This window comes from Martes martes (assembly GCF_963455335.1).
Source record: "Martes martes genome assembly, chromosome: 2".
NCBI classification, from domain to species: domain Eukaryota; kingdom Metazoa; phylum Chordata; class Mammalia; order Carnivora; family Mustelidae; genus Martes; species Martes martes.
Window position 1 is genome coordinate 145,656,599 of NC_137889.1, and position 144,179 is coordinate 145,800,777.

Sequence of the window (144,179 nt, forward strand, 5' to 3'; positions counted from 1 at the left end):
CCAGAGGTGCCGGGCCCTTCCCTGGGGCTTCTCTCCCCGCACTGGGTGGATCCAGCAATCCAGTTCGGGAACATATCCCTCTGAGGCTGCAAGCCAGGGAGAAGCCATGAGGGTCCCGCACAGCTTCCCACACTCCCCACAGCCCCCCACCACACAAAGTCAGCCATCCACAGTGAAGAGAAAGACATTTAATCACTTCTTGGTCTTATCTCTTAAAGCGCTCAAAGTGTTTTCACAAGTGCAAAGGGAGCGATTGCTCTCAGCCAATAGTTACCAGTAATTCCAACACACGCAAAAAAACTACAAATCACCGTGCTTTATACTTACTTTTAATTTCTGCACTGAAAAAAAAAGTGAAAACCATGACAGGTTAGTTTACAGTGATGTCACCTCTGCCTTTAAATTAACTTTTGCTCTTGGGGGCAGAAGGGGGAAAGAAAGACAGAAACACATCAAAGCGGGAGAGCAAAACAGTGGCCGAGACACCTGGGTCTGGCTAATCGGGCTCTCAACGCCCAGAGGCGGTGGCACCCTTGGCGCGCGAGCCTGTAAACACGGACAGGCAACAGTTAAGATACATTAAAAAAAAAATTCCCACAATTCCATTCTTAGAATCAAGCACAAAAACAGACAGTGACTCCAAGATTCATGTGAGTGCACCCCGTCAGCCGTGGGGGCAGCCACACAGCAGGGTGCACAACCCAGGCCTCCCAGTGGACCTGCTCTGCAGAACTCCGCAGGGCTGAGCTGTCCCAGGGTCCCTTGCTGGGCTGGGCGCAGGGTACTCTGCGGGGAGGTGGTCTGCGGGGAAGGGATTCCCAGAGAGGGGTGCGGCCCACAGCCGCAGCCTCCCCCACCAGACAGCAGGAGCCGCGGGGGCGGGTCTGTGTGCTTTCGAGGCTCTGCCTCTGGAATGTTCTGCACTCTGGCTGGGTGGGTGGTGGGTTTGAGTTACGCTCCACACGTTGTTTAAGTGCTTGCTTTATTTTTCATGTGCAAACTGTCACTGTCTAAAGCTTTCGGAAGGACGTGTACAGGTACAGACACCCTGCGGAGAGCCGAGGGTACGCGCGGTAAGGCCCCCGCTCCTGAGCGGGCGGGGACGTGGGGGCGCATGGCAGAGAGACTGGGAGAAATGACGTGTTCGGCTGCGTAAGCTCTAGTCCCTGATTCGGTCCGTTCAACGGAGGGGATCCTCAGTAGGTGATTGTCCACTCTTTGACAGAGGCGTCGTGAGACGTCGTGACCAGCGTGTGCTCGTCCAGCCAGGCCAGACTGCTGACGTGGTGGAGTCGGTGTGCATCTGGGGAGAGAGAAGGCATGCTGAGGGTGAGCTCCGTGTCTCTGCCCCTGCAACACCACAGACTAGGAGCAGGGGACAGGCTGTGGTGACACCAACAGCAGGCCCTGAGGACCTGACTTCAGACTGCTGTTCATCCAATCCTGCCCCTCTTCCCGGAAGGGTGAGCATCTGGGTGGACGGTGGGTGCAGGCATTCTCAAGCCGGTCCCTCCCAGACACAGGGACTGTCCCAACAACCAACAAGGTCCCCTGGGGGACAGAACTGCTCCTCCCACCGGGAGTTGGGGGTGAAAAGTCTTGTTTCTTTTCATGCATAAGCAACACTACACAGAGAATACACAGCCTCCTGGCATATCTGCAGTGGGAGGGAGATGAATAAAGGCCAAGAAACCTCTGTAATTAGTGGACTCGTGACCAGAAGACCCCGAGAGTCACCCCCTGTGTGAGGTGCACCAGGGGTGATCCCATTCCCCTCCCCAGTCTCCTGCCTCCACCCCGCTGACTTGGTGGATCTTACTACAAACAGAGCAGGGGGCCCAGGCAAATCCCCTCTGCCTGGGGGGTGACACCGGGACAGACACGGTCCCCACGAACCACTTGTGACTACAGAGTCCTTGAAGTGAGCTATTGCCAGATGGAGAAAAAAATATGTAGGGCTAAATAAAACTTACTATTAAGAATAGTTTTACTTGTTTTTTGCTGTTGTTTTGTTTTTTAACAAGGCTGCTAAAAAATAGCAAGACATTACACTCCTACTGAACGCTGCCCACTGTGGGGAGAACCTGCTCAGCAGTTTAATTAAGGGGGTGGGGTAGGGGAAGGGGAAGTGCTGTGGTCTGAATGTTTGCATCTGTCGCCCACGTTGTATGCCAGAAACCTAATGTCCAAGGCTGGGGGGATCAGTGCCTAATTAAACAGACCCCCAGAGCACTGCCCCTCCCTATAAGTCTCTGACTTGGAAGAGCTCCCCCACACCCCAGCCCTGCGGACCCCCCATCTGGGACTTTAGCCTCCTGAACTGTGAGCAATAGTTCTGTGGTTTCTGAGCCACCTAGTCTGTGGTACTTTGCCATGGAAGCCCAGCGGGATAAGGAAGAGATGTCAAGAGGAACCCCCACATGTGAAGGCGAGTGTCCAGTGAATGGACACCACCTCCTCTCCCTCAGGGAACACATGCATCGACCCTCCCTCTGCGTGTCAAGCAGGGGCCAGCAGAATGAGGGCCATGCTTCTCAGGGCTAACTTCCCCATAAGCACAAACAGGACACTCGGGCTTGGGGACAGCCTCTCTGGGGTTGTCTGGGGAGCCGAGGTAGGAGTCAGAGTCACCTTGGATCTTGACCCTGGTCTCGGGGTCACTCAGGGTCCAGACGTACACCATCATGTCCATGCCACCAGAGGCAAAGTGCTCGTTGTCTGGTGACCAGGCCAGGCAGACGATCTTCGCGTGGTGTCCATAAAAAACATTGTTCTCCTAGTTTCGGGTTAAAAACAGAGGAGGTATGTCAGAGTTCAGGCCAGAGGGGCACGTGTCATCTCACCTGCCCTCTGTGACCACAATGAGGGCCAATGCTGATGTAGTGCTCTCTGCCAGGATCCGTGTACACCTCCTGAGGTGCCTGCTGCTCCGTGATGAGGCCCAGGAGGACACAGCCCAGCACTGGGCAGCAGCCACCGTGTCCCCGGGACCAGACGGCCTCTACCACAGCACCTACCCTGAGGTGCTAGGTGTGTGCGCGCTCCTTCACAGGGCCCTCGGCCCAGCCAGGGTTATCACGATGCTGACACGAAGGCTCAAGGGACCCGCTTTGGGCAGGGGGTGCGCAGGGAAGGTTCGGGCAGCAGAGGGAGGTGGCCGGCCCCTCCCTACACACACCTGCCTGCTACTTGCTACTCTGTGGGGCGAGGGCTGGATGGGGCCTGCAAGCTGGAGGAGGACTAGCACTTTCCTGACGCTGTAGGGATGCTTTTTCTTCAGGGCATTCCATTTCCTTAATCCCTAGATGAGGTCAACTTCACGGGGATTTTCTTTTTCAAGTTTGCCTGTTCTGTACTGTGCTGATCCCACCCTGCGTACTTAGCATAACGTCAACAAGACTTCTGTTGCACATACACGAAATCACTAAAAATGAGATAAACACAAAAGATGAGAAATGTGGCAAGGAGGCAGAAAGAAATCCCCCGGGAGGCAGGGTGTATATCCATGGAGGTGCAGGTTACAAGCTCTCTGTCCAACACAGGCGTACACTTGCCTTCACCCACTTCTCTTGTCAGAAGCGACATTATAGCATCAGACTAAAAAATTATGCAAGCCTACTTACTACGTAAGTGCACGTATTTATGGGGAAGTGTACAGATGCCTGTAATTTACTTTAAGTGCACCCAGAGTTAAGATCATTGGATGGATAATGTAACACAGGGAGATGTTAATGGCAAAACCTCAGTGGTAAATTCTTTCATCTTTGCTGCATTCCAAAACGTTCAAGGGCTGGGGGCTGGCATGGTGCAGGGCCCAGAGACCGGAGACCTGCTAGCTTGTGCCCCCTGCTCTGGCCACACCCAGCAAGTCACCGACCCCCTAACCAAGCTCAGTCTCCTGTATGTGAACCGGGGTGAATGGACCACTCTTGGCCCTCAGGCTGTTGTCCCGTCGTGCCTGTGCGCTCTGGTCCGCCCTCACCAGGCCACTGCCCCAAACCCCCCTGGAGGCAGTGCTGAGAGGATGTGCGCTGATCTTCGTGAGACTCAAACGGTAATGAGACTCAAGAAGAAAATCTAGTCTCAGCCCTTGAACAGAGAAGAAACCAGGAAATCACTCAGCCAGGCAGCCCAGGTGAACCGATCGGCCTGTCTTCATGGCAAGTCTCACCGCCGCCCGGGGCCCTCACTTTCTGGCAAGTGCTCTACCTCACTCATTCATAAAACCCCAAGACCCTGGACAGCAGCATGTCTCGTCTCACATCACTGAGCCCTGAGAGCAAGGAAGTTGCGTGGTCTCATGCAACCACCGGGCTGATGACAAGGGAGAGAAGCCACAGCCCCTCACCCGCCCACTCACCGAGTAGCCATCAGCAACGCTGAAGACTGTGACCACTTTGCTGGCATCGCACACGGCAAGGAAGGCGCCATCATGGGAATACGCCACATCGGTCACGGGGCCCTTGGCCTCCAGGAGCTTGCCCTCGTCCTTCAGCGTGGTGCCCAGGATGGAGTACAAGCGGACATTCCCGTCCTGCAGGAGGACAGAGGGGCAGTGAGTCACTTCCCGGAGTGCACGCTATGGGAGAGCATACGTACGTGCACACACATGCTCCTGAAACCTCCTCCCCAAAACCTGTCAGCAGTTCCCATGGCACACCAGCAGTGTGGGAAGAACTACTCAGGGAAGTAATTAAGAGGCCGAATGCTGGGCACCCCCAATTCTGATTCCATGTGTGTGGGTGTCCAGGACTCTGACTTTTTCCATCAACGCTCCAGTAAGTCCTGACGCAGGTGTTCACAGGGCAAACTGTGAGGGCCGCCTATACACGTTAGTGCTGCACTGGGAGCCCTAGTATGGCTCTGTCCTCCGGCCACACTGCCTGCCCCCTGTGCTCTGGATCCACACCACCCTTCCCAGTGCCCTGGAGGTTCCTTCAGGCATCGACTCGCTCTCTGACCACGCCCCGCTCCGTCCAACCTGCTGGCTTCTGGTGAGCTCCCCATCCTTGTCGTGACCCAGGCACTTCTTCACAGGGGGAGCACACCTGCTCTCTGAGGGCGGGTGCCACCTAGCCCATGGGCTGACCAACTGCCACAGGGGTCCCTGAGGTTGGGATGCCCAAGCACCTGGCTCTACCCAGCTCTCCTCGGCTGGAAGCCTCTGAGGGGTGTCTGGACATCTCTGCTAACAGTTCTGCCCATGCCGGGGGAGCCCAGCCAGGTGGACATACCTTGGGCACCTGTCCTCCAGGCCAGGGACTGCCTTTCCCCAATTTCATGACCCCTCATACTTGTCCAGGGCCTGGCCTAATAAGTGTCACACATGGTGGAATGAATCCGTGAAGGGCACAGATGGACAGACAGAAGGAACCGGGACAGGTAGTGTCCTTGTGACTGTCCAAGGCTGCCCTGGAAGGAGTCAGATCAAGGACCAGGACACCCTCTTGGGGCAGCTGAGCTGTCCGAGGGGCCAAGATAATCCAAGGTCTCCTAGCTCTGGCCACAACACAGCCCTGGTTCTGCCCCTAATGTAGAAGGGAGAGCCATGTCCAGACGCTGCAGGTTGCTGAGGACAAAAGTCTTTGAGCTAACGTGATAAGCTTGCCTAATGTCTACCTGCAGTGGGAACCTGGGCTCCAGGGTTCTGTGAGTACACGGCCCACAGGAGGCATTGCAAAAAAGAAGGCGGCTATGCTCTCAGACTGCACACAGAGGACTCATAGGAGGCACATAGCACCAATGTCCACCACTGGGCTAACGATGTGATGGGAATGCCACTTGCTGGAAAGTCATTAAAATAAACGGAGACTACTGGTGTGTAGGCGACAATGGGGAAACCTGGGATAAACAGAGATGTGCCCTGTATGATCACGGAGATTCACAGGCCCCGGGCTGGCAGACAACCAGGAAAGACCAAAGTTGGCAAGACCTTGAAGTCGGAGCTGAGGAAACATGGGAATAGCCATCTCTCTTCTTTTTAAAAAGGTAAAGGTCTAGTAAGCAGGGCATAGTGCAAGAGGGAAGACCAGATTTAAACCCCATGTCTGACTCTGACCTCCTGCCCCAGGACCATGGCTGTGAACTTCTCCCTAAAAAAGGGAAGACAGCTTCTCAAAACATGCCAGAGAGCGGGGATTTAGGAAAGAAGGGGTGACAGGCCCAGAAGGGACTGCCAGCACTGTGGGGGTGTGGGCCTACAGGGACGGTAGCCCAGGGAGAGCACCGTAGGAGAGCAGGGCTGCCGGGAACCCTGTGGGAGGCAGTGGGGCTGCTTGGCAGGAGGGGATGCAGTGCCCCACGGAGGGGCAGCCACACACGGGACACATCTGACTCATCTGAAAACCAGGTAAGTCCACGTGCCTTACAGCCACGACGACGGAAGCACAGAGGAAGGGCTCGAGTGCAGGGGCTGAGGGCCGACAAGCCCTGCTCCTCTGTGTCTGGGCAGCAGTGGCTCGACACTGTGCCCATGGGCTCCTGGGGGAGGGAAGAGCTTGTGGATGTGGCTGGGGGCTTCCTCACCTGCTTGGGCAGGTACCCTGACCCACTGGCAAAGCACCCAGGGGCCCCTCTGGCTGGTCCTCCTCCAGGCTGGAAGGGTGGGCAGCAAGGACATTTCGGAGGCTGAAGGTGAGACCGCCTGGGGGGCAAAGCCCCGCCCACAGACCAGCCTTCCCTCAGCCCTCACACCGGCTGCACGAGATCTGCCCCAGGCTCCTCCAGCAGCTGGGGAGCAGGCGGTTTCACAGTGGACACCAGCAAGTGACCCCTGGGCTGGCTTTTGGCATGTTGGGCACTGCCCAGCACTGACTTCCTTCCCTGGGGCATGAAGGTCTGCCATCCCAGCTGCTGAGCTCCTTCGTCAGGGCACCCGAGCCTCCCGGGGCCAGAAGGGACAAAGGGAGTCAGGTTGTAAAGCACTTTAGGACTTGGCCTGGCAGGCAGGGACCACAGGGTCCCTGCGCTCTAGGTTTAGAGGAGCAAGAACACCACACTGGGTCAGACAGATGCCAACACTAAAGGAAAACCCTGAGCCCATCGGGTTAGTGCTGCTAAACAAGGGTTAGGAATCTTCTTGTCACGTTCCTACCTCCAACCTGCCAGCCCAGCTCACCCACGCTGGTCCTCTCTCAACACGCTAAATCACATGTGCCCTACACACTTACGTGGTTGATGGCCCAGCGGTCCCCCTGCCCTGTGCTCCCAAGCCCAGCCCCTGCTCACTGCCCAGGCCCTTGGTCTCCCACCACCTCCCTCCCCTTCTGCCTCAGGACCCTCTGCACATAGCCTGTGTCACCCCCAAACCACCCCCACAGCTGCGGTCAGAGGACATGAGGGACAGGAGACTCACCGTGCCCCCGACGGCCACTGTGTCACCACTGGGGTGCACTGCCACCACTTCCGGCTCGTAGCCAGGGCTGTCGATGCTGAAGCACTTTTTCTGGTCCTTGAGCAGGACAATCTGAAAATCACAGGCAGCAGTCAAGGCGCAGAGGCCAGGGACAGATCGCTGGGCCCGAAGCTCACTGGGGGCGGGCGCCCTGTGACCCTGCGTTGTGCTTCCTCCCTCAACAGCCGCTGGGGACCGTGACTTCTCCTAGTCACAGCGTCGTAATAAGAACCGGCTGCCGTCATTGTCACCGTGAGCACTGATTTCTTGGGAAGCCATCTGACCTCTGAACTTTTCATTCTCTTGTCACATAATGAATGAGCTCTCCCAAACGGCCTTCTTGTGAGATTCAAGGGATGCAAGCGTTTGGAAGAGCAAGGCTCTAAGGCAATAATGGGAACGAACAGGACAGGCCGGATTCTAAGTTCTGGTATCCCAGGTGCGAAAAAGTCCCTTCACAGCTCCAACCGGCAGCACGTGAAGCATCCTACATGTGCCAGCCAGAGCGTCTCCCACAGCTGGGAGACAATGCTGGTATCTGTCTTCCGGACAAAAACTGGGCCCCAGGCATGGGCTCCAGGTCCACAGAGTCTCTCTGCTCCCCACTGGCCTCCCACCAGGGCACAACTCATTCCATGGGAGGGCAGGACGGATGGTGCAGGCCAAGTCAGCCGGAGGCACCGGAGGGCACCTGGGAGGGGCTCCACCCTAGCCAGCCCCTGCCTCACCTCCCTCCAACAGAGGTGGGGGCAGGACGGAGTCCCTAGCCTATCCTCAGGGCCCTGCGGACACACAAACAGGGACCTGATCCTGGCTCAGTCGCCTACTGCTTGTGGGGACAGCTCTGTCCTGAGTCTCAGCTTCCCAGGGCAGAAGAACCAGCCAGTGCCTACACAACACAAAGCCGGAATTCTACATTCAGGGTAAATAAAGTCCCTAATAAAGGCAAACAAAAGTATCAGCTCAAGTTCACCAAGCGTGAGACACACGCATTGCTAACAGTGGGGCACACGCCTGGAGACAGCAGGATCACTACCCCCCCCAACCACCTGGAGGCACTCACAGAAGAGGCCCTCTGTGCACGGAAACCCTCTGTACCCTCCACCCCCACTCTTGCTGTCCCTCCTGCTTCTCGCTCACTGGACTGCTCCCAGATAGCATGGCCTAGATTTGTGACAACTCTGGCTTCATCCCACGGTACCCCTGCCCAGGCTACCAGCTGTCCCACAAAGGGCGGGCCAGCCCCTGCCCCCACTCTCCAGTGGCCTCTGCTTCTGTGTGTATTGTAAGGTCGGGGGGCGAGAAAAGGGAACAGGTAGACAGGTGGCAGAACCCTCACTCAGATCTACTATGAAAATGCAGCCTGAGGAACATTCACCCACCACCTGCCTGACTCGGGAAGTGGATTCACCTGACAGGTAAGCAGTAGGGGACCAAGCATTTGCCAAAACTTGTCTAACAGGTGAGACTTAAACCTAGCTATTTCCCGAACTAAAATCACAGGCCCCTTCCAGCATATTCTACACAAGCATCCCACCTGGAGCAGGACAGGAAGCCCGGGTAGCAGAGGCATATCACAGAACAACCTTGCACACCCCACCCCCGCCGCGTGGCGCCAGGTTGCCCCTCTCTGACCCTCCTTGTGCAAGCCTCGCTCTGAGCCTGAGGAGGGCTTGTCAGGACTGCCCTCCACCGACAGGAAAGTGAGGCCTGGAGACACGGAGCAGCAGCCCAGGCCCACCTGTGCTTCTAGAAGGCTGCCTTTCGGCGCCCCCAACCCTGACTCTGCTCTGGCTCTCCATGCAGTTCATCACTACTGTTCCCCCACTGACTGCCCAGGCTGCTGACGGTAACTGCTTGGCAGAAGCTTCTGCTATCTAGGACATGCAGAAAACCATTCTCCCCGAAGCACGTAAGTGCACAGGACGCAGGAGGGGTGTGGGCTCCCGAAGAGCAGCTGTCTTTACCAGGGTTGTCACTCCTGCCATGGGGGGCTTAGTCACACCTGCCCGCCCTGATCTCCTGGATGCCCTGGTCTACTGACAGACACCACCCGCATCAGAGCAAAACCTTGTAGAAAATGGGCCACACCAGGGTCTGGGTCAAGAGCATTTTGTTCCCAAAATTCCAAAAGAAAAGGTCTGTAAGTGACCTGTCTTCAATGAGAGGCCAGGCCACAGAGCTAGGACACCAGATGCCATCCTGGCCCTGGTGCCCCTAGCCACCATGTGGCCTCGGGGGAAGTCGGGAAAGGAACGGGCAATGCTGAGAGGAGCCTCCCAAGTCCCCCAGGAGCTGTTAGGGAGCTCACAGATGGTGAGGAACATGTGTGGAGTCACATGGCTCCAGGGCTCAGAGCTGAGACAACCGTGTTGCTGCTGCTGGGCCCCCAGCAGGCTCCCGGGCTGATGGACACACGGGGAGGCTGATGCCTGACAGCCGTGCCCTCTGGCAGCTGCGGACTGGGGCAAGCAACTTGCCCTCCCTCTGCCTCCGTGTCTGTAGGATGGGGAGGATGCCGTGCTACCGGAGAACTGCTAACCAAGTGACTCAATGTGTGTGCACACAGGTCTTGGACAGACACGCAGCAGAGCTCCCGCTGCACTGGAGGCAAGAGGTCAGATGCCGCACCCGCCAGCTCCGCTCAGCTGCCCGGCTGGTGCTCCCTGCCACTCTGAAGCAAGCCATACCTGCCCGATGCACACGACCACGGCATAGCCTCCAGGGCCCACAGCCACGCACTTGGGTTGGACGTCCATCTTCACAACTCCCTGCCCGCTGGTGGAGACGAGGGAAAACACGTTACGTCGACCTCACAGGGCTCAGCATGTGTGTTAAGCCCACACTCACTGCACACCCACAGCAGCTCTGGGATCAAGAAGCAGAGATGCCAATCCACCTGCACTGAGGGAGTCATGAGCCTAAACCCAGGACCAGCGAGAGAGAGAAAGAGATCCCCATATCTAGGGAAAGAGATCGGAAATTAAGCGGGGGCAGGGAGTGGGGCGGGGGGGGGGGGTGGTGCTCTAGTCGCTATGACCTGTGGAATAGCTGTGACACCCCCAGGGGACTCCACCCCACTCTCGTCCTGAGTCCACTGGCCACAGACCCTGGCAATCCACGGCTACAGATGGAACTGAGCCCACCTCCCGCTCCCACGGTCACAGCCACTCTGCTCAGCAGGGTGACTCGTCTGAAGAATCAGATACTTTCACGGATGAAAATCATGTCTTTGTTTTTGTTTAATGCTGTGAAAACAAGCCCTGGAAATCTTGCACACACACAAAAACTTCTTGAAAATAGTAAATGAAGGAAAAAAATCCCATGTGACCAGGCCAAGCATGGGGTCCTTGTGGCTCAGGTCACCAGCTGTGGCTCTGTCCCGGGGGTCTCTCTCTGAGGAGGCCGAGGGTGCAGCAGCACACGCAACGGGAAAGCTCTACTGTAGGCTGTGCTAATTCAGGGTCACCACAGGGCAGCAGTAGAGAGAGGATGGCTGGGGCTTGGACACGAGGCTGTGGGGCACTTTTGCACGCATCACAAAGCTCAACCAATTCCCAGTGCTCAGTCCCGCCAGGCAGGTGAGGCCTGTCAACACTTCCTCCTGGAGCCCCCTGCCTCAGTGAGGGGAGGGGGTGTGTGGCTGCAGGTGTCCAGTCTGTCCTTTCACGAAGCAGACCCTGCTCACCCCCCTCCTCACTCTGCACAGGAAACCGCAGTTGGGTAACAGCTACTCTCCTGGTGCCAAGGACAGCCAATTCAAGGCACTGGAGCCAAACCAAACAACACAGCCGCTTCCTCAAAGCGCCTGGGTGCCTACGTATCCTTTTGAGCACCTGCCACGTGCCAGGAGCCCGTGAGGGCCTTGCTGGGCCTTCCCAACAGCCTGCAAGGCCGGCCCCACTGTCACCCTCCTTTGCAGTAGAGGAACAGAACGAGGAGGGCATCTGGGCTGAGAGGTTTCCCAGGCAGAGTCTACACAGGTCACTGTCCACGCGGGCCACCTGGACTCTCATGCAGCCCCTGGCTGAGGGCCTGGCCACAGGAGGAGCAGCTGGGGGAGCAGTGAGGAGAGCAAAGTGCCATTGAGCCAGAAGCCATGTGGGCAGAGGGCCCCTCTTCTGGGGTGCACTGCAGACCGGGCCCTGGGCAGCCCTCACCTGTAGTCCCTCAGCATGAGGCTGGTGTAGCGCACTGTGTCGTCCATACTGCAGCTCACCAACTGCCCAGACTCGTCCACCGTCATCCTGGACACCTGGTTCGTGTGGCCCTTTCCGGCGAAGGAGTCGTTCTCCCCTGTCTCTGAATCCCAGTAATGTGGGGCGGGGGTTAAGGAAAAGCGCCTCCAGGACACGGCGCAGGCCCCACTAGGGAGGACTGGCTGCCGCTCACTCGGGATGAAACTGTGAGCACGGGGCCTGAGGGGAAGTCCACGGCAAGTCTGAATCCAAATTCCAGAACAGATGTTCTGGTGATGGTCAGTCAGACCACTGAGGACACGCTGAGTGAGGAGCAGTCCGGCCAGACCCCCTGCAGGGGACCCCCTGCAGCAGCCGGGCACAGAAGTGTGCGGGTCCCCACTGGCTAACGGTGCCCATGGACCGCAGCCCATCCACGCTGGAAGCTCGTGACCATAAGCAGGAGGCTGGCTGCACCTCCCTGCTCAGAGGACGACCAGCTGGGAACCGCCCAGGGCCGCCCAACCTTGGCAGGGATGGTCTACACGCTGTGAGTCGGAGGTGCTCATGGGGGAGGGGTGCTGTGAGTGGATTGTTCTCATTTCAAGTTGAGGATTATCTTTGCCTCTGGAGCTTCACAGGTATCCTCCACGGCTGACAGGCTCTTGTGATGGAGACCCCAGTGCCTGATACCTGAGGAAACCTAGATACCTGAGCATTGGAGTACACACCAGGCTGCCCCGGTGCTGGGCTCAGGGAAGATCTGGAAGAGGAGGTGTCACACCAGGAGGGGAGCAATGCAGGGCAGCTGAAGACGGCCTGACTGCAGACCAGCACCCTGCTCCAGGAGGGGCACAGATCATACACTCCCCTCCTCACATTTAATGGGGTAGAGGGTGACTTCTCCGCCCTCCTACCCCAGGGCCGTAGGGACAGCTCCCTAGCTGGAGCTCTCTCGTGAAAACAGGGGTGTGTCAGCCGGCACCCCAGCACCCCAGAGGGTGCTGTGGGAGGAGGGGGAACCCCAGGCCTCAGACACGGGAGTGGGGGTGGCCTATAAGGGCTGCTTCACATGCCTCCAGGGAAAGTCTTGCGGGACCGCAAGGAAACTCAGAAGGGAGGTTCCAGTTCCAGTTCCAGTTGCTACCAACCAATGGGGTGACTTTGGGGAAAGCACTGGAGCATGCTGGGCTTCTGTTCTCTATTTTTAAAACAATGGGAAAAATACTGAGAGGTTCTAGGTCCTACTGAATCCTCATACTCCTGACTCCTGGCCTGTGAGAGGGATTGGGCGGCACTAGGGGCCCAGGTGGGAGCAGCAGCTCGATGCAGTTATTAGCCACTTAGAGCTGCAAAGAAGAGACCCATCGGGTCAAGGCTGCAGCCCGGAGCCAGAACACTCCCACGTGTCCTGCCAGTGGCCCCAGAGCCAGCTCTGTGAGTCAAAGGATATTAATGTGTCCGTCGTGACTCCCGGAGTAGATATAGGACTTGCCACCGTTTTTGTGCACCGTCAGACACTGGATGGATTTGCTGTGACCCTGCACAGGAGAGGACGGAGCAGGTGAGCGGAGAACATGCCATCCTGCCTCTGCCACCTGCCAGCCGCCCTCCACTGACTGCCCCCCTGGAGGACAACGAGGCACAAGGCCCTCCACACCTCGGCGCCTGTCTGTGCCAACACCCTGAAGCCCTGTGTGCCCAAAAACCCCCTATGTGAGCTGCGGCCAGCTCTTCCCCAGCTGACGGCCCATCTGGCAAAACCTCGTCACGCAGCCCTTCCCTCCTGGGACCCAACCTCAACCCCGGCCAAGAACAGGATCTAATAAATTCCTAGGAGCCAAGTGCCTGGTCCGTGCAATGCCCCTGGCAGCGCCCTTGACTGGGGGGACTGCTGCTCACACCTGGCAGATGCCGTTTGAGCCCCAATCCCGATCTGAGCCCCCGTGGACGGGAAGCAGCAGAGAGCAGGATCAGCCCCAGGGGGGATCCATTGCTCACAGAGGCAGGTGGGCACACATCCGGGCCCTGCAGGGACCCAGACAGTCCCAGGACCCAGGGAGGCCTCCTAGCCACTCAGAGACCCAGACAGTCCCAGGTTCTACTGTCTGTTCTCTCCCCAAACCGGAACATACAACCCTAGCTTTGACTCCTGGCTTGTGAGGCAGCTGCTTCTCTTCCAACACGCCCCTCCCCACCCAAGCTGTTCGCGGGCCCTGACCCCCAAAACCTCCCTCACTGGCAACGTGGGGGGCACAGACAACTCCTCTGTAGCCAGTCCCTCGCTACTAGGGGACACATAACCTCACTATAACCGCTCCTGGGGGCCGGGGTGGGCAGGTCTCTGTCTGGTATTTCTCAGCAATGCTCTGCGGCCGGGTGGCATAATTCTGCACAGGCCTCACCCCAGGAGCTTCCCAAGCATTCTGCAGATTCCGCCTGTTGCCACACTGTGGCAAAAAGCTTCCAAGAAAGGTACACACGTTCTCAGGGGACACAGTGGGTCCTTTCCACCTCTTGTCTCCTTCTAGGACAGAGTCCTGCCAGCCCTGATACTTAAAGCATGGTCCTCAGACCAGATCAGCCCCACTGGGCATCCCCCCTGCACATCCTGACTAGGACCTGCACCTGTCCTGCCTGGGGCCACAGCACCCCCCTAGGCACTTGTGAGGGACCTGAGTTCACACGTGCCCCACAGGTGTCTAGACGGACCCAGCCACCATGTTTGAACAAGGGGCCTCTCACAGACCTTCTAGCTTGAGAACCGCTGCTCCAGCTACACAGCAAAATGCCTGCGGGTGTGAGGGGTACCAACAGAGAGAGCCATCCCTACAGGTTCTGACCAAATCCCTCTGGGGCAAGTCCAGTTCCAAGGCCTCCTGGTCCTCCTTCAGGGTCTCCAGGGATCCAGCCCTCTTTCAATCTCTGCGTGCGGGAGGGCTGAGAACTGCTATTCCAACTCTGGCTTTCTCTGGGGCGCCCACGTGAGGCTCAGATGCCTCTACAGGGCGAGATCAGCACCAAGGACCCCCTGGGATTCACGCACACTGCTGTGGCGGGAACGGGAACGGGAACAGGACTTTCTGACCACTGACTGTAAAAGTCTGCAAGATTCCACGACCTGGCCTGGGAGGAACAGAAGCCCAGCTTGTAGTTTCATGCTTTCAGTGGCCAGTGGGAAACTGCTCTTCTGGGCCCAAGTGGACTGACAACAACGCCTGAACCTCTCAAGGGATCTCTCTCCATCCCATCTGGAGGCCCAGCCAAGTGACTGTGTCGTGCGTGCCCCCCGGCTCTTTACCAGGCTGTACACACCTGCACAATACAGGTACCGCACCAGCTAGGGGCCCATCAAGGAGGAGGCCCCAATGCCCCATGCTTAGGTCCAAGCCAGGGAAGCATCATGACAGCAAGCGTGGAACCCGAAGTGAGGACAGATCCTGCCATGTTACCACATCAATCCTCTTCAATCTCATCAAGCCACATCCCCTTCTGAATGAGACACAGCAGTTCCCACCTCGGGCAACTGTCTCCATCAACTCCAGGCAGAAGCAGTGTCTACAGGGACTGGCACGAGCGCCAGCCCCGTCCTCAGGGACATCCTAGGTCCTCGCTGGGCTGCTGACTTCCTGAGGTATCAAGACCACTAGGGCTGATGCAGGGAGAAGGCATGCTCCCCTACCCCCAAAGCAGGAGTCCCCACGGCAGACCCTGGGCACCAGCTGCCCTGAGGAAGCCCTCCAGGTGACAGGACGGCAGCTGGGCTGGGGTCTGACCACCTCTCATCACTCGAGGCTGCACAATCTCCTGGCCCACCACTCAAGGCCTCTGAACCTCAGGATCTGCCTGTTTCTCCAAACTTGTTCCTTCCCATGTGCCTTCCCTCCTCGAACCACATAACACTCCAGGCCTCACACTCCATCCCACGTTCAAATGAGACACAGTGCCCAGGTTCAGTCCCCAGGCCTCCCGGTCGTCCCTCAGGCTCTCTGCTGGTCCTCTGTGTCTGTGGTGATGCTCTTGGAGCTCCATGCGTTCCAGCTGTCAGCTCCTACCTGAAGGAGGCTATTCACCCAGGACACAGGGACTCCTGACGGCAGGGGGAGGGGCACTGTCTGCAGACCCAAGGCCCTGAGCTCCCGGTGCTTCTAGAAGCTTAAGGGGAGCTCGGCACCAGCCTTCCACTTCTGCTAAACACACACCCCAGAGAAACTAGCCTCCTGCCATTGACCAAACCCCCAAGGTAGGTCCCCAACTCGGCTGCCCACAGGTTCTCCCTTTTCCTCGCTGGGCGCACAGCCCTTTCTACCACCCCACAGGCTGTCGGCGCAGCCTTACCTTGATGACCCGCAGGGGTTTGCTGGGGTTGTTTTTGTCCAGGTAGTTGATGTACCCAGACAGGGAGATGCTGAGGAGGTGGTCCTTCTGCCACAAGCAGCCCAGCTGCTGGTCCAGAACAGTGGAGCCCATCGTGAACGTATTGACGACAGAGTTCACACTGACGTCCCAAATCTTCGAGGTTTTGTCTCCAGAAGCAGAAAGCAAATGGGTGCTATCGGGGCTCCAACTGATCTACTCAAATCAAACAGTGGGCCAGGTATCAGAGAACACAGAGTGGGAAGGGGCCTCAGAAAGCAGCCTGCCCAAAGCCCCCATTTCTGAGCAGGGAGAAGCCACGTCTGGGGGGACCCGGTGTCCAGGCCCCTGCTCCAGCCACTGGCTTCTCCAAGCTACGACACCCCTTCTGAGTGATCCTGAAGCTCTCCACTTCAGCCCCCTCACACTTCATGGTTCTAACTTCAAGTTGTGTACTGACCACTGCACTCATGGACACGGCTCCACAACAGTCGCTGACACGGTCACACACCACGAATCCATACTCACAGCATAAATGCCTCCGTCATGAGCCTTGCCGCCTCCCAGGGCACACACTTTCTCTCCCGTCTTTCCATCATAGATGTAGATCTTTCAAAGAATAACACACACGTGGGTCACAGGTGGGAGGACACGCTCACCAGCTGGCACGCAAGATGAGCTCTTCCCCATCCCTGCTCTACCGTCAAGAGCTTGCTACTGTGACTCTTAAAATAGGAATCTGAAAAAATGTGCTAAACGGGGGAGTTTCCAACTCCATTTAAAAGGAGAGAGATGGGAACGGGGGGTGAGGGGGTGCACACCAAGTTATGACGCAGCCTGGGAACCGAGCATCTTCCAGGAACGGGATGGAGGGAGAGAGCTAGTTACCCTGGCAAGACCGGCTTTGGGAGGCTAGCCTGCCCTGAAGAGCTGGGAGGTGATCAAATGAGCCCCCACCGCCCCCAGGCCCCGGCCCTCACCTGCCCATCAGCGCTGGCCGTAGCAAATCTGTTCCCATCAGGAGAGAATCGCACACAGTTGACAAAGCGGCTGTGGTCCTGTAGGAAAGAGCACAGTTATCTACCTGATGACAGGAGGTTCTGGAAAGTTCTCTATGAAACACACAGTCTGCTTCAAACCTCTGCTCCAGCTGCCAATGTGAACGGTCAGTCCACAGGAAGACCTCGGCCCTTTAATAGAATAGTCCCGAAGTAGCTCCTGACTCACCAGGAGGTCTGCTTCAGCCCGCCTGCCTTGGCCCAGGCCCATCTATGCTTGGAAGGCCGTCCCCTGCTAGGCCTCCCAACCCATGCTCGGTGGGATGAGTTCCCCTCACCCTCAATCTGCAGAGCAGACAGAGCCCAGACAGGGCCGGCTCTCTTCCCTCAGGGCCCCAGAGGTAGCTCAAGTCCAGAACCCTAGGCCTCTTCCCCGAGTCTCCAGGGCTAAGCACACAGCAGGTACTGGGAAGGGTCCACACAGTAGGTACTGGGAAGGGTCCGGATGGAGCCAAGTTAACAACTGAGCTTTTAAAGAAATTAAACAATGGTCTTACACTTCCGGGGACTAAGACTCCAGACGACCTCCAGGGATGATTTCCTTTCCTAAAGATTCATTCTCTCCTCCATAGAGGGTCTGCATAAGAAAACATCCTCTAAACGCCCCACACCCCCTCCCCTACCTTTAAGAAACACCCCTTCAGTGAACTTAATATTAGCTCTCCTCAAAGCAGGAAGGGTTAAGGGCTCCTGGGGCATAAACACCTAACCACCCATCACCTGCCCCACAGCATCCCCCGAGGCCAAGCACAAGTTCACTTAAGTCAGGAGCCGCTCATGCGAAGGCTCCATGTGTGTCTATGTCATGCAAGGGGCTGAATCGGGCTGAAAATGTGCCACCTGTGAATGGAAACCTCAGGAAAGAGGGTCTATGCGGACACAGTCGAGGTATGATGAGGTCCTTAGGGCAGCCCCATTACAGTGACTGGTGCACTCTGATGAGGGAGACTGGGACAGTCAGACAGCGGGTGGGGGAAGAGCCCATGAAGACGGAGGCAGATTGGGAGGGTGCCCCTCGGGCCAACGGAGTCAGGGGAACACCAGTCTGCTGACATGGGGAGCTAAGGCTCCGGCTTCCGGAAACGAGAATAAACCCATGCTGAACCGCTGGCTTGTCGTCCCTTGTTATGGCAGCCCAGGAACAGGCACGGGGCACACCGTCTGTGACGCTCCCAGAAGAAGAGCCCTTCAAGGACACCGTGCTTACTGCACTGGTGAAGCAGCTCAGGCCAGGAAGGAGAAATCGGGGCCAGGATCCCGAGGAGGGGAGCCACGGGCCAGGACCAGAGGAATCCACGTGTCTGCCAAGTCCACCTGGGAGGCTGATCAGAGGAGTCGCCCCTCAGTGGGGTTTCCCTGCTGCATGCAGCTCCATCCCTCGGAGCCAGGAGACTGCGATCTCTGCCCGAGGACACTTCCAGGCCAGGCCCCTTGGGCCCCACGGGCCTCGGTCCACAGCTGAAGCACAGAGCCAGCCCGGCATGCTGCTCTTCAGCGATCCCACCGCTCCCCTCAGCTGACAAGGCCAGAAGCAGCCAGCACTTCTTCTCCCTCAGGGGGTTTCCCCCGCAGGGCTGGGAACAGGAAAGCCTGAGCCTTCTGAGTGCAGTGACACTGGTGAGCCACACAAATTGGCTTGCCTTCCTATCTCTTTTCGGCAAGCACCATCATGGGGCTGCAACTTGGCTCTGACTCAAGAGCCTGTCCTCTGGGGCATCATCACTGGTGCCCGTGACGGAGGTATGATGGGCTCACGGCTACCGCCTGAACTTGGCCCTGGTTCTGGGACCGCCGGGAGGCAGTTCCCACTACTAACAGGCCACCCACCTCACTCCTGGGGCCCAGCCTCAGCCAGGTCAGGCCTGCAGGGTGACAACAAGGCCGTGGCCAGGTTTACAGTGTGTACTCATCTGGGTGAGGGCTGACCTTCCCTGCTCCCAGGTCTGGCCTCTGTGTTTTAGAGCAAGTGCAATCCGCCAAGCCGAACCACAGTGGAAGGAGTCTGCTTCCCAAGCCGGGATCTCTCATGCCCTCCTGGGTGCTTCTGTCTCCCTCACAGCCACCTGTCACTCACCACCTTATCACCTCAAGGGCCCCAGGGAACCTCCAGACCCCTCCGAGGAGACAACCAGGCCCAGAGAGAACCTGGGGCTCTGGTTTCTCTTCCAGATCTCCAGGCTTGGCTGCACTGGCTCTGGGGAGCACCTGGATCAGATCTTCCCTCCCCAGGCCAAATGCCACCAAGGTGCCATCCACCCAGGGCTTCGAGGGAGCCAGCTGGGCTCCCCAAGAACTTGGATGCCAAAAGAGCGCATAAGAAATGGAATGAACCCCGGCTACAGGGGTCGCTACAGCGCAATGCTGGCCCCCTTCACCAGGCATAAGGAATATGCCAAGAGATAGGCGGCCGGCCACCACTCAGTTCCACCGCACAACGAACTCCAGTTTCGCTGCTTCCCTGAGAGAACAGGAACGTCCCTGGATCCCAAACCCAGCTCACAGAAGTCAGGATGCCCTCCTGAAGGGCGGCACCAAACACTCAGCTGCGCACCTGTGCATGTCCACCCAGCAGCCCAAGCGATCCCATTATGAGGCCGCTGCCTCTCCTCAGAAGGGCCCTCTGCCCTGGCCACCATCTCTCGGGAATCCGACTCCTTATAGCACTCAGCATCTCTGATGGGAAGGGGACATCACACACGATGGGCTCATGGCCCTCCTCCCCGAAAGAATGCTGCACATCACTCCTCAGGCCCTGGAACAAGGCAGGCTTGTGGGAAAGCCTGGGTTTAGTGAGGGCCAGAAAAAGCGGATGCCCCCAGAGAACCAGGCACCGTGTTTGTTTCTATAGCCAAAGGCTTTAGAAACTCCTCCCTGTCAGCTTTTCCTGCAGCTTGAGCCAAGAGTCCAAATGAGTAGGAAACTAATGTCTGCTCCTGAAATAGCCCACTTAAAGGAAAACAGCAGTGAACGGCCCATTAACCAAAAAAGTGAGGGTTAAAAATAGCCTGTTCCACAGGGAGGTGAGGCCTGAGTACAAAGAAGGAAGGGGTCTGGGGAAACATCTAGGCGGGGAGGGGTACAGAGAGGGTTCACACACCTGCGGGGCTTCCTCCTTCCCCTGGCTGCTCAACCCAGCCACCACCTATTGGGCTGGGGCTCACAGCCCCTGGCCCTCCCCTCCCCCACGCTCCCTGGAGGAGACACAGCACCATCCTGCAGGCCTAGCTCCCTCATGCCGTTCCCTGATGTGGAAGGCCCTCGGTGTCCAATCGACACCTGTCCGCCCATTAGTCACAGCAGACTCTCCTTGGAGCCCTGTGTCAGCAGATCCTCCCAAGAACCCCCACTGTCATTATCCCTCCCCCATCATCACCCCCTCTTGACACTGAGAAGAGCTGTGAAGCCATTAGGTAATAAGTAACATACCTGAGCCCCTGTCACCGACAGGGTCAGAGCACCACAGGGCTCTGTGGCTTGACTCCAGCGAGCACAGGCAGACGAGCTGGTCAGCTCAGGTGTCCCCTCTGGGAGCCCTCCCTGGTTTCACTGGCCCCAGCTGTCCCCAGAACATACAACTGCTACTAACCCTCACAGCGCAGTGCCCTGCCCCCCTGTCCTGCTCCCTGTGATGAACTCATGGAGGGAGAAACAGCTTCAGATACCTGGGCCCACCTCCTCATCCTCCCTGAGCACACAGCATGCACCTTTAGTCAGTGCTCTCAAAGTGGGTTTCTGTCCTCAACTGCAACACTGCCTCACTCCTTCAGTTGACCGCCCCCTCCACACCTGGCCTCCTCTCCCTCTGGGAAGTCTCCCCTGTCAGCTGCTTGGAGGGGGAACACCATACCCTCTGCCTGCTTCAGCGTGGCTGAGACACAAAAGTGACCCCCATCCTCTGCCTGCCTCTCCTGCCACCTGGACAGACTGGCTCAGTGACCACTTTCCTCTGCAGAAAGAGGACCAGAGGAAGGGGCAGAAGGCGTGTCTGGCCACCACCCCACCATCAGCCAGAGCCCGTGCAGGAGCAGACCAGGAAGGAAATGGGGGGAAGGAGACCTATCCCGCTGACCCCCAACGTGACCAGGACTAAAGCACCCACAGCTCTCTGAACAGCGAGACCGGCAGATATGAGGACAGAAGGCAGAACGGCTAAGGACAAGGCGGAGTGTTCTGCAGGCCCAGCCCAGAGCCTGTCCAAAGCAGGCACCCAACACACGCTGAAGGCCTGACACCGGGCATTCTGCCCTGCTTAGAGTCAGGAAACAGGAAAAACACCCCCCAGAAAATCCTGCATAGCAGAGGTCCAATTTTACTTAACTGCCTTGAAAAGTAATGCCTCTAATAATAGCCAAGACACATTTCTAGCTCAACTCACCTCCATTGTGCCAAAGGAAGCGGGACACCCCATCCCCCCAGTTCGGCGCCGCCCGTGATAGGTGAGACCACAGGTGGCTAGAGAAAGCTGCTTCCAGAGCAGCTGATCATGCTGCACAGCACACCCGGCTGGAGAGGAGACCAGGTGTCCCCTCTGCCACAGGTGGGCTCTGTCTGCACTCAGAAACTCAGGCAGGAAGTTTCCACTTCCAGATCACACAACCACAGCCTGGACAAGCAGGCTTGGGCCTCATGAGTGCCACCTAAGCAATCACTGAGTTAGACAAAGTAACCTACAGACCACCACACCTGGCTGCGGGATAGGCTGTGGGCGTAGTCCTCCCAGGTGCCTGCTCTGGAAGGGGAGTCTATGGTTGTCCCCGGTGGAAAAGGGCAAGGCCAGAAAGGTGCTGAACCTTGCCCAACGTGCCCGTGGGTTGCTAGCCACGCCTTGGTCACAGGGACGTGCTCGGCAGGAAGAAATTCCTGCTGCAGAAGCAGGAGGAGGCGAGGGCACACTTGCCCTTTCTTTCTTGGGTCCTCCAAGGGAACCTCAACCTTTGCCACAGAATGCCAGCACGAGGCAGAAACAGAGATGCCGCAAGCCTCCGTCCCACAGCCGGTCCCCTACAATCCTGGGATGTCATCTGCCCAAGGTGGCCCATGGCCTATGAAATGAGGGGGGGCCAGAGCCTATTCCAGTGCTGGTTCCTTCACCTCATCTTTTTGCAGCTTCTGGAGCCCATCGCAGGTCCAGGCAAAGGAAAACTCACGCTGACCTGACAGCCCGAGGGCCTGGCTGGCTCCGGATGAAGTGGGTCCTTACTCAACTCCCCAGGAGCCAGGAGTCTACACTTACTATACGACATGAGTGGCTGGTTTACACAGATGAGCTCAAGAACCAAAGAGAAAAGCTACCTGGCACCCCCATGTAGGGCAGGAGGATGGCCGGGGAGGGCTGACCTAAGCACGTTCAGGCACTCTGGCTTATCCGAAACCCTGCCCTCACCTCCCCTTGGGTACACGCACCACCAGCATTTTATTCTAGCACTTACTGAAATGGAGACACAACTTGGTCTTTCTCAGGGCAGCAACTTGAGCTCAACCCCTCTGTGCTCCTGACATGCTCAGTCCTCATCCCACAGCCTCAGACAGGGTGCAGAGGGAGAGATGGGGAGAAGCTGGAGCTTAAGGGGGCAGGCAGCCAGCCACCCATGGCAGGTGCACTCTGGGGCTCTGAGGTTCCAGGGGAGATGCACATGCCTAAGTCAGACTGATCTACACAGTTGTCAACACTTGACGGGCCATTTTGGGTGGGTGTAGGGCCCCAAACATTTTTCTCCCCATCCTTCATTTGCTGGCCACCTGAGCCTGTCTGGAGCACCCAAAGATCTCCTCGTGGACACTCCGATCTGATGTTCACCAGCATCTTACATCCTCCCATAGGAGAACGGCCATCACCATCCTGTCTCCCAAGGGGACTGAACCACACCACTGGCCCATCCAACTGTCACAGAGCCAGCCAGCTGTGGTGCTGGGCTGCCATCCAATGTCCTCCATTCCTGATCTGCAGCCAGGTCCAGAAGCAGAACCCATGGGTGACAGGCTCCACAGGCAGACCTGACGACAAGCTGCATGCCCACCCTGGACACAAGTGCCAGGGGGCAAATGTTCGTACCTGATAGCCCTGGGCTGGGGTGTTGGGGTGAGGGCCATGTTCTCAGGTTAGAAAGGAAAACGGAAAGAGAAAGATTATTTCAGCCAAGTCCCCAGGTGAGCAGAGGGAAGGCTGGCAGAGTGCTGAAGTCACAGGCGAGGGCTGCCTGGGTGCAAACCCGGCTCTGCGGACTGGCCGCTGCGCTGCTCCTGGCTGGGTTTAATCTACATCTGCAAAGGGGAAGCGACCCTTCCTGGGGCAGGGAGAGAAGCCTCACTGGCCCACAGCCCAGATCACATCCAAGTGACATCAAACAGTAGGGGGGAGGAGGGGGACTTGGAGATAGGGACAGCTTCACTGAGATAGGCAAAGACAGCCTCCTGTTGCCACAGAAACCCATCCCCTCCTCCTTCCTCTCCTGGGTGCAAGGCATGAAGTTTAGCTATCCGACCCATCCCTCGGAACCTCGATCTGCACTTAGTGAACACTGACCTTGAACACAGCCTTCGAAAAAACCCCCACCACCTACCAACTGGGCAGCAGCCACAGGAGATGGCCACAAGAACCGCTGCAAAAGCTCTGAACTGCACACCCCGTGGGGCTTCCCACGCAGCCGCCTGGCCCCACTCAGGGGCCCTGGGGACAGAACGGAGTCCGTTTCACCAGCAGGGAAGCCCTTCAGAGCTCTTCCATCCCTGAGCCAAGATCTGCACTAGACATTCTGCCCACTGCCTGAGTACTACCCCACGGGGACCCGCTGAGGAAGTGGCATCGTCCTTTCCAGCCACACCCTGCCTGGTTTATGAGTCACTGTGTTCAGTCATCAAAGTAAACAGTGGTCCCCGCGGAGCCTCTTGAAGGACATTCTCTCATTTAATCCTCGATGAGGTAGGACCGAGAACTGCTCTGGACCCGTGGGCAGCTGTGCAGTTAAGTTCATGGTTAAAATGCACTATTATTGATACCCCCATACCCATCTTGCATATAGGAAAAGTGAGGCTGAGGTTCAGACCCTTGTCCCAATCAGGGAGCAGGAGCAGAGCTGGGACACTCTGCTAAGGTGTTTAGACATGTGTCTTCCACAGGCAAAGCATCTAACTCTCATCACGTGTCACATTCCAGCTGTGACTCTGCCCTCATCATCTCACCAGAGGAGACGAATCTGGTATCCCTGGAAGTTCACCAGCAGGTCTTGAGTTGGCAGAACCAGAGCCAAGGCTGGGCCACCCCTTTCTGACAAAGCTCCTCTAGGCCAGGATGCTCCCCTGGTCACAGGCCATCAGAGATCCGCTCATTCACCCCACAACCCCAGAAACACACACATCTCCCAGGGCAGGTCCCTCCTTGCTGGAAGCAGCCCTTCTGGCCTGAGGGCAGGGCCATGTCGGCCTGGGGCTAGTGTGCTGTCCCACCATCACAGGACGTTCCCCTGCAAACCCCACTTCTGTCTATACACCACAGCATAAATGGCATGTGCTCACAACCCCGCAGGTCTAGACTGCTGGTTTCATGTGCAAACCACCCCCAGGGGGACGTCCACTTACGCCAATTGTGAACTTGAACTTGAATGGTGGCCCCTCAAAGAATGCGGCACAGTTATCGTCACTGCCCGTGGCCAGCCGGTAGGGTCTGCTCTGCTTGATGTCCACACTGTTGATGACTTTGTTGTGTCCCGTGATCTCACCCACGGAAGAGCCACTGTCCCACAGGAAGACAGCTCCAAACCTTCACCCAGAGAGTCACAGGAAGAAAACAATCAACCCTGGGGATGGTTGATGAGATGTGGGCAGCTGCGAGGCCAGTACGTGGGGTGGTACAGTGCGGGGATGCTCACAGCCACACTTCACACACATTCGCTAAAGGAGACAACACCAGAGACACCATGGTTTGGGCTCTGTGCGGTGCTGGTCAAAGAATCCGAGAATAAGTGGTTTTGGGAAGGGACTGGATGTCCGCGTCTGTATGGCCCAGGGCCAACAAGTCTCCCATGTGGAAGGTCCCTTAGAAACATCTGCTGGGGAACAGCCCTGTGGCTTCTCGGTTTCCTAGTGGCTGTACTGGGCAGGACCAAGGTAATCAGCAGCCACCACCCCCTACCAGATAGGAGACGATGCCCTACTCTCAGTTGGCATCTGGTAAGTACGTACTGCAGGGGGCTCCTCCTTGTGTCTGGAGGCAAACTGAATTCTTAAGACCAACAGGATGACCTGAAAAACTGGCAGAACTAACCCCTGCCAGAACATGCATTAAAAATAGCCTCCGAGTAAGCGAGACGAGATGCGTGCCTGCCAAGTCCGAGTGCCTGAAGCTGCCGTGGTGCCCTGGAGGGAAGCCTGCGCTGCGGCACACCTACCCCGTCTCCACCGGGCCCCTCTTCCTTCGGAAGGTCACCACCTTCGGTGACGTGCCCAGCTCCCCTGCAGCCAGGTATGGCTGCTGGCATGAAGGGAGGGACCCCAACAGAGATCGGAGCTCCCTTTCTCCTCCTCATCTCCTGCTGCCTGGAGTGTGGGCACGACAGCTGGCGCTCCAGGTGAGGGGCTGAGGATGTCAGAGACAGAAAGAGAAGGGCCCGGCCCCATGGGGCCTCAATACACACTGGTCCAAGCTGGCCCAGAGGTCACCGCTCCCCTCCCAGCTGGAGCACCCACAGAGAGCAAAGCCAAGACACACGGGCAGGGAGGCGCCAAGGCCAGAGACTCACTTCTCCCTTCCTTCCCCGACCACTGCGATCCTCTTACTGTCTTCTGTCCAAGCAATGTCCTTGATCTTCCCAGCGAAAGGCTGATACTCATACTTTAAGAGGTGCTCCTTCTGCGTGGTATCCCAGATCCTCAGCTTTCCAGATACATCTGTGGGCACAAAGGGTGGCAACAGCTGTGATCATCCCTGGGCCTGGGTGATGTGGGCACCAGGTGTGCCCATCCAGCAGGGCCTGGGGGCTCCACTGCCCCAGGCGGCATTTCAAGTGAGCACAATGGGCCACTGCAGCTCACCAGCCACTCCCTGGACAATAAGCTCTGTGTGGGCACCAGAGCACTGAGGCACACAGAGACACAGCCCAAGGCGTCAGGCAGCTCTCTGGGTCTAATTCTAGTCTCCTCGAAGGGGGGTCTAAATGGCCTACAGGGATCGGGCACCTTTCTGAACGCTTGATACTCAGTTTCTTCATTTGCAAAATGGGCCAAGACTAGTGACAGCCGCCTCTCCCAAGCAGTGGCTGTGCTAACGGAGTGGAGCTGTGTGCGGCTGGTGCATGCCGGGACCTCCTTGCGGCCCCCGCCTGGGCTCCCTTCCAGCTACTCGCCTGCATCCCCCGCATCTACGATGACGCACCCCCCGACGGCCCAGACGAGTGAGGTGAGCACAGGAGCCTTGTGGGAGGCATGCAAGGTGGGTGCAGGCAGGCAGAAGTGGTGCTCTAGACAGAAAGCCACACCTCTCCTTAGGGATGAGTAACCAAGTGACACGGCAGCCGAGGGAGACGCACACCCCTCCCTTCCAGGCAGGATCCTGTCACCAAGATCTGAGACTGATCCCCACACAGCCCTTTCCAAAAGAGCACTGAATTCCCAAATTAGCACGAAGATGGAGGATTTTACACTAACTCCTCAGGCTTAAATCCTCGGCCCAGATTGGGCTGGGTGGGCACTCTTCCCAGGAGGGAGGCTCTGGGGCTTCCTAGGGTCCCCAGGCCCCTTTAGAACATCACAGAGACCCTCCCGCTGCTCTGTGAGCACAGGTCCTGTCCTCTAGCTCAGGGCACAGGGCTGAGGTAGGCGAAGGCTTCCTGGGGCTCTGAGGGCATCAAACAACACCCTACACCTACAGCTGTGCCAACCAGAGAGGGAGGACAGGGCCACCTCGGGGGAGCTACTGAGAAGTGACACGAGTCAGCACGTGGAAAATGTCAGACAAGCGCTGGATACACAGCAGGCGCCCGCTGCAAGCTGGTCATCACTTGCCAGCAAAGGAACTAAGGGCCACCAGAGACCCTGCCTCATGAGCAAACAGCTGCGCCCACAGTCCGCAGGGCAGACAAGGGAAGACTCGTTGCCATGTGAAGAGCACGACCTGAGGGGCCCTGGGGGTGCTGGGCCTCTCTGGGTGAGGTCCAGGAAGGCGGCCTGGCCGAGGGGAGTTGCAAAGATGACCTGGAACTAGTTCAGTCTCTAGTGAACAGGCGAGCAGGAAAGGAAAGAGACAGAGGCTGGAGTTCCAGGAGCGGAGCAGTGTGTGTGCAGGAAGGACACGTGTGCACGCAGTATCACGCGCACGCTCACGCACACACCAAGCCATATTGTCAGCTGGGCTCAGGCCGGTCCAGGTGGCTCTAAAGTCCAGCCCCATCAGCGTCCATAGCTCAGGCTGACCGTGTCCCACCTTCTTGGCCAGGACGGAGCCGGCCAGCCCCTTCCTGCTCCGGGATGGGTACGGGACTCGGGCTCCTCTCTGGGCTGGGAACCAGCTATTTTTCCCACGGCCTCCCCACCAGACACTCTACCTCCTGCATGGGCCCTGCTCGTCCATTTAATCCTCCTTTTGTTTCTCCTGAGGAGAGCTGACAACGTCACATTACTTTCAGGTGTACAACCCAGTGACCTGACAAGTTTCTAAGTTACACTCTGCGCAGCACAGGGGTAACCACCATCTGTCCTGACATCACTACATGACATCTGAGACTGTGTTCCCTGGACAGTGCCCTTCCTTCCCCCGACTCGCTCATTCCACACCTGGGAGCCTGTGTATCCCACTGCCCCCACCCCCGCCCCTCCCCTCTGGCAACCATCGTGTGTTCTCTGTATTTATAGAGTCTGATTCTGCTTTTGTTTATCCTTTTTTTCCCCTAGATTCCACTCTTAAGTGGAATCATACGGCCTTTGTCTCTCTCAGGCTATCTGACTTACTCTAACATCCTCTTGGGCCCCGTGGGGTCTCAGATGGCATGCTTTCATCCTTTTTTACGACTGCATCGTGATTCAGGAAGAGAAAGTGGGGCTTGGGGACCAGGCGCTTGGGCCCCACTGACAAGGGCAGCCCCTGTGCAGCCAGGAGATCTGATCAAGTGCCCATGGGTGTCAAGCCCTGTGCTGAGTGCTGGGGACACAACAAAGATACCTGCTCAGGGGCAGAGGACACCTGCAAGAAGCCAGAGATGATGGGGAGAGAGTTCCTTCTGTCCCCTCACTGGGAAGGCATCTCCCCCTCCAGATAACACGCTACACCAAGGGGAGCAGTCTGAACCTGCACTCTGCCCCCACTCCCCAGCAGCTTAGCAACGTGGGCGGCAACAGGGAGTGAGGTGGGCCTTCCAGTGCCCACGGAGGCCTCTGCTTGCCAGCTCCGCAGCCTGGCCTCTCTTCCTACATTCCTCACCTGAGCAACCCTCCTGTTCTCCTCTCCTCTGGGCAGGGGCCCCTCTCCTAGGAAGCCTGACTCTCTGCGGCCTAGGTGCACTGCTCTGAGGGCAGCCTGGGATCCAGAGCCCTGGTGGGTACCCAAGGGATGGAGCACAGAGCATAGACCAGTGGCATCAAAATTACCCAAGGAAGACACAGCTAGAAAAAGGGAACTGGGTTTGCTCTGGAAATGGTTCTGAACAAGAGAACATGACACCATGGGCCATGTCAACCCAAGGGCAGACTGACCATTTTGCTCAGGGCTCGAGATCCAGCCTCTGGCATGAGCTCCTTACATAGTAGGCTTTCCAGAAGGTTCATTCAGTGGACACAGACCATTCAGACTCACAGAAATCTATAGGTCCCACAGAGGGCTGGAACCCCATCTGGGAGCAAGCCACAGGCCTCCTGAGGTACTGGGATCCCCACCCTAATGTGGGGAACTCCAGGTACCAGGTAACCCACTTAGCCAGAGAGCAAAGCCCTTTCTCCCTCTCTCTCTCCCTCCCAACTCTGTACAACCATACTATTTTTACCTTAGCACCTAATCTCTGCAATGAAGGTTTCCTTCTCTTCACTCGATTCAAGGGACCAGCTTGCTAGAAAAGTAAATGTGATCTCTGCCCAAGAGCACCTAGATCTGCATGCAGCCCAGACCTCCCTCAGTTCCTCCACCAAATCAGGGCGCCTTTATGAGAGCAGAACGTCCAACTGACCCTTTATTTATGTGGACTGTCCTTCGCAGCGGTCTCTGTGCCGGGCTTCCTCATTGATTTAGCACTAGGATCTGAAGAGCCCAGACTTCTGGCTGGTGGAGGGCCCTGCCCCGGAACGTGGACTGCAGGCCTGGGCTCCCACGTGCTTCAGCAGCCGGGCCTGCAGCTCCACGCGCCAGGGTGGGGAAGCCGCGCCAAGCAGGCAGCGGGGCCCTCGCCAACCACACTCCTCTCCTGAGAAGACATGATTTTAAAAGGCACCAGGGTCACATCTTGGGGCTTTCAAAGAAAAGGTATTTTGCTGGCAAGCAGGGCTGGCCAAAAAAAAAAAAAAAAAAAAAAAAGGAAGAAAGAAAGAAAAAAATCACACGGCTAAAATAAACCAAGGCATATAAATTAGAGCAAGTTTTATAGATCGAGTTGGAGTGAGTCTAAACACCAACATCGATAAGTGCCTACGTTGGGCCACACTCGTGGCCAAGCCCTTCACACACTAGCCTGACTGCCGGCTTTAGCCATCAGCCAAGCGTGCCTATCTCTCTGGCGTGTCCCAGGTTTAGTGGCAGACACTTCGGTCACAGGCTATCAGGAGGCCACCAGCATAAGACGGTCCTTGGCATTGCACACACACTGCGGCTCAGGATTCTGTCCGGCTTCTCAGAGAGCAAACCAAGGCCCAGGAAGGTGAGCTATTCCAGGCAGGCTGCACAGTGAGTAAGGGACGAACCCTGAAGGGACAAGTCCCCACACGCCTCCCACGCAGGGGTAGAGGGCAGCGCAGACCAGCCATGGGGCATGTAAACCCCAGCCCTCCTCTTTTGCCCAGCAATTCGTTCCTCTCTGCTGCTCTCTGGGGAGGTTCACCAGGCCCAGGCCCACAGCAGGTAGCTCACTTGGCTTTCCCTGAGGCTGGAGATAGGGTGGGGCACTGGTAAAGCACCAGTCACTATCTGCTGAGCGTGCAAACGAGGGAATGAGTGAGTTAAGGGGGGGGGGCACACCCACTGCCTCCCCTTCTCATCTGTAAATGGTGAAAGACCTGCCTCAAAGAAGTGGGTGAACAAAGCATCCACCATGGTAAAGACCCTTCTGTCCCTCCTCCCAGCCAGCCTCCTGCAGAGCCACACAAAAGCCTGGCTGGAGAGAGCAGAGGGCCTGAGCAAGCCAAGGGAAATGGAGCCTTTGCCTGAGGCAGGCAGTGGCAGAGACTGGGAAAGGAGCAGCTAAAGAATAAAGGTGACACAAGACAACGCTGCAACTCAGGAAACACACACACACACACACACACACACACACGCACAAATGAGCTCCTAAACATCATGATACAGCTATCTGCAAAGGCCTCTGCCAAATCTCACATGAGCATTTCTGCTGACCTCTAAGCTGGAACTAGCTGAAACACCGCCAGCCATGAAGTTCTGCAACGGGGCTTTTTGGTGGCTTGTACTTTCCCTGTCAGCCCCAAATGAAATTAATCAGACTGGCACCACCTGCTGCACCCCTTCCTGCACCCCTTCCTTTATACCTCCCCTGCCCCTCCTCCCACCACCCTGCAGCCAGGAATCCAGTTGGGTTGGGGAACTCCTGGGCCACACCCCCGCACCCCAGCCAGGCGCACACACAGGTACCTCCAGAGGCGATGTAGAACCCGCTGGGTGCATACTTGGCCACCACGACCTGATGGGCGTGCTCCGTGTAGATGTCAGCAAGGGCTGGGTTCTGCGGGGAGGAGACCAGAATGAACACAAGGAACCCAGCAGCAGTCAACTGCTTTTCCCTCTCCCGATGAGCAGATTCAGGGGCTAAAAATAACACACGCACGAACATCTAAGTCAAAACCTCCATAAAGAAAAATCCCAGCAGTATGACTCCCACACACCCAGTGCCTGCTTGCCTGTCTTCGGGTGATAGAAATTGAAGTAGTTTTAACTCTTTCTCTTTAGTCTGCAGCTGTGGAAGTGGAGATGCTTGTCTTTGCTTTTCTGCACCTGACACGGTACAAATATGTACTTGTAAGATACACTCAAGACAAGTTTCACGGGAGAAAAGTCTACCATTCTCTCTTCCTGGTGGGGAGCCTCCCAGTGTCAGTTATGTGCTGGTCTCCCTGTTCAGAATCAGCTCTGCCCCAGACACCAAGCAGTGGATGGCCCGAAACGGAGCCCTGGCTCTGAGCTCCAGCAGCCTGGCGGGGCGCAGCACTGGGAGCCTACCCCTGTCACAACCTTCGCCGGGAAGTGTGGACTTTACCACCTGCTTTGTAGCCCAGATGGAAGGCTGGCTGGACTCACAGCTAGAACAGGGCTGGCGTCCGGGACCACTACCCAGCAAGAAGGTTCTAATGTCTGATTTACCAGAAGAAGATTGGGGCACCCCCACTTCCACACACACTCAAGTGGCCTCAGCAAACTGGAAACACATACACTGAGATGCTCTCGATCTGTCTCTCTATGGCTGGGCTTTCTTTCTGGAGGGAATAAAGACTCGGTCATCTACTCCCCATTCCTGCTGTCAGGTTTCTATGACCCAGGCGCTCTTCAAAGAGGTCACATCCCCCTGGCTGGAGGCTGAGGACACATCAGGCTCCAGTGTGGACACCCTGCTTTCTAGAGGTGGCTGCTGCAGGAACATCTGGCCTGATGCCCAGCTGCCCCCACTGCTCTCCAACCTGACCGCAAGGTCAGAGGCCTGCAATTCTCTCAGCCTTCTGGCTACAGGATCCCTGGCCCCTGACTCTACCAGACTGAGACCAGAGAAGCTGACCCTAAAGTCTAGCCCTGCCCACCACCAGCCACCTCTGGCATTCCTGTTGGTGTTCCCCTGGCAGGCTGGGACCATCCCACCTGCCCTCTGACCCCTACTTACAAGGCTTAACTGCAGGGCCACTTCCTGCATGAAACCTCCTATGCCCCTTAAATCATTTACCTTGTTCCCTAAGGTACTCAGGACACACGATACAGGTATCCCCTGCTTTTACAAAGTTTGTACTATGCCACTTTGTTTTTCCACAAGATCTACATTAATACTGGTTTTCACTAACCGAAAGCAAGCCACACAGGATTTTCACTTTCATGAAAAAAAGGCAAAAAGCCAAAATAGCATTTAGCCCTGTTTCTGTGGTAGCAGGCACCCCGGAGCAGCGAGGGGTGACCCCCAGCTCCTTCCCTGGGAGCCACGCTCAGCATCTCAGTATCAAACAGCCAGAGCTCCAAGCCGTGTCTGGGAGCACCTGGGCTCTCCATTAATTTCATGCATCTGTTAGCAAGACATGTCCTAAGGTATCAGAAAAGCCAGGAGAGGTGATGGGGGGGGGTTCTAGGAACACTCTGTACTCTTTTTCATATAAAGTAATGGTAACTGCCTCTTTGCTTTAGGCCATTTTGGCTCAAGGCAAGTTTCAAAGAACGCTCTGGTTTTGGATAGTGGGGAAACCTGAACTCCCAAACCTTCTTGTCATCGCTTCCAATTAGTTTTTCTGTGACCTACTTCAAATGCATTTATCTCTTCGGCCATCAAAGCAGTTCACAGATAGCCAGTGGTCAATAAATGTTTTTTGGGGGGGTGGTTTACAAAGTCCTTTTCACCCTAAGACTTAACACTCAGCATTAATGTGATGTAGTGAGAACTTAATATACATGCTTCATAAACTGATCCATCTCGGAATAAACATTTACTAATGAAATTAGAAAGGTATCAGGTACTCAAAACAAGATATCATAAGTGGCAGACAGGCATATGCAAAGGTGCTCGAGGTCTTTAGCCTTTTGGGAAAAGTAAATGGAAACTACAGAAAGACTGCTCCATACCCACTAGAATCAGGAAGATCAAAAGACTGATGTCACCAAATGCTGGTAAGGACGGGGGCGCAGTGTACTGGGAAGTTTCCATGTAGCTGGTGGGAATGCAAAATGACGGAGCTGGAAAACAGTCTGGCTGGTGATTCATGAGATTAAGCATATACTTACCACACACCAAACATGCAATCCCGCCCTTCGGTATTTACCCAAGAAACCAAAGCACACGTCCACAAAAAGACACACATACGTTAAGGTTTATAGTTGCTTTACTCATTAACAGCCCAAACTAGAAAACAACTCCAATGTCTACCAACAGACACTGGAAGAACCACCACCCTATATCCACAGTGGAACACGCCCAGGCAACCAAGGGGGCATACACTAACACGCCCAGCAACACCAGTGAACCTCAAAGGCATTACGAAAAAGTCAGACACAAAAGACAACACTGGGTTGCAGGACTCCTTTCTTATGACATTCTAGATAAGGCAAACGTAAAGGGACAGAAAGCAGATTGGTCCTTTCCAGGTGTTAGGTATGGAAGGAGCCCACCGACGGCAACGGGTTAAGAGAGCGCTTCTGGAAATCACTGTGGTGGTGCTTATGGGGCTTGTGAGTATCTGTCACGTTGAGCAGCAGATAAATCTTGCTGTATCTAAACTATGCCTCAATAAAATTAAGATGCCTGGTATCCATTAACATCTGCCAAATCCAACTCATTCCAGCCCAGATTAGTGCTTCTTATCCTAACACCCCAACACGGACAAATTCCCTTGCAAAGAAGTGGGCCAAAAGTGGTCTGTGGACAGGCCACCCCCCACCCCCCGAGATCCTTTCCAGGTATGTTTCAAGGCTGACTGAGGGGTCTTACATTCTACACGGGGGGCACCACGAGCCCATTTTACAGATGAGAAACCATCCCATGGGCAACTGACCACCCATGCTAGCACTCAGCCCCACTGGGCTCTGCTTTTAAAAGGGTGGGCATGTGAGATGAGTAGGCACTGGCCCTGGGAGAAGTTCTGCCCCTAAACATTCCTTCCCCTAAATGGTCAGGGTGGCGAGTCCAGGGGGCGTGAAACACCCAAGGTCATCCCCAGCAGGCTCAGCTCCAGAATCCTGGGCTGGATGAGACATCTCCCTTGTCTGCACTGCAAATACAACTAAGCCAGCGAGGGAGGGGGCCAAATTCTCCAAACTGAGCATAATGACTTCATCTGGGTCCGTTGCAAATTCCCCACCTCGGCTTAGTACACACAAGGAGGCTGGCTACTAGAGGCAGAAATGATAGCTTTGCCATTCCCACTGTCGTCCTGCCAGTTCAGGCTCATTCCAGATCAGCTAAGGCGACAAGGCACCAGGATTTATACCCAACACCCCAACCCCCATTGCTGGCGGCAGCTCCCCTCACTTGCCCTCCCTCTCCTGCTGCCTCAGGCAAGGAGAATAGGACTTGGGTGAGCAATTTATTTGGGGCAGGGCTAGGCAACAGGGGAAATGAGCCAGTGACGGGAAGAAAGCCAATTCCGGGTGCACCAAGGAATATTCCTGCTAGTGCAGGGGCTTCCCCTCCCTGGCGGCCTTGGGAGATGGTTCAGGACAGGCCTAACCCCACTGCCTCCACTCTTCTCAGACCCCCACCCCCCACACAGGACCCCCACAGGTCTGCCCCTTCCAGGCTAAGGAGCCGCTCCCTGGGCTGATGCCCTTATGGGGCCAAGGCCCCTTTACTCCCCAGGCCAACCTAGGGCTATAACAGGAGCATCCCCTCCCCCCACCACCTGCAGCTCAGGGTTTGGCAGGGGGCACTCAGCAACACTGCGAGGTGAGGGGCAGAGCTCAGGGCTGCTAAGGCCCTGGCATAAGCCCCGGAAGGCTGCCCCCACACCTGGGAGGTCAGGGAGTCTCACAGAAGACATGAAAGGACACAGAGGCACAGATCTGAGGAAAGACATGGGCACGGAGGGCCTACCATGTGCCTTGCAGACCCTGCAAACACCTGGGGGACAGCAAGGTGGGGGCACTCTGGCCACAGTGGGAGCCAGATGACAGGAGGCACCTCGGCTCAACCTGAGGAGGCCCTCTCCCCTGCAGACTACATACCACCCATCCTCCCACCTGCGCAGACACCCGTCCTCAAGACCAGACTTTTCTTCTGCCAATCCTGTCAAACAGGAAACAAATCCAAACCCCCATGCCCTCCCAGTCTCCACCCTGCCCAAGGAGACTCCCTCCATCAAGGGAGGATTCCCAAAACTCACTTCATCCGGGCAGTGTCTAACTGAGCCACCAACTCCCCAAAGCTCTTTCAGGTCCTATGTCTTCTCAGCCTCAGGGCTGAGGGGGGTTCAGAGGTCACCACATCATCCACAGTGAGGTCAGTGACTGGCCCAGGTCACAGGGTGTGGCAGCTCTGACCTCAGCTCCTGAAACACAGGGAGCCTGGTGGACATATCAGGAGGTCAGGAAGGCCTCCCCGAGCAACCAGTGTAGAAGCTGTTGGACCTGGCACAGCAAGAGGGGCCTCTGTGCTCTCCTGGAGCAGCTCATGGCCCCTAGAGCCTCCAGAGAAAGCCCTGGGCTCCTCTGAACCCAGCCCAGGCATTGTGAGTGTGACCTTCCCGGAGGATTGTGTTTCAGAGCATGGGCTTTCTAACGACTTCTAGTTCCTAAAAGCAGCCCTGGTAGCTGGACCTGTGCATCCAATACAATGTGCAGGGACCTCTGTTGATGACTAAGGACAAACTTGAATTACTGCACAACAGTCCAGTGAGAAGCAGCCACACAGATATGTGTGCTTCCAGAGCGCAAGCTGGGGCCCAGAAGCTGAGCCCCGACCTCGCTGCCTCAGAAGACAGAACACGTAAGCGTGGCTCATTTACTTCTTCCAAGAACTCTCTGCACCCACCAGGGTCTGGCCCTGTGGATCCAGCAGTGAGCGAATGCTCTGTACTCTGAACGAGTCCAACCTGCCACCAAGGTAGCTGGCCCGGAGGAACGGCACCCCCACTGACAATCCAAAGTCCATCTTCCATTATGCCTGCTCCTTCCGTCAGGAAATCACTGAGTGACTTTTTGTTTTTTTCACTCTATCTGCCTCTGCCCGGAACTCCTTCCCTCCTCCCTGGTCCTCAATGACATCTCCTAATTAGCTTCTACCACGCAGGTAAAGGCCACCTCCGAGAATCCTTCCCTGCTGCCCCAACTGAAAATCATCTCATCCAGCCCTGAATGCCCACCCCACCACCCTCACCACTTACCGCCTTGTACCACACGCCACACTTACACCCATGTGCCTTCTCCCTAAGCGGGCCCCACAGGCACAGGGCCTGGATGTGACCCAACTCGGCTGCCTCCAAAGGCCCAGGCTGGCTAGACCCCGAGAACCGGTTCTGAACCATCGTGCCCGGATGGTTCACTCTCAGCCCTGAGGGTGGACCCTTCTGTTGACTTCTCTGAAACCTCATAGGAAGGTAACCATATAACCCACTTCACAGGCAAAGAAGTTGCACACAAAGAACGGGATGTGCGTAAGGCTACCCCGCTGGTAAGTGGTGCACGTGGGGACCTGAAGTCAGGTAAGGGCATTTGTTCCTCAGTTCTATTCTTACCTGTGGTTGGTACCATCGTTAGCCTGATTCTCTGACTCAGAGGAGCACTTTAGTCTGGCCGACAGGTAAGGATTCTAGGAACTGCGTGGGGCCATTCAGCAGTCCTGCATGGTCTGCCACTCCCTGAGGGCCTGTCCCTCTTGCCTCCCGGCTCAATTCCTTCCCAGTGCAGCAAATCAAGCTGTAACACAGGGACCTCTGCACACAGGACAGTGGCACCTTCCTTCCTGCCCTCCCTCTTCTCCTCTTGTCTGCCCAAAGCCTTACTGAGCAGTCCTGCAGGGAGTCTGGGGGAGGCTGCCCGGGGTCAGATGCCAGCACCTCCTGGGGTCTGGTGTCCACATCTTTAAAAAGAGCAAGTCTCTAGGCAACACAACCGCCGTGTTGCCTAGAGACTTGTGAGGAAGGCACTGTGGACCGTCACAGTCCAGGCAACCTTCTAGGGATACTTGTGAATGAACTCATCTAAAGCCCACGATGACCACATGACTATTCTCCCTGCTCTTTCAGATCAGAAAACCAAACTGGTAAAAGTACAGTAAGTGCTCAGCCACTGCCCAGCACAACATGTACTCAAGCACAAGGAGCTCCTCTGCCAGAGGCAGGGCTCAGGGCTGCCTGCTGAATCGGCACACGTCTGTGTTCCCTGAAGAACAGCTGAACATGGGCAGGGCTGGTGGGGAAGCGGGGAGAGGACTGGAGTGCCCGTGATGGGATGGTATGTAGTGGAGTAATTGCTTCTGGGTAAGATCCCAGGTAGCAGAGATAAAATCAGTGGGTAGAAGCTACTAGTAAGCTGACCAGAGCTTGAGGTCCAGGTCCTTCTACAGGGGCTATCACCACAACCAAAAGTGGGCAGGTTCCATCACTGGGACTTTTAGAAGAGAAGCAATAAGAGCCCTCTTCACTCCAGCGTCTACATGTGATCTATAATGAGGCCCTATGGGGAAGATGGGTTGGTGGGGGAACAGTCCAGGGGTCAGGACTGCACAGGGACCCAAATGTGCATCTCCAGCCATTTTAGGGCAGGGTTGACTTCCACAACCCAAGCAGAACCAGTACCACCTCTCTGCTGGCCTCAGGGATGAGGCTATAGCCTTGTTTTCTTTGTAACCTTGAAGGCCTTGATATCCCTCTCTATACCTCCAGGAACAGAAACACGTTAAGAAATGTATCAAAACCACAGACCCCCCTGCAGGAGCCCCTAACTGTGTGAGAGCACACAAGTCTAACTTCAAACCTTGATGCACACTTGGCTTCCTGTCTAGATTCTCCTCCATCTCTACTTTCTCACTCCTCTTCCTGGAAAACTCTTACTCATCCTCCAAAACTCAACTCAAATGTTCCCCTTCTCCAAAAACCTTCCCTGCTGCTCTGTGGCACAACTGGTTCTTCTTTCTTGTTGCCAAATCACCCAGGACATTCTTTTAAAGTGCTTAACCAGATTATTAGAATGTTATCCACCAAGAGTAACATTCTATCTCAACACTACTGATACTGTGGGCCAGATAACTTGTAGCACAGCCCTGTGAATCCTGGGATGCCTGGCGACATGCCTGGCTTCTACCAACTAGACAGACACCCGTAGCACACAAAACATCTTCAGACGTTGCCAAATATCTTAGGGGATGGGGCTGGGGGCAAAATCTCACATCACTGATTTGAATTTTGGACACTGGTCACAGGCAGGGCTAGCAAGACAAGCTTTGTGAATGTAGGAAACATTAAGAACCAAAGAACGGTTTTACCAAGTGCTGATAAGCATTTGCTGGGTGTTTTCATCTTGAACCTGAAATCTTAGGTACAGAACAATCTCAACTACAGATTCAATCATATCACTAGTCTGCCTAACCTCTTAATGGTTCTGGCAGCCTCTAACACAGGGCTGCCTGATCGCCTACAGCTAGAGCCCCCCACACCCAGGCTCCGGCCCTGGAACTCTACAACCCTGTAGAGGCCCTCTTGCCTAAACCTGCCTCATCTGTCTGGCAGCACAGCACCTGTGCTTCCTCTCAGGGTCAGCCCCATCCAGTTCCCAGAGTTGGTTTTCCCCGCTAGACTGCGAGTTCTGTGAGGACAGGCCCATGGGCTCTGCTACAAAGCAGATGCTTGTAAGTACTTACAACAAGGTTCACTGGGGCTCGAGGTACAGGAGGTGGGGGGGGCAGGGCAGTGGGGCAGGGATGGAAAGGAAATGCCTGTCCTGGGCCAGGCAACACTCAGGGAACCCCATGAGACTAGATGTGGGACAGCCAAAGCACCCAAGAATCACTGGCCCACGAAGTAAGTCGCCACCATATCACTTTGGCTTCAGGCAGCTCCGTAGCCTGGTCTGAGCCTGTCTCCTCACTTCTTAAAGATCCAACCCCCAGGTCTCTCCTGGTTCAATCTCACACATGTGTTGCCTACTCATGTGCCCGGGTGGTACTCCAACATACCACTCCCTCCTGCCACCTGAAAGCTTATGTTGCTTCCAAGACCACGAGCTCCATGTAGGACGGGCCTCCCCTCTATCTGGGCTCCCCACAAGGCTGGTGGTCATCCTGGACGTATAGCAGGGACTCAGGAGGCATGTGCAAATAGACAGAAGGGACAATGTCTATCCTTCTGGAGCCATCTGTCTCTTCGCAGACACCCCCCACCCCATGGTGGGCACACACACAGGTGGTCCTTCCACATAGGGCTGGCAGCAGATCACTCCAGGAGGAACTCAGCACTCACGTTCAACAACCCTGAACTTCACACTGTGCTTTGAAGCAGACTGTGTTGAACAGCAACAAATATATCACTTCCTGGAATTGGATTTTATATACATAACTTTGTCAAACATACATATTTTAGTTCTACAATCCAGGGCCTGGACTGCTTTAAAAGCAAGCTCCAAACCTGCCCTTGTAGCAAATCTGCTGGCTGCTTCTGGCAGCTTTCGAGGGGCCTCTGCTGGGAAGTTCATGTGCCAAAGCTGTTCTGTACAGGGACGTGATGCTGGGCAGCTCAGAATCCTGAAGAGCCTCCTTCACGGTCACTGGGAGTAACTCTTCCTCTCGTTGCAGAATCAGCAGGGGCAGTGGCCATGCCGGCCCCATGCTGAGAATATACCAGGCTCTCCCCTTCTGGTAGACAGCCACACCACTGCATGCTTTAATTCAGGTGAGTTGAAAGAAAACAGGTAAGAAACATTCTTTTCCACGAGCTTATGAAGTGCCATTATACTGGATTCACAAAACAACTTTTAAGTCAACACAATGAGTGACGGCAGTGGTTCCAAGTGGGAAGGAAGTCATATGGGTACGGATACCTGTTTGGTTTGAAAGGAGGGGAATGCCACAAAACTGAGCTCCAGCAACCTCAAGCAAGCTGAGCTTTTTTTATTTCCAGGCAATAAAGCCTGTGACAGCTGCCTATTTATCTCCATGACACAGCTTCACTTTCAAGGCCTTTTGACCAATGGATAAACTTACTGAGCACCTGTTACAGGCCAGGTACTTTCCTGGGTGAGGACACAGCAGTGAATGAAACTCGGGAGAGCCAAGCCCTGCTTTCAAGGAGTTTCCAGTCCAGTCCCAGGAGACAGGCAGCTACACACAGTCATCGGATGGCCTGCCTGCTGGCTCGCTTTGAGTTAGCACAGAGGGGCAGAAAAGGCCAGGATGGGAGTGCTACGGAGTCCTATGCCCTGAGACAGATAGGTGACAGATTTCAGAAAGAGCATGGAAGCAAGAGTGCCTGGAGCTTGAGTGGGAAGGGTCGGGGAGGGAGGTTTGGGGGTGAGAATGGAAGAGAGAGGCTAGATGGTGAGGCTGTATCAGACATGTTAAGGCAAAGCAAAGGGGCAATGGACACCATCTCATATTTTAACGTAACTGGTCCGGCTGAGCTCTGAGAGCAGACTGGAGGACAGCCACCTTGGAATCAAGAAGACCAGTCTGGGTTTTCTGTTTTGCAATCCGGAAAGGATGGTAGCTTGGAAGAGGGTGAAAAACATAACAGGTAGAAAAAAATGTCAGATTCGGAAGTTAGTTTGACAATAGACACTAGGATCCACTGACGAATGAACTATGGGATGGAAGAAAAAGAGGGAAATCCAGAAGTCCCAGGTTTGGGCCCAAACGGCTGGAGAAATGGCACTGCTATTTTGGGGGAAGGACACATGGGGAACCTGAATGTGGTCTGGACAGGCCAAGCAGACATCTGTTGGACATTCCTTGACCTAATTCCAATCTTTTCTTCTGGGTTTCCACTCTTTCCCAAGCCTGTAATATAACCAGACCATCATCTTTCCTATTCCCTGAATGGTCATGAGAGTTCCCCATAGCTTTTTCCCAGGAATCCTCTACCCCACTAAAAATGGTGTCCATCTTTAACTGAGCACCAATGATCCCCCAATCCAAAAAGAGCCTAAGGGCCTAATTTTCACCCAGAACAGGAACACATTAGCAGCTTCCCATGCTGTCTGGGCCCCACAGAAACTTACAAATAGCTGGGAAAGAAAAGCAGACGCATCCTCAAGAGAGAATGGTGAACTCGGGTACCAGTAAAAATAAAGACTTCCGAAGAGGGACGCCTGGGTGGCTCAGTGGGTTAAGCCTCTGCCTTCAGCTCAGGTCCGCATTGGGCTCTCTACTCAGCAGGGATGCTGCTTCCCCACTCTCTCTGCCTGCCTCTCTGTCTACTTGTAATGTCTGTCAAATAAGTAAATATTTAAAAACAAAAACAAAAACAAAACACCTCTGAAGAATGAGCAAACTGGGTTTCACAAGCAGGGGAATGTTTGCAGGGGGGTGGAGGTGTTTGTGTGCAGCTGTGAATAGTTCTCACTGGAAGCAGCTCGGAGGATCGGCCTCCCTCACCTTGCTGGCCCTACCCTCTGCAGAGCAATGGGCCCACAGGGCTGAAAGATGCGGCTCGTCAAGAACCTTTCGTGGCCCCTGACAAAGGGCAGGTGCCTCACGTGAGGCCCCCCCACCTAGAAGCACATGTAAATTGCCATGACCCATCCAGGATTTTTAGAGGCCAACTCAAGCGTTCCCCACCCTGTATATCCCTGAGAATGGTTTAGTCCATTTTGTTTGCCCAACTACAAGCGAGTACCTACTTTGGGCCATCGAACTTTTATTTACTCACAATCTCAGGACCGCACCCTGGGTATCTCCATCATTACCATCTAAGTCCCTGGTAAGGTTTCCCTCAGTTCTGGGTGAGGCCAGATCAGCTTTCTAAGAATCCGTGAGACTAGCACAACAGAGCGTGGCACCTTCAGTGAGCATTTACACCCGCCCACCCCTTCGTTTGAGGTGCCCAGCAATCCAGGGCAGGGCTGAAACTGCCACTCGGAGCTCCGTCCTTCAGCAGAGGAATGACAGTGACTGGCTGGCTTGCCCAGAGATGAGGGAAGTGCCAACAGCAGCTCAGATCATGCAGAGCCCTCTCCTTTTACATGCAAGAAAAGCAAGGCCCCCCAGAGCCCCTTTACTCCCTTAGCCAGTTGTGAGGTCCCCGAGGGCAAATGCATCTGATCAGCAACAATCCCGGCCCACCAGGGGTAATCACTTGCAACAGATGTGAATCTAAGCTGACATCCCTTGGGAGCATGACCAATCAGAATCATCCACCTACATATTGTGCAGAGGCCCAACCCCAAGCACAGTGCAGGAGAACCCCTCCCCCCACAAATGGCTGTGCTGGTACTTCCACCTTCCCTCCCCCATACCGTAACTCGGCCTGAGGAAGGGAGAAGAAAGATTTCAGTGTGCAATCCCAGCAGTGGGGAGACCAAAAAGCAGACTGGGTCATTTCAGTAATTACAGAGGAGTAAGAATCTGCAAGGATTTCCCACGAAATTGGCTCAAGAAGCATTCTCAGCCTGCGTACAGGACGTCTGTTTAAATGATTCATGGGAATAAACTGGTTCCCGATTTTGTACTGGGGCTCACACCAGGTCGGAGTGCAGAGGTCTGAGCATGGGTCCTGCTGGCTCTGCCACACTGAGACCCTGGGTGTTAATAATGATCATACATAAGTACCATTTACCAAGTGCTGGGTGTGCGCCAGGCATGCTGGGCTGGAGGGACACATCATCTCATTCAGCGGGCACAGGCAGTCCGGGGAAGAGGGGGGAAGGGAGCCTCATCTCATCATCACTTCCATTTTACAGATGAGGACACTGGGATTCAGATGCCTAAGTCACCAACGGCCCCAAGGTCAAGCAGCTGCTGACTGGGTGTGTCTGATCCCCCCAATCCAGAGCCCTTATACTTCTGGTCTGAACTAATCCAAGCCTCAGTTTCCCCAGGAAGAGAGAGAAGAGGGCCTAAATAAGCCTGAAACAGTCTTCTGGGCTTCCGAGGTGTGGTCCCAAGGCTGAAGGGGCGTGGCCTTCTCACCCTCCCCAGGCCGCCGGGCGGGAGAAGAGGGGGGTAGCGGGGAGGGAGAATTAACCTGGGAATTGCGCCCAGGGTCTGAACCCGCGCCTAGGGGGTAGGTGGGAAGGGGTTACTCACGTCGATGTTCCTTAGAATGACGCACTTTCCATTGGTGTAAAGAAAATTGTTGCCCTTGGGGTCTCCGCCAATGATTTTGGAGACGCCCCTCTCCACCTGGGGGAGGCTGGCGAACACCTTCTCTGCGGAGACACAAACCAGGCAGGGCGCGTTAGGGGCATCCCTCACCTCGGGCCCCGGCCGAACTGACGACCGGGGGCCAGGAGCGGACGAGAGAGGGGACCTGGACCGGTCTCAGCCGGTCACCTGTTGCCTCCACCGGGAGGGGCGGCCGCCACTTTGAAGGAGCGCAGGGGACCGCGCGACTTCCTGGTCCGCGCTCCCGACCAGGCCCTTCAGGAACGCGGGGGCTCCCACGGGCCCAGCCCGCAGCACCAACTTTGGGGTACCCCCGGGCCGGGGATCGCCGCCGGGCGCCCTGAGGGCGGAGGAGCGTTCGCCGGCCCGCTCCCTCTCCCCTCCCCCGCGGCCGGGGACTCAGCCGGGCCGCCCGCGCCCCGCGCCACGCCGATGGCCGAGGGGGTCCGGCGGCGTGGACGCCCATCCCCGGGGGCACCGGGCCGCGGCACTTACTGATCTCGTACGGCATTCTCGCCCACTTGTTACCGCGCCGCGCTCGCTAAGACCTCCGGAGCCGCCCGCGCCGCGAAGCAGACTGGCAGAGGCCGGGCCAGGGACCGGGGGCCGAGAGGCGGCGCCGGGCTTGCGGGGCGCGGAGGGGGCGGTCCGAGGCCGGGGCTCCGAGGCCGGCTCGCGCCCTGCCCTGCGCGCTGCCGCTGCGGACGCGCCGAACCCGGAAGCGCGGTCCCGCGCGCGGCTCGCCCCCAGCTTTGACCATATATAGTCAAGCGCTCGGCTCGGCGGCTGCAGCCCGCGTGAGGATGCGCGGACCGGGCCGCCCCTCCCCCACCCCCGCGTGGGCCCCGCCCCGGAAGTGACGTTGCACGCGGCCCCGTAAAAATGTGGCGCGGGCAGCCGATTCAGTGTCCGGTCGCTTCTGGGTGCTGCTTAGTTCGTGGACGGCAGGGTGGGCGGGCTACTCCGGCCGTTCAGGTTGAAGTTCGGGGCCGCACAACGCGCCAGCACGCTGTTGTGGGGCGGGTGGTACTGGGGAAGCCGTTTTCGACCCTGTGTTTGCCCAGCGGGCGTTCCCGGGCCGCTAGCTTTCCGGCGGAGTCGGAGCCCGCGCAGGGATTGCAAACAGTGCTTTTTCTTTCCTTAAAAACATGCCTGACTGGGAGTCGCCCTTCCTCTAAAGCAGCCGCTGGCAGCAGAGATTTCAGGGATATGCCTTGCTGGGCCTGAACTCTCTCAAAACTTCCTGTAGAAACCTAAGAAGCCGAGGAGAGCGAAGGGCATGTAGGCTCTAAGAAAACCAGGGTTTATGAGTCAGAAGGCAGAAGGAAAGGGGGAACTTCCACTTTCAAGATCAAGGCAGCGTGAAAATGGGGAAGGCAAGGGCTCCGAGATGTTGCTTTAAGCCTTCTTTTTCAGTAGGGGGACACAGCTTTCCTGAGGGGTGGCTAAGTGAGGATATGTAAAGCACCTGTGGGTACTGAAGTCCAAGCTGAAAAAACTTTCTGTATGTACTGGAAAGACCTGTTAGCTGTTTCCAGAATCTACCCAGGTTAACCATTTCTTGCCTCCTTGACTGTTAGTCCCACAGAACCAGGGCTCACCTGGGTTATCGCAGGTGTTTGTTATGCACCTGTTCTCCTACCACCGTCCCCCACCTTCACCTCAGTCTGTTCTTCAGGTTGCAGTCTGTGTTCTATAAACTAAAACCTACTTTTCACCTTAAAGTTTATAGGAACTCCCAAGTCTCCAAGCTAAAACCTTTAAGACTGGGCCCTAGGTAACAAGTCTCAGGGTTAGGAGAAGACTCCATCTACTGCTCTCAGCTGTACCTTTCTCTTGCACACTGTCTGCCTTGTTCCAGGAATGCCCCAAGATACGCCTGCCCTAGGTCCTTGGCAATTTACTCTTCTCTCCAGAAAAAACTAATTGCTATAGTATCACTTGCTCAGTGAAGGTCCCCTTCCCTGACCACTTATTTTAAATCCCAAGCTTCCAGCTCTTAGGAACATATTCCTGATATTAACTTTCCTGTGACTTGTCTGGAGTATTCACCTGGCAGATGTTCAAACGGGTGACTCCTGTACCCCACGTGTGCCTTTTGATCAGGAAGCAGTGGCTGTGAAGGTAGTTCTGTGAAGGACCCTAGAAATGATAAGTCTTGGTATCAAATGGTGATTCCCGAAAAAAGTGGTAGCTATAACTCTGGAGAAACCAGGGTTTGATTATCAGCCCCTAATGAGACTTGGGTTCAGAACAGGTGGATTTAAAATCACCCCTGGGATGTTTATGTAACAGAAGCACCCTCGTGCAAGTAAACCTAAGGCACCAGCCTCGAACTCTTGCAAGCTGGTAAACTTTAGCTCATGCACAAAGCCTTGTTGAACTTAACGCTACTTCACAAGGAGACTAAAACTCAACGTAGAACATTCTCAAAACCCTGGTAGGAGGGTTTGCTGCTAGCCTAGGAAGTCCTATTGATCTGGGGGCTTGAAGTTTGGGTTGGGGTGGGAATGCTTACCCTAGTTTAAAAACAAAGCAAAAACCTGTCTATGGACAGCAGGACAAGGCAGGAAGTTACAAGGTTGAAAGGGAAGAAGGACCCCAGGGCATTCTTCCTCTGGCTTGTCTCAGGGTTGGTATGCTTGGTTGTCTCTCAGCTGTAAAGGCTCAGTAACACCTGAGTAGTATTGGCTGTGGCTAGCTGTTATTCCGTCACTTTTTCCTTGAGTTCCTCTACATACACCTTTGCTAATACAACCAACAGCCTGCTTCCCCTCTCTAGGAGGGACCCTGGATGTCAGTATCCTGGTGGCTCCTCTTCTACATGTCTGTCCAGCTACTTCTCTCAGAATGTCTCCTGTAACCAACTGCCTCCCCAGCATCTCTGTAGGGAAGTCCCCAAGGCACTTCTTGAGAATAAACCAGCCTAAGACCACCCTGGATCCCTCCTGCCATGGTGACCCTGCCTTTCTGGCTACTTTGGCTCCAGACCTTACCCAGCCCTGTCCTCACCCCCGCCCCCCCACCCCGGCGTTCAACCGGGGTTGAACGGATAAGTTGAATCAGATAAGTTCAGACTTATCTGATTCCTTGAATGCCTGCATTTCTCCAATCTATCCCTTCATCTCCCTAACACCACCAGGTTCTGAGCTTCTACGCCTCATCCAGGCTCCTTTAACCACTTCCTAACTACTGTGTCCACTCAGAGCCAGAGTAACCTGCTGGGTGTGACCAGTAAACCCTGAGGCAGCGAATGAAAAGATTATTCCAGACACCTAAATAGGAGAAAGGAGAGGGAGAGATGCTCTAGGGGTGAAAAGATCCTGAGCCAGACTCGGTCTCCATTTTTTTTTTTTTAAGATTTTATTTCTTTTATTTGACAGAGATTACAAGTAGGCAGAGAGGCAGGCAGAGAGAGGAGGAAGCAGGCTCCCTGGCTCGATCCCAGGACCCTGGGATCATGACCTGAGCTGAAGGCAGAGGCTTTAACCCACTGAGCCACCCAGGTGCCCCTCAGTCTCCATTTTTATTGCAGGTCTCAATACATCAAGGAAGAGCAGAAAAGCAGAAAGGAATGTTAGGTTTTAGTAATCAAGACCTAGACCTATGGGTCGAGGTGTGGTGGAAGCAAGCGGCGTCTGCTGTGCATACAGGCTAAGGGTATGATGCATATGTGACCATAAGGTTGAGAGTGTTTTTCATTTAAGTTAAATGTTTACTCCCTAGGTGAGAGCTTTGAGCTGCAGTAAGGATCTGACTCTGGCTGTTTTCAGCTCAAACTTCAAAGCAGACCCAGCATTGCAGGCCCTCCTCCTTTGCTTTTCATAATCAGTCTCCTCTTGGGAGACCCATTTCCCTTAAGTCTTCTCTATCCAGGCACTGTGAATCCTCACAGTAATCTCAAACCTTGTCAGCACCCCACACATCTTCTATCTCAAGATGTAGGCCTGGAGAGGATGTTGGTCTCTAAGGCCCTGTGGGGATCCAGCCTCAGCCTAGCTTTCTAGTAGCTCTGTGCCTGGGTCTCTTCGGGTCACAAGGGGCCACCCCCAGGGCCTTTCAGCTCTGCTGCTCTGCACAGCGCCTGCCTGGGTCTATTGTCCCTGCTATTTCTTACCCTTTCCTGCACAGCCCAGTTTAAGGCCAGTCAACTCTTAGATTAAGGCCAAATTAAGTCCTCTCCTTGCTGGATTAACTTGCTTCCCCACCCCCACTGTGAACTGAGAACAGGGGCCCCCTGTTCAGGGGCTGCATGATTTTCGAGTATTTAGCTAAGGGCCCACCAGGCTGCTCTAGAGGGAATGAGGAATCCGAGCATCCCCTGAGTTTGCATTGAATTCTAAAGCAATTAGTGTCTTAAAAACCTACTTAAGTGATTCCTTAAATCTTAAACTCCTAGGCTGGCTTTGGGTAATCTGGTGTCGGTTATTTAGGTAACCCCAACAAAACCCTTAGATCGGCTTCCAGGTGTCAGTACAAGGCCCTGATGCTTCCTTTTTGGGTCAGTTCTGCTGGATGCTTCGTGCTGAAAATTGAAGGCTCAGGATACGTGGCTCTACCTGAATCCACCACTTCCTGAGCGTGCTTAGCCCAGGAGCCTTGGTTTCCTATTCCATAAACTGGGATTCCACAGGAGACCTGGGCTTTGTCAAATGAATGACTAATCCCTGTAACTACTACAAGATTTTTTTTTTTTTTTTTTTTGGTCAAATTCCTGCAAGCTACAGGAACTTTAGCATAAGTTACTTTCCCTTGAGGATGATCAACAGTAGGTGTATTTGTAGGAGAAAACTCCGTATTCCTGCATAGCTTCAGACTGATCTTAACATAGTTCAGGGAATATATCCTCTTCATGGGGCGCCTGGGTGGCTCAGTGGGTTAAAGCCTCTGCCTTCGGCTCAGGTCATGATCCCAGGGTCCTAGGATCGAGCCCCGCATCAGGTTCTCTGCTCAGTGGGGAGACTGCTTCCTCTTCTCTCTCTGCCTGCCTCTCTGCCTACTTGTGATCTGTCTGTCAAATAAATCTTTTAAAATATATATATATATATATCCTATTTATTCCAGCCACTGATGTATCTTAGTTCTTTATAAGCCATGCTTCACAGACCACTAAACCTCCACTATCTGATCTTCCTAAGGAATGGGTGAGGTCCATCAGCTGAGACAGCAAACCTGACTTGAGACTTGAACCTGCACGACTTCACTCCTTCAGCATAGAGCTGTGAAGGCTCTGGGGCAGTCCACCGCTTCCTTGTCTGTTCTTTGCCCTAAGAACTCCTGTAGTTTGTAGGAAGAACACAGCACCTGTTTTTGCTTCTCTCTGCTGCCTGATACTCAGAACTTTGGTTGAAATGGTGCCCCGAGGGCTGTCCTCAACTCTGCCTCTCTAAAGGATTTTCTACAACTGAGGACTTCCCTAGTCACGCCCCATGAGCCAGGTGCTGGCTTGCATGTCCTTTGGCTCAAAGGTTATGACTTGCCCAAGTTTCCAAGCAAAAGGCTACAGGCAGGATTAAAGCTTGGGTCAGCTTTCTCCAAAGCCCAGCTGTTTTCCTTACTAAAAAGGAGTGATCCAGAGGCAACTGGGTGGCTCAATTAAGCATCTGACTCTTGATTTCAGGTCAGGTCATGATCTCAGGGTCGTGAGATATGAGCCCTGCATCGGGCTCTGAGCTCACTCAGCCACTCAGCAGGGAGTCTGTCTCTCACCCCCCTGCTTCCCACCGCCCACTGGCCCCCCCCCAAAAAAAATCTTAAAAGAAAAAAGTGAACCAGACCAACACTTGTGAACCTGTGTTCTTGAACAGGCAACTTTATTTCATTCCAGTGAACGGTAGAATCCAGTAGCTCTTCAGTCAAGTGCAAGGATGTCCTTGTTCAGTTGAAAACTGTGACCTGGGACAAATACTCAATTACAATACTACTGCCTTTTTTTTTTTTTTTTTTTTTTTTTTTTTTTTTTTTTTTTTTTTGCTGACTTGCACTAGAAAATAATCCAGCCATCTGTTAGGTCAGTCGTGATCTGCTTGGCTTTGGGTGCTGCCCCTGTCCCAGTAGCCGCCATCAAGCAGGCATGTGGCTGCATGTCACTTGATGTTCTGCAGTGCTGTGGGGTATCTGGTCTGAGGGCCATGCTGGCCTCCTTCCTGATGACCTAGAGCCTTGGGTGAAGGGAGCTCTGCTTTGTGTAGAAACCCTAGTACAACCCCTAGGTCTGTCCTTCCTCTGGTCTGGTCAGCACTGGGGTCCTTCTCCCTGGCTGTTGCAGGCATGAAGAGTTCCTGGACCTCTGTGTATGGGAGTACAGGGCGTACTTAAGCCCCAGTTCTGCAGAACTGGCTCTAGGCTACTTCCCCAATAGCTGAGGATCTTGGGAAGTGCCAGCGCACTCCAGAAATCCATCCTGGCTTCTGCCAACACTTCCTGCTCGATTAAAGGAGTCACTGGCCGTTTCCAAACCAACTTCCTACTATATTAGTCTTTAGTCTGCTCCAAGACATGAACCAATCTCCATATTTTCCAAAGCACAGAAAACCCAAAGCTGGCTTTATTGGTAGCCGAGAGGGCTTTGGCCTTTTGCTTCCACAGAGAGGGACATGGATTAGCTGGACATAATCTGTTTCTCTGTCCCTCTGCAGGGAGTGATCAGACCAATAGTTCAGCTTAGGGAACTGGCTAAGCATTGCTGAGCCCTTGTTTTGCTTGCATTCTGAGAACAGGTGCTTTGCTTCCTCCAACTAGTTGAGTGTTGGCGTATAGACTGCCCAGCCCCTGAAACCAGGCCCACTGTCTAAGTCTGCCTGTGGCTGGGAAAGTATTTGTTTGCTAGACCTGCTGTCCTTAAGTACCACAAGCTGAAGGACTTAAGCAGCAGACGATCTCCATCTGGTGATGGCAGAATTGTTGATTTCTTCTGCAGGGCATGAGCAAAAGTCTGTTCCATACTCGTCCCCCAGCTTTTGTGATTTTTGACAATTTTTGACTTATATGCAAGCATCACTTTGATCTCTGCCTTCATGGTCATATGGCATCTCCCTGGGGCTCTGTGAGCCAATCACTACCCCCACTTTCTATAAGGACCCTAGCCATTTGGGACTGAGGCCTCCCTCCTCCAGAAGGACCTCATTGTAATGGATTACACATACAGTGGCCTCATACCCAATTCACCTTCTGAGGGTACTGGGGATTAAGACTTGACTATCATTGGGATACATTTCAATCTGTGAAAGTAGGTAAGAGGCTTGCCTGTTCCACCTCCCTGTCCTCCTTCCCCCTATGTGCCCTTGACTGCTAGCCTGAGGCCTCCTTGGAGGGAAAGACACAAGATGCCTGAGTATGCAGACATGCACTTAGGCAGGGACCGTAGCTTTGACACTAGAGGTTTGACATCCACTTTGGAGTAGATGCCCTTGAGGAAAACCACCAACTAGGATACAAACCGATCAACGGGCGGGTGTCCTGCCAAAGGGTCCCCAAAGAAATGATCAAACAGCCACTCCCCAACCCACCCCCGATCCAGCTTCCATTCCAAAATGCTTCAATGCAGCAGCTTAGAATAGCAGCCTTTAAAATAGGCACCAGAACATTTTTGTCATGTTTGGGAGCTACTTGGCATCTGGTGCTGCCCCTAAGGCTGTGAACCCAATTCCTTAGCTGTGCTGGCATGGCTGGGAAGGGACTTCTGCATCCAAGTGCAGCTGCAGGGTGGTGGCAACCATAGGTAACCAGGAGCTGCTGTTTGGCTTCAATGTCCTCAGCTTAAGTCTGGGCCCAGGAAGGCCTAGGCCCCTTGTCCTGGTTGGGTGGGCTCTGGGCCCTACTGATGGCATTGTTGGGACTGGGATGGTAGGTCTCTGTCCAAGGACAACTTGAATTCTATATGGCAGTGTTTGTTCTCAAAGCAGTAGCTCTACAGGGAGACTGCAAGGGAGGAGGCTGCAGATGGAAGGAGCTCTGACTCCGGCATCAAAGTTGATGGAGTAGCACCACTGTGTACACTTGGGGATGACTGGCATCTGGTTTTAATTCTTATCTTTTAAAGATTTTATTTATTCAACAGAGATAGAGCCAGAGAGCACAAGTAGTGGGGAGGGGAAGCAGAGGGAGAAAGAAGCCGACTGCCTCCTGAGCAGGGAGCCCAATGTGGGACTCAATCCCAGGACCCTGGGATCATGATCTGAGCTGAAGGCAGACGCTTAACTGACTGAGCCACCCAGGCGCCCCTAGTTTTAAGTCTTTAAATTCAGTTAAGTGTTCTGTTGGCTTCAGTGTATAACATAGTGATTCAACACTCCCATACAACAACCTGGTGCTTATGACAAGTGCTCTCCTTAATCCCCACCCACCTCCCCTCTAGTGGCCATCAGTTTGTTCTCTAGAGTGGAGTCTGTTCCTTGATGTTACCCCCTCCACTTTGCTGTTTTTTAAAATTCCAGATGAGTGAAATCCCAAGGTAGTTGTTTTTCTGACTCATTTCACTTAGTGTTACAATAATCTCTAGCTCTATGTCATGGCAAATGGCAAGAATTCATTTTTTATTATTTTTATTAGCATATATTATTTGCCCCAGGGATATAGGTCTGTGAATCATCAGGCTTACACATTTCACAGCACTCACCATAGCACATACCCTCCCCAATGTCCATAATTCAACCACCCTTTCCACACCATCCCCCCCCACCCCCGCCTGGCTAGCAACCCTCAGTTTGTTTTGTGAGATTAAGAGTCTCCTATGGTTTGTCTCCCTCCCAATCCCATCTTGTTACATTTTTTCCTTCCCTACCCCCCAAGCCCCCTGCCTTGCCTCTCAAATTCCTCATATCAGAGAGATCATATAATAGTCTTTCACTAATTGACTTATTTCAGTCAGCATAATACCCTCTAGTTCCATCCACGTGGTTGCAAATGCCAAGATTTCGTTTCTTTTGATGGCTGCATAGTATTCCATTGTGTGTATGTATACACATCTTCTTTATCCATTCATCTTTTGATGAACATCTAGGTTCTTTCCATAGTTTGGCTATTGTGGACATTGCTGCTATAAACATTTGGGTGCACGTGCCCCTTCAGACCACTACATTTGTATTTTTAGGGTAAATACCCAGTAGTGCAATTGCTGGGTCATAGGGTAGCTCTATTTTCAACTTTTTGAGGAACCTCCATGCTGTTTTCCAGAGTGGCTTCACCAGCTTGAATTCTCACCAACAGTGTAGGAGGGTTCCCTTTTCTTCACATCCTCTCCAACATCTGTCATTTCCTGACTTGTTATTTTAGCCATTCTGATTGGTGTGAGGTGGTATCTCATTGTGCTTTTGATTGGTATTTCTCTGATGCCAAGTGATGAGCACTTTTTCATGTGTCTGTTGGCCATCTGAATGCCTTCTTTGCAGAAATGTCAGTTCATGTCCTCTGCCCATTTCTTGACTAGATTATTTTTTCTTTGGGTGTTGAGTTTGAGAACTTCTTTATAGGTTTTGGATACTAACCCTTTATCTGATATGTAGCAAATATCTTCTCCCATTCTGTCAGTTGTCTTTTGGTTTTGTTAACTGTTTCCTTTGCTATGCAGAAGCTTTTGATCTTGATGAAGCCCAATAGTTCATTTTTGCCCTTGCTTCCCTTGCCTTTGATGTTCCTAGGAAGAAGTTGCTGCAGCTGAGGTCGAAGAGGTTGCTGCTTGTGTTCTCAAGGATTTTGATGGATTCCTTTCTCACATGGATTCCTTTCATTCATTTTGAGTCTATTTTTGTGTGTAGTGTAAGGAAATGGCCCAATTTCATTCTTCTACATGTGGCTGTCCAATTTTCCCAGCACCATTTTTTGAAGAGACTGTCTTTTTTCCATTGGACATTCTTTCCTGCTTTGTCAAAGATCAGTTGACCATAGAGTTGAGGTCCTATTTCTGGACTCTCTATTCTGTTCCATTGTTCTATGCATCTGTTTGGTGCCAGTACCATACTGTCTTGATGATGACAGCTTTGTAATAGAGCTTGAAGTCTGAAATTGTGAAACCACCAGCTTTGGCTTTATTTTTCAACATTCCTCTGGCTATCTGGGGTCTTTTCTGGTTCCATATTAATTTTAGGATTATTTGTTCCATTTCTTTGAAAAAATTGATGGGGTTTTGGTAGGGATTTCATTGAATGTGTAGATTGCTCTAGGTAGTATAGACATTATTTGTTCTTCCAATCCATGAGCATGGAACATTTTTCCATTTATTTGTGTCTGCCTCAATTTCTTTCATGAGTACTTTATAGTTTTCTGAATACAAATTTTTTGCCTCTTTGGTTAGGTTTATTCCTAGGTATCTTATGGTTTTGGGTGCAATTGTAAATGGGACTGACTCCTTTTCTTCTGTCTTGCTGTTGGTGTATAGAAATGCAACTGACTTCTGTGCATTGATTTTATATCCTGACACTTTACTGAATTCCTGTATGAGTTCTAGCAGTTTCGGAGTGGAGTCTTTTGGGTTTTCCACATAAAGTATCATGTCATCTGCAAAGAGTGAGAGTTTGACTTCCTCGTTCCTGATTCAGATGCCTTTTATTTCTTTTTGTCTGATTGCTGAGGCTAGGACTTCTGGTACTATGTTGAATAGCAGTGGCGATAATGGACATTCCTGCCATGTTCATGACCTTAGGGGAAAAGCTCTTAGTTTTTCCCCATTGAGAATGATGGCTTTAATGATATTGAGGTATGTGCCCTCTATCCCTACACTTTGAAGAGTTTTGATCAAGAAACGATGCTATACTGTCAAATGCTTTTTCAGCATCTATTGAGAGTATCATATGGTTCTTGTTCATTCTTTTATGAATGTATTGTATCACACTGGTTGATTTGTGGATGTTGAACCAAACTTGCAGCCCAGGAATAAGTCCCACTTGGTCATGGTGAATAATCCTTTTAATGTACTGTTGGATCCTATTAGCTAGTATTTTGGTGAGAATTTTTGCAACTGTGTTCATCAAGGATATTGATCTGTAATTCTTTGTTGGGGTCATTGTCTGGTTTTGGGATCAAGGTAATGCTGGCCTCATAAAATGAGTTTGGACATTTTCCTTCTATTTCTACTTTTTTGGAACAATTTCAGAATAGGTATTAATTCTTTAAATGAATTCCCCTGGGAAGGTGTCTGGTCCTGGGCTCTTGTTTGTTGGGAGATTTTTGATGACTGCTTCAATTTCCTTATTGGTTATGGGTCTGTTCAGTTTTCTTTTTTTTCCTGGTTCAGTCTTGGGAGTTTATACATCTCTAGGAATGTAGATTGTCAAATTTGCTGGTGTATAGTTGCTCATAATATATATTTTTTAAGATTTTATTTATTTATTTGACAGAGATCTCAAGTAGGCAGAGAGGCAGGTAGAGAGAGAGGAGGAAGCAGGTTCCCCACTGAGCAGAGATCCTGATGGGGGCTCAATCCCAGGACCCCAGGACCATGACCTGAGCCAAAGGCAAAGGCTTTAACCCACTGAGCCACCCAGGCGCCCCTGCTCATAATATGTTCTTATAATTGTTTATTTCTTTGCCATTGGTAGTGATCTCTTTCATTTATAATTTTATTTGGGTCCTTTCTCTTTTTGATAAGTCTGGCCAGGGGTTTATCAATCTTATTAATTCTTTCAAAGAATGAGCTCCTAGTTTCGTTGATTTGTTCTACTGTTCTTTTGGTTTCTATTTTATTGATTTCTGCTCTGACCTTTATGACTTCTCTTCTCCTGCTGGGTTTAGGTTTTCTTTGTTCTTTCTCCAGCTCCTTTAGGTGTAGGGTTAGGTTGTGTACTTGAGACCTTCTTGTTTTTTGAGAAAGTCTTGTATTGCTGTATACTTTCCTCTCAGGACCACCTTCGCTGTGTTTCACAGATTTTGAACAGTTGTGTTTTCATTTTCACTTGTTTCCGTGAATTTTTTCAATTCTTTAATTTCCGGGTTGACCCATTCATTCTTTAGTAGGATGCTCTTTTGTCTCCATGTATTTGAGTTCTTTCCAACTTTCTTTTTGTGATTGAGTTCTAACTTCAGAGCATTGTGGTCTGAAAATAGGCAGGGAATGATCCCAGTCTTTTGGTACTGGTTGAGATCTGATTTGTGACCCAGGATGTGATCTATTCTGGAGAATATTCCACGTGCACTAGAGAAGAATGTGTATTCTATTGCTTTTGGATGGAATGTTCTGAATATACCTATGATGTACATCTGGTCCAGTGTGTCATTTAAAGCCTTTATTTCCTTGTTGATCTTTTGCTTGGATGATCTGTCCATTGCAATGAGGGGGGGGTGTTAAAATCCCCTGCTATTATTGTGTTATTGTGGATGTGTATCTTTGATTTTGTTATTAATTGGTTTATATAATTGGCTGCTCCCATGTTAGGGGCATAGATATTTAAAATAGTTAGATCTTTTTGTTGCACAGACCCTTTTGAATATGATCTAGTGTCCTTCCTCATCTCTTATTATAGTGCTTGGCTTAAAATCTACTTTATCTGATATGAGGATTGCCACCCCAGGTTTCTTTTGATGTCCATTAGCATGGTAAATTGTTTTCCACCCTCTCACTTTAAATCTGGAAGTGTCTTTGGGTCTAAAATGAGTTTCTTGTAGACAGCATATTGATGGGTCTTGTTTTTTTATACATTCGGATACCCTGTGTCTTTTGATTGGGGCATTTAGCCCGTTAACATTCAGGGTAACTATTGAAAGACATGAATTTAGTGCCATTGCATTTCCTGTAAGGTAACTGTTAACTGTATATTGTCTCTGCTCCTTTCTGGTCTGCTACTTTTAGCCTCTCTCTTTGCTTAGAGGACCACTTTCAATATTTCCTGTAGGACTGGTTTGGTGCTTGCAAATTCTTTTAATTTTTGTTTTTCCTGGAAGTTTTTTTTATCTCTCCTATTTTCAGTGATCGCCTAGCTGGATATAATATTCTGGGCTGCATATTTTTCTCATTTAGTGCTCTGAATATATCATGCCAGTTCTTTCTGGCCTTCCAGGTCTCTGGATAAGTCTGTTGCCAATCTAATATTTCTACCATTGTATGTTACAGACTTATTGTTCTGAGCTGCTTTCAGGATTTTCTTTGTCACTAAGACTTTTAAGTTTTACTGTTAGATGATGGGGTGTGGACCTATTTTTATTTATTTTGAGGGGGGTTCTCTGTGCCTCCTGGGTTTTGATGCTTGTTCCCTTTGACATATTAGGGAAATTCTCTACTATAATTCGTACCAATATACTTTCTGCCCCTCTCTTTCTTCTTCTGGGATCCCAATTATTCTACTATTGTTTCATCTTATGGTATCACTTACCTCTCATTCTCCCCTCATGATCCAGTAGTTGTTTGTCTCTCTTTTGCTCAGTTTCTTTATTCTCCATTATTTGGTCTTCTATATCACTAATTCTCTCTTCTGCCTTATTTATCCTAGCAGTAAGAGCCTCCATTTTTTATTGCACCTCATTAATAGCTTTTTTTATTTCAACTTGGCTAGATTTTAGTTTTTATTTCTCCAAAAGGGGTTTCTTTAATATCTCCCATGCCTTTTTGAAGCCCAGCTAGCACCTTGATAACGTCATTCTGAACTCTAGTTCTGACATATTATCAATGTCCATATTGATTAGGTCCCTAGCCATCAGTACTGCCTCTTGTTCCTTTTCTTCCCCCCACTGTGGTGAGTTTTTCCACCTTGTCATTTTATCCAGATACATGAACAAGAGAAAAAATACTAAAAGGGTAGCAAAGACCTCAGAAAAATGTGCACTAACCAAATCGGAGGAGGGAGGAGACCCAGAAGTGGGGGATGAGAAAGGGGAGGAAAAATAAAAATTAAAAAAAAATATATATGTACATACATTAGACTGGTGAATAGAACAGAGCCACCCACTTGATTTTGGGTGTATTCTGGTCTCTTAGAAGAGGCTACCTCCCAAAAATTTATGGGAAAAAAATAGACACACACACACACACACACACACACACACACACACACACACGGGTAAACATGATGAAGGGATGGAATATGACTGTAAAGATGAAAATTTTAAAAATTCTAAAAATGGAATTGATAAGTTAGTTGAAAAAAAAAAAAAGAAAAAAAAATGTGATCAGGCCGAAGACTAGAACAAAGCCATGTGCTGGATTTAGGATATATTTGATCTATTAGAAGAAATTGTATCCCAAAATTTTAAAGAAAAAAAAAACCTATATATATACAAAAAATGTTAAATACAATGAAGGGATAAAATAGGACTATAACAATGAAGATTTAAAATTTATTTTTTAAAAAAGGTATTAAGATAAACTTGTTAAAAAAAACGTTAAAAGAGGAAAGAGGAAATGTTAAAAAAAAAAGAATAAAAGAAATAAAATTAAAAAAATTTAACTTTGCAAGACTAAAGGTTCATGGGGAAAAAGCCATGAATTCTATACATTGCTTTCCCCTAGCTCTGGAGTTCCGCTGTTCTTGATGATTGGTGAACTTGGTCTTGGCTGGATATTCTTGCTGATCTTTGGGGGAGGAGCCTGTTGAAGTGAGTCTCCAATGTCATTTCCCTAGGCGGAATTGCACCACCCTTGCCAAGCGCCAGGCTAAGTAATTTGCTCGGGTTCGCTCTCAGGAGCTTTTGTTCCCTGAATGCTTTCGGTAGAGCTTTGGAGGACAGGAGGACAGGAATGAAAATGGCAGCCTCCCAGTCTCACCCAGAGGATCTGAGAACTTGGAGCCCCACTCCTTAGTGTGTCCTCAGAGATAAGCTTTCAGTCATTCTGGTTGCGTGCTGAGCTCAACCAGTCTGTGACTGAGCATTTCTATCTCTGGCACACAGCCCCATTTGGAGTCTCCAAACCCAGCAGATTCCTGCTGCACATCCTGCACTGCTTCTCCCAGAAGAGGAAGGAGGGGGTCTCTCTGGATCTGTCATTGTAGGGTCCCTGCTTGAAGAGCAGTGGCCTGACTGCCTCGGATCATGGTTTAAGGTAACCCCAAGATGAGAGCTCACTCCTCAGCTCTGTCTCTGTAGTCAGCTTCCTCACTCTGATACCTGGGAGCTCTGCTACACTCAGACACCCCCCAGTCTTTCTGTGATACTGTGGGACCTGAGACCGCACTGTCCCTGCAAGGGCTCCACCCCTGCTTAGCCTCTGGAGCGATGTCCCTCAGTGGAGCAGACTTCTAAAAGTTCTGATTTTTGTGCTCTGCTGCTCCACTGCTTGCTGGGAGCTGGCCCCTCATTACTGTGGTCTTTCTTCCTGTCATTTCAGATTCACTTCTCCGCACATCCTACCTTCTGGAAAGTGGTCAATTCTCTGTTCCTAGAATTGCTGCTCTTCTTCTCTTCTATCTCCTGTTGAGTTTGTAGGTGTTCAGAATGGTTTGATAACTAACTAGCTGAACTCCTGGGACCTGATGTCATTTCAATCTCCTATTCCTCTGCCATCTTGCTTCAATTGCCACATATACACATCTTTATCTATCTATCATGGACACTCAGGCTGCTCCCATTATTTGGCTGTTGTAGATAAAACTGTGATAAACACTCGGGGGTGCACATCCCTTTTGAACTAGTATTTTTGTATGCTTTGCATAAATACCTAGTAGGGCAATTGCCGGATCATAGGGTAGTTCTATTAACTTTTTGAGGACCCTCCATAGTATTTTGGAGTGGCTGCCCCAGTTTACATTTCCACCAACAGTGCAGGAGTCTTCACCTTTCTCCACATACCTGCCAACACCTGTTTATTGTGTTTTTGGCCATTCCAGCAGGTGTGAGGGAAAATCTCCTTCTGGACTTGTATTTTACTGATCTGTAATGTTGAGCTTCTTTTCATGTCTGTTGGCCATCTGGATATTTTCTTTGGGAAATGTCTATTCCTGCCTTCCCACTTTTTAATTGGGTTACTTGGGTCTCCTAGGGTGAATTTTAGAAGTTCTTCATTTTGGATACTAACACTCTATCAGATAGGTCTCCTGAGTCAAGGGAAATGAAAGCAAAAATCATTGACTTCAACAAAATAAAAAGCTTTTACACAGCGAAGGAAAGAGTCATAACTAAAAGGCAATGTACAGAATGGGAGAAGATACTTGCAAATGACATATCTGGAAAGAAGTTGCTACAGTTGATGTCGAAGAGGTTACCACTTGTGTACTGTTCTAGGATTTTGATGGTTTCAGGTCTCATGTTTTGGTTTTTCATTCACCTTGAATTTTTGTGTATGGTGTAGGTGGTCCAGTATCATATCACTATCCAGGTTTCCCACCACTTATCAAAGACCTTCTTTTCCCTTTGGACATTCTTTTCTTCTTTGTCAAAGATTAATTGGCCCTAGAGGTTTGGGTTCATTTCTGGGTTCTCCATTTTTTCCTCAATCTAGGTCTGTTTCTGCGCTAGTACCATACTGTCTTGATCAGTATGGCTTTGTAATAGAGCTTGAAATCCAGGACTGTGAGGCTTCCAGCTTTGCTGCTTTTTCAAGATTGCTTTGGTTGTATAGGGATACCTGGCTGGCTTAGCTGCAAAGTCATGTGACTTTTGATCTTCAGGGTCATGGGTTTGAACTCCATGTTGGGTGTAGACCTTGAAAAATTCTCTTGTTTTGATTTTTTTCTTAAGTTTGTAGTCATCTCTAGATGATTCTGTTACGTTGAATCCCTAAACATCTTTAGGCTGCAGCTGTTAGGTTTCAGGATTGATAGGTACTTAAGCATCTGAGAGATACTCCCTTCTACCCCCTCCCTGAACTAGGAGGTGGTGCAGTATGGGCTACATTGGACTTACATGGGGAAGAGTGAGTGTGAGTCCTGAGATGCCCCCGTAGGTTAGAGATGACACAGGTCAGGCAGCATGACATTTACACACTAGTCATACAGCTAGTGTCTTGCCTAGTGTGTTGCAGATAACTAAGTCTCCATCCTGCACCACTAAAAGTCAATAGAGGAGTACCATTTTAAATTCCAAAAGTGTTGGAATCTAGATAAATATTCATAGTGGTCCTTGTGACATTCAAACCTAAGCTGCAAATGCCTAGTCATAGAGCAGATACTGTCAGCTGTTCCAGTGAAGGTCCATCTATTGTAGAATACAGTATTTTAGTAATGGTTCACAAAACGCTGATTTCAACCCTCCCTTGGTGTCCACTAATCACCCCACTTTCTAGGACTAAAATATTTGAGTATCATTTTTTTAAAGATTTTATTTTTATTTATTTGACAGAGATTACAAGCAGGCAGAGAGGCAGGCAGAGAGAGGAAGGGAAGCAGGCTCCCCGCTGAGCAGAGAGCCCGATGCGGGGCTCGATCCCAGGACCCTGGGATCATGACCTGAGCCGAAGGCAGAGGCTTTAACCCACTGAGCCACCCAGGCGCCCCTTGAGTATCATTTTTGATTGTTGAATTAAACCAACACACCTGGAGGTTTCAAAGTCACATACACTACATCAACTCCTGGAATCATGCTTCTATATTAGATGAAATACCTGTACACCCTTTGGATTAAGGCTGTGACCATTGAAAAGTTGGAATATATTCTGGAGCTTAGTGTGTATTAGGCTTTTTACAGCCCCCTGTAAAACTTAGTGCATCATGAGAAAGAAGCATAATAAGATCATTGTATTGGAAATGTGTAACTTGAAAGCCTTGTGTGTGCTGGGCATCAGACCAGGGAGATGGAGTCCCCACCAACATGGGACTGGGGACTGCACAGAATTGCACTTGGGCATCCCCAGGCTCCTTCACCCACCTCAATTTCTGGCATGGACACTGGGGTGGTGAGTGCTTTAGTTCTCAAGTGCTAAGCCACCAAGCACCAAGTGATTCGCATGACTTATGCATGCTAGTTAGTCCTTCCCCTGAATGAGCAACTGCAAATTCCAGCTCCTGGGATCCCTGCCATGTTATAAGAGTGAAATGGCTGGAGCTAACCTGTTTTTTGGTAGTGCTTAAAATTGTTATTAGCCTCTTTACATGTTTAACATGCAAAGTGTTTATAGTGATATTCTTTGCTTCAAGAGCTGTAGCAAGACCAGGACTCTCCTAGGTTGAGTCCTGTAGCCAGGTCTCCTGATTCAAAAATACAGGTTTCATCTTAGCCCTTAAGGTCTACAGAGGAGTCCCAGCTATGAGGGGTGTGGGGGGTCATGGTCCTAACACTAGGAGATAAGATTTCTTGATGTGATAGCATCATTGTGTGCACTGCCCTGGGCTGTGGTCTTTGTCTTTTGGGGTGTGTCCCAGTGGCAAGAAGAACCAGTTCTACCTGAGTGTCCTGAGGTGGGTCCTGGGACATGACTGAGTAAATGCTGATTTTCTGTTTTGCTTTGTTCCCACTTGATGCAAGCATCTGGATTTAGGTTGCACAGAGGACTTCCCAGCATCTCAACCTGGACAGAACTGGCTTTAAATCTAAAGTTGGGGAGGACGTAGAGTCCCAAAGTTACCTTCCATAAAGACTCCCTCTGTGGCTGACCCTCTAATGATAATGGCTAGATTATGCCTAGTGTAAAGGAAATTGCCTGAGCTAATGGTCCTGTGATATAGTACATGAGAAACCTCACTGTCGACAAATTAGCTCCAGACTTGATTAGTACTGCCAGGTTATCCCCTTATTCTCATAGCAAGCCAAGTCACTAACATGACCAAGCCTACTGACATGGTAGCAAGTAAGACCTTTAAATGAAAAAGCAATTCTTGATCAGTTGCTTCTTTAGGAGTCACATGTACACAAATGACTTAAAGCTTAGTGAGTTTTGGTCTGGTCAGTTGTCTTTGCCCAATTCCAGTTTAACTCAAAAGAACTCAATGTGCCAAATTTCCATCTGGCCCTGCAGACAGGAACTTGGATTGCTTCAGTTGCATCCTTCGTTGGATAGAAAATACCACCAAGTCTCTGTCATGCCAATGTAATAGTTTTTGAAGCTTGGAGATAGTGTTTTATAAACTGTCAAATTGCTCTCCAGATAGGACAAGTCAACATGGACTCTGCATCTAAAGTTCTTATGTTCAGACGAGGTGCTGGAGCTTCAAACATGGCTTTGGCTGAAATCTTCAGGCATAAGGCTGTAGCCGGGCCAGAGAAAAAGGTTTCTGTTCTGCATTAAAGCACATCAGTCTGCACCCTCACTTTGAGAAGACTTTAGAATTTGAGCAGAGAGTTTCTTGGCTGGGATCTGAAGAGGCTTGAGGTGGGGAAGCCAGGACACAGTATCAGAACTTGTGGCCCAGACAACTCAGCTGGCTCTTCTACTGACCCAAGTCTCTGATATCTTTGGGGCCATCTTCAGTGGGAAAAGTCAGACTTAAGGTACAAGAGGGTATGGAATGGAGCAGGAGTGCTACTGGGTGGTATCTACTAAGCTCTTGGTAGGTTGACCCTAGTGAAAGAGACTCAGTGGGAACTGAGCATGGAACTTTGCCAGAGAAACCTGCTTGGTAACACAGGACCAGCTAACTTAAGAGCCTGCTCTGTGAGCCAGAGCTGGGGGAATCACCTCAAGCCTTGGTGTCCCTGGGCTGGGATCTCTAGGTGTGCTGTCCCCCGTCCTGAGTAGCTGGGGAGTGGGCTTAGGGTGGCCTCCAGATCCTGTTCAAGCAAACTTACTGTCTGTTTCAGTATCCACACAGTTTGTTTCCAGTCTGGGTCAGCCTTTTTAAGACTTGGCTTGTCCCATGGGGGCTGCTGCTAAGTTGGTGTCGCCTATGGGAACATGGCCATGGAAATTCACCAGAGGTAGGGCTCTCTGGAGCCTTTCTCACCATATGGAGATGCTTCAGCTGTGGAGATGGAATCTCAGGATCAATGAGGCAGACCAACTTTTCTCCTCCTTGGATTAAGAGGACCGTATGAATGCAAATGTGGTTCCAGGGCTTCCTTACCCTGTAGGAGACAAGGTGTAACTGTCATGGAGAGAAAATCCCTGAGTGTCATCAGTGTGAGTAGCCTTCAGTGTGCACTCCTCACTGGAACACCAGGAATGTAGGGGAGGGCTTCCTGGGGGAGAAATTCTGAATGCAGTAACTGTGGGAGCGCCTTGAAGGATCCTTATCCCTTTAGACATGCGACTCTACACCATGGAGAAGAATCCTTTCTGTGTTAGCTTTGCATTTTCCTGCATCCCTTGGGGGGAAAATCAGCTCTCACAAGAAAGAAACTCTAATCCAGGCATTAAGTGTGCTAAATAGTTATAGTGAGGGCCTCCCTCTTGTGTTAATCAGGCTTGCTAAAGGGTAGCATAACATCAGTGCAGGGATGTCCTCAACATTTTTTAGTTTGAAGTTTTAATTAACCCAGTTGGGGCTTAAACATGTTCATCTCACCATTGAGAAACATTTTTGCAAGACTACAACGAAGATTGCATTCGTCTATCTGAAAACATGCTCTCCAGGGAAGCCTGCTTCCCATCCTGTATAACCCCATTAGGTGGACTGTGTGAATCCTGGTGTTTGGGTCACAGCAGCTACTCAACTGGTTATACAGAAGACATTAAGATGGAAGACAGAAAGGGGACTGTGTGCATTGGTTTGAGGACTTGGTGGTCAGGTGTGACTTCTTTTACTGTGCTGGAAGTCCCTAGATGAGGTGCTTTGCCCTGGTCTTAAATTCTAGTCCTGCAGCCTTGGCCACTTCTCTACAGGAAGCCTACCATGCTAATTCTAGTGTCAGATTAAAAACCCTCCACTCTGGATGAAGTTACCCTGGATACAGACATGATATTGGCCTGGAGGGGGTAGATGCTCTTCCAGCTTTCCTTCTTACTCATAATGTTTGTTCACTTTTGGTGTCTTGCCTTCCAAATGTGATTTGATGTCATGGAATATTGAATGGTGGGAGGAGGTCAGGGAAGCCATAAGGAATAACACAAATGGGCTGGCCATAGGAATCCAGATCCTATTAGGTTGTGGTGGGTTCAAAGTGAAGTACTCAACTAAACTGAGTGAAATGTAAGAATTGAAGTCAAATAAAATTCAAAAGTACTGTAGTAGGAAAAAATGCCTCCTCTAAAACATACCCTCCATTCTAATGCAGAGAAGGTTAGTTTCACCTTTTCATGGTCCAGGATCCTGCAACCTCCCCCTGACCAACTTTTCCCCAAATGACCTTCCTTTATGTAGGGCTTTTAGTTTGACACACCTGCTCTTAAAGTCTGTATCTGAGTGTCCCCACTAGCCAGGAACCCTAGTCTATGAATTAGGAATCCCAGATATGACAGGGTATCTGAAGGAGACATAGGCAAGTGGGGAAGTGGCCAGCTCTGCATAGGAGCACAGAGCTTAAGTGGACCACCAACCTCTCCTGCAAGGAGGCACTGGGATCTGGATAGTATAGGATGGGGAGGGATCAGGCATCCAATCCTGGGAGAACTGGGCAAAGTGGGCAGAAGTGTGCCAGCAGCTTCTCCCAGTAAGTCACTTTGGAAGTGGCTCCCATCACACCTACCCAGTCCTGGCCCTGGAATCATGACATGACTCCAAGTATGAGCCAGTGCCAAGCTGTGTCCTTGTCAGGTCCTATACAGCAAACATGTCCTGGAACTTTTGAGGAGCAATCTTATTTTAAAACCTGGGTACTGAGTATTATATGTAAACAATGAATCTTGGAAAACTACATCAAAAACTAATGATGTACTATGTGGTGACTAACATGACATATGAAAAAGAAAAAACAAACCTGGGTGCCTGGCATAATTGAGGAGCTAATATCCTGACTTGCAGGTGGTTATAGGGACCCTTGAGGCAAGGCCCATGGCTGGGAAGGGCCACCCACAGCTGCTGGAGCTGTGTGCATAGGATGATGTTGCATCCAGGTATATTTGGAGAGTTGATAAACCGGTATACAGAGTTTCTCAGTTCTAGGCTGCAATGGAGACTGCCATGTTAATCCATAAATGGAAGGAACTGGATGCTGTTAATGACCACACTGGGGACTTCCATAGATATCATGGTAACTTGTTGAAAATGGGGTAAGAAGACTTAGGAATGGCCTCTCTGGCCCCTCACTTTCCTGTTTGCATATGGGGTGAAACTTATCCAGCACAAAGCAATGTCAAAGACCCCTGGGGAGATGAGCCAGTGCTCCCAGGGGCACACAAGTGGAGAGTCTCTAAACAGGAAAAGCAGGGAGACCTTGTTTGCTTCCCATGAAGTTTCCTAGAGCTCCATGGGGCCTGGGATGGGCCACAGTCAAGGGAGCTGCTTGGACTGCCTAGAAAAGGGATACTGGGGAACAAGTTCATGGGATTTCTTGGTATTACCTGATGTCATGGAGGACGAAAGACACTGGCTTCTTATGGGGTCTTTGGCCAGTTGCTTAGGGTGGGGGTGTTGAGCATTATTATGGCAGCTGGTTTGGGGGAAGCAATCTTGGCTTGGCAGTTGCCCCAGCAGCTGTGGAATTTTTCCGACACAAACTATGCTGTTTGTGAACTTGCAGGACCTACTGATTCTCTTCTCACTGGTTTTATGTCAGTTGTACCTTCTGAGCTACATTTTCTGCCATATTGGAAGCTCACTGAGGGCACAGCAAGTATGCTGATGGCTGTGATTTTGGCAAAGAATGAAGACCAACTTATTTCCATCTTTAGAGCTTAGGACGTTGGATCTTTCAACAGTAACTCCCAGGATTGTTGAGTATTTGGAAGTTGTGGCCTCCACCAAAGAGCAGGCAAACTATGTGTTAGATCCCTGGATTCCCAAAGTATGCTGACTAAAGGAGTTATTAGGGACACTCTGCAGGGGAGCCATGTTTCCATGATCAAAATGAGGTTTTACCCTTTAGGGTGGACAGTGTGCTCAACCAAGGACACTTGATAGTTGAGTTTGATCTGCTATGAGTGGGATGAAGCTATTACTTGTTAGATGACCACCTGGTGTCAGGCATGGAAGCTTCTGGATTTTCACCCCTCCTTGACTCCTGTTGTCCATGCTGCACACTGTCCTCCTTTGTGGGGGTACCAGGGAAGGGGAATGAGGGTGGGAAAGAATGGGGTCATAGAGCTCTTCCTTAGAAGGGGGCCTAATCGCGCAGTGTATGCCTCATGCTAGTTGAGCACTTAATACCCTCCATTCATAGATAGTTTCCATTCACCAGACAGCCCTGCCCTTTGCTGTGAACTGCTTGGCTCAGATGAACTGATTTAGGACTAGGAACCTCATCTCTTCCCCATAGCATCTGCAATTTATTAGATAGCTTTAATCACTGAGGGACCTTTCACTGACTTTGCTTTCACATAGACTTTTGAGGGCTCCAGCAACTAGTCTGTTAGGCTTTGATTCCCTGTTTGCTTTTCCCTGACCTATATGGATCTTCCATTGGAAGTGAAGTATAAGCCTCACCCAGGGAAATGACATCAGTCCCTGTCTAGGTATCAGCATACAGAATCTGTATGCAGGAAAGCAGTGGTCTTTTTTTTTTTTTAAGATTTTATTTATTTATTTGACAGAGATCACAACTAGGCAGAGAGGCAGGCAGAGAGAGAGGGAAGCAGGCTCTCTGCTGAGCAGAGAGCCCAATGCGGGGCTCGATCCCAGGACCCTGAGATAATGACCTGAGCTGAAGGCAGAGGCTTAACCCAGTGAGCCACCCAGGTGCCCCATGCAGTGGTCTTTGATAGATGCCAACAGCTTCCCTCATTTACATGGTGGACCTTGGATTGTTTGTAGCCTGGAGATGCCATGCAGCATGCAGACCTCCTTGAGCCATAGGAATGGGGCTCCTCCTGTACTGAGTGGTGTCCCAGCATGGTTCCAAAATGGGATTTCCCTAGAGATAGGGTTACTAGAGGTTCAGTTGTTAGGGTCTGTTCTCAGATTAAACTTGGGCTTTATTTTGTGACTCACTGGCGTACATCCATGCCCCCCACCCCACCATGACTGACTCACAAAGGAAATGAAGCTTTTCTCAGCTCCTTCCCCTCCCATCCTGAATAGTGGCAGAGCCTTAATCCAGGTAAGACTGAGCTCACACTGACTGCACAGGAGGTTGGGGAAGATAGTCTCACTTCAGTCCTTTGCCAGACCTCCCTGGGATTGTAACCCCAAGTGCCACTAGGTGCCCATATTTTGTCCCCAAGGGAACCTATGAATTCAGGGCTGGGTACCAGGATTTTCTTAAGGGTCCTGTTCTCTCAGGTCCCATGTGTTCCTATGCTTCTTGTTGATTATGTCACCACTTCATTACATTAGGGTAGAAGGAAGAATGTGCAAGTCACTGAGAAGAATCGCTCATGTCTTCAAATGTGTATTCAAGCCTAAAGCATGGGGAAGGACTCCTAGAGTTCTACCACTGAGCTGTCACCAGAGAGCTTTCCTGATGTCTGGCCCATGGTCATCTCTGTGGGCTCTTGAGTTTGTTCCTACTGTGGAATATGTGGCTTCAGGGCACAACAGTGGTATAACCGATGAAACTCCTTTCTGGGCTCTAGAAGAAGTAGAATAAGATGACACTTGTCCTTCTGTCTCTGGTTTACTTCCCTTCGAATGTTCTCAAGATTTATCCATGTTGTAGCATCTGTTAGTGCTTCATGCCTTCCAGTAGCTGAAAAACACATTGTATGCACATGTCTGTACCTCCATGGTCAGGACACTTGTCTCCTCCTTTTGGCTCCTGTGAAGACTCTTGAGAATGCTGATGTTCAGTTAGCTGCTTGAGTCTCTGATTTCAGTTTTCATGGGTTATAACAGAATTCCTGCATCATAAGGTACTTCTATATTTAACATTTTGTGGAACTGCCAAACCATGGACTGTTCCTGGAGTTGGTTCTATGTGGAAAAGCTCTTCCCGTGGTCCTTTTGGAATACCACCCCACCCCCTTAAGTGAAAAAATCCACTGCTTGGTTTTGTGCTTGAAAATCAACACTGAAAAAAGGTGATATCTACTTCTTCAGTATCTAGATGTGGAAGGAAGACTTTCTGCCCTCCCTCACACCCCCCACCCCCAGTTTAGATTGTCAAGATCTTTTCTATGTCAAGGACACTTTGAGGTCCCTGCCATTAAGATTCAACAGATACCTAAGCAATCAGTCCTTCTGTAAACTGTCAACCTTACGCATAGGCAGATTACCAGAAAAATGAGTTATTCAGGAATATAAACTAAGCAAACAAGAGGTGCAAATCCAGAGAAAGGGGAGGAGTCTTTATTGTAGAAGTCAAGAGGGGCTCTTTGGAATGAAAGTCCATTGGAAAGCGAGAGTTCAGGCTATAGTGACTTCCTATTGGCTGGGGTATTGCTGGGCAAGGAGGAAATGTCCCTTTTGCTGGGGTGGAGGTGAAGGAAGCTTCTACCTGCTGGGATTTGTCAATGATGGTGAGCGGGTAGTGTGTGAAAGCTCCCCTTCAGGGCTTTCTGACTATTTACAATGAGCTTTTCTTTACTTACTTTCACAAAATCAAATAAGAATTCTTAGGATCTGCCATATCAACTGTTGTCAAATTCGATGCCAATGAGTCTTCATCCATTGTTGGATGGTGATCTGTTGATCGGGTGACTCACTGTTTATATGGTCAAGTTAGACAGCACTACTGAGTTGGCAAGATTCCTTTGGATCAAAGTTTAGTTCAGTTATGGCTTGTTTCTTTCCATTCTTAATGTCTCTGTACTCTTCAGATACAGGTCTATAACTTGCAGCAAATGGGGAGTCCTGCACATCAGCAGTCATGTGGCTAGGACAGCTGGAGAAATCTCATGGAGTCTGTAATGAGCTTCTGGTTTTAAATGTTGAAGGTTGCAGGGGGCTGTCATTCTAGGACGTGGTCTCTCCTTTGGTTGTGTTCTCTGGGTCTCTACTATCTCTGAACCCAGCAGCTTCTGGGTTGGAGAATGGAGTACTTCCTTCCCTCTGCTTCACTCCTGCAGGTCTTTGCCTTCTGTTTTGTGACTACTGATGTGACAGCAGATTCCTCATTGCTATAGTAAATCTATCCCTGGACTGTGGTGAAGAAGAGGGAGGAAGGAGCCCAAGGAGCAGAGGTTGGGCCAGGATTGACCTGGGCATTTGTGAACTCACCCAGGTTGACTCAGGGAAGAAAGTGAAGTTTCCTTCAATTGCTCCCTCTTCTGCCACACTTTAAAGCCTCTTCTGAGCTCTGGGGCAAGGCTGAACTAGCACAGGCTAAAGGAGTGTACCCCAGTCCATCTGCCTGATGCAGAGCAAAGCCAATTGCTGAGACATGGAGTATGCAGCAAGGGAAGGGTTTATTCAAGAGGCATCCAAAGGAGGAGATGGAAGAGCAAGCCTCAAATTTACTTCCCCAGAGGAGACTCTGGGAAGTTTAAAGGCAAATGAAAAAATGTCTGTGTAAAAATTCTTGCATTTAGTCCATGAACCCTTTGGTTACCCATTTCAGTTGGTTGAAGTAGATCTTCATGCCTTGGGCCCAGCTGGGGTAGTCTTGTAACCTCCCGTGCCCCCTGCTCCACACCTTTTCTAACATCCAGTCCCTTAACCTCCCAGCATTCCATGGGAGTTCCTAGGTTCAGGGGTCCTGAAGGGTCTTCTGATGGGACTTGTTCCCAACCAAGTCCCACCTCGCAGGGACCATGTGGGACGTGAGGATCGGGGGGCTAGGCATTAGGGTGGTCTCCTCAAGCCTCCTGGTCCCTCCCATGTAGACAGTGTTGCCCCTTACAGGCAGAGGGAAGAATGTCAGATCAGTAGGAGGTGTTTTCTAATGGGCATTCAGGTCAGTTGCCTGGGAAGTCTCCTCCTGTGGCCCTCACTGAGCAGTCACCAGACAGAGCTTGTTGGAGGTCTTTAGCCCATGGAATTGCCCTCATGGACTCTTGGCTCTGTCTCCTTGTGAGGGAATATGTGACTTCAGAGCACACAGTGGGGCATGGCTGGGGAAACTCCCCACCAGGTTCCTGGTGGGGATCAGTCTCATGGTCCTTCTGTTCTTCTGTCATGGTTTTCTCCTGCCCTAGAACTTCTGAGATTTGCTCTGTCTTGGACTTCCTGAGACTCGAATGTGATATGGCTAGGCATAAAGTTTTTGGTACTTATCTTGGATTTGAGTTTCTTGAATATGACTTAGTATCTGTGACTAACCCTGGAAAATCCTTGCCCACTACTCAAGTACTACTTTTCAGGTGAGATGGAAAGTCTATAAAGAAGACAGAAGTTTGTGTACTGCCCATCCCTCAGATGGGTAATGATTTGCAAGCCTTGTTGAAAACAGAGCTGAGTAAATTTGAGAACGACTGTTTTGCTCTCTGCCTGCTTAGAAGCCCAAGGGGATTTCCCTTCAATCCACAGTGGTACTCTGGGGCTCCTGGAAGTAAATCATGAAACTGCTGGAGCCTCCTGAGTCTGGGCTCCCACTGGAGCTTTAATCCTCAACCAGTGGACACCAAGCCTGGATCAAATTGTCAACTCCAGTTTAACATGTTCTTAAAGGTACTGGCTTGGCCCAGGCTTCCCCTAGACTTCTGTTCCTTATAAAGTGAAACTTGGTATCCTGTTTGGCCCTCCAGTTCTTGAGGCCATTTAGCCTGTGGCAGCTTCTTCAGATCTAAGTTTCTTCAGTTTGTTCAGTGTCCTCTTGTTACTTTCCTAGAGGAAAATATGACCTCCAAACTCTTCACACATCAGATCCTAACTTAGAAGAAATTTTCTAACCTTCTTATAGGCTTCTGTAATAAAATACCACTGGCTGGGTGGCTTAAACAGCGGATCTCTCACAGCTCTGGTGGCTGGGAAGTCCAAGGTTAAGGTGCTGGCAAATTGTTTGGTAAGAGCCCTTTTCTTGGCTTGAAGATAGTGGTATTCTTGCTGTGACCTCATGTGGTAGAGTGAGCTCTGGTCCCTTCTCCATAGAAGGGCACTAATCCTTGGGAGCTCTACTTACATGACCTAACCTAAAGCTGATTACCTCTCAAAGACCCCATCTCCAAATACGTCACACTATTGGCGAGGGTTTCAACATATGAACTTGGTGGAGGAGATAGAAACATTCAGTCTCTACCAGGTAGGATTTAAAAAAAAATATCTCCTCCCCAAGTAGATGGGTGGCTATCCCCCCCCACCAACATTTTTGTGGTGAGATATATATACAACATAACATTTGCTAACTGAACAATCTTTCAGTGTATAATCAGGGGCCTTAGATTCTCCATGCTGATCAAGCTTTCAAATGAGGGATGTTTGTACATCATTCCACAGAGAAACCAGACAACCATTAAACAATAACTCTCATTGTCTGTGCTTCCCAGCCCTTGACAACCTCTAATCTAACTTGTCCATTAAGTGTCTATTCTCATGATTTCCTATAACTTTTAGACCATTCTTTTGTCTTAAAATTTTTTCAAGGTCCATGCTTGTTAGAACAATTTATCCACTTCATTGATTCTTCTGGTTGAACAACCTTGTCTATATCCCATTTTATCTATTCATCTGGTGGATACCAGGGTTTTCCACATTTTGGCTCTTGTGAATACCATGAATGTTGATGTACAAGTATCTGCTTGAATCCCTGTTAATTCTTTTGGATGTTTACCTAACAGGAATTCCTAGGTCAGAATGTAATTCCATGCTTAGCATCTTGAACTGCCAAACCATGAACTATTCCTAGAGGTGGTTCTCTGTGGAAGACTTCTTCCTAAGTTCTTTTTGGAATACCCACACCACACCCAGATGTTAAAATCACTCCTTGGAATTTTATACTTCAACAGCACCGAGGAAGGTCCTATCTGCCTTCCAAGTATCTAGATCAAGAAGCCCAACTACCCACTTGGATGGTCCAGATCCTTTATCTCAAGGACACTTAATCACCAGCTGTTTAAGAATCAGAAGACCACTAAAAGCTTGATCAGTTCTCTTCCCAAATCGAATATTAACTTGAATATCTGCCCATTAATTTGTAACTTTAGATTTTTGGAGGTGATGACTCTATCCATTGGCAGAGAATGGAAACCATTTGCAGAGACTGAGAACCATGTTGGATCTCTTCAATAGTATTTCTTTACCTTCTCAGGATAACTTCTGTTCACTAAAACATTTCAAGGTTTTCAACCTGTCCAAAGTGACCTGCCCAACCTCCATTAGGCAGCCAATATTAAGCCTTGAGTGGTTTACCATGACATTTACTGTGTGATTCCTGAATCTATCTAGGCTTTGTGCTTGATTCCTGTGGGTAGATAAAACTAGTGATTAGGAACAGAAAGTTTAACATTTTCACCCTTTTTTAAAATCAGGACTTGAGTGCTTCTATCACATTTCTAAAGTCCTTTGCCATCTCTGGTGAGAAATGTTCCAGAAAACTCTGTGAGCCACTAAGTTGTCTTTGATTAAGTATGATTATATCTTTGACTTAGTATAATCTTAAGCACCTACCAATAAAGAGAAGTGGGATGTCCCAAGACCTCAATACTCATAAGAAGTAGGCTGGCCCTTCTGTGGGTCATCCTTAAATATAAGTTGTGTATATACCCTTATCTGCAGGGATAGTGTGCCTAAGTCAATTGGCCATGTAGAATAGGGAAGGCTTGCAGAGCCTGATAGCTGGCTGTCTTCTAGGACTAAACATGGAGCATCCTTACCCCTGGACCCATGTACCTCAGCACTCAGAATCTCCAAGGAATAATTGCCCCTCTTCAATTTGTATTCACTCTTCCAGGAAACTCCTGCCTCTGAAGTAGTCTTTACTACTGCAGAGAAAGCGATGCAAGTCCTTGTTCTGGTCAGATGAAGCTGTAGGCCAAGATACAAAGGAGAGGATAATGAAGCCCTTTGCACTCTTGGAGGAAAGGTGGCAGTGGGGGGGGGGTGCAAGGGCGGTGGGGCACAGGACTAGAATTTGTTTCAGGTATCCCCTGCTGGTTTGCATTCTGCAGTCAAGTTCCCACATTGCTGGAGGCTGGGCTGTGATTCTGCTTTTGTGGGGTCTGAGTGGGTACTATGAGAGCAACCTGCAGGTCAACCAGGATCCTTTCTTCATCAGGATCACTTATGATAAGTCAAGTCTGTTTCTCTGGATTTCTTTTAGTGTGAATTGCAATCAAAGTGTAAACTTATGTAAAACCCTTCTGACTTAAGTGTCTAACAAGGACTTTAAGCATCATGGCTTTTATCCATCGTAGGCTTTGAAATTTCACTTGTGCCAGGTAGCAGTGGATTTGACAAAATGGCTCTCTTAACTGGCTTATTGGGCTATTCAGCTTTACGGTTCATGTTACAGTAAGTATATTCTATACTAGGTCTTAAGATATAAACTAAAGCCATTCCTGGAATACTGATCAGATTTGTCAAGGTTACAGTCTTTGAATAGACTGTCCCCTGCTTGTCTTGGAAAGTGTGAGTGTTGCTGTGCCCCCACATCTCTGAAACCACTTTATCCTGTTGCATGACCACTTTAAAAGAGAAATGTTTTGAGACCTGCATAGTGAGCACAGTCTAATATGAATGCAGAATGATCTCCTGGACTCTGCATGCTGTTCTTCACCAGATGCGGTCCTGCATCCTCTCGAGGCAGTTAAGGTAATGGGTGTACTGGAGGCGATCATGGGATGCTGCCTGGACCAAGCAGACGGCCTTATAGCACTTGCTGGTCTAGCAACCACTGAGCATAAAAGCCACCAAAGCACGGTCACCAGGGCTATGCCACCTACAGGTTGGATCCAGGAGAGTACTTCTCCCAAGTTCTGTTTAGCTGATAGCTGGGTACTCTCATGTCAAAGAGCATGCATCTCCAACAGTTATGAGGGACAGTAAAGTACCCTCCAAACTGAATGTGCTTTGAGACAAAAAAAAAAATGAATCCAGCTGCTTTATACTGTTGGCAGTTTTGTTTGGGGTAATTTGCTGATGGGCGGTCTGAATAGATGACAATCCAGGGGACATGCAGCTATTCTTTGCAAAGTTTGGACCTTAGTCTGCAGATTTTATAGAGCAAGAAGACCATGCCCTGATCCTATAATGCCACCTGCACCTGAGTGGGAGAGGGGAAGAAATTAGGTTATCTCTACTGGTTACCTAAACAATTCTAGGGAAGATCAGAACAAGCCTTCCTAAGTTCTGGTTGGGGCATGCATTAACCTCCATGGGACCTATAACCTGTAGTTCCAAGGGGGTGGTGGTGGGGGATGGTCATTGCATGGACATAAACAAGACGAAGGGCCAAAGATGGAGTTGGTGCTGACAGCTCTGCCGCACTAAGCTCCCTAGACAGGGTCATGCTGGTGCCCAGAGATGGGAACATTTCGTGGGTAGGGTCATTTCTGTGTGTCTTGCTACTTGTACTCCTCCTCTCTGGCTCATGCAGCTGTGGATGTGGGTGGGCTCCTTGGTAGGGTTTGGGTGTCCTCTGTTCTAGTGTTCTCTGGCTAGAAGCTGCGGTAAGCAACACCCCTCCCCCCATGCCAGGTGAGCTAGGGCCAGCCTAACCATGAGGGGGATTCAGGGCCAGCATGGAACGTGCAACTGGAAGAGACCTACCTGTCCAGGCATACCCCTGAGATGCTGCTTTAGATATCCAGTATTCCAAGATAGGGCTTGGAGAGGAAAGGGTTGCTGGTCCAGGTCCATCCTGACCTTGTGGAATGTCTGATGTGGAGGGGAGACACCAGGGAGGCTGTTTTGAGTGGTCATTACATCAAAGGAAGAGCAATGCACAAACCAGCTCTAGGGAGACTCAAGGGACCAGATGAGAGGTTGAAGTTATCTGAGCCAGATCTCAAGGGGTATTCTGGGAGATGGTGGGGAGGTTTCTTTCACAGAAGGAATATGCCCTTTCAGTGCAGATTCCTACTCAACTCTGCATCCTCCTGTTCAAAATCAGCAATTACTCTGACCTTCTACCGTGAAGCCCAGGAGGTCCCCAGCAGGCTGGTCACTGCCTGGAAAGAGGAAGAGACAGTCTTCCCAGTGATTATCCCCACTGGGGAGGACCCTGGGGGCTTGAGAATGACCTACTTTTTCTGGAAGCAACAGCAAAGCTCTGTGAGTCTTCTCAAAGAGCAAAGCGATTATACGGAGTCTGTTTTAAGTAGGTGAATTCTTTCAGAGAACGGAAGACTGACTTGTGCATGGTCCTGACATTCCTCAGGAAACTGGACACCAGTGTATTTCTCTCAGTGGTATATCTTCCTCTGTGGGGCTGTCAGCCACCACAACTGGCTCCTCCATCCATTCTCAGGTGGGGCCTGGGGGCTGAGCATGAGCTTGCTGATGAGCATCCCAGCCTGGCTTTCTGGGGCCTGGGTGTGGGCTCTGGCATAGGGGACAGAAGGGTAAGAGGACATCATGGGAACACAGTCCCTTGGATTTGGGGTGAGTGGAGCCATCGCAAGAAGCGATTTTTTTTTTTAATAGAAATCCTTCAACATCCATCATTCGGTGCCTCCCCTTTCTCATAATTGATGTCTTGTCAGTTCTTCCCCAACACAAATGTAATTTTTCTCCAATCACGATTTGGTAAGATGTTATATCAGAGCTTGACAAATGCACGCCGTGAACCTAGAGCCACATGGGAAGGTCAGGTGCTTCCTCTGTGGCCGACCCTTTGACAAAGAAATGAGGGTCTTCCTAAGCTGGGAGTGGTCCCTTTGTCTTGAAGGCTCTGTTTCTACCTGGAGGCCAGGGGGCTGGCTACTGTGCTCCTCTTATATCATGAGAAGCCATGGACTGGAACCTGCCATGCCATTTTGTTCTCTCAAATGTCCAGCTTAGTTCCCATCTTTTTCCTCAAATGGGGTGATGTCTGTCTCCCTTTCCTAGATGTCTGATGGCCATAGGGTACACAGGGTCCTTCCAGGGTGGCATTGAGAGTACAGAATTTAAGCTTCGGTGAGCTTCTGTGCTCTTATCAATTACTATACCCTAAGATCACCAGGCGGTGCTAAAGGACTCCCCTCAGCCAACAGCCAGGTGGAACAAAGAGAGTCATGGGCTTTTTGGTGAAAGAATGGGTTTTGAGGCCATCAGCGGGAAGCCTTTTCTCTGCCTCAATACCTTTTGCTCTTGCCCTATTTCCCTCTAGAGAAATCTTTATCCTCCTCATCCTTTGTATCCCACCTCATCCTTACGTACCAAGCTCGCAGACCTCTCAACCTACAGGATCCCATGCATGTGTGGGGAGTTCTCGTGCTGAGCAGGGGAGCCCTGGATTTCCTGACTGGTCCAGGTGCCCCTGTCTACCTCACAAGCCAGGGGTATGCACTAAGCAGGTAAACTCCTTTCTCAACAGATGGTTAATTGTGAATATTTAATGATCTTACTCACGTGGCCTCACATACAAATTTGAGAAAATTTATTTCAAATATTAACATAAAGCCCCAGAAACTTAAGAACCAAATTTAGAAATTGAACCTGGCAAAGGCAAGTTGTTCCACAACAATAAAGGATAAGCTGTCAAGCAAATAGCTTAACACGACAGATCACGGTAATCCACGAGGTAGTGGTTAGAACATCTTAATTCGATTCTAAGCCTGACTCTTGAGTATTCAGGGTATACAGAAACCATAAAACTGACTTCAAAACTGATGAATACTAACCAGCAGTGACCTATAGTAATTCTGACAAAGTCTAAAGCTTTGCTTGAAACACATCTTACATAAAACACTGTTAACATACCCAGTGGTCCACAGCTGTATTTCAATGGCTAGGGTCTCAGGATGACCTAGAAGTAGTCTTTCTATACAGAATTCCTCTGTTTTGAGGTAAACTCCTTAAGCTTCTGGTCCAGCTTGCCAGTAAACTGCTTTTGTTTGATTCTGTAGGCCAGGCCTTATGAAAAATCTGAGGGATAAACAACTTTAAGCTCATCTGTGTTTTATTAACAGCTTGAGGGCAACCTAAGTACATTGGAGGTAAGCATAGAATAAGTTATCTTGACCAACTAAAGGGACATATAAGGACAAGTAGATAAAGCATTCAAATAGCATCTTACAGAATGTCTGGACTAGTCATCTGCAATTAATGACCTCCTGATCTAAGAATATTAGCATTCTCCTCCCCCTTTCAGACTTAGCTACTTCTCTGATCTGGAGACAGAAGGTTCTTTTGAACACGGGTGTGTGTGTGTGTGTGTGTCCTTTCATGCACTAAAAGGATACCTGATTCACTGAGAGTCACTAGTGGCTCTACTGGCTCAGACTCAGGAACAGGGTGGGTTTGGGGCCAGGCATATATATACCTGTACTCAGTACCGAGAAGTACCTCCTACGGTCACTCGTTGGAAGAGCCAAGCTTCATGCAGCAAAGCAGATGTGTATGTGAAAATACCACTGGGAAGTGAAGCTGAGATACTGTAGACCTTTGTGGGGGGTGGTGGAGAGAAAGGAAAGTTGAGGTGCCAGAGACCTGCTGGGTCTAAAGGGATGAGAGGGCTGGGAAGTCCACGATTAAAGGTGCCAGCAGATTTGCTTCCTGGTGGTGGAGCAATTGACAGGCAGACTGCTGTTCTTTCCAGTGTCCTCAAATGGTGGAAAACAAGGGATTTCTGGTCTTCTTCTTAGACACTAATCCCATCGTGGGGGCCCACCCTCATGACCTCACTTAAACCTAATCACCTCCCAGAGTCCCACCTCTTAACGCCAGCATACTAGGGGTTAGAGCATCGTATGAGGTTTGGGGGAGGACACACTCAATGTGTAACAGTGTGTCCCTGGATTTTGGACTTCATCTACTCACTGTAATCCTATAGCTTCACGCAGACTGCTCAGTTTGGCTCTCTGGAAAGCAGATCCTGAGGCAAGGCTGTGGGAGCAGGAATTCACTTGGTGGGTGATTCCAGGAAGTATGAGTGAAATGAGGAAATCAGGAATAGGGAAGGAAGTTGCAAGTAGTGTGGTTATAAGTGAGTTTACTGCGGGGGTGGGTTCTATCCTGCTGAGAAGCCTCAAACCATGCAGAGCACACCTGAACAACAACCTCACCAATCAGGAGGGGGTTCAACAACTGTCCTGCCCTCAGGGCAGGACCCTAGGGGCTTTACCTCCCTTCAGGCTTCAGACCCTAGGGACTTTACCTCCCTTCAGTCTCCTAGTTTGCATTTGGGTGCTTTGTTTGTTCTATAACTAGTCTCCATGTCCAGCATGAGGCTGGAACTCACAACCCTGAGATGAAGTCACATGCATTCTTTTTTGACCAAGCTCAGGCGGTGCCAGAGACTGCCTTTAGGCAGACAGATGTGGACTCTTGAGGTGGGGAAGTTGTGGATAGCTGGTAGTGCCTCTTGAAAGGGCTGGTGGGCTATGGAAGGGGGGCTTCATAATGTCCAATTCTTCCCACCCCTGAGGAATGTTGAGTCCACCATCCCTGCTGCTTCTCTCTGGTTATGCTGAGAAGATGAGGCATACAGAAGACTGACCTGGGAATAATACCTGTGGGAAGACCAGGGAAGAAGCAGGATTATGCAGAGGGAGAGGTCAGATCATAATGTGAACCTGATGGTCTCTGCTAGCCCAGCAACCTGTGACAGAGACCAGCTTAAAAAATCCCACATAGGACTGGACTGCTTAAGCATACCCAGTAGTTGTCTCCACCCTAGGAGCATAGAGCTAACAGCTGGAGGTGGTTAGGTAACTGGACAGCGCCTTTTGTGACGGGGAAGCTGTCTGGTACATCTGAGTCTACCAGTGGTAGGTAGCTACAGGTCCCTGATCTTTACTGCTGAGTTGGTCTTTAAGGACTATATATATAAAATGTAACTGGTCTTTCTCCTACCCTTAATCCTACAGTCCTTCTCTGGTGGCCAGTACTTCCATTGTTAAGTTTTTTTGGTGTGTGAGCAACATCTACATTAAGAGGTCTGAACCCCTGGTAAATTTATTAGGCCATGTTTACTATACATGCCTACTTACTTTTAACATTGGGAATGGGAGCACCAAGAAGTGCCCCAATGAATCACCTGGGTTCTGTATGCTTTTCCACTTTAATGTGGCAGAAAATCTTGCTGGGCTACTGGCAAAAGGACCCCAGTCTCTTGTCCTAGGTGAATTACAGGCTTTTCTGCAGTAAGTTAGGTATTCCGAAAGTGCTTGTACAGGCAATTTTAAGGGCTGAGTGTGGAAGTACCTGGGAATGGAATGTAAAATCCATATCCACAATAGTTATCAATCACAATAGGATGGGTGCTTCTTTCTCAAGGGTGAAAGTATCCAATATAATCACCTTGCCAACAAGATGCTAGATGGCGCTATATGGAGTGTTTTATATCTGCTGCTGCTGCTGACAGGTCAACTTTAGAACAGTGGCAATGGCTAGATGGACCTTGATGAGAGGGAGCCCAAGGTGTTGGACACAAAGAGTGGGTAGCCCCTTTCTGTAAGCATTGGATGGCTGAACACAGAAGCTGGCTGACTTCTACTAGACAAGGACCTCCTGTCCACTTGACTAAGTGGGTTGTTCATGGCAAATGCTTTGGTAGGCATGGTCTCCTGATGCAAAAATCCTTAGGCTTTGTGCCTATCCCCATGGGTCCCCCCTGCATGCCTTTTCCCAAACCTCCTCTCTTCTAATATTCTCCCAGGACCCTGAGCAGCCAGCCAACATACTCGCTAATATTAGGATTCTGAATACTTGTCTTAGACCCCTCATTTTATTTTTTAATTTAAATTCAATTAACATATAATGTATTTGTTTCAGGGTTACAGGTCTGTGATTCATCAGTCTTATATAATACCCAGTGCTTACACATATAACACATACAATACATACCCTTCCTAATGTCCACCAGCCAGTTACCCCATCCCTCCACTCCCTGTCCCCTCCAGCAACCTTGTTTGTTTGATAAAAGTCTCTTATGGGTTGTCTCCCTCTCTGGTTTGATCTTGTTTCATTTTTTCCTCTCTTCCCCTATGATCCTCTGCCTTGTTTCTTAAATTACACATATCCATGAGATCATGTGATAATTGTCTTTGACTTATTTTGCTTAGCATAATACTCTCTAGTTCCATCCACGTTATTGAAATAGTAAGATTTCATTTTTTGATGGCTGTATAATATTTCATTGTGTGTGTATACACACACACACACACAAACATACCCCAACACACACACCACCTCTTTATCCACTCATTTGTCGATGGACATCTGGGCTCTTTCTTTCTTTTTTTTTTTTTTTTTCCCCAAGGCTTTTTTTTTTTTTTTTTTTAAAGATTTTATTTAACTTGACAGACAGAGATCACAGGTAGGCAGAGAGGCAGGCAGAGAGAGAGGCAGAGAAACAGGCTCGCCGCTGAGCAGAGAGCCCGACGTGGGACTCGATCCAAGGACCCTGGGATCATGACCTGAGCCGAAGGCAGAGGCTTTAACCCACTGAGCCACCCAGGTGCCCCATCTGGGCTCTTTCTATAGCTTAGCTGTTAAGGACATTGCTGCTATAAACATTGGGGTGCAGGTGCCCCTTTGGATTACTACATTTGTATCTTTGGGGTAAATACCTAGTAGTATAATTGTTGGGTCATAAGGTAGCTCTATTCCCAACTCTTTTGAGGAACCTCCATACTGTTTTCCAGAATGGCTGTACCAGCTTGCATTCCCACCAACAGTGTAGGAGGGTTCGCCTTTCTCCACATCCTCACCAATATATGTTTCCTAATTTGTTCATCTTAACCATTCTGACTAGTGTGAGGTGGTATCTCATTGTGGTTTTGATTTGTATTTCCCTGATGCCAAGTGATGCACATTTTTTCATGTGTCTGTTGGCCATTTGGATGTCTTCTTCGGAGAAATGTCTGTTCATGTCTTCTGCCCATTTCTTGATTGGATAATTTTTTGGGTGTTTAAGTTCTTTATAGATCTTGAATACTAGCCCTTTATCTGATGTTATGTGCAAATATCTTCTCCCATTCTGTAAGTTGTCTTTTTTGGTCAATTGTTTCCTGTGCAAAAGCTTTTTATCTTGAGTCCCCCAATAGCTCATTTTTGCTTTAGTTTCCCTTGCCTTTGGAGATGTCTAGCAAGAAGTTGCTGTGGCTGAGGTCAAAGAGTTTGCTGCCTGCCTGTGTTCTTCAGGATTGATGGATTTGTCTCACATTTAGGATTTTCATCCATTTCGAGTATTTTTGTGCATAGTGTAAGAAAATGGTCCAGTTTCACTCTTCACATGGCTGTCCAATCTTCCTGACACCATTTGTTGAAGATACTTTTATTCCATTGGCTATTCTTTCCTGCTTTGTCAAAGATTAGTTGACCATAGAGTTGGGGGTCCATTTCTAAGCTGTCTATTTTGTTCCATTGATCTGTGTCTGTTTTTGTGCCAGTACCATACTGTCTTGATGATTATAGCTTTGTAATACAGCTTGAAGTCTGGAATGGTGATGCCACCAGCTTTGTCTTACTTTGTTTTCCAAAATTCCTTTGGCTATTCAGGGCCTTTTCTGGTTCTATACAAATTTTAGGATTATTTGTTCCAGCTCTGTGAAAAAAGTTAATAGTATTTTGGTAGGGATTGCATTGAATGTGTAGATTGCTCTAGGTAGCATAGCCATTTTTTAACAATATTCTTCCAATCCATGAACGTGGAACTTTTTCCCATTTCTTTGTGTCTTCCTCAGTTTCTTTCAGGAGTATTCTATAGTTTTCTGAGTACAGATCCTTTGCCTCTATGGCTAGGTTTATTCCTAGGTATCTTATGTGTTTGGGTGAAATTTTAAATAGAATGAACTCCATACTTTCTCTTCTGTCTCATTGGTGCACAGAAATGCAACGGATTTCTGTGCATTGATTTTTATATCCTGCCACTTTGCTGAATTCCTGTATTAGTTCTAGCAATTTTGGGGTGGAGTCTTTTGGGTTTTCCACATAGAGTATCCTGTCATCTGCAAAGAGTGAGAGTTTGTCTTCTTTGTCAATTCAGAAGATTTTTATGTCTTCTTTGCCAATTCAGAGGACTTTTATTTCTTTTTTTTTGTTGTCTGATTGCTGAGGCTAGGACTTCTAGTACTAACTTGAACAGCAGTGGTGAGGGTGGACATTCCTGCCATGTTCCTGACTTTAGATGAGAAGCTGTTTTTCCCCATTGAGAATGATATTTGCTGTGGGGTTTTTAATAGGTGGCTTTGATAATATTGAGGTATACCTTCTATCCCTACAATGTGAAGATTTTTAATCAAGAAGGGATGCTGTAATTTGTCAAATACTTTTTCTATGTCTATTGAGAGGATCATATGTTTCTTATCCTTCTATTTATGTAGCATATCACATTGATTTGTGGATGTTGAACCATCCTTGCAGCTCGGGAATAAATCCCACTTGGTTGTGGTGAATAAACGTTTTAATGTACTGTTGGATTCTATTGGCTAATATTTTAGTGAGCACTTTTGCATACCTTTCATCAGGGATATTGGTCTGTAATCCTTTTTGGTGGGCTCTTTATCTGGTTTTGGGATCAAGGTAATGTTGGCCTCAAGAGTTTTGAAGTTTTCCTTCCATTTCTATTTTATTATGTTCGCCACTGTATAGCACATAATTAGTTTTCAATGTAGTGTTCAATGTTTCATTAGTTAAGTATAATACCCAGTGCTCATCACTCCATTTCTATTTTTTTGGAACAACTTCAAAATAGGTATTTCTTCTTTAAATATTTGCTAGAATTCCCCTGGTAAGCCATCTGACCCTGGGCTCTTGTTTGTTGGGAGATTTTGATTACTACTTCAATTTCCTGGTTGTTTATGGGTCTGTTCAGGTTTCCTGTTTCTTCCTGGTTCAGTTTTGGTAGTTCATATATCTTTAGGAATACATCCGTTTCTTCCAGATTGCCTAATTTGTTGGCATAGAGTTGTTCATAATATGTTCTTAGAATTCTTATTTCTTCAGTGTTTGTGATTTCTTTTACTCATGATTTTATTTGGTCCTTTCTCTCTCTCTCTCTCTCTCTCTCTCTCTTTTTGATAAGTCTGGCCAGGGGTTTATCAATCTTGCTCATTCTTTTAAAGAACAAGCTCCTAGTCTTGTTGATCTGTTCTACTGTTCTTTCAGTTTCTATTTCACTGATTTGTGCTCTAATATTTTCCTGTTGGGTTTAGGCTTTATTTGTTCTTTTTCCAGCTCCCTTAGGTGTATAGTTGGGTTGTATATTTGAGAACTTGGTTTCTTGAGAAAGTCTTGTAGTGATATATATTTCCCTCTTAGGACCACCTTTGCTGCATCCCAAAGTTTTTTTTTTTTAAGATTTTATTTATTGGACAGACAGAGATCACAAGTAGGCAGAGAGGCAGGCAGAGAGAGAGAGAGAGGAGGAAACAGGCTCCCTGCTGAGCAGAGAGCCTAATGTGGGGCTCGATCCCAGGACCCTGGGATCATGACCTGAGCCGAAGGCAGAGGCTTTAATCCACTGAGCCACCCAGGTGCCCCCATCCCAAAGGTTTTGAATAGTTTTCATTTGTTTCCATGAATTTTTCATTCTTTTTTTTTTTTTTAATAAAGATTTTATTTCTTTATTTGACAGACATAGATCACAAGTAGGCAGAGAGGCAGGCAGAGAGAGAGAGGGGAGGAAGCAGGCTCCCTGCTGAGCAGAGAGCCCGATGCGGGGCTCGATCCCAGGACCCTGGGATCATGACCTGAGCCGAAGGCAGAGGCTTTAACCCACTGAGCCACCCAGGCGCCCCGAATTTTTCATTCTTTAATTTCCTGGTTGACCCACTGATTCTTCAGTGGGATGATCTTTAGCCTCCATGTATTTGAATTCTTTCCAAATTTACTCTTGTGATTGAGTTCCAGTTTCAAAGTATTATTGTCTGAAAATTGCAGGGAATGATCCCAGTCTTTTGGTATCAGTTGAGACCTGATTTGTGATCCAGGATGTGATCTATTCTGGAGAATGTTCCATGTGCACTAGAGAAGAATTTGTATTCTGTTGCTTTCGGATGGAATGTTCTGAATATATCTGAAGTCCATCTGATCCAGTGTGTCATTCAAAGCCTGTATTTCCTTACTGATCTTCTACTTAGATGATCTGTCCATTGCAGTGAGAGGGGGTGTTGAAGTCCCCTACTGTTATATTATCCATGTGTTTCTTTGATCTTGTTATTAATTGGCTTATAACTGGCTGCTTCCATGTTAGGGGCATAAATATAATTGTTAGATCTTTTTGTTGGATAGACTCTTTAATTATGATAGTGTCCTTCTTCCTCTCTTTTTACTGTCTTTTGTTTAAAATCTAATGTGTTTGCTATAAGGATAGCCTCCCCAGCTTTCTTTTGATGTTCATTAGCATGATAAATGGTTTTCCACCCTGTCACTTTAAATCTGGAGGTGACTTCAGATCTAGATAGCATATTGATGGTCTTGGTTTTTTTAATCCAATCTTATACCCTGTGTCTTTTGATTGGAGTAATTAGCCAAGTGACTCTTACTATATATTGTCTCTTTCTTATCTTTTACTTATCTGTTACCTCTCTACTTAGAGGATCCCTTTTAATATTTGTTGTAGGGTGGGTTTGGTGATCAAATTCTTTTAGTTTTTTTTTTTTTTTTTTTTTAAGTCCTGGAAGCTTTTGTCACTCCTATTTTGAATGACATCCTAACTAGATAAAGTATTCTTGGCTGTATATTTTCCTCGTTTAGCACCCTGAATATATCCTGCCAGTCTTTTCTGGCCTGTCAGGTCTCTGTGGATAGGTCTTCTGCCAATCTAATCTTTCTACCTTTGTAGGTTACAGACTTCTTGTCTTGAGTTGCTTTCAGGATTTTCTTTGTCTTTGAGATGTGTAAGTTTCACTATTATATTTTGGGGTGTTTTAGACCCCTTATTTTATATAAAAGATGACCAAAGGCATTGATTGAACTTCTGCCTATTTGGAGTATTTTCCCTCTAAACTTCTAAGGAGTCTTAATATTACAATAGTCCTTTTACAATCTCTTATTATATATTGAACAAATCTATGAAACGAGCCTTTAATTTTTCATCCTTGTACTAGGAATCTCTCAATGAGTCCATAAGTATGAACTGAGAGGTCATAGAAACAGGAAGTAGGGGAAGATGGGTCCGAGCCATTCATTCTTATAACTTAAATTTGACCTTAAATTTGCTTGGTTCTCCCCATAAGTATACTACTTCCTGCATAAAAATAATTGTGCCCACTTCACCTTATGACTTTGAGTCTTACTGCATCCAGTTATAATGGGAAGTGCTAAACAGTTAATTGATGTTTATGGTTAAGGGTTCTGTCTCTACTAAGGCCTAGTAACCTGGTAGGGACAAATTTCTGGATGTTAATTTTCTTCTACCGGCAAATGCATAGACTGATTTTGAAATTTTAAAGGTCTAGTATGTACCTTTTCTATTGAGTCCTATAGAGACCTCACATACTTTTCTACCATGGGTATGCCTAACATACCCATGTGACCTGTTATATACTTAAGGGCAAGGCCATAGGTACTATAACCTAGACCAGTTGCAGAGACACCTTTGCTCTGAGTCCTACTTAAAACTTGGCCTTTGGAGGCCAGTGGAAAATGTTTCCAAGTGTGACATGTGCTGCACTTGGAAACATTTTCCACTGGCCTCCAAAGGCCAAGTTTTAAGTAGGACTCAGAGCAAAGATGTCCCTGCAACTGGTCTACAATCCAAAGAGACCTACCAGTTTTGAAGTTACACCTTATAGTAACTTTGAACTTTCAAGTTGGAAGTGCTATCCCTGCATGCCCTAGATGTTCAAAAGCATCACTCATGTGGTAGGGCTCTGAATCCTTGTAAGTTTACCTCTTTCAATCTGGCACATAGGTGCTTTCCAGAGTATTTGCTACTTCCTAAGCCCAACAGTATAATGCTAGTGGTGAAGTAGACTAGCAAGAACTTTTGTGGAAAGTCAATATAATCAAGATTCCTGCAGCCTATATTATGGTGAAGATAAGAAAATGTAACATAACCCTAAGACGAGGCTGTGAATGCATACTGCTGACCTTCCTGTGGAAAAAACAAGCTTGATATTCACTTTCACTGAGGATTAAAGAAGATATTCTCTAGACCAGTAGCTACATAATAAATGCCAGAACTGGTATTTTTAATAGTCAAGATACCATATCCTACATAACTGCTATGGTAGGTTAAATACACAGTAGCTTACTGTCCTGCTATGAGACTTCAAATGTTAAACTGAAAGAATTTCAAAGACTTGAAGTCAAATGCAGGGTTACTTCTTTTCCATACTTAATAGCCAAGTGAATAACCGGCCAATGAAAGATCTGATATTGGCTAGTTAACTTGAAACAGTAGTCAAAGTGAGTTTTTCTTTGCTGAGAAGCCTTCCTGGTCTGTTCATTGAAGTGGAACAGAGTTGTTCCTTGAGGAACATTACAGAACCATTGCAATTCTATAAGACCTGAGCCCATGGAGTATCTTGATAGGACTTTCTATGGAAGATTCTAGTCATTGCAATGCAACTCTTATCAAAGCTACAATAATCAAAATAGTGTGGTATGGATATAGTGACAGACATCTAGGACAAGGATAAAACGGACATCTCAGAAATCCACAGATGCATAGTAAAAAGATTTTCAACAAGGGTGATGAGAACATTCAATGGGGGAGAGGACATAACTTTCAATAGGTTTTGGTGGAAAAAACTGCACATCCACATGCTAAAGACTAAGGCTGGACCCTTAACCCACACCATACACACAAATTATCTCAAAATGGATAAAAAACCTAACCCCAGGAGCCAAAACCATAACTCTTAGAAGAAAGCATGGGGGAAAGCTTCATGACATTGGATTTCTCCGTTTTGAAAGGAGAATGTCTATCCTATGCCTATCCCACCATTGTATTCAGAAGCACCTAAATTCTTTACAGTCCGGCCTCAGGATGAATCCTACTTCTGGTCTCACCCAGACTTAATTTTAGATATTTAGAGACTCTGGAGTTGATGCTGGAATAAGTCAAGACCTTGGGGGCTGCTGAAATGGGATAAATGCATTTTATATCTTGTATATGAGGACATGAATACTGGGGGGCCAGAGGGTAGAATGTTATGTACTGAATTGAGCTTCCCCTCAAAATACATAGGCCAACGCCTCAGCCCCCAGTGTGACTGTATGTGGAGATAGGGTACTTAAGGATGTAAATAAGATTAAATAAAGTCTTAAAGGTGGGGCCCCAATCAAATAAGTGTTCTCCTGACAAAAGAGACACCAAGAGTGTTTGCTCACAAGAAAAGGGCCAGATTGGGAATACAGCAGGAAGACAACTGCAAACAAAGGGAAGGAGGTCTCCAGAGAAACCAGATCTGCTAACAACTTGATTTTGGAGTTCTAACCTTTGGAACTGTGAGAAATTTCTATTAAGTCACATAGTCTGTGGCTTCCTGCTAATGGCCAACTCAGAAGACCAACACTGGATATAACACAAGTTGGTGATTGCCAGGGACTGGGTAGATAAAGGAGGGAAACTACTTAGTAGTTTTAACTTTGGAGTGATAGAAATGATTTGGAACTAGCGGTAGTGGCTACACATTGCAAATGCACTGAATACCACTGAACTGACCACCCTAAAATGGTTTGTCTTATTTTGTGGAAAAATATACATAATGCACTATCTCCCTTTTAATCACTTTTAATGTATAATTCAGTAACATTATGTACATTCACATTGCTGTGGAATTATCACCACTATCCATTTCCAGCAATTTTTCATTTCAAACTGAAACTCTATATCCATTATAGAAGTTCCCCTTCTTCACCCCCCACTGCCCCCTGGTAACCACTCTTCTACTTTGTCTTTTACAGACACATTCTTTATCTAGAAATCTAGGTTTAACTTTAGGAAAACTGGAGTTCCAGCCCAAGATGCTGGATGAAAAGGGAGGAATTTGACCTGCTTCCTTGGCCTTAATCATTGGTCCAGGTATGGGCGATCCTAGCAAAAGGATGAGGGCAATGTCGTAGAAGCAACCCCAAAGAAGGTCAGCAATAGCTGCTTGACTCCTGTGGGGTTTCCTGCTTCCTAAGTGTGTCCCATCCATCCACCTTAAGAGAAAACTACCTTCACAGAAATAGATCCTCTGCCAGCTTGTATACATTCATACCTAGAGTAACATACAAGCTGTCGAGCCAGTTGGGGGAGAGGGGCAGGGGGAAAGCGTGTGGGGGCAGGGGGAAAGCGTGTGTGGGCAGAAAATGGTCCCAGGCCCTAAGTTCACTAAACATTTCACTGTGAATCAAGGTGTTCCCCAAGCCAAGAAATGCTGCTTGACTCCAGGTCTCTACTTCTTGCTTGAGTTAGTCTTTTTTGACCACAAGGTAATGACAAATGAAACCAATGACTCTATTCCTATTCACAAATTTGTCCCTAGAACTGTCTGCAGCAGATAGAATAGGTGTCAAGCTCACAAAGATTCACCTGTAGCAAGTCTGTGTGGGAGATTTAGGATGCAGGAAGCATGTTCTTTGGATCAGGACATCAGCCTTCCACCCTTCATAGAGACCTGAATTGCTGGTGTGGTTACTTGAATGATCAGTTTGCCATGAAGTACTTGGAGTTGATTTGATCCTTGGCTGTCATGAATAGCTCTAGACCATGGAATGCTTTTCTGAACTTCCTTCTGGTTAGTTCCCTGTGTAGCAATCCTTCCCAAGAAGCCAGAGAATCCTGTTTCTATGTGAAAATGAGGAAGGGTGGATGGTGTCCATATGGTCCATGAGTCCCACATAGTGAAACTGCCTTCATAAGATGTTGTCTCCTCTGTCTACCTGAGCTCTAATGTTGCCTGACAATTGGATGGATACCAATAGAAAGACAAATGTAGAGAAAAGGAGAACAGTAAGGATTTTTTAAATAGGCATTTTAGAGATTGATCCCTATCTAGGGAAAGATCCAGATCTCTGTTGGTTTTATGTTTAATCCTAAAGTTTGGGTCCATGGGAATAGGGACTTGCATTTGGGACAATGGATCCTCCAATTCCTGTACTCAGAACTGTGGTCACCTCTGAGTCCAGCATGTCCAGGAGTTTCTTAGGCCAAGCCCAGGGCCAGTGTGAAGTGGGTGTGGCTGGGTAAGGAGTCACAAGCCTGAGTGCTGAGAGGTCTCAAGTTATGGGAGTTGGGCTATAAAGTCCACTTATGGTGTTGAAGCTTGGCAGGCTCTTCACAAAACCAGGAAGGTGGTGGGGGTTGGTGGAGGGGAGACTTGCCAGGCTTATGGTTTGCTGGCAATGGGGCAGGCTCTGCGTGAGTAGGTGTATCATTGGATAAACGGCCTATGACTGGAATGAATGTTGGCAAATTCATGATTAAAATTGTTCTGATGAAGTCTGAGTATTAAGCATGGCCTAGTGGGAGGCCTTTTGTGGGAGGGTCATAGAATGGTTAGTGGGGAGTCACAACCATTTTGGTTCTACAAATTCTTTTATTTGTAGGGAACTGAAGGTTAGAGGCTATCACCTTTCAGGTGTCTCTGGCTGCTGCTTAAGGGAATCCTCCTGTGTCTTTCTCAGGGAGAAGGCCTATACCTATTTCTTGGATGGCATCTAGGTAGCTATTTACCCAATAGAATGAGAATCTAGATAAGGAGTCTATACTAGTAAATGCATGGCTGTGTGAACCTTACTTGACAGATTGTGGTAATGAAGCACGATGTCTGTCATTGCTATAGCTACTTCTGCTCTGTTACTGAGGCCCAGGGGATACTTCTGAGCCTGTGTAGTGCTTGCAGGAAACATAGTACACTTCAATATTCAATTTATTCATGTCCTGTCCTTTGACATAAAAGTAAAGAATTAGGACCATAACATCTCACTACATTTGAGGTCCTTCAGAGACTGAGATTCTCACATTTGGTGTCTGGTCATCAAATTGGATCTAGAACCTGGCCTGTCTGAGCTACAGAGCAATTGATGTGCTATAGCAGTGGACCTGGAGATTACACTTCATCACCAGATAGCTGGGTACCAAAATCTGATATAAAGGGTATATTGTCTATAGTCTGAAGGGCCTGAGGCAAGGCCTGCTATGTAGATGGTTCACCACATACTGGGGCCTTGCTTGCCCAAGATGGCCTTAGTGGGGGATGTTGAACAAATTCTCACTGCCAACAAAGACCTACTAGTATCCTTGGTGATGGGTGCAGGTATTCAGAACTACAGAACACAGAGTAAGGTGGGTCTTTGCGGGAAGAAAAGGAACATACCCTTTAGTAGGAAATCACTCACAAGCTCTCAATCAGTTCATAAATCTGCATCATCCTGGAGCAATGAGTGAATAATGGTGTATATTCTTTACCCTGATGTTGCACAAGCACTCTGAACTTGGTTCTTGGAGTACTCATGCTTGATGTCTCATCTTTGTGCTTGGTGAACAGGCCTTTGTTTTTTTCTGGGACAACTTAGTAGCATTTGATCAAGATATTGTCATTATATTGTCCTTCCTTGGTCTTAGAGGTTCCTTGGTCACCCTTGGAATGTACAGCAGTTTAGTGAATGGATAGGGTCAAGTGATTTGGTAGGTAGATTCTATTATAGTTCCTGTGTTGTCTTCAACCACTTGGTCAGAAGGAGTGTTGTTCCTCAAAAGGCTGAGTATGTTTCTTAGAGCCAACCCCATACTTGCTTTATGGCTTTTGTCTATACCGTCCATCTCCAGAGGACCACTGTCCTCCTGATATATTGTACTGGATCTATCTTTTTTTGTTGAATCACAAAATGAAGTCACAAGGAGTCAGTGTTTGGGAACCTTGGGAACCTTGGCTCATTTCATCCTTGGCCGCTTGATTTTCTAGAGGGAAGTCATCCAGTTGGGTTGAACTTTTGCCTCTACTTTTTTGTATCTTTCTCCATGACCAGGAACATGGCTGTTATCTGTGAGATCATGTTCTTTAAGCTTCAGAACAGTTAGAAATATCTATGAACCTTATTAGATAGGGGACCTCTTAGTCTGATTCTGTGTAACTGGGCTCCTTTGCTTCAAGGGTCTGGTGACTTCTGTCCATAGAGACCAGTGAAATTCCAGTAGAGGCCTCTTTATTGTTGAATGCAACATTTCCAAGACTCAATCAGCTGTGTCGGCTGCAGAGTTTTCCCCCCACTGTTGAAGTCATGATCCAGTGTTTTTTGAAGTGTCTCTGTACAACACAGAATGGCTTCAATTATCAATCAGCATTAAGGATGAAATCTCTATTTCATAGATGCTTGGTCTACTGAAGCTTAGTTTTAGTCTGTGAGACACTGTGAGACGGGTTCCTGCTGGTCTCCATATTTGTAGAAGGAATGCAGAAAGTGAACACAAAGTTTAGCCAAGAAAGGGTGCCTGGTCAAGACCACAGAAATTTAAGCCTGGGGTCTGAGGCCTGCATCCAACATGTCCAGTCTGGCTTCCAGTACAAAGAGTGATGGGCAGATTGGTCTCCAGTCATAGCTTTCAAGATGTCACAATGCAGCAACCATGTTGGTGTCTCCACTAGCAACACTGAACAGTCTGTGACTTTCAATGTCTCTGTAAAAGCTCTTGAGGCAACAGTGCCTGGCAGAGCAGCAGGGTCTTGGGGAAAAGTTGGAGGGGAATAAGAGGAAGATGGTTTATTGTAGCTCTGAAGAATAAGCTTCACCCACAAAGGTAGGGTTCTTATCTTTTTTTTTAGTACAAAGAATCCTGGATCTTGAAGGTTTTGCTTTTCCTATATGGCATCCAAATGCTTCATGTTATTTGGACTTTATCTCAAAACCATGTCTAATCTCATTAGTGTAGACAGCTTTGGCTGGATGATCCTTCATTGTGAGGGGGCTCTCCTGTGCATCATAGGATGTTTAGCCTTTGTCTATTCCTATTAGATGCTAAGGGCATCCCCATAATTGTGACAAATGTCCCCAGATGATGTAGTCCTATTTGCCTGGGGAGCAAAATGTGCCCTGGCCGAGAACTATCTAACTATGTTCTTCAAGAAACTCCTGAGTGCCTCTCATCATTCCCTGTGGGGCCTTTGTGGATGCAGTGCTACATACTTGACTTTTTTTTTTATGAGCTCCTTCGGAGAGAGTATTTTGGGAAGGGATGGGATTATTCTCCATCTCTCCCCCCTCTGAAGCCAAACTCTCTCCCTCCTTACAGATTCCCACAGTTTAGCTCTGATAGTCTGGCACTTGCTTCATTCTCCCCTCTTAATTTGAGAAGTTCTTTTCACCATGGATTCTTGCCACAAAACTTGGAGCTAAACAACCTGTGTTCATTGTACACAACCTATAATGGGCTTCTTACCACTCTGGGACCTGAATCTGACCATGTCTTCATGACAGACATGTTCTAGTTCATATTTAGTTCAACTTGAGTGGGTGCTGAGGGAGAACTGGTATGCCCTGTTACCTGCAGTGATCTCCATCTCTATAGCTGAACTAAATGGGCTGTACCTGGACCATGTATGTCCTCCTGGAGCTGAAATCAACTTTAGGAGTTGAGATAGGATTTAAGGCTTCCCTAAGAAAACCAAATATCAGACTTATTTATAGGAGTTGATCCATGTGATTGTGGGGCTGGTGTGCCAAGCCTGAAATCCATAGGGTACCCTGTTAGGAAATGCAGTCTGAAACTCTCAGGCAGGAACTGAGGGTATACTCTACAAGTGTCATTTCTTCATCAGAGAAACTGCTTAAGTTTCTTAAGTTGCTTAAGAACCTGCTGCTTGGTTCTTAAAGCCTTTCAACTGATTAAACTAGGCCCACCCACATTATCTAGGATAGTCTTCCTTAAGTCTAGTTGATTGTGGACTTCAACTGCCACCTGCAAAATACTTTTACTGAAACACCTAGAATAATGTTTGGAAGAATAGGACTGTAGCCTAGCACGTTGACAAAACTATCCATCACATGTTCTTAGTAAGTTTATTTCTGAAGAAACAGAGTCCAGTGTTAGATTTCAGAAAAAGAAATATTTTGTACAGTAGGACATTTCTATATACTAGTAGGGCATTTCTATATACTAGTCTCATCACCAGGATGCTCTTCTCCGAAAGCATAAATCAAATCCCAGTAGATGGCCACTCAGAGCTCATGTAGTAGGACCCAGTATGTCCTCTTATATTGCATATACAAATATGAGCTGCAACAAAATGTTCTAGTCCTGCATGGGTTCATGACTTCTTCTCTGGATTATTTTCTGTGCTGCTACAGTCCATGTCAGTTCTATGGCCTCCATGGATCTGGAGAGGTAGATGGTACAGTGAAATTTAAGAGGCAAATATTTGGCCTTTGTTTGTTTTACTGGATGTCTTCATATTACCTGGTAACTTAAAAAGTCCAATTTTGGATCATTGATGGTGTGGGCTCTAAGTCACAAAACAGGTAACTGCAGATAATTCAGAGCAATTGGGGGTAATCCAAGTGAGGGAAGGGAGGATATTTTCCATGGAAGGGGATCATATTTCTTTTTATGTAAGGAATGTCTGTTTATTGTCTGTTTCATATTTGGCCTTTAAACACTGGCAATTGACAGGCTTGACTTGTGGTTAAAAGGACTGTGATGTTGGGATAGCTGTTCACTGGCAATTCTTGCCCTCAATACATAGTGCTATCTGGATTGAACAAGTAACTTGATTATTTTAGGGTAGGCTCAGTTGGCCTTCACTGGGGCCTCAAGGTAGCAGAACAAACCACATAGGCTAGTGTCCTGTCAGGCATCCATCTTCTAGATAAATGGCCTCAGACTTGTTCCTCATTGTTTATAAAATACAGCCTTTCTGTGCTCAGTATCCTAGAATGTTCTCAAGCCTTCCCGAGCTTGCTTATAAGATATATACATCCGTCATGTGCTCTGGCCAGAAGGAGTAGGCTGCTACAACTGATGGGAAAGATAGAGAAAGTGATGGGACTGCTTGTGTGTAGATGTCAGCTTGGAGGGGTGGTCATGGATCTGCTGAAGCTGGACTGTTTGATTAGGGTGCATCTTCTCAATGATAATGCTCAGAGCTGTACTATAATTAGGAGGATCTGGTCAGGGTGTGGGAATCTTTCGATAAGGTGTGCTTCCCTTTACAATGCCTTCCTTAGTCCTAGTCAAAAATCTGAGCATCTTTATATGCTAGACTCTATTCTAGGTGACAGTGGCACATAGGAAAATTAAGTCTGCCGCTTGTTTCCCATAAGGGGGATCCTGAAGGTCATCCAGGTGGTTCGATCTTCAGGTTTGCCATCAGCATTGCCTTTTGGCTGCATTCTCAGGTTCCCCTGTATTGATTGGTTGAACTCTCTTCTTCCTCATAATACCTGCTGTTTCATGAATGCAGTCTCCTGCTTTCCAGTGGCTCCACGCTGAACAGTTAACTTCCTTATAAGTCTGTTTCTTGAATGTCCATGATCAAGCTTGTTTCTAGCAGCTTCCTAAAACCAGGAAAAATGCCTGATTTGGTTTGGTCCTGAAGTGGGTGAGATCAGACCATGACATTTTCAGTTGATATCTTAATTTTCCTTTGGGAATACAGATTTTTGTGGAAGACACAGGATGGCAGCAGTCCCAGTCTTTACTCCTATTCTCTAGACCTTGTTAGGGACATGCAGTATTTTCATGGCCATGTGTAGTATCCGGTCATCCGCCCAGTTCAGGTTTGCCATCAGCATGGCCTTTAGGCTGCATTCTAGTCCGCTGTATTGGTTGAGCTCTCTTCTTCCCTATGACATTTGGTGCTTTGTAATTGCAGTTTTCTGCTTTCTAGGTAACCTGCCCTTTGCCACTAGATCTGGTGTATTTCTGGATGTTACCACCTTGGCTGCTTCCCTCCAGCGTGACAAACTCCTTTTGATCGAGCTGGGTTGCTCCATGCCTTCAGGTCCACCAGTGTTAAATGCAACAGATATGCAAGAATTGACATTGCAATGGAATGATAGAAAAGCTGGGAAGGTGGCCAGGGGGCAACCCCCCAAGGAGAGCATCAGAAGTGTTAGATACCATGGGCAGGCTTACCTTGAATTCTAGGTGTTCCAGGGCCATGAGGTTCTCCATCATAAAGTACAGGACTTGACTGGAGGATGTTACTGAACACCAATCTCCTGGATATGCACAATGGTGGTGTCTAGTGTCTGCTGCAACATAACTCCATGGCCTTCATCAGTGGCAGCTGGTGGATGAATGGGAATAAGACAAACACAACTCCTGGAGCTATCCCAGTTAGCTAAACTGACTGGTCCAGTTAGTCAGTAAAACATCTTTGATATTGAACACTTATAGCCAGAGTTGGTGTTCATTTGCCTCAAACATTGTAATCTCAATGATTGTTGACCAGCAAAACTCCAGCAGGGGCACTTTCTGCTTCAGAAAGCAGCCTGCCTACAGAATCTACAGGACAACAGCAACATGGGTGCCGTGGAGGTATTTCTCATGATTAAGGTGTCAGGACCCCATGTTCTCCTTGAAGTAACTCTGCATGCGTGAAGGAAAAGAATACGTTTGCCAATTGCCATTGAGACTAAGGCACATTTCATGGGTACCCTGATCTAACTGCAGCTTAGTCTAAATTAACATCTATGAGGCTCTTGTCCATGCTGCTTTGCTAAGTGGAGGAAGGATACAGAGTGAACATAAATCTTAGGATGGAAAAGGGACCTGGGCAGTACCATGAGATTGCTATTCTGGGGTCTGACTTTTATACTCAACACAGCAGACTTGGCCTCCAGAAGAATGATGGGTATGTTGGTTTCCTTGTCCTAGCTTTCCAGATGTTGTCAAATAGCCTCTGTATTGTGATGTACCCAGAAGGAAATGAGGGAAATGCAGACTTACCTTCAATGTCTATGTATACACTCTTCAAGGTAATAGTGCATTGCTGAAGGGTCTCTGGGGAAAGCTCAAAGAGCTCAATTACCTTATCTATCTTCTTGGGCAATAACTCCAGCAATTTGGACTGGCTTGTTTGTGTGTTACTTCAGATCATGAATATTTCAGAGTCCTAAAGGTCTTAACTGTGTTACTGAACAGATAACCAAAGGCTGCAAACTTCAGGCTTTCCTGCCAAAACACCGGCTTATTTGGTGCTTCTCCACCTCGGGACTATTGACATTTTAGGCTGGATAATTCTTTGCTGGGGTAGGAGGGTACTTTATGTGTGGCTACGCTGCACATCAGGATTTTTAGCATCACCCCAACCTCTTCTTGAAGTCATTAATACCCTTCCACAAATCACAATGAAACCTCTCCCTCCATTGCAGTATGATCACCCCCCCCCCCCCCCCGTTGGAGATTACTGACTGGGCCTTTCCTAGGAACCCTAGGGGGTGTCCTGCAGTTCTTGGCATAGTGGAATATTGGCTGATGAACTGAAGTTTCAACTGATTACAGAAAGTGGGAGAATTTGAATGGCCTTGGTCAGAGGCCAACCCAGGAGGTAGAGAACCTGTTCTCTTGGGGAGTTCCCACAATTACCCTAAATGTAGCTAATCAGTCTTCTGATCAATCTCTACCATTCTCTCACTTTTGGAAACTTTTCTACCTCTTATGTTATATTCTGCAACATGTAGCTCAGTGTCATCGTGTCCTCATGTTGTATATGCTGGTATCAGCTTCTTTTGTACTTAAGTATCTGAATCTGACCTTTGTATCCTTATGTGCGATACTATGTGATCATTTAGCTTCTCTGTGCAGCTGTTGAGAGAAACAAGTCCTGTTGATGCTGCTGTGACATGTATCCTTGGAGGTGGCATGAGTGATGGCCCCTGCCCACGTGTTGCTGCTGCTAGCTATCCTCAGGAAATTGGAGACTTCAATTCTCCTTGGTTGGGGCTTAGAAAAAGCTGTTGTACAAAACAGTTTTTCTAGTTTCCATCACTGGCTGCTGTTTCTGCAGCCTCTAGGTATTGTCCATCCACAAGATATTTCTTATGGCATAAGTTATAAATCATGAATGGATGATTCATATTTCTGAAATCCTGTGCTCTGCAAAACCACATGGAGAGATTCTCCCCCCACCCCCCACTCCCCAGTGTTTGGGCAGCTGGCCATCAGAGTTCTGTCTTCAAAGACACCTTTGGGGTAGGCTGGTAACATGTCCTGTAGTGTCCCTAAAACCAACAGGTGGGCCAGTGTGAAGTATAGGCATGGCTGGGTAAGGAGTGCCAGCAGATCTGGGATGGTGGGAGCTAGGCTGGGAGGGCCATTCATGGAATTTGGAGTTTCCCAGCCTTCTTGCAGAGTCAGATCAGAGAGCAGACAGCCCTGTGGCCTACCTCTGGTTTCAGTAATGGACTAGGCTGTGAAAATGGGAATCGTTGGATAAATATCCTATGATCTGCATGAATGCTGGAGCACTTATCCTGAAGTTGCCAGTGAAATTTTGTTTTGGGCATTAAACACAGCCCACTGAGACTTTTGGGGAGTGAAGTGTGGGGTTGAGAAGATTTCTGAAGGAGTTAACATGATTTGTTGTGTTCATTTCTCCAAATGCCTTAAAGCTTCAACCCTCTTTAATCTGAGGTGGTCGCCTCTTGAATATTTGGGCTCTAAGCCTAAGGGAACACTCAAATGTTAATGTCCCTTCGTGAGAGAGGTACCCATTTCTCCTGCTTCCTGGACATTTCTTTTTTGAATGCTTCCCCTAGTTGTATTCCTGCTGTGGGTATCTAAGAGGTCTGTCTGCCCAGATTTGGGAGATACTTGATCATGAGATCCTTTCCTGTGAGGGGTGGAGAACAAAGCCTCTTACTATCTTTTTTTTTTTTTTTTTGACTCAATTTTATTTTTTCAGTGTTCCAAGATGCATTGTTTATGCACCACACTCAGGCCTCTTATTATCTTGTAACCAATCAGAACCTTACCAGGCATGTAGGGATCTTTCCTACGTGTGTAGCACTTCGAGGGAATTAGGATCCTTCTGATTTTCTTACATTCTTCTATTTGTCCTTGGCACAAGAAGGACATGGAGTCACTCCAGGTCTATGGAAGTTACCCTCCATAGTACTTCTGTTGTATTGGGGTGTTGCAGTATGGAAAAACATGTTTGACATCTGCATGGTAACTGATATATCAGCCCCTCAACCTGGACCTTTGTCCTTTGTCTCTGATCTCAGAAAGGTGAAGATGGGAGAGTACTGTGTCTTGCTCTGAGGGTTCAAGCCACATCTAGATCTCCAAGTTCAATACAGAAGGGGATGGAGAGAAGGTGGGTTTTGTCTTTCAGCTTTGAGCTCCCTCCCCTCTGTCAGCACCTTTAGGCAGTTTCTGATATTTCTCTAGAGTCCCAAGTTTTCCTGAAGCAATCTCAGCCCCCTCCTTTGATTGTTTAATTTTGCACATGGCACTTCAGTTTTGTTTTGTTTTGTTTTGTAAAGATTTTATTTATTTATTTGACAGAGAAAGAGAGAGCACAAGTAGGGGGAGCAGCAGGCAGAGGAAGAGGGAGAAGCAGACTCCCCACTGAGCAGGAAGACTCTCCACTGAGCAGGAAGACTCCCCACTGAGCAGGGACACCCCCCCCCCCAATGCGGGACTCGATTCCAGGACCCTGGGATCATGACCTGAGCCGAAGGCAGACGTTTAACTGACTGAGCCACCCAGGCACCCCTCCCCCATTCCCATTTCTTATACCTTTCTTACACATCTTTCTTTCCTACATACAGAGAGAATTGCTTTCCTTATTTCCATCAGTCTTAACTACATTTAGTAGAATTTTAACTCTTAGAAACCTTAGTCTCCAGGGAAAATTAAGTAGTAACCAATTGCGAACTGTTATGCCAGGATTCTGTAGGGGGCAGATTTATGAATACACTTCATAATTTCTTTTTCTTTTTAAAAAAATTCTTTTTATTATTTCAGTGTTCCAAGAGATTCATTGTTTATGCACCACACCCAGTGCTCCACGCAATATGTGCCCTCCTTAATACCCACCACCAGGTCTAGTTTTGTGAACTGAACCCTGAGGGTCTGGCTGCTTCTACCAGAGCAGGACAGGGATGTTAGCTCCTCTACTCCAAGGAATGCCCAAGGCATAGTTGTCCATCTGACGTAACCTTTTGTAGGATATTAAGGAGGTAACGCAGGCCTTGAGACAGGGGTGCAGATAGTATGCACAAGAGCACAAGAGCATTTTGGGGAATAAGTATTAGCCAGATAAGAGACTACACTATTCACCTAGATTTTTATTTTGGCATTGTAAAAGGAGAATCTAAAAAATATGCAGTTCTAACCTTTTTGGACTGTTCAAGATTTGAAGACTATAGCACAACTTCTAGATGCCTTTTATTTGGCCGCATATACTTGAGATTGCTAGGCTAAAACAAATGCTTGAGTTAGCTTTTGTATGTAACTAGTAGTTGTTAACATTCAATTATGATTCTTTAATCTGTCTCTTTAGTGGTTTTCCTATCTGTTGAAGAGCACTGAGGAACAATAGGGTCAAAAGACACCATTATTCTTAGTCATATTTTCTCCAGTTTCCAAGTTCTAGTAATCAAAGGAAGCTGGGTCCTGATCAGTTTCTGTGGCTGGGGAGGGTGAGAAGGTCTTCTGTGATTGCATCCCTTGTTTCTCTCTATACTGGTGTTCTTTTTGTCCCAAATGTGAGTGCCTCTCTCAACAGAAAGGAAGACATCTGGCTAATTCAAGAGGCTGGTTTGATTCCTTCCTCTGAGTGGGTGAAGATACCCAAAAGAAGAATCAGTGAGGTTATCTCTGGAGGATCTCAAGGAAGGGCACACAATCTGTGGCTATAGCTCCTTCTCTGCCCCACTAAATCTCCCCAACAAGGGAGCACTGGAAGGAACCACCTGTGTGAGTTCTTCTTTGTAAGTTCACGGTCTATCACTAGCATCAGTAGAGAAGGTAGATATCTGCCCAAACCCTTCAAAGCAGTGAGCAAAATTCTTAGGACTCCTTTTGTCCTTTTTTCCATCCTCTCCCCTCCTACTATGATGGACTTCTAGGTCATCAGCTGCTGGCATGTGGATGTTCTTGGGAGAATCTGGATAGTTGAGCTACAAGTTTTGAAGGGAAGCTGCTGTATTTCTACTTGGTCTTTATGGGATACATAGATTGAAGTCTAGGGTGCCAGGTAGTGTGCTCTGAGATCATCTTCCATCCTAGTCATGCTGAACCTGAACCCCAGAGTGTTAGAAATGAGCCAGAAAGCCCTGTGTCCTCTCTGCCAATCTGCAGGAGGACCAAGGGCTCTGAGAACCATCTAGGCACTGAGCCACTTCTGTAGATGAGCAGATATTTGTAGGCCATGATACTTCAAGGTTAAGTGCATATTTTTGCAGCTTCCAGCAGGATTGGTGGTTACTAAAGATACAAGCCAATATGAGGTTCCAGGGTAAAGTTCATGTCTACCCTGGAAGTCTAGGAAGGGCTCTTCTGTCAGGTGGTTGTGACTTAGACCTGGGGATTATTTTTCCCCAAATGTCTCCATGTCCCCTAAATTTAAAGGTCCTTGGTAAGTCAAACTCCTATTTGCCTTAAATGAAGGATGTGGAGGAGATGGCAGATGTCAAACTCTACCCATGTTGGTGGAGGTGGGGGGTGGGGACCTCAGAGTTGATACTGTAGCATACAATATGGCTTGAGACACCAATTCCTCATTTTTGGTGACTTCAAGTTTGGTTTCTTCTAGTATTTGGCCACAAGAAAGATTTCTCAAACACCTCAAAACCTGTATCCTCATTCAGAGCCCTAGGTGGTTCATATTTACAGAGAGGGTTGGGGAGATAGCATCTCTTCTATCCATAGCCCTGCATGAAATTGTACCATCTAAGTGGTAGTCCATTCTGCCTTTAGAAGTAGGAGAACATTTACATCCCAGTAATAGAAATTTTCCCATGTTCCCAACATCAGGGTGGATGGAAAAGATTTTTTCAATCCTAATGGAGATTTTATAGCATCTTTTTTTCTTAAGCAAGATAGAATTCTATTTTTTTTTTGTATTTGATAAATATGGATAGAAGGCCAGTATAGCATTCCATGGCAAAGGAGACCCCAAGTTCCTCTATTTTGTTTCTTCACTCTGGGTGGATTCTATTGCTAAGGTCACTTCATGATGCTAGATGACTACTGACCTTCCAGCTAGGATGGAAGATGGAATAAGGGGCATGCCTTCTCCTCCTGACTCTCCATGCAACACCCCTGCCTTGGTCTTGATGGACATACCACTCCTATCACTTATAGCAGGTGAAAAGTCAGGCATCATTCCCAAAGATAGACCCACTGACCAAGGATTTTTAAAATTGTTCCTAAACACTAATTTCAATTGCTTCTAACAGCTAATTCTGATTTTCCTCAGGAATTGCCATTCCTGTACTTAGGTGGGAATTGGAGCAGGTGCTGACCAAGGAAGAACCTATAGAATAAGCTGCCGTGCTACCTTGGAGGTGGTTGTTGCATGGATGTCTGCCTGTATAGAGCTAATAAAGGCAACTGTTTTGAAACATAGCCCTATAAATTTTTTCTCCTTCAAAAAATATTGAGAAATGGACTCTAGAAAAAGCCAATATCTTTTTGGGGGGGAGTGGGGCAAAAATAATGTTTTTATGAGGGAAGCAAGGTAACTCCTGCCTTTCACGTAGTAAACAGTCCCAAGCACACACATGATGCCCTAGAAACAGTCATTATTTGGTTGCAATTCCACCTGGAACAGGGAACATTAGTCAGGAAGTACAGTATGACTGTGCCCCCATGGTCCTCCACCAACCCTCCCACCAGCTGGCCAGCTCCTGGGTCCCTGTCTGGACATTTGAATCCAGTTTTTGCTCATCTACCCCATGGGATGACTGAGAATGGAGGTGGGGATGACATTTGAAAGGGCCTTTTTCATGTAAGATTCAGTAGCTGGGACCATGACTTGCTGTCCTATGGTCAGAGCTTTCTTGCAGGGGATGGCAGATTCAGTGGTCCATTAAATTCCTAGTGCTCACAGCTCTGGGTATATTCCTTGTGGAGTGAGTTTCTGGATGTTCTCCTGAAAGATGAGGGTCATGGCTTCCCCCTCTAACCCCCATCTTCCTGGGTCTAAGTTGATCCCCAACCAGGTACATGAGTTTTTGCTCTTCTTGTACTATCACAGAATCAGTGTGTACCATTCAAGCAGCTCCAATCTGACATTCTTTCCCAGTCATCCCCCTACTCTACCCACACCTTCTGCCTGGAAAGACCAGTGCAAGAGGAACAAAAGCATTTTTATAAGACTTAAACTTAAATCCTGTAGACCTGCTTTTGACAAGGCTGGCAGCCAGAGGTTGTGTCAACCAGGTGAAAGAACTTGCATCATTCCCAGGGATGGTCTGGGTAGAAACCTAAGTTCCCAAAGTAGACACATAGCACTCTCGGTCTATATAACACCCCACCTCTTCCCTTCTGAGGTTACCAGTAAGTTGTCAAGGGGATGTCAGCCCTTTGAGGGCAGCTCATTGTTGAGTAGCTTTTGCCATAAGGGCACCTCATTATCAGACTATAAATACTCTGGAAGGCAAATGCATGGTCAGTTTCCTGAGACACATGGGTCTGAAAACCAACAACAGTGAGGTATCACAGACAGCCTGAAAAGGCTACAAAAGTCCCATGTGATGAATCTGCCAGGAATGGATTGGGAGATCCTTGGTCCTCACTCTGTTACACCTCTACTTTGTCGCTTTTGGCAGGAAAAATTAGTCTGGGTTTCACTAATGCATCAAACAGTTGGTCTCCAGCAGCTCAGTTTCATTTGGGGTCATCAGGTGTCCTCACTGGACACATGCACAAGTAACCCAGAACATTTGCTCAGTCTCCATGATATATATCTACAGGAATGGCTAGGTGTAGGTCCAGAAGAAACTTGAGTCCTTCTAAGATGCTAGAAGCACAGTGGGGAAGGTTAACATGTGAAGAGATCAGGGCAGAAAGGGTTCATTATCTTTATCTGCCACCAAATGTTATTAAATCCCATTGAGTATATTTCTTATGCTGCACCTTTCATCCTTGGGACTTATTCTGTAACTGGAAGCCATGTACCTCCCTCTCTCCTTCACTGATCTTGCTCCTCCAACCTACCAGTTTCCTCTTTGGCAACCACCAATTTGTTGTCTGTATTTATGGGTCTGTTTTCATTCTTTTTGGATCACACATTTAAGTGAAATCATGTGGTGTTTCTTTTGGATTTATTTTATCTAGGATAATACCCTCTAGGCTTGTCTGTGTTGTCACAAGTAGTAAGATCTCCCTTTTATGGCCAAGTAATACTCTATTATATATACATACCTCATCTTTATCCATCTATGGACATCTATGGATGGACACTTGGGTTGTTTCCATTTCTTGGCTATTGTAAATAATATTGCAATAAACACAAGAGTGCCTATGTTTTTTCCAAGTTATTTTTAATTTTCTTTGTGTAAATACCCAGTAGTAGAATTACTGGATCATATGGTATTTCTGTTTTTAGTTTTTTGAGGAAACTCCATGCTGTTTTCCAGTGGCTATACCAATTTACACTCTCACCAGCAGTGCACAAAAGTTCTTTTCTCACATTCTCACTAATACATTTTTTTTTTATACTTACCCATTCTGACTGGTGTGGCACACCATGGCAGTTTCAATTTGCATTTCCCTGATTTGTGATGTTGAGGACTTTTGTGTCTTAGGAAACATATCTAGTCAGGTCCTTTGTTCATCTTTTAATCAGATTGTGTGATTGCTTAAGTTCTTCATGTTTTGGATATTAACCTTTTATCAGATATATCATTCACCAGTATTTTCTCCCATTCAGTTTGCCTATTCATTTTGTTGGTTTTCATTGTATAAAAACTTATTTTGGTGTACTCTTAACAGTTTATTTTTGCTTTTGTTTCCTTTGCCTGAGGAGACCCATCTAGAAAAATGTTGCTAAAAGTGGAGTACAAGAGATTATTGCCTATATTTTCTTCTTGGGATTTCATGGTTTCAGGTCTCACTGAAGGTCTTATTTAGGTCTTTAATCCATTGTTGAGGTGTTTTTTTGTTTTTTTGTTTTTTGTTTTTTTTTTGTATGGTGTAAGGAAGTGGTCCAGTTTTGTGGTTGTCCATTTTTCCCAGTACCACTTATTGAAGAGATTCTTTCCCCCTGTTTTCTTTGTCATAGATCAATTGATGTATGAGCATGAGTTGATTCCCGGGCTCTCTGTCCTATTCCATTGATCAATATGCCCATATTATATGGTTTTGATTGCTATAGTTCTGTAGTGTCTGCTTATCCTCACTTTGACACTTCACTCCAGGCCTTGCTGAAATCTAGATCTTAGATAGAATGAATGACTGAGCTGTTAGGTATGACCAGAACCCCCTACTTGTCCTGTCCCATAAGGAAGAGGCTTACGTGACCTTATGAACATTTTTATGGGGGAAAAAGTGATAGTCATGTATACCCTTTTTAGGTCCTGTGTTGTATGGGATTTACTTTATGTTTAGGTAACTACTAAGAGATGTGTGAGATAAATTGGTCTCAGGGAATGAGGCACATGTTTACTGAGGAGTCTCTTATACCTCACTGGTCAAGTGGCTCAAACTAGCCTGTCAGGTAAACCAGATGTACACTCCAGATCTATGTAGTCTCAACAAAGGATATAGGCAAGCTAATATAGAATGTCTGGTGACATTCTCAGGGAACTTTTCAGACTTTAAACACTATAAATTGCTAGCTGCACCCTTATCTTGGTCAAGGCCAATGTTCTGTTTCCAGGCACTCCTGGAATAAGCACAGGGCCATCAAAGGCCAGATGCAACGTAACTATCCCTATATAACCTCTGATTTTTTTCAGTCAACAAAACTGAAGGCCATTGATATGTTGGTAGCATAACAGGAGTATGAATGAGGAAGCTCTGTCTGTGTCCCATGGTGGAGATCCCAAAATGGAGCAAAGGATTTATGCAGAGTCACGGCTGGGGAGATCTCTTGTAAGTCTTCTCCAAGATGTCAAGCCTTCATTCAGGGGGACTTTCTTTCACTGCTAGGCTGTAGTACTTTGAAAATGCCTTCTCTGGCACTTCCAAGATGTTTAAGCCATGTTCATCTGGAATAGCAGTAATTCTGTTTTATTGAGGGCCAGTGCTAGTACTTTATCTAAGGAGCCCCAGAAGGTTGGGCAGTGCTCCAGTCCTGGGAAGGTAAAGCCAAGGGTAACCCTGTAGCCATCTTATCATAAACAAGGGTCATAGGTACAACTGATAGAGACTCACTTCTACTGGGACCAAGGAGAGATTTCCCAGTAGGACTGGACAGGTCATGGTCATGCCTGACATGAGAAATGAACCTCAAACTCTGAGGATGAGTCTGGCCAAGATGGACTCAATAGAAATGATGAGCAGATATTCACTGCCCATAGACATCTTAGCATCTAAGGAGGATTGTGTTTCAATGATTCAGGGGGACATATGCTGAGTGGCATGATTCTTACTAGGAAAATCAGATAACATGCCCCCCCTTATGAAACTTGAATTTTTAAAAATAATGGGATCATAATCACTAAACTATACATGGAATATCTGAAAATTAGGTGGTAAGTGAAGGATGGTCTCTATTCTTTCTGCATATATATTCTAGATACATTCTCAACATGGTGCACCAAAGTGACTACAAAGCACAACAATACATCAAGTACACGTAAACTGAAGCAAAGGGGTGGTCTTTCTGATATAGCTTTGGGTTTATCCAGGTATTTTCATTCTGGTTCTACTGATGTACCTTCATGTCACATTCCAACACAGCTCTCCCCTCATCATTGCAGAGGTTCTCTAGGAAACAACACAACAGTGTCACATGCAGGGAGTTCTTTAGGGAGTGCTTTGAGATTCACACTTGTGTAAGGGATGGGGTAGAAATAGGACTGGGTAGAACATCTGAGCTTCAAGCTTAAGTTGGTCTGACAGCGTTGGCTGACCTTGATGGATCATTTCAACTCCAGAGCTCTCCCACCAGAATTACCGTGTGTTGGACCAAAACCAAGTCTCTTACTCCCACCTTGATCAGTTGTTGGGTGTGGGGTGTTCCTGGGAGGGTATGACCTAGGGCGAGATGGCACTCTGTTGCAAGGACTATCCCTGTCAGCCGATAGCACTCCCAGAAGCCAGGACACTCCTGAGGAGGGGATCTGGTGGTGCATCTTTGCCTAATAGTCCAATCTTTATGCCAAATCAGATCTACTATATATACATTTGAGAAACAGTTCCTCCAAGATAAGCCTTTCTTCCTGTGGAAATTTAGGAAGAGTGGGGCTAGTGGAATAAACTATAGTTGCTATTGCTAGTGTCAGTGTCCTCACCAATATTCATGGTCTCCTGATGGTAACTCCTCATCATTTTCTTCCTTCACTATCCTGTCTTGATTCCCATCCTCCTCAGCTAGCTTGATCTGGTTGGCTTATCCTGTGGCATAACTTACTCTCCTCTCTTGAAGACCTGAGTCACCATGTCCTCCTCAGGCTGAGGTTTCTTGCTGTTTATTATCACAGTTAGGAAAGGAGAACCAAAAAGTGTCCAAGTGAGCCACCTGTGTGACAAACTGATTCCTCCTAGCCCCAGTTGTGGCTCACTAGCCCTATGTTCTCTTGCTGATCAGTTAAGTATCAATGATGAGATGGCGATTTATTTATTTATTTTTTTGCCTGTTAGTCCCAAGGATACAAGGAACTCAATGTCCCCTGGAAGTATTCTTGTGGGCTCTTCAGAGTTAGAGCTCCTGGTCCCTAAAGGTACACATACACAGAAAAAAAAGCGTACATTCCTCAGGTGGGTCAGGAATGATGCCAAGTGAGGCTATTTCTGCTTTTTTTATCCCTTGGTTCCAGGTATTCTGATTGACACAGTGTTATAAAAAATACTTAAATTAAAATGTATGTATCAGTTAAGTGTTTGACTTTGGCTCACATCATGATCTCAGGGTCCTGGGATCAAGCCCCACATCAGGCTCTGTGCTGAGAGGAGAGTCTGCTTCTAGTCCCCCTGTCCCCCACATTCTAATAAAGTCTTTAAAAAAAAGTATGTGGTAAGTGTATATAGTGGAATGTTACTCAGCCACCAAGAAATGAAATCTTGCCATTTTCAATGACATGGATGGAACTAGACGGTATTATATTAAGTGACCTAAGTCAGAGAAAGACAAATAACATATGATTTCACTTGTGGAATTTAAGAAACAAAACAGAAGAACATAGGGGAAGGGAAGGAAAAATGAGAAGGAGGCAAACCATAAGAAATGCTGAACTCTAGGACACTGAGGGTTGCTGGAGGGTGAGGTAGGGCAGAAGGGATAATTGGCTGATGGGCATTAAGGAGGGCACTTGATATAATGAGCACTGGGTGTTATGTGCAACTGATGAATCACTAAATTCTACCTCTGAAACTAATACTACACTATACGTGAACTAACTTGAATTTAAATAAAATCTTGAATGGAAAAAAAACCCATAAGTTTTCTAATACAAACAAAAAGTAGGATTTTTTTTTTTAATCACCTGGAGTATAAAGATACAAGTTTCTCTTGGGGCCCCTGGGTGGCTCAGTGGGTTAAGCCTCTGCCTTCAGCTCAGGTCATGATTTCGGGGTCCTGGGATCAAGTCCTGCATTGGGCTCTCTTCTCAGTGGGGAGCCTATTTCCCCCACTCTCTCTGCCTGGCTCTCTGTCTACTTGTGATCTCTCTCTCTGTCAAATAAATAAAATCTTTAAAGAAAAGGTATAAGGTTCTCAAATCAGAAACACTAGGCAAGCCATCTGACTCCTCTTAACAGGACTTAATGACTTCTAATGGCAATTTAGGTAATATCATTACCCTAAAATGAGGCCACTTCCTGGCTTTCATGAGCCCCTGAGAATGTGGTTCAGCTAACTCTGGTTCCATCTGCCTGGGAGTCCTATGTCTCTCATGTTTCCTATTAGCATGAGTGGCCAGTCAATGGTTTCTTCTCTTGCTATGGTACTGGGTTGTCTTAAAACATGGCATCTGTATAGCAACGCTTCCTTCAGAGGAATGACTTTCTTAAAACTCCAGGATCCAAGATTCATTCCATTGTTAATTCCTAGATTCTTTGACAAATCCTAAGAACTTCTAACGTATATACTGAGGTCTCTTGATTGCTATATAGTACAGTATAGTTCACCATGGTTGGGATGGGACACACAAGATTACATTCACCAGGACTTCCAGTCTCTAGACCTGTCTTCTTTAAGGCCACCAGGTGGCATTAAGTGATAGGGCTCCCAAAGGAGTTAAATGGCAGCCAAGACTTGGGTCTATTGAGGACTGGGTTGATGCCAATGTTAACTGTCACCCATGATTTCCACATAGTTTATAAAATTCCTTCATGTTCACAAAACAGCTTGGGTCTCCTACAACCTAGGTGTTCAGTAATGGTCTCCAGCTCTGATTAATCCCTTGTTAAACCACTTTCTACATGGGATGCACAGGGAATATTAATTATGAGCATTGGGAACCAGTATTCTCCCTGTGGTATCTGTCCTCTTAACATCACTCAAATGGGATAGAGCAGGAAGAGAAACTTGATCTGAGGTTAGTGATTTCTATCTGGAGCTGTTCAGGGTGGATATGCCACTGGACAGCTCTTCTCAGATTAAACCATCACCAGTGGAGGTCACCTGGAAGGTCTGGCCCAAGGAAGTCCTTGTCCATCCAAATTTATCCCTTTGGGGCACAAGGAAAGAATAGTGCTGCTGAGCAAAACTCCTGCTCTTCAGTCATCAGAAGATGATCAAGGCCTTTGCCTAAGTCACATGCCTCCCTTTTCTAGAGGGAATTTCCTATTCACTTCATTTACTTCTTCCCCAAGCAAGCAGAAAGGTTTATTTTCAAGATGATTTCACATGGAAGACTCCCTCCCGAGGTACCTCTGGTACCTCTTGACAACATCCATTCCATCTAGAAGGTTCATGATTCATGTAAACCCACATGGTGGCTATTTCACTCTACAGTACAGGAAGTCACTCCTGGTTTTCAAGACTCTTTGATTCTTAAATCAAAGGTGATCTAAAGGTGTCTTTGAGATCTGGGGTACCCAGTGATAAAAGCCTTATCTTTCTAAAGTAAATCCAAATTACATAAAAACATTCATCTTGAGTAATCAGGGTTCACTGATCTTTGAACTAGATCACTTTGGCAAAGAACAGGAAAAGTTGGATTTTTCAGTTTGTCCTGTCACTTCCTATAAAGCTTCTTCTGTAACTAAAACACAGGTGAGCTTCCAAACCATGTTAGTCCATAACTACGTAGACAACCTTCCCATTTATTGCTCCAATCCATGGGATCTGTGCAGCTAACCCTATTATTTACTGAAGAGGCAAACCTCTAGGCACTTTCTTCCTTGAAATAACAAGGTTGGTCAGACTGATGTATGAGCACAGAAGACAAGGAGAGGGTTTTTTTTTTTTTCCCCCTATTTCCTCTATTGGAAGCTCTGGAGCTTTTGAACTGTAAAAACAGGATTATCTTCATTACCTACAGTGTTGGAAGTGGGGAAAGTTCTAAGACCATTATTGTTTTTTTCAAAGTTAGGTTCCATTCCCCAAGAGCTAGCCTTGATAGTTTGTGATCCTCAGGGTCTAAGACATAGTTACTTATAACTTGGTGCCTCATCTTTGAAGAAAATGCTCATGGTCAAAAGAAAGCCTCCCTAGAAAGTGCTGCAAGACTTTGACCTTTTTGACCAAATTACCTTATGAACATTAATCAACTGCTATAAAGAAATACAAGATGGGGGTGCCTGGGTGGCTCAGTTGGTTAAGTATCTGATGTGGAGCTTAAGATTCTCTCTCCCTCTCCACCTCTGCCACTCATGCTTTCTCTTAAAAAAAAAAAAAGTGTCATTATGAAACAGGCATGTGCTCTGTGAGGGTCCCGAGGTAAGATAAGCTTTGGGAATAGGTGAGTATACCTGTAGGTGCACTCCATGGCTCAAGATGAAATCTGTGCAGGAGAGAGAAGCTTCTGACTGGCAATGGCTTACCTCTTCTACATTCAGGAACTTTGGGAGCCCAGATCTCCAGTTTTGTATGGAAGCTACATGAGGTGTTGAGAGAGGGCAAGGCCTTTAAAGGGCCACTTCTGCTGTCACCAAGAAAGAGGTTCTGTGGGTACTGGTGAAACTGGCAAGGAACTTCAGCCCTCCCCTTTCCTGATTGGCACTGCATTCCTCCTCCTGGAAAAGTCATGGTGAAGAGGGGAGAATGACAGGAAAAATACCACATATATCTAATTCTCTCATGAAGTTATCTACTTCAGAAATATCTGGGATACCTGAACACCTTCCAGTTTCTGATTCTAAAGTTTCTAGAAAGCTTCTGCAGATAACCATGAATTCCAGTGTCACCTGGCTAAAATTTCTTGGCCATTTCCTAGGTTCTTGGTTGGTGAGTGAATTCCAGATGTAGATACAGTACCTTGCCCAGCATTGCCTCCTAGACACATGTTTAGGTTGATTTCTTTAGGTCTTTTAAACACTTACACTGGGTGACTATGTATTTTTTTTTTCTTGTTGAAATTCATACAAATCGGGCTAAATCCTATATCTCTACATTGGATCTTATAGCTGAAAGTAAAAAGTGTGGAAAAGCTCTTTATTCAAATGAAGTGACAATACTAGAGACCTTAGTAAAAAGAAGGCAAACAGAGTGGTTCTAAGGGGCTGTTGTCCGAAGTTTTTAAAAGTAATACTCCTGTAATTGGACATATCAGTGTAAAGACGTAGTAGACAAAAACTTTAACTTTCAGAATTTTTTTCACTCATGATTGCTAACATGAAAATTTGTAACATTAATCTCTACTATCAGACTAAAATATTCCCACTAATGGGGATTGTCTCCCCATTTCATCTGGAACTCAGATCATAAGTAAACTTGCCTTTTGCTGTTTAGTTGGTAAGGCACTACAAATTTTGCTTATGGCCTGTAAAGATATCTAGGGCAGGATGAGGAGATACCAAAAAATACTGAGAAGCAGAGCTCAGTGTGACAGAACCAAAGAAGTGCGTTTTAGAAGTTAATTCGAGAAAGTGGCTCTTGGAGGAAGCAGTGGTTAGTCATGTAAAGTGTTGCCGACAGGTGAGATAAGGAGTAGAAATGATTGGTTCTAGGGCTGAACAGTTTAGAGTTAAGGAAAGAAAAACTTGTTTCATGGAGTTTAAGAGAAAAGTGTAATAGCTTTCCAAAAACAAAACAAAACAAAACAAAAAATAAAAACAATGAAAACTAGGCATGGGGACTTAGAATGTTATGGAGTATTACAAAGGTGAGCGGAGAAAAGGTGGCAGCTAGAGGGCGATGTAGGGTCAAAGGGTTTTTAAGAGGAGGAATGGTGGTAAAGGTTGGGATTAAGGATGGTGTCCTTTTGAGTCTTCCAGTGGTCAATGACTTCATGTATCATTTAGACTTTGACAGAGGGAGAAACAACAGGCATCTTGAGCACTCCATCTGTTGGGCCAGTTGGTATGTGCCTTTCCCAGGGTGGTACTTGACATTCCACTAGGATGATTCCTTGTACTGCCACCAGCAGTGGCCATGGGTTTGAATTGACAACCAAACAGTGTAATGGGTTTTAATCCAACGTTTACTAGTGAGCATTTTAGAAGGATATAATGGAAATATAACCCACATACCATTTTCATTTCTTTAGAAACTACCCCTGGGTATTTTGCTCCTTTATCTACATGGGGTAGGATATCTGACTTCTGTAGTCAAGAGTGAAGATATGTGTGATCCACCTATAATTCTGGTCACCTTGGCCAACCTAATGCTTGCATGTTGGCTCATTGTTCTTTCAGCATAGACAAGGTTTTTTGTTTTTGTTTTTGTTTTGTTTTGTTTTGGTGGTGGTGGTGTTTTCACGCTAAACTTAAGATCTGGAATATTAAGTCTGCAGTTTCCAAGAAAATGGTACTATGAGATAACAGACCTGGACATCCACTTCCCATTCAGGCCTGTCTTCTGTGTCAGCCTAGACCAGGTGGTTAGGTAAGCTTCAGGGTCAGAGATCTGTGGCATATCTGTTTGGAAGAGACGCTGGGACCTTTTTAGCTCAGAGTGGATGATTGATGCGTGCTCCCAGTCCAGGTCTTTGAGAGTAAGACTTCAAAGGGGTCTTCCTTTGTATGAAGGCTTCCACGTGTGAGGAGATAGACAAGTGGTACTAAGGCCTTGGTAAAATTTTGAAGTTATGACCCCACCCAGACTTAAGTAATTAGAACTGCTGAGTTCATTTAGCAGTTACTATGGCTTCTGGGACAGTCTTGGACTTCAGGAGGTGGGACTATAATACTGTGCTGGTTATCACTCTTGCACAGGGTCAGTTGTGGGTGATTCTGCCTGCGAATGTGTTTTTAGAGTAACATGGGAGTCACCTCAGTGTTCCAGAGCCCTCCTTCCTGGAAGTAGGAAGGCTATCCCCATACTTAGTTGGGTAATGCTACAGACTTTCTACCAAGTCATTCACCTATATGGTTGGTAAGGGCTCTTGGGTTCTGGGCTCTTGGGTTCTAGGTCTCAAGGTCCTACTCCCATTAACTCTCACAGAGGTGAGCAATAAGAATGATTGGCATGGATAAAATCTACTTTCCTCAGATTCTTAAGTATATGATTCACAAAGCACAAGAGGCCATACAAATATTAGTATGACTATTCCAGCAACCTTTTTTTTTTTTTTTTTCTTGCTAGAAGCTCTTCCATTTGGTCCATGGCTTGGGAAAAAGATCCAGGGTGGTTAAAAGCTACCTAGCAGTTGCAGGGAGGGGCTTAGGTGCAGCCCTGATTCCAGGGGTATATCAGAGAGGATCCTCGAAGACCACCAGGCTTAGAAGGCTCCTAGTCCTCCTTGAGACTGAGCCTTCTAAAAAGAAACCCAGGATCCTTTTTTTTTTCCTGCTTCAAATATTTTATTGTGTAATATATAAATCTACATTTGACAATTTGGATTTAGGCCTTAAACACTTCTATACTGATTGAAATTAACAACTTTTTAGCATAATCATATCAATAGTACACAATATACATGGCTAAAACATCTTGATGAGTTTCGCCTTAACTAGGAAGTATTTCTGTAGGAAATCAGATGCAGGTCTGCACAGGTAGAACCCATGCATCACGATCCACAGCAACCTTATTCTGGTTCTTCTCCAGGACCATGGCAGCTTCCATGGTATTCAAAGTTTAACCCTGCTCATCTTGGGATGGCTTCTGTATGTCCTGGAAAAGGGTGTGGCCACCACAATGCTTTTGCATCTTCAAGAGATACTCAGCACCCTTGCAGTTCTCCTTGACCAGCTCTGAGAGAAGTGGCCCACATCCTCTGAGACATGTCCTCATGGTTGGAACAGAGGCCCTTAGAGGAGATATAGGAGGCCTGCAGGTGCAGGTGACTGAGTAGTTGATGGCGACTTTCACCTTGGTGGAATAATTCTAACAATCATGGTTGACTAGTAATTTGCAGCAAAACTAAAAAAACTGTGTTGGCTGGTTTCAGAATCCAAGGATGGCTGAGAAAACGGTTCTTATAGAAACTAGGAAAGAGGTTGGAGGGTGGCCAGAGGCTGGAAAAAAGGGTGTCCCTGGGTCTATTCCATCCAAATACTGTTGGAAGCAAGAGATAGATCAATGGGACTATTATTGCACATATATTTCAGTCATATTGTTAATTGAACATTCCTTTTTAAAATCAAGCTGCTTAGTAGGGCCACAGGCTGCAGGCTCCTGAACATCTCCTGAGGGAGACCTGAAGTCTACACCTTGGGTTGAAACCTGAGTAGAGCACAAAGCTCTCCTTCATTCACAAATAACATGAAGTCTTGGTTGCCTATGTAAGCAGCTCCGGAATTCTCTACCTTGGTGCTTACCACTGTCCACTGTACCAACAAGGTTGGAGCAACAGAGCCAGAAGAACCTTTTTCCACTGAGGCTGCTCTAGATTCCAGACAGCAGCAAACCATTGAGTCCTTATAGAGTTGAGCACAGAAGAAGAGCTCATGCTGCTGTGGTCCATGTATAGCCTTTGTGGTAGACATCGTGATGTGCTGACCAGAACGCAGCTGAATGATGACTTTTTGCCTTTGCTTTGGGGATGACAGTTGGCAGACTAGCATCAGATATTAACCCTCTTAACCCTCCATTGTTCTTACCTTGAGTACTGTCCCCTCTCTTGCCCCTGGATTAGATCCATATCTAGTCCCTGATAAGTGGGAGCACGATAGTCTGGTCCTGCCATCCTAACTGAAGAGCCATCCTAGCTTTAGCATACCCTATAGGGTTGGCTGAGCCTTCATGAGACTGCATTGCAACTCCACTTCTCCCTCTGCCAATCTGGCTTCCTTTCCTTCCACAAGGGGTAATGTCAAGAGTACTCTCTCATGAGTTTCCTACATTTATTTCAGTCTGCTTCCTAGGGAACCCAGCCTTTTACAGCCCTCATTCCTGCCTCCATGGTCCCCTGTGAGCAAGAGTGGGTTGGCTTGAGTGAGATGGGCTAATATCCTCAATCTTGCTTGTTTCGTGTTTCTGCTTACAAAAACAGATGGATGTGTCAACCTACTTCTTTCATGCAAAGTGGGAAAAACTGCCCAAAAGTCGGCCACTGGGAGGGTTCTCCATCTCCCATTGCCTTTCAGACACTCTGTTGAATGGGACTAATGTTTCAGTGACTGTTTTCCAACATTGCTGGCACACTGTAGACCTGTGCATAACCTAGGTTTGTGCATTTCCTCTTCAGTTAGTTAAAACCCCACGGGGCCATAGGTGGTTTGAGAGAGGGCTGGCAGATGATCAGGAGAGGGAAAGGGTACTATGAAATTCTGAACTACCTGTTTATGTGATATATTGTACCTTTTGCAGTTATTCGTAATTGGTGTTTAATGTCCTCTTTGTTTTATGATGGAACATTATGGTTCTTGCCTATCTCTGACCTGAAATTTCCATGAACTTGGTTTTATCTGATCTATCAAATTTTAGGGTCCTGTGGTGTCCCATGGTCAAGCTTTGGTTTCAAGTGGAGCCAAACAGCAATCCAGCAGAATTGCTTAAAAGAGCAAGGCATGCCCTTGCTTCAGTACCCTAGGCATCTGTATTTTGACTTTTTTTTTTCCCACTTGGACCATAAGAGGCTCCATACAGCATCTGTTAACCAGTATCTGAGTGCTGTGCCATAGGCCCAAGTGATAGGGCAACTTAACCTGCTACAGAGCTACTCTTGCTCTCGGTTCCACTTGAGTTTGACAGTTTGTGGGTTATCTGGTAAATGAGTCAGAGTAGTACTCCTATATAGTCTGTTTCCAAAGCCTGAAAAGATGCTTCCTGGTGGATGGTTAGAAGGTCCAGAAACTTGTCCTTTACTTTAGAGGGAGTGTTGCAATATGTTGCAATATGCCCAGACCATCGAGGTGTCAGGCCTAGATTTCTACGAGGTGATTATCTTCAACCTCTGGTACGTGTATATATTGCTAAATCCTCTAAGGCACTTGCTTCTTGCTGTTCATCTCCTACAAATAATGCCATTAATAGTATGGAACATTGTGGTGGCAGGTGGGGAACCAAGACAAGATCCTTGTGGACTCTTTGTCATGGCGAAGGAAAGTTGGCCTAACCAAGAACTTAGTGAAGTTGTGTTATTGTCCATGCCAAGTAGAGACAAACTGTAGCAAGAGTGTTACTGAAACTAGCTCTTACTGGTCTTATTCTAACTTCTGTTTTACTGTGTGGACTGTACTGTGTGAATGAGATTAGGGCTTGGCAGCATGTTGCTCAAGAATCCATAACTTCTTTGTGTTTCCACTAGGGCTTGCATACTTTATTTCCTAAGGAATAACCATGGCAATGTTTATCTCTTAACTCTTTCAGTAGGAAGGACAAGTACAATAATGCTCCAGTATAAATATAGCAGACCAATTGTTTGAAGTCCTAACCAATATTAGGTCATCTGTAGGTTTCAACTTCCATCAACAATTTTTTTATTGTGCTAAGAAAACTTGGATTTGTTAAGGTAAGTCTCATCTTAAGAGCACAATACTGCATTAATTCTAGGTGTAATGTTGTACAGCATGTTCTCTAGAGCTCATTCATCTTGTATGACAAACTTCATGCAAGATCATCAGCTCCATGGACTTTGCCAGAAGTTTCCTGGTACCACACAGTAAAATGGGATCTGAGGGGAGCTGCGAAAAGCCCCTCATTGCCCACTACAAATGATTTCATTGTCAAATTCACTGACTTTAGAAGGAGCAGGCGTCTTTGGAGTGGGAGCTCCTATCACTCACCCCTACCTTTTAACAGGCAGTATATGCCTTCGGCTTATAGCCTTTTTGAAGTGGAGTCCCACATTCAGTGCTCTGAGAATCTGAATGCTAATGTCAAATTGTTTATTTCTAGAGGTTCTCGACACACTATAGAAACAGAGAAATGATTTTTCTGCATTCAAAATAGTGGAATGTCTCTTCCAAGAAGCCAGGAGAGAAGCAACGTCTATGCTTCCTAGTGATTTCTGGTACTTTTCTTATATGTTCTAGTATCAAAAGGATTCCATAGCACTGAGATGATTTCTGCCACCTTTTGAAACATTTACAGTATATACTTTATTTGAATGGATCTGGGTATCATGTCAATTTTAAAATGGAAACTTAAGTTTCCCAGCTGTTCTAAAATTTCCCTTCACTAAGAGTTCCCTATACATTCTGAAACCCTGTCCTAGTCCAAACCTGAGGTTTTCTTTATCATGTCACCAGATGACTGATATCATGGGAAGCAGTAGCATCCTCTCTGGGGAACTCTGATGTGGATTATTGTGGGTGAAGTACTCAGTTTTGCAAAGATGAGTTAATTCAGGTAGTCCAGCTTACAGGTATGAGTCAGAAGAACAAGAAAACTCTCAAACATTGAGATTCAGTAGGAGACGATTGGACAGAGCTTTTTATTTTTATTGCTGGTGATGTTCTCAGTGATGTGGATCTTGAGCAACTTGCAGAACTTGGCACAGGTTGAGTTAGGAAGCACATGGAAAATGAGGCAACCTCAACAAGAGTATCATTACATTTTCCTTCTTTGAATGAACTTTAAACTTTACATGGAAAGTTTGTCTCCTTATCATCTTTCTTCTGAGGTCCCAGAGAAGTGAGGCTCTTTGTCTTCTGACTTTTCCTCTGCTTGCTTAATGCTTTTACTCTGTAATGTAGAGGGTTCTCCATCTGTCCAAATGCCCCCTGGGAATGTAGGTCTACAGAAATAGCTGCTTCCATAGGTCCTTGTGTGACACTGTGTTCTGCCCTATGTGCCTTTGGCCTCCCCTTGAGCTATTAAAAAACCACACAGAAGTTTATGATTGTAAATTATGGTCTTGATAATTGAGATGATTCACAGGTCAAAGTTCACCTTGGAATGTCAGAGATCAGTTTTCTTTTGATCCAGAAAAGCTACCTGGTACAGCAATCCCCTTAAACGCTGGTCACCCAGAACTTCAGGCTTAATGCCTCTTTAAGGCAGAGCAGATCTCAGTGACATGAACCCAAGGAAAATATCCCACATGTGTTGGGAGAACTCATGTTCTAAACTATGATGCTGGCTAGAGGGGAAAGTGGGAAAGTTCTCCCCCATGCTTAACCACTACCTTGGCATGAGAATTCATGGTCTGAGAGGAGGGTGCCTGTTAGTGAAGACTATGGGTGGCGGTGCTGCTAAGAGGGCTCCTCAACTCCCTGCAGTGTTCTCTGCCTTTTAAACAGACCACATCCATCCACCTGCTTTCAAGAGGCCTCATTTCTCACAAAAATGGGGCCTCCTGAGAGTATGTATATTCTCTGACTAGAATGACTTTTTAAAAATCTTATTTTACTTCAATTCAGTTAGCATAGGGTATCATTAGTTTCTAATGTAGAGTTCAGTTATTCATCTGTTGCATGTAGTATCCAGTGCTCATTAGATCCTGTGTCCTCAATATCCATCACCCAGTTATCCCCCAACCCTCCTCCCCTCCCTCAACCCTCAGATTATTCCCTAGAGTTAAGAGACTCTTATGTTTTTTCTCCCTCCGATTTCATTTTATTTTTCCCTCCCTTCCCCTATGATCTTCTATTTTCTTAAATTCCGCATATGAGTGAAACCATATAATTGTCTTTCTATGACTTATTTCACTTAGCACAGTACCCCCCAGTTCCATCCACATTGATGTAAATGGTATGATTTCATCCTTTTTGATTGCTGAGTAGTATTGCTGTGTGTGTGTGTGTGTGTGTGTGTGTGTACACATACTCCAAATCTTTACCCAGTCATCTGTCAACCAACATCTAGGCTCTTTCCATAGTTTGGCTATTGTAGACATTGCTGCTGTAAACACTGGGGTGCAGGTGCCCCTTCTAATCACAATGTTTGTGTCCTTTGGGTACATATCTAGTAGTGCAATGATTTTTAAAAGATTAAGTTCATATACTTTGCTACAAAGTCATAGCCTGGTCTCCCTGCTAAAAGCTGAAACTTGGCCCCCCAAAACTTCACAGGTAGCTCCCAGTGAGAGGAATGCAGAGTCTGAAGAAAGTGAAAGAGAGTCACCATGGGCATATACTAAGGTGGTTGCCAAGGAAGTGAGACTTGAAGCATCTTTTTCCTCTGAAGATAGGAATAAACTTTCAATAGAAAAAAGTACCTCCTTTCTTTCCATTGGTGAAAAGAGAATGTTAATATCCCCTGGGTACTTCCAGGCCATGCATGTCTGCCTGAAGAGCAGGTTCCTGTTGGCATCCCACCATTGCAATATCTAAGAGACCCTATGCAGAAAAATATGCTTAGCTTAGGCTTAAGAGAAGCTGTCAGCATTGAGTCAAAGCCAGCAGAATGGCTCAGAGGTACAGCCAACCAGATGAAGTGTGTGGCATGAGCCATCCCCTGACCAAATGTTTGGATAAGAAAAACAGAGGTCCATGAGACATTGTTTTTTTTTTTTTTTTCTTTTTTCCTTTGCAGGTGGGAGCCAGAGCAAAGACTTCTTAGCATCTCAGCTAGCCTAGAGTAGGTGTTCTGACCCTTTCTGGGAGCTTGTGATAGTCTGGGTCCCATAGGCCTCTTGGCAGAGGGACCTGCTGGAGTATGCATTTGGTACCAAGAGGAGTTCAAATGTCAGACTATAGATTTTAGAGGTTGGGGAATGGCTACTGCTGCTGTTACTGATGGCCACTATGTGAGATGAGTAGTTACAGTGGGTAATCTTATTTGATTAGGGGTCTGGCTGAGTCATTAAAGTCCCATTAAAACATCTTTAAAGCCTTGTTCACTGGTGCAGTTTGGACCATAGGTTCCTCTGTGCTCAGAATCTTGAACCAGTTTTTGTCCAAATTATCAACTCAGAGAAGGTTCTATGTCATTTTAATCTATATAACTTTGTACTTGAGGATAAGATGGCCATGCTGGGGTGAACAGCATCAAACTAATGCTTACCAGGATATAGAGTAGATGAACCAGGGAACACTTGAGGTACAATCAAATCTCTCCTGCTTGGAGAAATCCCTTCCCCACAAAATAAATAGTTTAAAAAAAACTACCTAAAAGACCAAGTCTTTAGCTAGATTTGCATTTTATTTTTTAAAATATTTTATTTATTTATTTGCTAGAGACATAGTGACAGAGGGAACACAAGCAGGGGGAGTGGGAGAAAGAGGCTTCCCACTGAGCAGGCAGCTTGATGCAGGGCTTGATCCTAGGACCTTGGGATCATGACCTGAGCTGAAGGCAGACACTTAATGACTGAACCACCCAGGCACCCCTAGATATGTATTTTAAAGTAAGTGATTTTAAAAAATTTAAAGGGAGACCCTGGTTTCTTGGATGAAATTTTCAGCTTTCACCTTCAAGAGAAACCATTGAAAGTTACTTTTGACCCAGCACGGAAGCTCGGAATTGAGGTATATCTTGGAGGCCATGTGTCTCAGAGTCAGATGCCTTGCCTAATAGAGACCTAAACCTGCTATCACTATTCTGTTCCAACTTCAATGTGGGAGACCTCTTCCTTCTCTGCAAGCATGCAGAGGGAGGGGAAGGTGCTGACCAGGTTGACTTCAGCTGAGATTAGAGTGGCTTCAGATGAATGGACTCCAAAATTTGCTGTACTTTGAGTTGTAGACATTTAATAACCCAATCCCCAGCTGTTCAGTGTTACCCAGATACTTGTGTTGTAGCAGAAATGTTCTGGTGAGATTATCTTAGTTTTAAAACAGCTATAATCATTTTGGTTATATCTTCTGAGTAGAATCTGTAGGGTTGCTTTTTTTTTTTTTTTTTTAAACTAAAGTTCATAAAGGGCAGAAAAGTGATAGCATTACCCGGTTAAAATGCAGAGTCTGGTACTTAGGGCTGATGTAATGGGCTGTGTGCTCAGAAATCTATAGGGGAAAATCTTTGGCATTCCTTGGTCCAAACTCTTGATATATGTTCTCCACTGGCCAAGTGAATATTAATTGGGTAAAGTTATATGTTTAATCGGTCAGCAGATGGAAGGGAGTAACTGATGTCCCTGCTAAACTGATGTCCCTTATTTCCCTGCTAAAAGCCTAACATGCATCTTGAATTGTAGAATACAAACAAATTACTGGATCTTTACAGCTGACACCAAGAAAACCACAGGGTGGGACTCCTCAAGGACGGGTGAACTGTGATAGAGCACAGGAATCTCCTAGGGACAACAGGGAAACAATTATCAGAAGGGAGGTTTTTCCCTTGAAATTGTAAGATCAACTCTGTATTTCTCTGTCTTTTAGGTGACACTTGGAGAATGACCTGCCTACTCTATCCCAGAGTTGTCTTCATTCTACTCTGGAACATATTTTACTCTGTCCTGTCTTGCTTGAAGAGTAAAAACTAACTATACTAGCAAATGTGTGCTGTGATAACACCAGAGGGATCGTGTGCTTGGCTGTTGTTTGGGGGAATGGTTGTGCTAGGTGCCTGCCCAGTTTCCTTTAAACCAGTCCTCCATGGAAGAAATCAGGACTTAAGGAAGAACCATAATACAGCAGCAGTGCCAAACAAGATACTTTTATAGACAGCTTCTGAGTCAGTTAGCAAAGGATAATGATACCCTGTGTTTCACAAAAACAGTTCATTCTCTTCCTCACAGGCCTATGGTTTGGAAAGGAAGCTTTTTTCATATGTGCTCCTGAGATCTGGAAATGTATATCATGAATTTCCACTAAGGATTTCCAAACAGAGAGGTACTTTGTTGGGTTTTCCTTGTTATTTCTTTTTTTTTTTTAAAGATTTTATTTATTTATTTGACAGACAGAGATCACAAGTAGGCAGAGAGGCAGGCAGAGAGAGAGAGGAGGAAGCAGGCTCCCTGCGGAGCAGACAGCCCGACACGGGGCTCGATCCCAGGACCCTGGGATCATGACCTGAGCCGAGGGCAGAGGCTTTAACCCACTGAGCCACCCAGGTGCCCCTCCTTGTTATTTCTTTAGCTTGCTCTGAAGGAAGGGAATGAACAGTCCAAAAACATGAAAAAGTTGGATTGAGCAGGGAGGAACTTCGTGGCTCCAAACCACAAGAGGAACTGTACCCTAAAGAACTTTTTAGTCATGAATCTTTTCTAGAAATGACTCTCAGTGTCATTTGGCATCAGTGGGGTGCTCTGTTTTTCTAGCGTGCCTGACAGGGAAAAACCTTCTCTCTTCTTCAATAACATCAGGACCAGGTGTAAGTTTTACTTGGAGCAAACAGAAATCCAATCTCTTGTATATTAACCAGGAATAGATGCCTGACTAGTTAAAACAAGCATAAATGTGCTTATGTGGCTCCCTCTTACTGAAGAATCCTAAGAAAGGGACGTGCAAGGGAGACACTGTTTTCCACATGAACATAAATTTAAGCAAGTCATTGTAGATGAAGTCATCCCTCATTCTCTCTCTGGCAGTTCTGTGTGAAGGAATAAATTATAGATTGGAAGGTGACCATCAACTCAAGGGCCAAATTATTCCATGCTCAGTGTCTAACCAAGAAACCATAATATGTAAGATGTGAGCTCTTAAATTCTGTCGTTTTGTGCCACAACCAATCAAAGTAGGATAAGAGAAGGGATTGTCACCTCAGTTATCTGCTTTTAATTGATCTAGAAGTCTTTTTTTTTTAAAATATTCATTCTTTAAATTTCTTTCCAGTGTTTCAGAATTCTTTGTTTATGCACCACACCCAGTGCTCCATGCAATATGTACCCTTCATAATACCAACCACCAGGTTCACCCAACCTCCCACCTCCCTCCCTTCCAAAACCCTCAGTTTGTTTCTCCGAGTCCGCATAGCTCAGATATGGACCTCAACTTTATGGTCAACTAATCTTCAACAAAGCAGGGAAAAACATACAGTGGAAAAAAGACAGTCCCTTCAATAAATTGTGCTGGGAAAATTGGACAGGTATGTGTAGAAGAATGAAACTCGTCCATTCTCTTACACCATACACAAAGATAAACTCAAATTGGATAAAAGACCTCAACGTGAGGTAGGAATCCATCAGAATCCTAGAGGAGAACATAGGCAGTAACCTCTTTGAGACAACTTCTTTCAAGACATGTCTCCAAAGGCAAAGAAAACAAAAGCAAAAATGAACTTTTGGGACTTCATCAAGATCAAAATCTTCTGCACAGCAAAGGAAACAGTCAACAAAACAAGGAGGCAACCCACGGAATGGGAGATATTTGCAAATGACAGTACAGACAAAAGGTTGATATCCAGGATCTATAAAGAACTTCTCAAACTCAACACACACAAAACAGATAATCATATCAAAAAATGGGCAGAAGACATAAACAGACACTTCTCCAAAGAAGACCTACAAATGGCTAACAGACACATGAAAAAATGCTCATCATCACTAGCCATCAGGGAGATTCAAATCAAAACCACATTGAGATACCACCTTACACCAGTTAGAATGGCCAAAATTAACAAGGTAGTAAACAACATGTGTTGGAGAGGATGTGGAGAAAGGGGAACCCTCTTACACTGTTGATGGGAATGCAAGCTGGTGCAGCCACTTTGGAGAACAGTGTGGAGATTCCTCAAGAAATTAAAAATAGAGGGGGAGACAAGATGGCGGAGAACTAGGAGGAGGTGCCTTTTCAACCTGTACCCTAAAGTGAGCTGATTACCTACCAAAGAACTCCGATCACCCATGAAATCAGCCTGAGATTAAAATTATACACATCTGGATCTCTATGGGGGCAGAAGACGCCAGTGGGCAGGTAAAGCAGAGTGGGAACGTTGGACTGGTATCGGAAGATAAATAAAAGGGGGAGGGAACCACCAGAAGAGACCCATTGGAAAGTAATACTCCAATCTGGGAGTGCCCTGTGACTAGGGACCAGCATTAACTTGGAGTCTGGTTGAAAGCACTCAAAAAGAGCAAAGAATCATGGGGGGGGGAATTGTGGGAATTGGGGTGGTTAGGGATGGGGCCTAAGTCCCCGGTCCGAGGACAGCCACCCCTGGTGCTGAGCCAGAGAGAGTGCGGCGAAGAAACTAGGTCTTGGTCCCTGAGCCCCAAGCGAGAGTACCTGAGGGCGCATGGGGTGCAGCTCCCGTGAGGGGCTGGGAGCCTCACCAGCCGGCAGAAACACAGCCTTTTTGCAGTCCCCACGTGTGTGCCATGCCGTGCTATCAGAGCCTGAGATGCGCCCCAAAGCCTCCCCTGAGAGAGGTGTGCACAGGCGCCAGCTGGGAGCTCTCTGTCCCGGAAAGGCTGAGTACTCCATGCCTGCCCAGCAGGAAAATCTCAGTGTGTGATTGCTGCTTGGAGCCTCTCTGGCAGTCTGGAGCTGCCCAGACAGCTGCTGCTGTCGTGGTTTTGGGTACAAGCAGGAGTTCCTGTGTCCCCAGGGACCGCGACCCGGAACGTGCTCTGCCAGCGGCCAAGGGGGAACTTATGTGCTCTGCAGCACCCAGAGGGGAACAGACTGAGGCTTCTCTCTGAGAGGGAGGTCTGGGTGCAGTTTGCTTTCCTCTAAACCTCCAAAACCATCAAGAGCCGCCAAGGGGAGAGAACACAAATGAACAAACAAACATAAAAACCTCCAGAGAACAAAAGCCTGAAAAACCGGTTTCCTCAGAGCCCACCCCCTTGAGGTGGAGCAGGAGAACTTAACTCAGGAAACACTGCCTGAAAACCCACGTGGTAGGCCCCTCCCCCAGAAAGCCAACCAAAACAAAACAAAACAAAATGGCGACAAGAGAACAGCCACCACTACTTCATAGATACAACTTTTATTTTTAAATTGTTCCCACTATTCTGATTCATTTTTTAATTTTTTAAAAATTTTTATATAGATAATATTTTTAGCCTATTTACCATCACAGTGAGATGTCCAGTACATCAAATTCCATAATAACCTTTTAACCTGAACTTTTTGATACAGATACCCGTGTTTATCTTTCACTTTTCTATTTTTTTAACTTTTTAAAATTTTATTTTAGTTTAGTTTAGTTCATTCTTTTTTTTATTTTTATTTTTTAATATTCATGTAGAGTTAAACGTCAAGGTAATCCCCTTTCGCCAATCAATGCTACCCTTATAGGTAAACCAATTTTTAATCCCCTGTTATCTTAGGAAAGTTGAGCCCTTTAACAAAGATATCAAGATACATCCAGGAAGAATCAAAATAACCTTCCTTGCCCACACTGAGAATTTATAACCACTCTCCCATCTTTTTCTTCCACCAGTGTTTCTATGTATTTGTGTTTGTCCTGGTAGTGTATAAATCTTATACTTGGGGCTCTTTTTGACGAGGTTCTTTTTTTGTTTGTTTTGCTTTTATATATAAATATATATATATATTTTTTTCCTTGTCATATACTTTTATCAGTCTTTTTATTTGTCTGTTTTGTTTGTATACTTCATAAATCTTTCCTTGGGGCCCATTTGGGCTGAGTCTTCTCTTTTATCTTTCTTTTTTTTTCCTGTCTCTCTCTCTCTCTCTCTTTTCTTTTCTTTTTTCTCTTTCTTTTTTTTCCTTTCGTTTGGGTGGGGACTCTTGATTGCTTAGAAGCATTCCAGGGTGCACCTTGACTGTACCATTGTCGATACATCCAGCTACATCCATTCAGCCATCTCTCACCAAAATGACTAGGAGGAGGAATGCCCAACAGAAGAAAAATTCAGAGGATGGGCCTTCTGCAACAGAGCTAATGACTACCGACATAGACAATATGTCGGAAAGGGAATTCAGGCTAACAATTATCCAGGCAATAGCTAGGTTGGAGAAAGCCATGGATGTCAAAATGGAATTGATTAGGGCAGAACTAAAAGCCACCAGGGATGATATTCACAATGCTCTCAATGAGTTCCAATCTAATCTAAATTCCCTAAAAGCTAGGGTAACTGAGACAGAAGATAGAATTAGTGATCTGGAGGACAAATAGAAAAAAAGGATCTGGAGGAAGCCTGGAACAAATAGCTTAGAAGCCACAAAAACAGAATTAGGGAAATAAATGATGGCATGAAACGTTCCAACATCAGAATTATTGGAATCCCTGAAGGGGAGGAGAAAGAAAGAAGTCTAGAAGATATAGTGGAACAAGTTCTCTTTGAAAATTTTCCCAATCTCGTGAATGGAACCAGCGTTCATGTCCTAGAGGCAGAATGGTCTCCCCCGCAAGGTTATAGATTCTCAAAAGTCCTTGAGACACCTGATAGTAAGAATGAGGAATTATAATTGTAGAGAAACTCTCTTGAAGGCAGCTAGGACAAAGAAGCTTCTTACGTACAGAGGAAAGCCCATCATAATAATGTCAGACCTGTCCACAGAAACCTGGCAAGCCAGAAAGGGCTGGCAAGATATATTCAGGGCACTAAATGAGAAGAACATGCACCCAAGAATACTTTATCCAGCAAGACTGACATTCAAAATGGATGGAGAGATAGAGTTTCCAAGACCAGCAAGGCTTACAAGAGTATGCAATCACTAAGCCGACACTGCCGGAAATATTAAGGGGGGGTTCTATAAAAGAAGAAAAATCCCAAGAATATCATTGAACAGAAATATAGAGACAATCTACAGAAAGAAAGACTTCAAAGGTAACACGATGTCAATAAAAACATATCTATCAATAATTACTCTCAATGTGAATGGCCTAAATGCACCCATAAAATGACACAGGGTTGCAGATTGGATAAAACGACAGGACCCATCCATATGTTGTCTACAAGAGACCCATTTCGAACCTAAGGATACACCCAGACTGAAAGTGAAGGGATGGAGAAGTATCTTTCATGCCAATGGGCCTTAAAAGAAGGCTGGGGTAGCAATTCTCATATCAGATAAATTAGATTTTAAACTAAAGACTGTAGTCAGAGATACATAAGGACACTACATAATTCTTAAAGGGACTATCCACCAAGATGACCCAACAATTGTAAATATCTATGCCCCCAATATGGGAGCAGCCAATTACATAAGAACACTATTGATCAAGATAAAGAATCATATTGATATGAATGCATTCATAGTAGGAGATCTTAACACGCCTCTCTCAGTAATACCTCATCCAAGCAGAAAATCAATAAAGAAACAAGAGCATTGAATGACACATTGGACCAGATGGACCTCATAGATATATACAGAACATTCCACCCTAAAACAACAGAATAATCATTCTTCTCAAGTGCACATGGAACCGTCTCCAGAATAGACCACATACTGGGTCACAAATCAGGACTCAACCAATACCAAAAAACTGAGATTATTCCCTGCATATTCTCAGATCACAATGCTTTTGAAACTGGAGCTCAATCACAAGGAAAAGTTCAGAAGGAACTCAAACACCTGGAAACTAAAGACCACCTTGCTTAAGAATGCTTGGATCAACCGGGAGATTAAAGAAGAACTGAAACAATTCAGGGAAACCAATGAGAATGAAGACACTTCAGTCCAAAACCCATGGGATACAGCAAAGGCGGTCCTGAGGGGGAAATGCATAGCCATCCACACCTCCCTCAAAAAAAAATAGAAAAATCCAGAATACACCAGCTGTCTCTACACCTTAAAGAACTGGAGAATCAACAACAAATTAAACCAACTCCACACACAAGAAGGGAAATAATCAAGACTAGAGCAGAGATCAATGAGGTAGAAACTAGAGATACAGTAGAACGTATCAATGAAACTAGAAGCTGTTTTTTTGAAAGAATAAGATCGATAAACTATCGTCCACACTAATCCAAAAGAAAAGAGAGAAAGCTCGAATTAATAAAATTATGAATGAAAAGGGAGAGATCACAACTAACACCAAGGAAGTAGAAACAATCATCAGAAGTTATTATCAACAGTTATATGCCAATAAGTTAAGCAACCTAGATGAAAGGGATGCATTCCTGGAAAACTATAAACTCCCAAAATTGAACCAGGAAGAAATTGACAACCTGAATAGACCGCTATCTAGTAACGAGATTGAAGCAGTGATCAAAAACCTCCCAAAAAACAAGAGCCCAGGACCTGATGGATTCCCTGGGGAATTCTACCAAACTTTGAAAGAAGAAATAATACCTATTCTCCTGAAGCTGTTTCAAAAAATTGAAGCAGAAGGAAAACTTCCAGACTCTTTTTATGAAGCCAGCATTACCCTGATCCTCAAACCAGGCAAAGACCACACCAAAAAGGAGAATATCAGATTAATATCACTGATGAATATGGATGCTAAGATTCTCAACAAGATCCTAGCAAACAGGATCCAACAGCACATTAAAAAGATTATCCACCATGACCAGGTGGGACTCATCCCTGGGTTACAAGGATGGTTCAACATTCGCAAATCAATCCATGTAATAGAACAAATCAATAAGAGAAGAGAGAAGAACCACATGGTCCTCTCAATTGATGCAAAAAAAGCATTTGACAAAATCCAGCATCCATTCCTGATTAAAACGCTTCAAAGTATAGGGACAGAGGGAACATTCCTGAACTTCATAAAATCTATCTATGAAAGACCCACAGCAAATACCCTCAATGGGAAAAAGCTCACAGCCTTCCTGTTGAGATCAGGAACACGACAAGGATGCCCACTCTCACCACTCTTGTTCAACATAGTATTAGAAGTCCTAGCAACAGCAATCAGACAACAAAGAGAAATAAAAGGTATCCAGATTGGCAAGGAAGAAGTCAAACTCTCTCTCTTTGCAGATGACATGATTCTTTATATGGAAAACCCAAAGACTCCACCCCCAAACTACTAGAACTCATACAGCAATTCAGTAACGTGGCAGGGTACAAAGTCAATGTGCAGAAATCAGTGGCTTTCTTATACACTAACAATGAAAATACAGAAAGGGAAATTAGAGAATCAATTCCATTTACTATAGCATCAAGAACCATAAGATACCTCGGAATAAACCTAACCAAAGAGGTAAAGGATCTGTACTCGAGGAACTACAGAACACTCCTAAAAGAAATTGAAGAAGACACAAAAAGATGGAAGACCATTCCATGCTCTTGGCTCAGAAGAATAAACATTGTTAAAATGTCTATACTGCCTAGCAATCTATACATTTAATGCCATTCCGATCAAAATTCCACTGGTATTTTTCAAAGTGCTGGAACAAATAATCCTAAAATTTGTATGGAATCAGAAGAGACCCTGAATCGCTAAGGAAATGTTGGAAAACAAAAATAAAACTGGCGGCATCACGTTACCTGATTTCAAGCTTTACTACAAAGCTGTGATCACCAAGACAGCGTGGTACTGGCATAAAAACAGACACATAGACCAGTGGAACAGAGTAGAGAGCCCAGATATGGACCCTCAACTCTGTGGTCAACTAATCTTCGACAAAGCAGGAAAAAATATCCAGTGGAAAAAAGACAGTCTCTTCAATAAATGGTGCTGGGAAAACTGGACAGCTATATGTAGAAGAATGAAACTTGACCATTTTCTTACATCATACACAAAGATAAATTTGAAATGGATAAAAGACCTCAACGTGAGACAGGAATCCATGAGAATCCTAGAGGAGAACATAGGCAGTAACCTCTTTGATATCAGCCACAGCAACTTCTTTCAAGATATGTCTCCAAAGGCAAAGGAAACAAAAGTGAAAATGAACTTTTGCAACTTCATCAAGATCAAAAGCTTCTGTACAGCAAAGGAAACAGTCAACAAAACAAAGAGACAACCCACGGAATGGGAGAAGATATTTGCAAATGACAGTACAGACAAAAGGTTGATATCCAGGATCTATAAAGAACTTCTCAAACTCAACACACACAAAACAGATAATCATATCAAAAAATGGGCAGAAGACATGAACAGACACTTCTCCAAAGAAGATCTACAAATGGCTAACAGACACATGAAAAAATGTTCTTCATCACTAGCCATCAGGAGATTCAAATTAAAACCACATTGAGATACCACATTATACCAGTTAGAATGGCCAAAACTAGCAAGACAGGAATCAACGTGTGTTGGAGGGGATGTGGAGAAAGGGGAACCCTCTTACACTGTTGATGGGAATGCAAGTTGGTGCAGCCACTTTGGAGAACAGTGTGGAGATTCCTCAAGAAATTAAAAATAGAGCTTCCCTATGACCCTGCAATTGCACTACTGGTTATTTACCCCAAAGATACAGATGTAGTGAAAAGAAGGGCCATCAGTATGCCAATGGTTATAGCAGCAATGGCCACAGTCGCCAAACTGTGGAAAGAACCAAGATGACCTTCAATGGACGAATGGATAAGGAAGATGTGGTCCATATACACTATGGAGTATTATGCCTCCATCAGAAAGGACAAATACCCAACCTTTGTATCAACATGGACGGGACTGGAAGAGATTATGCTGAGTGAAATAAGTCAAGCAGAGAGAGTCAATTATCATATGGTTTCACTTATTTGCAGAGCATAACAAATAACACGGAGGACATGGGGAAATGGAGAGGAGAAGGGAGTTGAGGGAAATTGGAGGGGGAGATGAACCATGAGAGACTATGGACTCTGAAAAACAACCTGAGGGTTTTGAAGGGGCGGGGGGTGGGAGGTTGGGGGAGCCAGGTGGTGGGTATTATGGAGGGTACGCATTGCATGGATCACTGGGTGTGGTGCAAAAAAAATGACTTCTGTTACACTGAAAAGAAATTGAAAAAAAAAGAAATTAAAAATACAGCTTCCCTATGACCCTGCAATTGCACTACTGGACATTTACCCCAAAGATACAGATGTAGTGAAAAGAAGGGCCATCTGTACCCCAATATTCATAACAGCAATGGCCAAAGTTGCCAAACTGTGGAAAGAACCAAGATGCCCTTCAATGGATGAACGGATAAAGAAGATATGGTCCATATATACTATGGAGTATTATGCCTCCATTAGAAAGGATGAATACCCAACTTTTGTATCAACATGGATGGGACTGGAAGAGATTATGCTGAGTGAAATAAGTCAAGGAGAGCGAGTCAATTATATGGTTTTGCTTATTTGTGGAGCATAAGGAATAACATGGAGGACATGGGGAGATGGAGAGGAGAAGGGAGTTTGGGGAAATTGGACGGGGAGATCTAGAAGTATCTGAATTGCTCTATGTTTGAAGGATATTTTCATTGGATAAAGAATTGTTGCTTAAAACTTTCTTTGAACATTTCGAATACATGGTTCTTCAGCCTTCTGGTCTCTGTGGTCTCTGATGAGAAATCAGCTGTCAAGCTTACTGAGGATCCCTTGTATGCAATGAGTCACTGTTTTCTTGCTACTTTCAAGATTCAGTCTTTCAACAGACTGATGTGTGTAAGCTGTGGGTCCCTTTGAGTTTATTCTAGTGGAAGTTCATTGGCTTAAATATGGCAATAAATAAAACCAAATTGGGGAGTTTACAGTCATTTCTTCAAATATTCTTTCCTTTTCTATTCTCTCCTTTTTGGACTAGCATTATGTACATACTGGTATGCTTGATGGTGTCCCACAGGTGTCTGAGGCTCTGCTCACTTTTTCTGATTCTCAGACTATAATCTCAATCAACTGATCTTTATGTTCACAGATTCATTCTTCCATCAGTTCATATCTGCTATCGAGCTCCTTAAGTGAAATTGTTATTGTACTTCTCAACTCCAAAATTTTCCACATGGTTCCTAAATTTCTATTGATCTACCTCTTAAGACATGGTTCTCAGACTTTACAATTTCCTTTATTTTGAAGGTATTTATTTTAGTTTTTAAAAATTTATTATATTCAATTAGCCAGCATATAGTATGTAATGTGTTTTTGTTATAGAAGTATTTAAAATAGCTAATTTAAGCTTAAATTTTTCAATATAGTAAGGATAACATTTAAGTTTCCTAAAGGACAGTCTCTACTGACTAAATTTTTCCCTGTATGGGCCTGTTTCTCTGTATGGGCTTCAATTTTGCTAACCTGGATGTTTGGAATGATTGCAACTCTGAGAAATTAGATTCCCCCACCCTCAGGGTTTAGTGGCTTCTCTAGCTTATGAAGTCTTTATTACTTGGAATGTTCAGACACTGAACTTCTTCTCAGTTATCTTAATTACCTAAAGATTAGACAGATATTTCCTTAAATGCTTTGGACCAATAAGTCTTTCAATTGTGGATGAGGGAACTCTGTGTGTGTTGGGGTACACCTTTAATTACATGGCAGTTATAATTTTGATTTAGCCTTTATTTTGCCCTGTAAAAACCTCAGGTTCAGGAAGAAGAGATTAGGGCTTTCTCGGGTCTTTCCTATGGGTGTGCAAGGCCATACACATATATGTGGCCTTCTAAAGTCCCAGAAATATGTTTGAGGCTTTCAAAGTCTGTTATGAGCACCTTGTTCTAGTCTATTAAAATTTTTTAAAAAGATTTTATTTATTTATTTGACAGAGAGAGAGAGATCACAAATAGGCAAGGAGGCAGGCAGAGAGGCAGGCAGAGAGAGAGAAGCAGGCTCCCTGCTGAGCATAGAGTCCGATGTGGGGCTCGATCCCAGGACCCTGAGACCATGACCTGAGCCAAAGGCAGAGGCTTAACCCACTGAGCCACCCAGGTGCCCCTAGTCTCTTAAATTTTTGATCAGTCTCTTATTTTAACATATTTCTGAGGCCACATTACCAGATAAGGCCAACATTTAGTGTTTTTTTTTTTCTCCTCATTTTTGACAACTACAGAGGGGATAGGGCTGTTTTTAGTGAGCCAACTCTAAGTTAAGTCAATTAAGACAATCTCTAAAAAGAGGACTTTGACTGGTAAGTGCCAGACAGATCAAATAGTTACTAGTTTAAGTGCCAGACAGGTCAAATAGTTATTAGTTTATGGGGGCAAACCTAATTTGCCCCCAAGAGTGGCTGGTAGGCTATTTTTCACAGCTACCATACTTGTAAGATGTTAGTTTTCAAGCCTACTACAGAGCTAGGGAGAAGATTGGAATAATATATGTTAAAATGCCACAAGGTCTCTGTCCTTATTAAAGATTTGAGAAAAATGTACTTAATACTCTTTGGATTGTTGCAAGCATCTGGTTAATTTCCAGAGTACTGGAAAAGTTATATTTTACAATTTTTGTTGTTGTTGTCATGGTGCTCACTGTTTTTTTATGTAGAAAGATTTTTGGAAGTCATTACCCTGCCATTCTGGAAGAACTGCTTTCACTGTGTTGACATTATAGGGAGGAATTCTTCCAAAGCCACTTTGTTTTGACTTGTAATCTCAGGTCTGTGAGTGCACAGTCTGTGTGTAATGCACATCATGAGACTCTGCTGGACACAGCTTAGGTTGGTGTTTCAACCTAACATTCTTATCTTTTTCTCATTAGGGGTATCCTTTCATCCTAGAATACTTGGGGATGGTCAAGGTGAAGTTTCTTATCATACAGCTGCCTCAGAAAAGGCTGGAACTCCCAGTTTGCCCCTGGACATTGTCCCCCATGATTACATGGGGGAATATTGACTGTTGCCCTGGTACCCCCTCATCTTCTCCCTGGGGCTCTTGTGCACTTGGCTTTCAGATTTAAGGAGGCTGTAATGTCTCAAGGGTGGTATCTTAACTTTACAAATAAGAAGAAAAGGGCTGAATATGGAAAATTTGAAACTAGCATCCCCTACAACTGTTTTTATGGGTGCTTTGGGCAGAAATAGGGTTGCCTCAGGCAGTCTAGGGACAGTGTCTGATATGGCCAACATGAGCATCGCCTCTGAGAAGAAGGGGACCAAGTCCAAGAGACATGGAGCAGAGTTCTGAAACCATTCCAGTCATGATGATATCATGTTGCTAGGCATGGCTAACTTCAGTGAAGCAAAATTAAAATTGTGAACCAGGAATACTTCCACTGAGATGTCACCAGTGCATATATACAACCTTTGTATGCTTGGGGATAAGACCATTGTATGTCTAAGGTATTCTGTGTCCTGCCTGTTACAGGAATCAGATCAATTCAGCCTGGAGAGGTTCCATCACAAGTTTGAAATTTCATCACAAGTTTGAGATTTTTGGAGTTGGAAAGTGGCTCCTCATGTTGGTGTTGATTTTGAATTTCTTCCTCAGATCAGAACTACTAAGTCTTACTCAATAGTAGCCTGTCTCAGTGACGACTTGTTTGCCATTCCTACCAAGGCTGCCTCAAAGTGATGTACTCTGTGCCTCAAGGTGAGTAACATTTGGTATCTTGATGAAGACTCAAGGGCTGAAAAACATTGAAAAAGTTTCTGTTGACATGCAGGCAACTGACTTGTCATTGTCCACAACAACTGTGCCCAAAATAAGTGGGCAGAGTAGGGCATAGTACATCCCTAGCCTCAACCACACTTGCCCAGTCACCCTGGAAGAATATCAAACTGACTGGGTTCTCTTTTCAACCTTTTTGTTTGGGAAACTCTTTATCTCTACTTCTGTTCTGAATGACAGACTTGCTGTATAAAGCATTCTTGGCTGCAGACTTTTCTTTTTCAGCACCCTGGATATATTGGGCTACTTCCTAATTCTTTATCACTTTTTTTTTTTTGCCACTTTAATTACTAGATGTCTTGATGTGGACCTCTCTGGGTTGAATTTGTTGGGAAATCTCTGTGCTTCTTGAATCTGAATCTGTTTCCCTCCCCAGATTTGGGAAGTTTTCAGCTATTTTCTTCAAACACATTTTCTGCCAGTAAGGATGATGTTTAATGTTGATGGATAGTAAGTATTTTCTGAATGTATAAAACAGAAGAAATATTCAATTACCCACTACTGCACTCATGAAGCTCTCTATAATCCAGACAGTCAGATGAGCTCTCATGCAGAGCAGAGCCTGTAGGTGCCCCCCACCTGCCCAGTGCTATGGTGGGGAAACTACAACCCAAATGCTAGAAGGTCCTTAGCCACCCTTTTCTCTGAGGTGGGTGCTCTTGGCAGAGGCAATAGAAGGTTCCAAATGAAATACTGTCACATTAACTGTTTCTGCTTTTCTTATTATAATCATTCAGGGTGATGACAACCTAAGGGGTTATTCAAAATTTAGAATCAATCTTCCCTTTTGTTGCTCAGAAATATGTGGGACTTCCAGATCTGACTGAGGAGTCTTCTGGGAAGATTGCCTCCCACCACTTGTCTGCACACTGTAGTATGAGCTCATTGAATTTGGTCCACTGGACAACTCTGCCTCAGCATGAGAGCAACCTGTGTGGATTCCCAAGAATGACACACCTTGGTGCATAGAGGATGACATTTATGGATGGCATGGCATATGGGCGTCTGATCGCTGGGCTGAGTATTGGAGTCTGACCTGATATTCCTGGTTCTGTGTCCAATGTTTATCTCCCATGGTGGGCTCAAAAACTTCTTTTATGGCCATAAGAATAGCTAATTTCATCCAATGTATAAGGAGTTTATACAGAACTGAGGTTTGGTAAAAAGTATAGGGCCTTGAGCCTCTTTCTCTGTATTTTACCTGAAGTCCAATGATATCTCCTCACATATAGTGAACAGGGAAATATTTGGGTTTCCATGTAGCCTGTAGGGAGGATGTTGTATATTTTGGGTCCTACCTATAGAAGCCCTGTAATTTGGGGTTTATGTAGGGAAATAATGGGTAAGCAGCAGTGGTCAGCACCAATGGGAGCATCCTAGTGTCCTCAAGAATAGTCCTGTGAGAACCAGAACATAAGCCACACAAGGAAGAATTGCATGATGACCAGAAAGTTTCCTGAGTCTTGCTTCACCTGCTAAAACAGCAGCAGCAGTTCAAGGTGAGAGGCTTAAATCTGTCCCATCATCAAAGAATATTCCTCCCGGCAACTTTTCCTATCTCTGATGTGAATCCTTTCCAGATGATGCTGCAATGGTCAGTAATCTCTTAAAATGAGCAAACAATGCTCCCTTCAGCTGAGTTAAGATACCTTCAGCTCCAAAACTATGCTACATTTATAAATCTTAAATCCTTTGGGTCTTAAATGTGTCCTTGTTTACTAAACCATGGTAACACAGACTGGAGTCTCTTAAGGGGTGAATGAATCCTTGGAGCCACATGGTTGGTGAAGCATGTTGTAGGATCCTGACACAGTCACTGTCCAGCCCCCAGTGAGCAGCTCTGCAGTGGTGAGGTATTTCCTTGAGCTTTGAGTATTTTCATAGAGTTGCTGTGCACATGCAGGGTTGTTTCTTAGCCTGAACCTGGCAAACTTCTCAACAGCCTAGTTCCAGAGACAGTTGAGGTCCACTACTCATAGCCTGCATATATTGTCCTACTGTCCTGAACCTATCCTCTGACCTTCTATTTCTTCAGGACTGGAGAACTAGCTGTACATGGACAGACCTGAAACCAAACCCTTCTATGATTAGACAAGGAACCACTGCCTTGTCAGTTTTAACAGGCCTGGTCCATAACACCAGTCCTCAGTTGATGTCTTAGACTATTGAGAAGAACATGGATCCCTCATCACAGCTCACCAGTGAGGAACAGGTTGTTTCTTGAAGTGACAGATTTATATCTGCTTTGGCAATTTCTCAGGTCACTGGTGGGTGCTACATCTTGGAAGCTCACCCAGAATAGGTGAAGGCCTGAATGCTGGGAGCACAGAATAGAAACTTCTACCTTTCTCTCTGATGCCTTTAGAGCCAACGGAAACTTTTCTTAGGAAGTCTGGGGACAGTACTGATGGTGGCCAACAACTAGCACCTTCTCTGGGTATAGAGGCTCAGTGTTCTAAGGAGTAGCATTCTGAGTCAATCCCACCATGTTGGTGTTGGAACCCTGGGCCTGCCAAGCCAATGGGGCAAAGTGTGAGCCAGCACTGCCTTCTGTGTTGTGCTGACAGCTGCTGGTCTTGCTTTCTAGGGCTTCCACATTTCACATTTGTGCTCAACAAGATTTCCTTGAGGATAGAGAAAGCCTCAAAGCTGTATGTCCAAGCATGGTGATCCACAGCTCTTATGAAATAGGGACCTCACTATCCACTGAAATACAAGGCCTCTTGTAGCATCTTAGCCTCTTTGAGGGAGACACTGAGAATGAGACCAGCAATCTTAGACAATTCACTTGGTTATCAGGGAAGAGTGCTTGTTAGAGAAACTTGTCTTTTTCTCTTCTTTGGAAAAACTTGCATATAACTGGTACATTTCTAACTGAACTGGTGATAGACTCTTATAAAGAAATATCTTGGGTCCAGAGAATTTTTAGTTGTGAATTTAGTTCCTTTTTGTAGAAATCCTGGATATCTGCTATTCTTTGTAAATTGTAATGATTTGAGTGCAGGTATAAATACTTCAATATTTGTTTCAGCTGAAATTCATGATCTGTCTAGACTGGGATGCTAGGAGGTTATAGTGTTATTTTTATTACCTTAATTTTTTTCATTAGCGCTGCCAGGAAAAGGATGGTTACAAGTCTATTTATTTGAAATAAACTTGAATGAGTTAGTATGGATTCCCTTGAATGTAGAATCTGAAATAAGAATTTTGGACAGGTACTAGATGAATTTATTATTACTTGTGTAATAAATGACCACCAAGTTAGGGGTATAAGTGAAGACAAATTCATCTTAGTGTTCTGGAGATCAAAAATTTTAAGTGAGTCTCAGAAAATCAAAATGTGGGCAAGGTGGCATTTGTCTTGATGGTACTGGAGGATCATACCACCTTTATAGAAGCCTTCAGAAGTCCCTGTTTGTGATTTATTTTATGTTCAAATTCTGGACCTTTTTTCATCTTTAAAGTTGGCAGTGCATCTTAACTTCTGACCTTAACTTTACTTTTGTGAATACATCAGGACCAAGTGCATACTCCAGGATAATTTCCTTTATTTAAGGTCAGTTGATTAGCATTCTCCATTCCTTCTGTCTCAATTCCTTTATCATGTAACATAACACCTCTACAGGTTCAGAAGATTAGGATATCCACACTTCAGGGGGATGCAGTAATCTGTTTACTTTATAGTTTATTTATAGTGATCCCAGGAAGCCCAGAGGTGAACCTGTGGTGAGCTGAAGAGAGTTAACCACTGAAGTGGGTGGTATTAAGCTGGTCATCTATACAGGTGACTGGAGCTCAGTCCTACTTGAGACCTTTGTAGAATGAATCTCATAATTGTCCCTGATGGGGTCAAGAGTCTGGTAATTTATCACTAACTCTATCTGCTATGTTCTTTGCGGTTATTCCTTGAGCCATGCATCCATTTCCTTGCACTGCTGAGTTGTGGCTCTCCATGAAAACAAGGGCACAGAGAGGATCAGGGTGTGGCACTGGGCTACCCAACCCTTACAGTAGAATGCCAACATCTTATATCGACCCTTAAGCAGAAGAGGGACTAGTGCAGTGTTTATTACAGCAAGGTGTTCCCAATACTATCTTCTTATTATGGGGACTTCCCCCCTCTTCTGGGAAGAGATTCTTTATACTCAGATCCCATTCAGCCTTTCCCCGTCTCTGCCTCCCACAATGCCTGTCTGTATTAAGTATCTTAGGATGCCAAAAATGAACAGTAGACTCTCATTGTATTCAAAGGATGACTTGTCTTTATGATTCATCCCCTTCTACAATAAAAATATTGAGAATATATTAAGGATATAGAGCTAAATCTACCTCCTCTCAGATCTTCATTACAAGTCATGAGTTGTTCTAAGATAAATACTGCAAAAGAATTCAACTCTGATATCTGGGCATATAATAGATTTCCATATTCACGTGAATACTATAATAAGTCAACTATTGCATTCCATTGCTATATATCTCTATTGTTTAAGGTGAAATGTGATCTAAAATTGCTTCTAAGAAATGTCTTCCTCTCATTTGAATTTAAACAATTGTTGCTGGTTTTAATTTTTTTTTTGAGCTTTCTCTCCTCTGACATTCATTCTACCTTCTTCTCCTACTAATTCTAAAGAGCCAAGTATGGCTCTACTACACCCCAGCCCTCCTCTCCCTTGAAAACTCCTAAGATGGTATGGGAAAGAAAAAGCAAGTGTTCTGAGCCACTTCTGCTTCCTCAATAGCCTGGGCCCCACTCACCTCTAGAGGAAGCTGCTGTCAAGCATATTTAGCTCTGGCTTTGCCCACAGCTGTGAGTGGAGTTTGGCCCCATCATCCAAGCTCCTGCTCACTGGACAAAGCCTAGGTCTCTTTTTGACCCATGTCTTCCTGAAACTCATATTCTTTATTGCCAATATGGAGTCATTTTTAAGCCAGAATATTCAGATGGTACAGGTGCAGTTTCTTACCACCTATGTGCTCTTAGGAAGAGAGACCTTCCATTTTACCCCCAGGGATGTTGGTGTTATGGACAGGATTTAATGGGGGTCTGGGTCCTTCAAGTGCTCTCCCTCCACCCAATCTATGACCCCTGTGGATCCAGATCACCCTTTTCAACTCTCTGTAACTTAAGTTCCTTTTGGAGCAGTAATGGCTGAAGCATAGAGCACAGCAATGTCCATGCTGTGTGCAGGGCTTGACTCACTGGTAAATCCTGTCTTTGTCTCAGGGCATTTCCCCCACTACCCTGATGATCTTAGGTTAGACTCCCAACATAGTTGCATAGAGGTCCTGTCATAGGAACATCCTCTTAATGGGATCAGTCCTGACTTTCCTTGTTGGAGTGAGTAGGTTGATAAAGAGAGGTTTAATTTTGCTTTTGCTTCCCTTGCCTGAGAACTATCCAGAAAAAATATTGCTATAGCCCATGTCAGAAATTACTTGCATTCTCTTAAGTTTTTTGTGGTTGCAGGTCTATAATCCATTTTGAGTTTATTTTGTATATGGTGTTAAAGGGTGGTCCAGTTTCATTTTTGTGCATGTAGCTGTCCAGTTTTCCAGCACCATTTATTGAAGATAGTCTTTTTTTTTCAAGTATAATTAACATACAGTGTTAATTTACTTCATGTGTACAATATGATTCAACAGTTATATACGTTTCTCAGTGTTCATCAAGATAAGTGTACTTTTAATCCTTACTTTACCCCAACATCCTCCCTTATGGAAATCACCAATTTGTACTCTAAGATTCTGGGGGAGGGGGGGTTAATCTCCCCCCCTACTCTGTGCATTTAAATTCCACACATGAGTGAAATCATATGGTATTTGTCTTTCTCTGACTTATTTCACTTAGTATTATACCCTCTAGTTCCATCCATGATGAGAATGGTGAAATTTAATTCTTTTTTGTGTCTGGCTAATATTCCAGGGTACATGTGTGCGTGCACACGCATGCACGCATACCACCCCTTTAACCATCCATCTATGAATGGACACTTAGGTAGCTTCCATATCTTGGCTATTGTTAATAATGCAGCAATAAATATAAGGGTGCATATATCTTTTTGAATTAGTGTTTTCATTTTTTTGGATAAACCTCTAGTAGTGTGATTGCTGGATTGTAGGATAGTTATATTTTTATTTATTATTTTTTATTATGTTCAGTTAGCTGCTATATAGCATATGATTGGTTTTTGATGTAGTTCTATTTTTAACTTTTTGAAGAACCTCTGTACTGTCTTCCAGAGTGACTGCACCAGGTTGCATCCCCATCAACTGTGTAAGTGTTCCTTTTATTGAAAAGATGGTCTTTCCCCTATTGTATATTCTGGCCTTTTTTGGGGGGGGGTCCTAGATTGGCCATATAATGCTGGGTTTGTTTCTGAGCTCTATTTTGTTCTATTGATGTATATATCTGTTTTTGTGCCAGTATCATATAGGTTTTCCTGATTCTGAGTGACCTGGTATGAACCAAATTTGATTAGATCAGGAATTTAACACTGGATTTTCCAGGTTTCTTTTTTGGTTCTCACAAAAGCTAATTATTTTGAATGCGTTACTGTTCTAGACTCAGTCCTGCCTTCTAAATGAAATAATAATCTGCATAGCCTTTCAAAAGGATGTTTCATACTGATGGAAATGATGATTTCCTAAACATAGGATATAGAGAAATGTTCATTACCTCCTTTAAAACTCAAATGAGCTGTCTGAGCACAACAGAGGGTGTAGATGAATTAATTGTATGTCCACCATGGATGGGACATGGAATTCAAATGACTAAACATCTATACCATCCTCTACATTTTACTGAATGTGTCCTGGTGGGGAGGGAGTTTCAGTGATTGAAATAAAAACATTTGGCCTTCTACGCTTCAGCCTTTTCTGCATGTTTTGGATAGAGTTCCTTTAATTGATCTTCAGCCCACATTTGTTCTATGATTTATCTGTGTCTTTCTATAGGATATCTACTGAATATTTCTGTCTTTTTATGATTTTTCTTTGGCTAATATCTGCTGCTTTGTCTTTGAGGATTGTGACTCTATCTCAATTTCTTGATTTTATTTTAATATTTTCATGGAGTATACATTTAGCTTTTAAATTGGTACCCTTCTGATGTCTGCTACTTTGTCTTGTGAATACTTGTGGTGGTCCCTGCCTGAGCCTATATCTTGGCAGAGGCTCTATTGATAACTAATTCTTTTTGGTATCTGGTTGAGGTGATGTCCCCTTAGGTTGATTGTGACACTGTGTGGTACTTGAATATCCTCTGAAAATATAAGATCTCAGGTGCTGCTTGTTGAAACTTTTCCAAAGGAAGTAAAGACCTAAATGCTAGAAAGTTTGAGCAGGATGTCCCCTGTTGTTATTCTCTGAATTTCTTTGGCAACAATAGCCTATGAATATACCAGAAAGGAGTGGGATAGTGCTTATGATGGACATCATTATCTTTTTTCTGGAAAGATGAGGCTCATCTGTGGAACATGGATAGAAATTCTGGAACCGTTGTTGACCCACAGAGTCCTAATGATGGGAATCATTAGGTCTAAAGAGCAGATCCAGAGACACTTTCTGGGTGGGAGAGTAGCTGTTGGTCATGCCATCTGGACATTAACAATTTCTGCTTTATTCTTGGCAATGCTTTTCTATGGAAAATGACTGAGAGGCCCTGGGGTATGGCTATAACAAGAGGAAAATAATGCTAGAACTGCAATTTTCATCAAGAGCTGTTTTTCATAAAGAACTTGTTTTAGTGTACAGGGCAAAGAGTTTGCTTCTCCTGGCACCCCTCCTGACCAACAAGCCTGTGTAAAGCAGGGACCTCACTGGATGTCTGAGTCAGACTCTTGCATCTTTATTCCTCTGACTTAGTGAAGACCTTAGTAAAATTGGTGAGTCTACTTGGTTCTCAGGGATGAGACCATTTCCAGTCTAAAGTGTCCTGTGTCAGGACTCCCCCTATAGATGGAGCCAGGTTAATTCAGTCTAGATAATTTTGCTGAGGGAGTTCAAGTTGCTTATGGATTAGGAACAGATTTGAGCTTATAATTGCCTACAGATATATACTTGGAATTCTTCCTCATACCTTAGAGAGGAAAGCTATAAGTCTATTTGAACCTTAAATGGTGGACTGTTGTGATTAAAAATCCTAGCATGTTATATCTCCACTCAGTGGATTCTTTGATTCCCAGAAAGATGCTTCAGTTTTGCATATTGCCTTTGCTGTCAGCTAAACATTACTCACCTAAGAATAGGCTGGACAAAATGCCAAGATGGAAGAGTTCACCCCAAAAGAACAAGAAAATATCATGGCCAGAGATCTAATTGAGACAGATATAAGTAATATACCTGATGGAGAATTTAAAGCAACAATCAAAAGGACACTCACTGGTCTTGAGGGAAAAGTATGGAAGACTTCAGAGAGACTCTTACTACAGAGATAAGACCTTTAAAAAAACAAACAAACAACCACCCAATCAGGCAGAAATGAAAAATGCAATACCTGAGATTTGAAACTAGATGTAATGACTACAAGGATAGAAGAAGCAGAGGAATGAGTAAATGATACAGAAGATAAAATTACAGAAAATAATGAAGCTGAACAAAATAAAGAAAAATGATAGATTATGAGAGTAGATTTATGGAACTCAATAACTACATCTAATGTAATAACATTCATATCCTAGAAGTGCCTGAAGGAGAAAGGAAGGGGGCTAGAAGGTTTAGTTGAGGAAATAATAGCTGAAAACCTCCCTAATCTGGGAAAGAAACAGACCTCCAGATCTAGAAGGCACAGAGAACTCCCATAAAAGTCAACAAAAGCATTCCAACACCAAGATCTATTATAGCTAAATTTGCAAAATACAGTACTAAAGAAAAAGTCCTAAAAGGAAGATGAAGGAAGTCCTTAAACTTAACAAGGGAAGGACCCATAAGGCTAGCAGTAGATCTCTCCACAGAAACTTGGCAAGCCAGATGACAGTGGAATGATATATTCAATGTGCTGAATGGGAAGAATCTGCAGTCAAGAATACTTTATCCATGGAGGCTGTCATTCAGGATAGGAGAGATAGTTTCCCGGACAAAGAACAGAGCCTGTTTAGAGTACTTTCATGTAGCTCTTCATCTTTGTCATCATTTGTCTCTTATTCCTTGATCCTACTGTGGTGCTGCTCACCTTGATGTTGTGTCACAATCAGGGTGGGGAGTTAGTCCTCTCTTGTGTAGGCCCTGACCCATAATAGAGAGAAAGATTGTTCTAGAGCTGGAAAAGGCCTCTATAACCTCTAGATCAGGGACAGGTCCCTACTGGCCTCTTTGGAGCCCTTGCTTCCATGTGCTCCAAGTTGTATGGTCTTCAGACAACAGCCACACAGATAGAGTGGAATGGGGCTCAGAGGTGGCCTGAGAATAACTCCATCCTGGAGATAAGGCTCATGGCTTACCCACACAAGTGTAGGGGATGTTTGTCTTGCTCTTTTCCTGTGTCTCTCAAGTTCTAGTCACAAAAGTCTCCTTTCAACTAAGATAACACTTTAAGAAGGATTTATTTAAATAGTTAAGTTGTCCTGAAAATGATAGGAAATATCAAGAAAAAATGTAATAGAATAAATTTGCAATAACTCTTTCCTACATTTGAATGGAATGTTGCTTTTAGGTTCCTATTCCTTTGTGCATATTTTAATATATAAATGCATTTTATTAGTACATACTTCATTATATTAGTAATGGTTCAGAAGGGAAGATAATGTACAGTTATCACCTAAGTTTTTTTTTTTTTTTCAAAGCTATACTTTTGTTGTCTGAGGTTCAAGTCCTGTTGAATTCTCACTTGATGTGTGCAATTTAAGCTTTTTCTCTGTTCTTCCATGTTCCACCCTCTCCTTCAGCCACATGAATTCTGGTGAAACCTGACCTGGGAGGCTGCCCTCCCATTAGACTCCCAGGACAGAATCAGAAGGAAACTAGTTGTGTGCCATGCAGAGTCTCACCTGAAGTGCAAGTTTGTATTAGACACTGTGACTGACCAAGGAGAAGACTTCTAGGCTATTTTGCTTTGACTTTTCCCATAGCGTTCTTTGTTGGGTATATGATCCCCATCCTTCCTGCCCATAATGGTACAGTCCAGAACTCCCTTTACCTCATCTGACATTGTGTCGAGAGACCTTGTGAGTCTTCTTCATGGCAGAGAATTTAAGATGGTCCAATGAGACTTTTTCACTTTCCTGATGCCCTAGAAGAGATTTTAGCTCAGGCTTACCTGGGAAATATCTGCAGGAAATTGACTATATGGGTTCAGTGTAGATCTATTTGCTAAGCTGATGGATGCTCTTATACTGGTAAATTGTCAGTAAGGTGCATCTCCTGGAAAGTGAAATAGGAAGTGCAAGTTGAATATGGGAAGATTGCAGCTAGATGCCCATGAACTTTCATGATCTTTTGACACCACCAGCAACATAATTGCTTCAGGCTGAGGACAGTGGTCCTCTTGACCAGCAGCAGTGCTTTCTGCTCTGGCTTCTAGGACTATCTGGAAACATGACCTGGAATTCTGAGTCCCATTCAGCCCCCACAATGTTGCCCTGCTAGGTTTCAGACTCCATCTAGTA

At 46.8% G+C, this 144,179-nt stretch overlaps 1 protein-coding gene across 1 annotated transcript; it reads right to left on the bottom strand.

Moving 5' to 3' along the window:
• Positions 1 to 313: 313 nt before the first annotated feature.
• Positions 314 to 43,825, bottom strand: WDR1 (WD repeat domain 1). The gene is made up of 15 exons (XM_080797728.1): positions 43,613 to 43,825; positions 43,040 to 43,161; positions 30,760 to 30,850; positions 25,721 to 25,868; positions 24,561 to 24,741; positions 16,908 to 16,985; positions 16,456 to 16,536; positions 15,910 to 16,143; positions 13,025 to 13,112; positions 11,554 to 11,710; positions 10,084 to 10,171; positions 7,355 to 7,465; positions 4,361 to 4,534; positions 2,632 to 2,776; positions 314 to 1,303 (listed from the first exon to the last, which is right to left on the bottom strand). Exons 1-15 carry the CDS (start codon positions 43,626 to 43,628, stop codon positions 1,197 to 1,199), a joined length of 1,821 nt encoding a protein of 606 aa, XP_080653854.1. The 5' UTR covers positions 43,629 to 43,825; the 3' UTR covers positions 314 to 1,196.
• Between the last annotated feature and the right edge of the window lie 100,354 nt (positions 43,826 to 144,179).

Bases quoted from the DNA above. Each gene is read 5' to 3' on its own strand.
- WDR1 (XM_080797728.1), bottom strand. The intron at 30,851-43,039 runs GTGAGTAACCCC...TCCTCCCCGCAG, and splicing joins TCATTCTAAGGAACATCGAC to AACCCAGCCCTTGCTGACAT. The intron at 13,113-15,909 runs GTAAGGCTGCGC...TCTCCTGTGCAG, and splicing joins AACCCCTGCGGGTCATCAAG to GGTCACAGCAAATCCATCCA.